General features: G+C 43.0%; 2 protein-coding genes across 2 annotated transcripts; one reads left to right on the forward strand and one right to left on the reverse strand.

Annotated features, from left to right (window-relative positions):
- Window positions 1-6,016: 6,016 nt before the first annotated feature.
- Window positions 6,017-110,655, forward strand: LOC311031496 (uncharacterized protein; the record flags this gene model as incomplete). Its single annotated transcript, XM_084037801.1, has 3 exons — window positions 6,017-6,132; window positions 6,299-6,402; window positions 110,278-110,655. The coding sequence occupies exons 1-3, from the start codon at window positions 6,027-6,029 to the stop codon at window positions 110,653-110,655; spliced, it is 588 nt and encodes a 195-aa protein (XP_083893927.1). The 5' UTR covers window positions 6,017-6,026.
- Window positions 103,024-106,482, reverse strand: LOC311031421 (uncharacterized protein; the record flags this gene model as incomplete). The annotated part of the gene is made up of 4 exons (XM_084037733.1): window positions 106,389-106,482; window positions 104,538-104,767; window positions 104,108-104,370; window positions 103,024-103,360 (listed from the first exon to the last, which is right to left on the reverse strand). The coding sequence occupies exons 1-4, from the start codon at window positions 106,408-106,410 to the stop codon at window positions 103,024-103,026; spliced, it is 852 nt and encodes a 283-aa protein (XP_083893859.1). The 5' UTR covers window positions 106,411-106,482.
- Window positions 110,656-144,179: the final 33,524 nt, after the last annotated feature.

A 144,179-nucleotide genomic window follows, 5' to 3' on the forward strand; every position in this document is an offset into this window, starting at 1 on the left:
TTTTAACATGTCTCGCAATTTTCGGTGGCAATGTTGGCTGTTACTTATAAACATAATTCGTCATCGACTCTGACTGCGTAGTGAGTGCGAATTTATTGCGTTTGGGGATTATTTGCAGCAGCGCTGTTGATTACATAACGTTTGCAGCAGTGGCAACAAAAAGAGCCGCCACGTGGCTGCTGAGCTAATTCAGCTTGCATTATTGTATTCGAAATTGTTTATTCTGCCTTTGATTTCGAGAGGAGCTGTATAAAAACCAGTAACGTTATGTCGACTAATTAGGTTGATTAGGCCTAACTACCAACATTAGCTTAAGTTAGCTAAAACACTCACTAGAACATTAGCTGAGTTCAAACAAGCGTTTTTGCAAATTCCCCAGTGTCTAAGCTCACAATACTTCGATAGTAATGATGGTTTAATACAAGAATTTTACATAATAGAGAGACAGGTATGCTACTCACCAGTGTCGAAAGCGTGCTGTTGCTACTGCGGGCTGTTGCTATTGCGGGCTGCTGCTACTGCGGGCTGCTGCTCTTTGTTGCTCTCGGCGCTGTTCCGAAGAAATTCAAAATAAAAGCGCGCGGTGTGACCGTTAGTTGCTACGGAAGCCCTAAACGGTCATGCATACATATATTTTATTTCCTCCGTTTTCCCGTGATAACGAGATAATTCCCCTCCGTTTTCTCGTGATAACGAGATAATTTTACTCTGTTTTCCCGTGATAACGAGATAATTCCTCCGTTTTCTCGTGATAACAAGATAATTTTTCACCCGTTTTCCCGTGATAACGAGATCATTTTGAAGTTCGGTAAAGTTGGAAAGATATTCACAGAGTCGAACTTCCGGGATCAATAAATCCGTGAAAGTGAAACGTTTTTCAAACACAAATGATGCGTCTGTCTCACCGTGATACCATAGACTACAAGCTACAAGCACCAAAACCCCGATTTTTTACAAAAACAAGCCGTCCTGCGAGCTGAACGGAGAACATTGATCTCCATGCGCAACCGGCAGCCGGGCGAGTGCGCAGGGACCGTCTGCAAATTGCATGACAATCAATAACTCCACTGTTATACAGTAGGCCGACAGAGACTCCAAAATCACTACACACATCAAGGGTCTCTTTATGGTCAGTTCCAATCTGTGAATATCTTTCCAACTTTACCGAATTTGAAATCTCGCCTATCATGTTTCATTTGTTATCTCGTTATCACGAGAAAACGGATGAAAATTATCTCGTTATCACGAGAAAACGGAGGAATTATCTCGTTATCACAGGAAAACGGAGGAAATAAAATATATGTATGCATGACCGTTTAGGGCTTCCGTAAGTTGCAATACGCATGACCTAAACTCCTAATTTTGAAAAGCCTGGCCACAGCGTCTGCCTTCTTAGAATAACATCACACCATTTGTCAAACACAATTTTCCTGCACATAAACTATGGAGCAATGAATATGCCAGCACATGTCAACAACAACAACAACAACAGATAAATAATTCACACAAAAAATGACAGGGGGCTGATCTTGGATCTTCTGAAAGTATGTTTTTAAGAAACATAATTAAATTTAAAGCAAAAACCTTGTGCCACGAAAAATAATAACTAATTTTTATTTAAAAATAGACTTTATTCATATTATTTTTTTATTCCGTATATTTATTCAGTATAATATATATATATATATATATATATATATATATATATATATATATATATATATATAGGCCTACATACATATATATATTATTCTTATTTTTATTTTTATTTTTTTATTATTCTGTATTATATCTCTTTGTAAGGAAATACAATTATTACTGTGAAAATCTATAGGCTATCCAGTGGCATAAGGATATGCTGCTGTAGACAGTCATCCACACACCATGAGTTATCAGCTTCAACCTGCCTGGCCATTCCATTCCATTCTGCTTCTGCCCCACAGAACTGCAGCTGCTTACTTGTGTTGTGTGTTTTTTCCCCGCAATGTGTGATAGATGTGTCAAAGGTAAGAGAGCACTAAAATTCTCAAACCATTCACCAGCAATCGGTCTACAGTTTGATCAGGTCTGTGCCAACCACAGAGCCAGCTCTCCTTACAAGCTGTCCAACCACAAAAGCGGTTTCAGATTACCTTTGAGGCCCCCTTTTCCCTATTTTGTCAGTTCTACATTACACTACATACATCAAATTTGGTTTGCTTAATCCTGGGGCCAAGAGTGTGTGCCCAAAATTTGGGGCCAGGTGCTCTGGGGCCCGAACTGCAGCCCTTTAAAATTTGACAAAATTCGTGCAAATTTGGGGTGAGCATAACTGTAGAAAATACAAAAAATAAAATTACTGAAGCAACATGGGTCCCAGATAATGTTACCCAGTTCCACCCCATTCCCACTCTGCCCACTTATATCCCTTATGGGGTCCATAGAGTCGGCCCACATGGGTTTACCATGTGGGGCCAATGTTACTGAAGCAACATGGGTCCCAAATATTGTTACCAAGTTCCACCCCATGCCTACTTTGCCCAATTATATCCCTTATTGGGCCCATAGAGTAGGCCCACATGGGCTTCCCATGTGGAGCGCATGTTACTGAACCCATATGGGGCCAACACAACTTTTCTACTTCCAGCCCATTCACACTTAGCCTACTCATATCCCTTATGAGGCCCATACAGTCAGCCCAAATGGGTTTCCAATGTGAGACCCATGTTACTGAAACAGCATGGGTCCCAGATAATGTTACCCAGTTCCACCCCATTCCCACTCTGCCCACTTATATCCCTTATGGGGCCCTTAGAGTTGGCCCACATGGGCTTACCATGTGGGGCCAATGTTACTGAAGCAACATGGGTCCCAGATAATGTTACCCAGTTCCACCCCATTCCCACTCTGCCCACTTATATCCCTTGTGGGGGCCATAAAGTTGGCCCACATGGGCTTACCATGTGGGGCCCATGTTACTGAAGCAACATGGGTCCCAAATATTGTTACCAAGTTCCACCCCATGCCTACTTTGCCCAATTATATCCCTTATTGGGCCCTTAGAGTTGGCCCACATGGGCTTTCCATGTGGGGCTCAGGTTAGGTAACCCATATGGGGCCCACATTACTCGCCTACTTCCATCCCATGCCCACTTTGCCCACTCATATCCCCTATGGGACCCATGTGGGCTGGCCATATGGGCTTCCTAGGACCCATGTTACTGAAACCATATGGGGCCCAGACAATTTGCCCAGTTCAAGCCCATGCCCAATTGGTACCCATGCAGCCCCTTTGTAACCCATATGGGGCCCACATGTACATGTTGGCTGGGATGTGACGGGACAATCTATATAGATATAAATTCACGTGTTGATTCAATTAGTTGCATTAAATAGTGTTTGTTGTGATTATTTCTTGCATTTAAATGTGCCTGGAAATGTGGAAACCTGCCTGTGAGGTCTCGGCGACATGTGCGCACTGCGCGCCGTCAGCCAAACTTCCACTCCGCCAGCTGTGATTCGCCTTGAATGAATGGACTTTATTTATGCCTTGCGCTGAGAGTAGACCAGGTTGGAGCTGGCGAGCTTTCAGCGCAGTCTCGGCGAGGCTTTTTGCCACGAAACTTCCGCTACGCAAAGCTGAATCTGTGACGCCTCCCGCTGCTGCGCCGCCACACCCATCTTGGCGCAGGCGATCCAACTGCCAAACTGACCGTGCGCCAGGCTGCGCAGGTCGAAACTTGCATTACGCCGGCTCCGCCACCCTGCGCCACGAAACTAGGGCACATCATGTTCGACTGGGGTGCAAAGTTCCACAACACTGGGACTGTAGCGACCCACTGGAAACGTTGCTTCCTTTTACATGGAGAAAGAGAAAGAGCGGTAACGGCATTCAAAGCGTCCTCCCAATCTTCGACAGGAAGCGTGAGCAATGTCTAGAGGCTCTTCCGGCCAAATTTGACACATGAGGAGAAGCGCATACGAGTGTAAAAACATGACATTTCATGTCGCCAATAGATGGCGCTCTGATTGTGAGTCAATATTGCAGTGCAGACGTGTTCAGGGTGGGACTCTCATCAACTGTGTGAAGTTTGGAGCTGATCACACAATGTACACTGAAGTTACAATAAGGATCTAAAATCGTGGCATTGTCATGGCTTACTTAATTCACTGCATACGTTTGTAAACTATGGGAACATAGTAATACGTATTGTTGTTTAAATATGTCAGTATAAGTCATGTTTGATTTTGCTTTCATATTTTATATAAATCCGACATATAGAGCGCTTTTATTTTGTGGACTTCCTGTCGCCGCGTTTCTTTTTCCTGTTTAGTTATTTTTCGTGTCTGGACATGTCTGTGGCGTGTCGAATCTGTGACGTGCTCTTGTCCATTTTTAAGCGCTGTGATTGGCTAATATTGAGATAGTATACATCACGTTGCATCTTCAATCGGCCAGTTGGATATTTCAGATCTTTCCGAGCGGCATTTACGAATCTCACGAGAGGCTTTTGGATATTTGGCTTTGGACTTTGGACTGGCTTTCGACACTTTGGACCTTGGACAACGAGAGGGGACCACATTGGGACAGCTTTTGGTGCACGAACGAACGAACCGTGAGTTATTTGAACTATTAATGAATTTGAATCTGTATTTAGCATGTACATGTTAGCTTGGTAGGCTATGCCGTAGCTATGTCCGTTAGCGAGCAACAGCATGGGCTGATACAGCTCATGACATTATCAACACTGGTACATATTATCTTTCTTAAAGTTAATAGTGGTTACTTTGTTAAAAGAATTACGTGTTTTTTTATAACTTATCTTGTCCTGTGTGGTTGAGTTAAAGGCCGTTAGCTTAAGGCCGTTAGCTAGCTAGCTAGCTGGCTGGCCTTGAGGTAATTAGCTTTTTCGAGCTCTGCCTTTTACCGTGAGTTTGTTTAACGGTCTTGAGCTAAGTAGTATTTGTCGTGTGCTTTGGTTTCCACCATGAGTTCGCATTTAAATTAATTTGTTAATTTCATATTTATTGCGGTAGTTACTCAGCGTTTTACACAGATATCCCACTGCAAGAAAAGACAAAATATCCATGGCGGTGTCTCATGCAGTTTCAAGTTCAATAGGGACAGGGGAGATATGATGGATATTTTTGCAAGTCATGCACTTTTTTCACAAGTCTTGAAGCGCAAGCGAAGTGGCTGTGTACACGTGCAGCCTCCTGCAATAATGAATTGGCTTATAAAGGTTTGAGTTTGTAATAGCTGTGGCAAGCCTGTGTAAGATAAATTCAAAACTTGTATATGTATAATATATATATATTACACTTTGTGTTTCCACTGCTGACGTATGTTTAAGAAGTTTTTATATTATAGAGACTAGATTCCAGCTTTGTATGATAAGTGGTCTGAGATGACCTTTTAATGATATGATATATGACTTGACTGCATTCAATACAAGTTTTCACTGTTATATTCCTGATAACTTTTTTGTCCAGTGTGCCTTTTTAGGGCCACGGGGCAATCGCACCGAGCACTGGCCCCCTACAGCTATGAAGTGCGAAGCACTCAACTGTTTGACAATACATAGTACTTAGTAGTTCTCAGTATTTGAGTCTCAGAAGTACTTGGTAGTACTCAGTAGTATTCGGTAGTACTTGAGTGACAGCTGAGCTCAGTGTCTGTTTTTCTCCCAATCGACTGCAATCGAAGCACTCAACTGTTTGACAATACATAGTACCTAGTAGTTCTCAGTACTTGAGTCTCAGTAGTACTCGGTAGTAGTCGGTAGTAGTCGGTAGTACTTGAGTGACAGCTGAGCTCGGTGACATAGTACCTAGTAGTATTCCAAAATTTTGAAGTACATCACAATACTCAAAACGGACTACTCTGACAGCTCAGTCAGCAAGCAGTCTCTGTATTTGCCTCTAAAACAACTCCGTCTCGTTTGAAATCTCGAAGAATCTCATCGTAATGTATATACACTCCGGCAGTAGCCCCCGTGGCCCTTTCAAAATTTCCCGGCGGGGGAATTTTCTAGTTTTCATTTAGGATGCCCCGCGGGAAGAACCACTGGCTGTCCGTTGCTGCCAAGCAGAGGATGGAGGATCGGTGTGACAGGCAGGAGCCTGTCATCTCTTTCTCCGGCAGACCCTCTGGTATGTACTCAAATGTTTTTTTTTATCATTGAATGTTTTACTTTTTTAATTGTTAGGTGTTTTCTCACTATATTTGTACACCTGACCTAGTGGAAAGAGCTATGCTTATATAATTATTATAAATTATGAATGACATTTCTGACTGTGATTTTGTCTTTTTAACTAGCCCATGGAACTGGTCACCGCCATGCCGTGAGGAAGTGGCCAACTTCTGCTTGTACCGGCAGGAGCCACAAGTTGGTCATCCCACCAGAGTCTCCAGACAAAAAGGTAATGTTGTTTTGGAAGTCATTTGACAAATGATGTTTGATGTTGATCATAATCTTGTTTGCATGATAATAATTCTCTGTTGTGTTGTTCCAGTTCTTCTTGTTGGGGACTCCCACCTTCGCAGCATCGTGAGTGGGTTTATCACAATGCCGGAGGGATGCCTTTCCTTTGGTGCCATGGCGACGCCGGGGGCTTGCACCAGGGACCTGAGGATCGAGCTGCTGAGTGCTATTGTGCCACATACACCAGATGCTGTCTGTGTTCTTGCCCCCAGCAACAACCTGACGGCCAGGAGGACGGTGGAGCAGGCAGGGGAGGACTTCCGTGCGCTCATCGCCAGTGCCTGCAGTCGGTGTCGAAGGTGTTCGTCCTGGACTTTGTGTGTGTTGCAGACTTTTAAAGTTACTATGCCATCTTTGTGTATTTATATTGTGCTTTTCAAGGCACCCAAAGCACTGTTGTGTAACCTTTTTGCAAAAGTATGAAAACATTTAAATATAGTACAGTCCACAGTTACTAAAATTGTTTTCTTTTCATTTGACAGGTGCCTCTTCAAGATAAATCGAGACAAGGGATCAAAAGTGGAGCGTAACACCACCAAAAACAACCTGCAGTCAGTCCAAAAGTTTTCACGCTGATGACCAAAATGTCAGACTACAAGTGGAGGGAATAAGAAGTGCTCAGTTATGGAGTTACCTGCCTTGGATAGAAATAATACTGTGAATTGGTAACTCAACTTTTTTTTTCATTTCCAATTCAGTTGATTTTTTTGTATTGTTTCAGAGCCAGTCATTTTAATGTAATTGATTTTTGAATATTGCTGTAATAATGTTTACCTGTTACCATTCAAAATACTGAGAATGGGAAATTGTAGTGTTCTTGTTTTAATGTTAATTTACCATCTTTATGGGTAATTTCACTGTTTTAAAACCTAAAATGTTTGTAAAAACAACATAAAATAACTAAATATACATTTGATGTGATCTAAAATTAACATTAAATTGTTACAATTTTAAACCCAATATCTAGATTTTCAACAGTTTTTCGACATGTTTTGAAAGATGAATATACAGTTATATTACATCAAATATAAATTATTATACAACCTCTTTCCATAAAATAATGTCATTAAAACCAACTAATAACAGCACATTTCTGTAAATTTAAGCATTATTATTCATAATACAGTGTTTACTTACCATATTTCTAGGGAATTTAATTGTTTTAAAATGTGAAAATGGTTGTAATTAAACGTTAAAAACAACCTGATAAGGCAAATCTTGTTAAAATTACAACTACGAACAGCTGATGATGTCACAATATTATTCTATATAGAATGCAACCCAATGTCAACTAAGAAGTGTTGCATGTGGCATAATTACACTTTTTTTTTGCCATATTTGTCACATTATATGGGTTAATTTTGTGGGCTTAATAGCCTATTTTCACACAATTAGACTGCAGACATTTTAACAAGGGTGAGGCATGATTTTCTGCAACCAGTAGAATCATAATGTTAATGGAATCAAAACTCTAATGTTTGTAACACTAAATGGGTACACAGCATGACATTTGTAGGCATCTATCTATAAAATTATGATCAACTTGGACTAGCTAGCTTACCCCATCCTTAACGCAGATTGGGTTCGATTGAAAATGCCTGTCCCCCCGGAACTTGCTATCCTAGCTTTGCTAACAGTGTTATAAATTCACGTTTCTAAACTACGTGTAGGCGTTCACTGAATTACCACGGACACCGCGATCAACGTTGAATCATCTCTTTTTGGAATGTCGACTTTCTGGGACATTGTTTAAGTTAAAAAATAATTGTTAAGGTCATCATATCATCTAGCGCTACAGCTAGCCTGCTAGCAAAAAGGGGTGGGGGAGTAGAGAATGCAAGGCTAATAAATTACTTAATAGTTCTAAACCACCAAATAACACAGTCATGAACTTTCTGAATCTAATTGTTCTAGCTGAGCAGAGCATGCCAAAATTAAGTAATGTTGCTTATGGTAAAATCCAGTAGGCTACCTCACCTTACCAACACTGCTTGAAGGCTGAAGCTTCTGGCAGCGAGCCGATTTTGAGGATCACATCCGGGGTCTTCCTTTCGTTACGTTTCGCCTTGTTTCGTTCGTTCCCGACATCTGCAACTGAAAATAAAGTTGTTGTTTTTTAAGCAACAGCAACAGAAAGATGGGCTAAAGGGCGTTTACATACACGCAGATGTGATGGGTCGTTTCGCTCAGAACGTACACATACACGCAGATAACACGACAACAAAAAGTCATGATGCCACGTTGCCTGGGTAATGGTGACTCCCAGGAACTGGGGGGTGTTTCCTGAAGTCCACTATCATCTCCACAGTCTTTAGAGTGTTAAGCTCCAAGTTGTGCTGGCTGCACCAGGATACCAGCTGCTCAACCTCCAGTCTGTAAGCAGACTTGTCACCGTCCTGGATAAGACCAATGACAGTGGTGTCATCTGCAAACTTTAGGAGCTTGACTGCCGGGTCACCCGAGGTGCAGTCGTTGGTGTAGAGGGAGAACAATAGAGGGGACAGGACACACCCTTGAGGAGCATCAGGGCTGTGAGTCCTTGTGTCTGATGTGATGGCTCCTATCCTCACATGTTGGCTCCTGTCAGTCAGGAAGCTGGTGATCCAGTGACAGATGGCAGGGGGAACAGAGAGGTGGGAGAGTTTGGCGGTGAAGATTCCAGGGATGATAGTGTTGAACGCCGAGCTGAAGTCCACAAACAGGATCCTTACATAGGTGCCATTCTGGTCAAGGTGTTGCAGAATGTAGTGCAGCCCCATGTTCACTGCATCGTGCCCTGACTTGTTTGCCCTGTAGGCAAATTGCAGTGGGTCCAGCAGGGGATCGGTGATGGATTTCAGATGGGCCAGCACCAAGCGTTCAAAACATTCCATGGCCACTGAAGTCAGTGCCACGGGTCTGTAGTTGTTTAGTCCAGTGATGGTGGGTTTCTTGGGAACAGGGATGATGGTGGAACTCTTGAAGCATGAGGGGACTTCACACAGCTCCAGGGATCTGTTGAATATCCGTGTGTACACTGGCGCTAACTGTGAAGCACAGGCCTTAAGGCAAGATGGTGAGACTCTGTCGGGGCCGGCAGCTTTGCGTGTGTTTTGCTTGAGAAATAGGCGACGCACCTCTTCCTCACATATGATGAGGGGGGGGATCGGAGTAGGAGGTGAGGTGGGCAAATGGTGGGGGCAGGAGGAGGGGGAGGAGGGGAAGCCAGGGGAGAGATGGAGGTGGCATATTCTGCTCCTCTGTACGACAGTGTATCAGGGCCACTGTATGAAAAAAACGGAGCCGAGAGAGGGGGGCAATATTCTGTGAAAAAAGTTGCAGATTTGCTACTTTTTTTGGATGCTAACAAACAACCGCTAGTTAACTTCCCATGAATGTAGGCATTTCTTTGTCTAATTAATCCATCTCATCGTGTGACAACGCCTCGTCAAGGTCCTTAGGGTGACGGCTGTTGATGCTTATTGTTGGTTTTATTGATACGGGCCAAATTGTCATCTTATGGGTGTTTATTGATCAGGTGGTCGGGTGGAGAGTCGCCATAGCTCTCACGTGTTGCCATAGCAACGGCAAACATCCGGTCAAGCTCCGTCTCTTCCTCTGCATTTTTGTAGCAGAAACAGCGCCACATATAGGCCTGGAATATGTACTACAGCACGTTGAGTCATTTTCAGTGGATTCGTCTGGATGCAGATTTTCTTGAAATGACGCCAAGGCAAAACGGAGAACATTTTTTTGTTTTGCTACGTGTGGATGGCCTCTGAGTTTAGAATTGAAGCAGGGTTTGTTATTGTTGTAAATGCGGAAAGTTCTGGTTGGCATACACACTTCTTTACAGAAATGATGTATGAGTTCACAGTGTCTTCATCCTGCTTCATCCTGATTTTCTGAAGCAGTTTCCAGTAAATTCCAGTCAGTACATTCAAAGCAGTATGCAGGAACTGCTGACACACTCCAGCCACATGAGGCCTAGCATTGTCATGCATTAGAAGGAACCTAGGGCCCACTGCACCAGCATATGGTCTCACAATGGGTCTGAGGATCTCATCTAGGTACCTGATGGCAGTCAGGGTACCTCCAGCAAGCACATGGAGGGATGGCGACCACCCAAAGAAATGCCTCCCCAGACCATCACTGACCCACCACCAAACCGGTCATGCTGGAGGATGTTGCAGGCAGCAGAACGTCACCAGACCCTGTCACGTTGGTTACATGTGCTCAGGGTGAACCTGCTCTCATCCATGAAGACCACAGGGTGCCAGTGGCAAATCTGCCAATCTCTGTGATCTCTAGCAAATGCCAATCGCATTGCACGGTGTTGGGTTGTAAGCACAGGCCCTAATTGTGGACGTCAGGCTCTCAAACCACCCTCATGGAGTCGATTTCGGACCGTTTGAGTTGAAACTTGAACATCAGTGGCCTGCTGGAGGTCATTTTGTAGGACTCTGGCAGTGCTGCTTCTGTTCCTCCGTGCACAAAAGGAGCAGATATCAGTCCTGCTGTTGGGTTGTTGTCTTTCTTCGGCCCCCTCCACTTCTCCTGGTGTACTGGCCTGTCTCCTGGAATAAAAGCCTAACTAGGGACGGGGGTTGGAAACTAGCATCAGCTATAATCTCTGTATGCAGAACATTTCATTTCATTTCATTTTGATTTATTTCATTCATGGTTCTCACATAGTTGCACATATACATAGTGTACACATTTTCACCATGAATGAAAAGGAGCAGGATGAAGAAAAAACTTATAATACCTGCCCCTCTCTGTTGTTACAAATTTAAATGGCTTACTTCAACACCAATATTATTCTCTGTTTCAAAATATTAAAGATAATGAAACATAGCAATGACAAAAACAAACAAACAAACAAACAAACAAAATAACGGTAAACACCACTCGTCTATCTATCTTTTTCTTTTTTTCCCTTCTTTTTCTCTTTCTCCTTCTTTTTTGTAAATACTTATCTTTTCTTTTTTAAACATCAGTCACATTAACTTGTTTGTAATGAGTGAAAATGTTACTATGTTAACCTGCATTGTCCCTATCAAATAAACGAAATTAAATAAATTAAATTAATCTCCTCCATGCTCTTGACACTGCTGGGGGACACAGCAAACCTTCTTGCCACAGTGCGCATTGATGTGCCATCCTGGATGAGTTGCATTAACTGGGCAACTTCTGTAGGTTAGAGAAACCGCCTCATGCTACCTCTCAGAACCGAACAGAGAAATGGTCTGTGGTCACCTCCTGCAGAACCATTCCTTTATAGGGATGTCTTGCTAACTGCCACTCGTTTCCACCTGTGGTCTGTTCCATTTGCACAACAGCAGGTGAAATTGATTCCCAATCAATGCTGCTTCCTAATTGGACAGGTTGATCTCTCATAAATATGATTGACTTGCAATTACATTGTTTATTTGTTATTTCTTGAGCAGTGTAGTTTAGTCTGGGTTCATCCAGCTGTGGTAGACCAGCCCATGTGTGTCTTGCTAGATCCAGTGAATCCAGTTTGGTGAAATCCACGAGCACCCCTGGATGATGTCATGAACCCAGACAGGACGGGGTTTGGTTTCCTGGGGCCTGTTTCAGAAAGCAGGTTCAACAAACTCTGAACCTAACCCTGAACTCTGACCGATGGGCAACTCTGAGTTTTCGGTTCCAGAACAGCAGTTCTGGCTTCAGTTGAAAATTAAGCATAAGAATATTGCGCAAATAGACTAAGGCATATGGTTTTGATCATATTTCACATATTAAACAGTAAATATAAGCATCTATTTCAACACAGAAATGTCCTTAAACATTTCATAAATCTCCAGTTTGCAAAAAATCTAAAGAGCTCTGCAAAGAATCTGGTCGCGGATTATGTCCGCGATATGAAATGTTGAAAATGTCGGAGAATATTGGTTAGATGTGATCGGTAGGAAAAGCGTCACAACGGTTCAGTTTCCGGAAAAAGGCGGAGACATGTAGGCGAAACTCAAGGTTTGTTGAAGAAAACCTGCCAGCGAGCAGTTTAGCTTCACGGAGTATGTTGCCCGGGTAACTGACTCAGGTTTATGCTGAACTGGCTTTGTGAAACCAAAAAAACAGAGTTTCCCTCATCTCAGGGTTAACTAACTCAAGGTTTTCACTAAACCTGCTTTCTGAAACCGGCCCCTGGTTGATCTGGGACTGCAACATGTACAAAGGAGTAATGGTGATTTCAGCCGTGATGGTGGAAACATGGTTGGGGTGTACGTAAAGGGAAGTCCCACCTCCCCTCTGGCTATTGTGAAAATGAACACAAATTATCCTGCAAGGGTGTTTATTATGCCCAACGGGATATGATTATGCAAAACTGCAACTGGTGACTTTTCATTTTTATGATCTAAGTGCTGAATCTGTGCAGTAGTTTACATGACATATATGCTCAATACAATATAATCTGCACAATAAAGAGAATAAGTAGAATATGCATTTTAGAACAGTACATATGTTCTATCTGAGTAGTAGTGCCAGGTATGGCTGCTGTCCTCCAGATGTCATAAGATCCAATGAAATGCAGCATTAGAGAGAATGTGCTCTGAGTCCATGTCACACAATCCATCACTGGCAGCTCTTCCTGCGGGTGGATCACTGCAGGTTATGGTTGCGCTCCCTAAGCATTGTGGGAGCTTGATGTATGTGCTGTCTACTGGCAGTTAATGAAACAGCAGCTACAGCAGCTGGCTTCCCTCCCACCGCTGCCCCCTCTCTCCTCCTCTGTCCTCCTGCTATCTCTGTCCCCTTCTCTTTATCTCCACAAACAAACGTCTTCCAAACATTCCTCCACAGATCCTTATCTTTCTGCCAACTACGAAGGACAGTCTCAACAAAATAAATGACTTTGTTCCAGTACATTGACTGACATGAGAAAATATCTGCATCATCAGTAGTCTGGATTTCTGCATTATCTCCAGAAAGACTTGTGTTCTCTACATATAAGCCTGTCTCCTAGAGATGGTAAAGTCAACTTAGTGTGCTGACTCACGGATCTCGGAGTCAATCACCAATCTGATCTGAGTTTACGAGTCACTTGAGTCAGTATCACCCAGAGCATGGAAATCCTATCCGTGAATTGCAAGACAACTGTCTCCAACTATAAATAAATACATTTAAACTTAGGTTAATAGTTTAATTTTAATTAAAGTAAATTGTATTTATTTTCACATGCATTCAAACAGGGCTGCAAGGTGGTGTAGTGGGTAGCACTGTTGCCTCACAGCGAGAGGGTCTGGGGTTCGATTCCTGGGTCGGGTTAGGGTTCCTTCTGTGTGGAGTGTGCATGTTCTCCCCGTGTAAGCGTGTGTTCTCTCCGGGTTCTCCGGCTTCCTCCCACAGTCCAAAGACATGCAGGATGGGGATAGGTTCATTGATGACTCTAAATTGCCCGTAGGCATGAATGTGAGCGTGAATGGTTGTCTGTCTCTACATGCCGACGGTAATCACAGAGCAGGTTTCTGTCCAAATTTGACAAAACCATTACACAGTAACTTTCATCCAAGTTCATCCATGTAACATTGACCCAGCTTGACTTCGTCACAACCATCCTCCGAAGTCCGCATCCTTCGTGTCATCCTGGACTCCAACCTCTCCTTCCAGTCCCACATCAAATCAATCACGACATCTGCCTTCTTTCACCTGAGAAATATTTCCTAACTCCTAACCCAATGGAGTCCTGTCTGGAGTACCCACCAAAACCCTGGACAGGCTCCAATACGTACAAAACTCTGTCGCTAGGTTTCTCACCTGCACCAAGCCCTGGCAACACATCACCCCAACACTCATCCACCTCCACTGGCTTCCAATCAACTTCTGAATAAAATACAAAATCCTCCTTCTCACCTACAAATCCCTCCCTTCCCTCGTGCCATAATACCTCTCTGACCTCTTTGTTCCATACTCCCCCGTGCGCCTGTTCTCCATCCCCCATACCAGACTCCGTACCTTCGGAAACAGCATTCAGTGTGAGAGTCCCCACCCTCTGGAACGCTCTCACAGTCAATCGAAATGCCTCATCCCTACTCAGAATAAAAAAACTCCTCAAACACCACAGCCTTCAACCTACCCGAACCCTGTCACATGTCTCAGTTGGTTTCGTTAGTCAGTTTGCTGTCTGTTTGAATTGTTTTTTTGTTTGTTTTCTATTTGTGTAAAGTATCCTTGGGTTTCTACTGGTAGTGGAGTTCTGGCAAAATAATAGAGGCCTGGCCCTGCTGGTAAATGACCCACCTGAAAATGTGATCATCATGGTGGATCCAAAATCACTCACCACTGAAATTTCTCAGCAGCCTTGCCAAGTACAGAGAGACTGTCCTGCAAAGCTTCTACACCCAACTTCCACAGGGAAGTACCTTACCTTCCAGCCTTGTCCATGGCAGTCGCTGACAAGGTCTTCATATTTCTCCCTCTTCCGTTGGCTTCCCACGGCACTGTCACTATCTAAGCGTAGTCAAAGTGCTCAGAGAACTTGAGCTTCCTTCCCAGGTCCACTGTCAGCTGCCAGTCCTGTGCGGTGTTGAGACCTGGTGTTGCTTTGGATGTTGATTTTGGGCTTTTCTTTTTGATTTGGGCTCTGAAGTAGCAGATGATTTAATTAAATGGGTTTGGGAAATGTTCAGGAAACGCAGGGTGGAGAGGAGAATCTCAATGCTGACAGGGTTTCAAGACACAGTGTCATGTGAATTTCTTGCTGATGTTCAAATATTTAAACTGGCAAATTTCGCACACACACAGCATTACACTCTTAGGGCCCTAGTTTCGTAGACCAGGCGCAGTCAGCTTTCAGCGCACCTGCGCCGCGCCGACGGGGTGTGTCCGCCTGGACTTTGCAAGTTTCGTGCACCGCGCAGGCTCGCGCAGGCACACCTCCCGTCTCGCCCACCGGCGCAAGTGGGAAAGAGGGAGGAGAAGAAGGCGTGAGTGGGAGACGAGGAGGAGACGAGGCGTGGACTGGGATTAACACAGCCGATTCAGATCTTCACCAATCAAATGAGCTCCTCTCCTCTCCTTTAATGCATTAGGGGAGGTTCAGTGTAAGTTCCGTCACTTGACAACCCGATGACAGAAGCAGCGCCGCTGCTCCCACCACGCTCATCACGCGCTGTGCGCGCGTATCATAATAATAACAATGCCCATATTATAAAAAACAGGAGAGAGAGAGGGAGATGTTTTGGTCCGAGAGGCTGAGTTGCCATCCGCCTTTGATCTGACGTCAGATGTGACGGGACAATCTATATAGATATAAATTCACGTGTTGATTCAATGAGTTGCATTAAATAGTGTTTGTTGTGATTATTTATTGCATTTAAATGTGCCTGGAACTGTGGAAACCTGCCTGTGAGGTCTCGGTGACGTGTGCGCACTGCGCGCCGTCAGCCAAACTTCCGATCCGCCAGCTGTGATTCGCATTGAATGAATGGACTTTATTTACGCCTTGCGCCTTGCGCCGAAAGTAGACCAGGTCGGAGCTGGCGAGCTTTCAGCGCAGTCTCTGCGAGGCTTTTTGCCACGAAACTTCCGCTACGCCAAGCTGAATCTGTGACGCCTCCCCCTGCTGCGCCACCACACCCATCTTGGCGCAGGCGATCTACCAAACTGCCAAACTGACGGTGCGCAAGGCTGCGCGGGTCGAAACTTGCACTGCGCCGGCTGCGCCACCCTGCGCCGCCCTGCGCTGGTCTACGAAACTAGGGCCCATAATCTTTAGAAAGATCATCCATATAAATATTGAAGAAAACAGGTGACAGTATTCCACCTACAGTTGATGCCTGCATAGCTGCTTGGTATGAATGCACATGAACCGCAATCAAATGTGTACAAATAATAGGAGATGTATGTTGTTTGCATATTGGACAAAGCTCAACGATGGGGATGTACAAGCCAGATGAGCTGTTGTAAGTATTATACTGAATGCATCTGTTGCTCTCTCTAGACCTTCCTTTTGATCTTTCTCCAGAAGTTGCTAAGCTCTTAATCATCCTTTACTCCTCCTTTTCATTTGTACACCACTTCTGCACCAGCCGGCTGGTTGACTGGGTGTGTGTGTGTGTGTGTGTGTAAAAGTTTGCATGGCAGTTAAAAACAGAAAATTAATTAAAGCCTTGGTTTGTTACTTTTGTTTCCCCTCTTTCCTCTCACTGGTATTTCAGCTTTGTTCTAATGAGGCCTCGCTCTCTCTCTCTCTCTGCCTGCCTGCCTGTTTTCTGCAGCTGTCAGCATCTCAGCAGGCCTCTCCCTAACAAAACAAAACCCAGCTAAAAAGAGTATTTTCACATGGCACGTCCAATATATGGAAGCCCTGAAGGGAAACTCAGTGAGATTCTCTTATAGGATCCTAATGCATGTCATTAATTCTCTTATTGTTCCTACTGCTCCAAAAAGTGGAGGGAACACTCAAATCACATCAGATTTTGATTAAAAAAAATTGCATCAACTTGTCATGTGACTCAGTAGTGTTTGGCCCCCGCCTGCCTGTATGAACTCCCAACAACATCAGCAGGAGGTTTTGGCAGCAACAGAGTTGGAGGTAAGCTGTTTATGTGTTGTATTTTGCTTGATTGAGGGCGCACTCACACTACATCAACTGGACCACGGCAAGGTACCATTGAGGCTAAAGTCCGGATTGTTTGGCCAGTATGAGCGTTCCACTCCATACTTGAAGATCAGTGCGCTTCCTCGGCCCGGCACGCTTAGAAGAGGTGGATTTGAGTACGGTACAGTTCATGCACACGCACATGCACAGGTCCACAATGTGAACATGACATAGGCTTTAATCGACAGGCCGTCCCACTCATTATCGCTCAGTGTTCAACAAGGATCTTCCACCAACTATCGAGCCGATTTATGACTGAAAATACTGTTGATGACTGTAGGACACAGCGGGATTCTGGGTCAGGCTTACCAAAGTGGAACCAGACCAGTACTTTTATAATAAAAATGCCGCTGTGTGTCTCCGTCCAAAATCCACTGCCTGCTCACGGTTACTCGTGATCGTTCATGCTCACATGCGCTGATGCAGGCCGAATGTTTACTAGAAATATGTGCAGACGGACTTGTCAGTAAAGTTCATGTTCTCTGTGTTGTTCTCTCTTGTGATGACTTTGAGACAGATCTTCTTGAAAACAACATCAGGCCATACGTGTGTCGCATTACGACGTGATGACGTATGTACAACAGGCGATTTGGCCTAGGCCTAAATCGCCTTGATGTTAGCTTGACTAGATTTGGCTGTGAAAACAGGTAGTTCTAGTGATTGATGATCACGGTTGCCTCAAAATGGTAGCATATAATGAAGATTTATGTAATCTGAGCTAAATAAGTTAATTTGTTACAAAATTGATTGTCATTGACTGGCTAGCAGCAACATCAGTGTTTCATTCCTGGATTCAATAATGTCTTGTCCATTGTGACGCCATGCATGCCAGCTGTGTGTGAGTGGGCATGATCTAAACCCCTATTCGGCAATGTGGTTGATATAGTTTGGTGCTCTCTTCACCTGTCAGGCAAAATGAAAAGAAAAATAAATTCCTACTTCAGCCAGTGTAAAAAGCCAAGTAATGAAAGGAGGGACAGTGATATGGTGAGGAAGATGCAGGAGAGAGAGACAGAGTCAGACAGCAGATATAAACAACCCACAATCTCTCAAGGAAACAAACCTACAGGTAGCTACAGAGCACACTAACTTCCCTCCATCCATGTGTGTAGCCTTCAACAAACAATATGTGTTATATGATATATTATTGTAGTGGTATGAGGCACCACTGCCATGTCAAATGTAATGCTTGCTGCACCACAGCCCCTCTGGCTTATTAGCCAATCGTTGCTCATACCGAGAGGATAAAAGTAGGGCGTGTCCCTCCTCCTGACCTCTCGCTTCCTGCCCTTTCGGCCCACCCATTTCCGGGTTGTTGCTAGCGTCTGATCACAGGTAGGCGCATGTTGCCATGCTATTTTGTTTATATTCGTCTGTTCGCTGTTCTGCCGCTTCACCGCTGTTCTGCTGCTTTGCCGCTGTTCTGCTGCTTCTTTGCTGCCTGCTCTGATGGCTTGGGTTAGGTCCAGTCAGCTGCCTTTGGTCACCCTGCTTCCTGCTACTGGCCCTGCGTACCGCTGCTACAGGTGGTGCTGTGTGTGTCTGTGTGTTTTAAATTGCGATCCGTCAAGGGCTGGTTTAGTTGTTAATTCATAATTTCTTAGTAGTTTGGGTGTTTTGTGGAGTTTATCGTAATTATCTTCAGTAAATGTTTTATTTGTGTTAAAACTGATTTAATGATCAATTACTGAGTTGACATCTCTGGCCAGAGACTCTTTGATTTCTTTTTTCTATTTTGTTTGGTTACTTTCGCATTAATCCAATTGAATACTTTTAAGTTTTATTAACTGATCATTTACATTATAAAACAGTGTTTTTTTTCCTTTAAGATTGGAGCCCTCCTAATTGTGTTTTTCCTCTCCCCTAGTGCTGAAGGCGGTGGTGGTGGTTCTCTTGGGTGGTGGTGGTCCCTAGTATGCTGTGTGATTCCCCCCTTCAAGATTTTCTTTGTTTGCACGTCACATTTCTACTATGAGTGGGGTGTTCTCCTTTTTCTTTTGGATGTAACTTCCCCTGCCAAACCCCTCTCCTAGCCAGTAAGCCTCAGCCTGTAAACCCCCTTTTTTTTAGTTGGGCTCCCTTCTTATTTTCTGTTGTACCAAAAACCTTGTGCTTATTTTAATAATAAAATTGTGTATGTGATCATTGAACTCACTGCCCTCCCTGAGTGAACGAACCTGAGTGTCCTTTTTGTAGGTAATAATTTACCTATATTACGGGTACCTATATAATCCTTGTGTCGCCACATTATGATGCTTAATCTACTTTTAAGACCTGTGTACAAATTACTGTAAGACTTACCATGGTGATTGTTTCAACTATTGTGTTTCAGACATTCTTAGGGATGTTACAACACAGCCCATGCAGAGCTCTACGCAAGGTAGGTAGTATGTCCGCCACCTCGTTCATTATTTGTGTTCTGATCTATTGTAAATTATAACATTTCAAGTAACAAATTTAGGACAATATGAGCCAAACCTGATCTCTCTAAATGCTAGTGTTATTTTATCTTTTGTGGCTCAACAGGCTGCATGAACAGGACAATACAGTGACTAATCCTGGGTTCACAGTCTCCTTCAGGTAAATAAATCACACATTAATTTGTGTGCAAGTTGTACATAATATATAAAAAATGTTTGGTCACCTGGATGATGGCTTATAGTTCTTTTTCTTGTCTCAGAAATTTCTAGATCGACAGCCGACCACCACTGATGCACCCTGGCTTAAAGTCTCTGCACACAGTCATCAGGAACAGGAGAAGAAACTTCAACGCCTCTTGGGATGCACAACACAAGTGTATTGTATGCGGTGATTCCTCACAGTTAATTTGACTTCAAATTGAATGATGTACCAATAGATGGCAAATGAATACACAAATGCATTAACTTCTGACTTTTTCTTGGATATTTTTTCAAGCGAAATGAGACACTAAAAAAATGAACTTTGTACCTCTAGATGGGTACATTTAAGTTGAATGCATCAATCTAGAACACTGGGCACAAACGGAGATGATATAGATGATTTATTAATATTATATTTATGAAGTTTGTACGGCTCCTGTTAATCATGTCATTATGAATGTATGAATGGTGGCAGGCTTACTGCTATCAGGTAAAGACAATTTTGGAGGCTAAATAAAAACCACCATCTAGATGTTTCTGGTTTCTGTTGCCATCCCTATGTGAATGATGGTCTCAGCCTGGCCACCCCTATACAGATTTTCTGGCTCCACCACTGGTGCTGGGGGATCTCCTCCCACACCTAGATCAGGGCATCAGTGAGCTCCTGGACAGTCTAGGGTGGTACTTGGCGGTGTCGGATGCAGGTGCACAGTTGGATATAGGTCAGGGTCAGAACGTGAGCAGATACCGGTCCTGCTGCTGGGCTGATTCCTTTCTATGGTCCTGTCCAGCTCTCCTGGTATAACAGCTGGTCTTCTGGTCCTCCCCCAGGCTCTTGAGACTGTGCTGGACTACCTGTGAATCTGATTGGGCTGCAGGTACAGCCTCATGCTCCAAGTAGTGACATGAACACGAGTAATGCGTTTGTGTTTGTTGTGAAAACACCATAAGAACTAATCAAGAACTGCCGCTTGGACAGTGGTTCTGCTCTTCAAACTATGACGCTCTGGTACTATGGTGTCTCATAACTATTCACAAACAAATGTCAAGTTCCATACATTGTACAATACAATACACAAATAAATGCAGAGTGATTTGATCTTGCAAATAAACACAAATGATCACATGGAAGGAAATTTAGATGGCATAAGAGGTAAATTATCTCCGACTAACAATGACTTAGGGACCTGGCTAGTAACACATTCATACTCTCGAGTAAAAACTTCATTTACAGACAGGATAAGGGTCAGGGTTAGGCTGGTAGCAATTCTTGTGAGGGTTAGGGTGAGTGTCCAGGAAATTAAAGTCAATGTAATGTCCCCAAAAGTCATGACAACACAAATGTGTGTGTGTGTGTGTGCTTGCATGTTACCCCATCCCTAATGATGTCACAACCTCAATGATAACAAGCTGCTAAAATTGACATGCCAGCAGTTGGCATAGATGACAATGACACACACAGAAATAGTAACAGAGTGGGTCTGGACCTTCATCCCAGCCCTGGCAGCGTCACCCCCTCCCCCAACCATCATAACAGCCAGTGTTCACCTTTGATCAGGACCTCCAATGGCAGCGCTGGCTAAGCTGACATGTCAGGCAGCTGCCAATTAGAAGGGCTCAGCCTCGGGCACCTGGATTCTAGCTAGCAGCTTGTTTTCCAGACACACAGCAGTGCTACAGAGGGTTTTCCTGCTTTCTTCTGTTGGAGGGAGGAGATTTTATTCAAAGTTACATCAGAATTCAAATGCATCATTTCCAAGTGGGCTTGTACATGAACGCACAAGTCTGCATACTTCAGATGTGTCACTTTGTCAGACCTCCAAATCTCTTCCTGGTGGGCTGGGTTCACAGGTTTCAGGATCCTTATTACTCTGCTGCCGCCAATGTGACCATGGTCTGGAACTATACAAAGACAGTGGCGGTTTCTCAAAGTCAAGGTTGCTTCCTTTAACATCAGATCCAACTGAGTCTAGACCAGGCAGTACTTCGGGTTCTGCAAAGGAAAGTTTTAAAAGAAAGTCTATAGCCCCTTTTAGACAGCCTTTTCATTGCGGGAGTATTCCGCCATTATTCCGCCCCGTCATCAGTCTAAACGCTCACCAAGGCGGAAAGGCATAACAGAATATTACGCCTCTGAGACAACAACGGAGGTAATCACAGAGCCGCATCAGAGGCGAGACGAAGCCTTGCCTTCCTGCCATTACGGCGGAAATGTCTGTCTAAAAGGGGCTCATGGTTGTATTCAAAATCACTCATTCATTTAATACCCTATTCACTCAGCAGGGAGTTCTATATAGAGGAATATGGAGAGGAATATATAGAGTATATTAGACTATATTTTGTTTTGCCCATGAATTCCGGGTGCTTTTTAATCAGATGTGGCTTTAGCTTGACTGGCTTCATGGCTTTGTTCGTTAGCACCTGGAGACACATGACGCATTGTGGTCTCCCGTCGCTGTTTTCAATTGAAAAACTTGATACAACTGTCAGCCGCCTTAAAAATACTGGCGGTAAGAGTCAAACAAGACAACAGCATCGGCGCAGTCCGGATCAGGTTCCATCATGGTCCAGGGAGACCTGCTACGCGAGAAAGCACAGGGACTCCGGGGGAACATACACACACAGAGAGAGAGAGAGAGAGAGAGAGAGGCTCAGTGTGTCACTATGAATAAATCCTCCGGCAGTCTAGGCCTATAGCAGCTTAACTAAGAGCTGGCTCAGTGCAAACCTGAACCAGCCCTAACTATAAGCATTGTCAGAGAGAGAGGTTTTAAGCCTATTCTTAAATGTGGGAACAGTGGGCCTCATTCAACAATATCTTCTTAAGAATTTTCTTAGATTCTTTCTTAAGCTGTTCTTTAGAAGGTTCTTAAGAAACTCTACTCTCTCTATTCATCAACGTGTTCTTAAACTGCAGAATTGTTCGCAGCTGTGTTCGTAAATTGATGAATGCCATCTCCTTGTAAGTTGAGAGCGCGTGCCAGGTGAGTCTAATTTACATAGGATTTGCATAGGTAACCACCCATCAATGCCCATAAAAGAAACTGCAGGACCGTGAGCAGACACATATAGCAGAAACAGCATTGATACAATGCCAAAAGCAAAACGCAAAGCAAGTGGAGCGCCTCAGGTAAAGAGGAAAAAAAACTTCAGCAGTTCAGAAGTGGAAGTACTGCTGCAGGAAATAACCCGCAGGAAAAAAGTTTTATTTAGTAGCCTCAGTGCAGTACGACGGCGTATTAGGGCCACTGTCGAAAAAAAAAAAAAAAACGGAGCCGAGAGAGGTGGGCAATATTCTGAGATTAAAAGTCACAAATTTGCTAGTTTTAAAGTGGCAAATTTGCGACTTTAAAACTAGCAAATTTGCGAGTTTTAAAGTGGCAAATTTGCTAGTTTATTACGATGCTAACAACCTGCATTTATGCTAGCTAACTTCGCTTCCGAATGTCGCTTTTATCTTTCTAATTAATTCATCCCAACGTGTGACGCTTTGCTAAGGCCCTTAAGGTAATGGCTGTTGATGGTTATTGTTGGTTAATTTTATATGGGCCAAATTGTCATCTTATTTGTGTTTATTGAGCAGGTAGTTTGCCTAAGCTAGCGGTAGCTTTCACTTGTTGTCATAGCAACGGCAAACATCCGGGTCAAGCTACGTGATTACTTCCTCTATGACCGCTAGCTTAGCCAAACCACCAGATCAACAAACACACATACCGTAAGATTCTGGTTTTAACGATTTCATCTGGACCAGTCAGAGTGCTTTAAGAAAACCAGTCTCAGACGCGCACACTTGTCAGGTCTCTACAAGTTGTGGGGTCCACGGTTACTGAGTACTATTCTGCCATTTTAAGTTGACTTCTTTTCATTTTTCTGTTCTTAAATTTACAAAAACATTATATATAACTTGCATCGTTGAACTTGAGCCCAGTTTTACTTTCTACCAGACTCACCAGCTGTTGGTCTGAGGTCAATTCATCTTGTCAGACTTAAGCTGTACTTGTTGTTAACTATAATGGTAACAGCAGGCATCTCATCGATGTTAGAAATCAGAAGCAACTTAAACATATCAAGAGTAAAAGTGCTTTGTGTCAAATGGAGGAAATCTTTAAGCAATATAACTACAGTCATGGCTGGTTATATTGAGTATCTAGCTATGGTTAACGTTGTTGTGCAAGTCAAATGGTCTCACTGCTCACTAAGTACTCAGTAATAATGCTCAACTAATTCTTCAGGTTGAGGGACTCTCGACTGCCACTGAGTTTTCTGAGGCTGACACCAGCAGAACCAAAAACGAGGCTCCTCAGGGACCTTCATGCCATCAGATGCAGGTACGAATTTCTGTCAGTATGTGTTTAAATGTCTATTAATTATGCATGCTTTAGTTCTAAGCTTTTCCTCTTTGATTGCTGCAGTCTTTTCACCTGAAGGCACATTTTGGTTTTGTGTAGGTCAGTGTAACTGGTCATGACTGAGCATTCTGGTTTTAATGATTTAATCTGGGCCAGTCAGAGTGCTTTAAGAAAACCACTCTCAGACACACACTTGTCAGGTCTCTACGAGTTGTGGGGTCCACGGTTACTATTCTGCCATTTTAAGTTGATTTCTTTTCATGTTTCTGTTCTTAAATTTACAAAAACACTATATGTAACTTGCAACCTTGAACTTGAGCACAGTTTTACTTTCTACCAGACAAACCAGCTGTTGGTCTGAGGTCAATTCATCTTGTCAGACTTCAGCTTTACTTGTTGTTAACTATGATGGTAACAGCAGGCATCTCATCGATGTTAGAAATCAGAAGCAAGTTAAACATATCAAGAATAAATGTGCTATGTGTCAAATGGAGGAAATCTTTAAGCAATATAACTACAGTCATGACTGGTTATATTGTGTATCTAGCTATGGTTAACGTTGTTGTGCAAGTCAAATAGTCTCACTGCTCACTAAGTACTCAGTAATAATGCTCAACTAATTCTTCAGGTTGAGGGACTCTCGACTGCCACTGAGTTTTCTGAGGTTGACACCAGCAGAACCAAAGAGACGGCTCCTCAGGGACCTTCATGCCATCAGATGCAGGTACGAATTTCTGTCAGTATGTGTTTAAATGTCTATTAACTATGCATGCTTTAGTTCTAAGCTTTTCCTCTTTGATTGCTGCAGTCTTTTCACCTGAAGGCACATTTTGGTTTTGTGTAGGTCAGTGTAACTGGTCATGACTGAGCATTCTGGTTTCTAACGATTTAATCTGGGCCAGTCAGAGTGCTTTAAGAAAACCAGTCTCAGACACACACTTGTCAGGTCTCTAAGAGTTGTGGGGTCCACGGTTACTGAGTAATGTCATGCCAGTTTAAGTTGACTTCTTTTCATTTTTCTGTTCTTAAATTTACAAAAACACAATATATAACTTGCACCGTTGAACTTGAGCCCAGTTTTACTTTCTACCAGACAAACCAGCTGTTGGTCTGAGGTCATTTCATCTTGTCAGACTTCAGCTTTACTTGTTGTTAACTGTAATGGTAACAGCAGGCAGTTCATGGATGTTAGAAATCAGAAGCAACTTATACATATCAAGAGTAAAAGTGCTTTGTGTCAAATGCAGGAAATCTTTAAGCAATATAACTATAGTCATGGCTGGTTATATTGTGTATCTAGCTATGGTTAACGTTGTTGTGCAAGTCAAATGGCCTCACTGCTCACTAAGTCCTCAGTAATAATGCTCAACTAATTCTTCAGGTTGAAGGATTCTCGACTGCCACTGAGTTTTCTGAGGCTGACACCAGCAGAACCAAAAACGAGGCTCCTCAGGGATCTTCATGCCATCAGATGCAGGTACGAATTTCTGTCAGTATGTGTTTAAATGTCTATCAATTATGCATGCTTTAATTCTAAGCTTTTCCTCTTTGATTGTTGCAGTCTTTTCACTTGGAGGCACCTTTTGGTTTTGTGTAGGTCAGTTCAACTGGTCATGACTGAGCATTCTAGTTTTAACGATTTAATCTGGGCCAGTCAGAGTGCTGTAAGAAAACCACTCTCAGACACACACTTGTCAGGTCTCTACGCGTTGTGGGGTCCACGGTTGCTGAGTAATATTATGCCAGTTTAAGTTGACTTCTTTTCATTTTTCTGTTCTTAAATTTACAAAAACACTATATATAACTTGCACCGTTGAACTTGATCGCAGTTTTACTTTCTACCAGACACACCAGCTGTTGGTCTGAGGTCAATTCATCTTGTCAGACTTCAGCTTTACTTGTTGTTAACTATAATGGTAACAGAAGGCATCTCATCGATGTTAGAAATCAGAAGCAACTTAAACATATCAAGAGTAAAAGTGCTTTGTGTCAAATGGAGGAAATCTTTAAGCAATATAACTACAGTCATGGCTGGTTATGTTGTGTATCTACCTATGGTTAACGTTGTTGTGCAACTGAAATGGTCTCACTGCTCACTAAGTACTCAGTAATAATGCTCAACTAATTCTTCAGGTTGAAGGACTCTCGACTGCCACTGAGTTTTCTGAGGCTGACAGCAGCAGAACCAAAAACGAGGCTCCTCAGGGATCTTCATGCCATCAGATGCAGGTACGAATTTCTGTCAGTATGTGTTTAAATGTCTATCAATTATGCATGCTTTAGTTCTAAGCTTTTCCTCTTTGATTGTTGCAGTCCTTTCACCTGAAGGCACATTTTGGTTTTGTGTAGGTCAGTTTATCTGGTCATGACTGAGCATTCTGGTTTTAACGATTTAATCTGGGCCAGTCAGAGTGCTGTAAGAAAACCACTCTCAGACACACACTTGTCAGGTCTCTACGAGTTGTGGGGTCCACGGTTACTGAGTAATATTATGCCAGTTTAAGTTGACTTCTTTTCATTTTTCTGTTCTTAAATTTACAAAAACACTATATATAACTTGCACCGTTGAACTTGAGCGCAGTTTTACTTTCTACCAGACACACCAGCTGTTGGTCTGAGGTCAATTCATCTTGTCAGACTTCAGCTTTACTTGTTGTTAACTATAATGGTAACAGCAGGCATCTCATCGATGTTAGAAATCAGAAGCAACTTAAACATATCAAGAGTAAAAGTGCTTTGTGTCAAATGGAGGAAATCTTTAAGCAATATAACTACAGTCATGGCTGGTTATATTGTGTATCTAGCTATGGTTCACATTGTTGTGCAACTGAACTGGTCTCACTGCTCACTAAGAACTCAGTAATAATGCTCAACTAATTCTTCAGGTTGAAGGACTCTCTACTGCCACTGAGTTTTCTGAGGCTGACACCAGCAGAACGAAAGACGAGGCTCCTCAGGGATCTTCATGCCATCAGATGCAGGTACGAATTTCTGTCAGTATGTGTTTAAATGTCTGTTAATTATGCATGCTTTAGTTCTAAGCTTTTCCTCTTTGATTGCTGCAGTCCTTTCACCTGTAGGCACATTTTGGTTTTGTGTAGGTCAGTTTATCTGGTCATGACTGAGCATTCTGGTTTCAATGATTTAATCTGGGCCAGTCAGAGTGCTTTAAGAAAACCACTCTCAGACACACACTTGTCAGGTCTCCACAAGTTGTGGGGTCCACGGTTACTATTATGCCATTTTAGGTTGACTTCTTTTCATGTTTCTGTTCTTAAATTTACAAAAACACAATATATAACTTGCACCGTTGAACTTGAGCGCAGTTTTACTTTCTACCAGACAAACCAGCTGTTGGTCTGAGGTCAATTCATCTTGTCAGACTTCAGCTTTACTTGTTGTTAACTATAATGGTAACAGCAGGCAGCTCATCGATGTTAGAAATCAGAAGCAACTTAAACATATCAAGAGTAAAAGTGCTTTGTGTCAAATGGAGGAAATCATTAAGCAATATAACTACAGTCATGGCTGGTTATCTTGAGTATCTAGCTATGGTTCACGTTGTTGTGCAACTCAAATGGTCTCACTGCTCACTAAGTACTCAGTAATAATGCTCAACTAATTCTTCAGGTTGAAGGACTTTCGACTGCCACTGAGTTTTCTGAGGCTGACACCAGCAGACCCAAAGAGAAGGCTCCTCAGGGACCTTCATGCCATCAGATGCAGGTACGAATTTCTGTCAGTATGTGTTTAAATGTCTATTAATTATGCATGCTTTAGTTCTAAGCTTTTCCTCTTTGATTGCTGCAGTCCTTTCACCTGAAGGCACATTTTGGTTTTGTGTAGGTCAGTTTATCTGGTCATGACTGAGCATTCTGGTTTTAACGATTTAATCTGGCCAGTCAGAGTGCTTTAAGAAAACCACTCTCAGACACACACTTGTCAGGTCTCTACAAGTTGTGGGGTCCACGGTTACGGAGTACTATTATGCCATTTTAAGTTGACTTCTTTTCATTTTTCTTTTCTTAAATTTACAAAAACACAATAAATCACTTGCATCGTTGAACTTGAGCCCAGTTTTACTTTCTACCAGACACACCAGCTGTTGGTCTGAGGTCAATTCATCTTGTCAGACTTCAGCTTTACTTGTTGTTAACTATAATGGTAACAGCAGGCATCTCATCGATGTTAGAAATCAGAAGCAACTTGAACATATCAAGAGTAAAAGTGCTTTGTGTCAAATGCAGGAAATCTTTAAGCAATATAACTACAGTCATGGCTGGTTATATTGTGTATCTAGCTATGGTTAACGTTGTTGTGCAACTGAAATGGTCTCACTGCTCACTAAGAACTCAGTAATAATGCTCAACTAATTCTTCAGGTTGAAGGACTCTCTACTGCCACTGAGTTTTCTGAGGCTGACACCAGCAGAACCAAAAAACGAGGCTCCTCAGGGATCTTCATGCCATCAGATGCAGGTACGAATTTCTGTCAGTATGTGTTTAAATGTCTATTAATTATGCATGCTTTAGTTCTAAGCTTTTCCTCTTTGATTGCTGCCGTCCTTTCACCTGTTGGCACATTTTGGTTTTGTGTAGGTCAGTTCAACTGGTCATGACTGAGTATTCTGGTTTTAATGATTTAATCTGGGCCAGTCAGAGTGCTTTAAGAAAACCAGTCTCAGACACACACTTGTCAGGTCTCTACAAGTTGTGGGGTCCACGGTTACTGAGCACTATTATGCCATTTTAAGTTGACTTCTTTTCATTTTTCTGTTCTTAAATTTACAAAAACACTATATATAACTTGCACCGTTGAACTTGAGCCCAGTTTTACTTTCTACCAGACAAACCAGCTGTTGGTCTGAGGTCAATTCATCTTGTCAGACTTCAGCTTTACTTGTTGTTGACTATCATGGTAACAGCAGGCAGCTCATTGATGTTAGAAATCAGAGGCAACTTAAACATATCAAGAGTAAATGTGCTTTGTGTCAAATGGAGGAAATCTGTAAGCAATATAACTACAGTCATGGCTGGTTATCTTGTGTATCTAGCTATGTAAAGGTTGTGTTTTTTAAATAGTCTCTTTTCATCCCCAATTCATTAATATGAATATTTCTGACCATTATAACATATCTGTTAAGTATGAGTCAAAGTATGTTCTCATAAGAACAGCATATTCATGGATGTTTGCATCTGACTTTTTACTCTTCTGTTAAATATAAATTATTACAATTTCTTTTCCAGCTGTAATTGCAATTTGATCAGTGAAGATAATGCTTTATTATACATGTGAATGAATCAATTGTCCAGTTGAAGAAATGTATCAAATCTTTTGTTATATAGGGCTCAGACGACCCAGAACTTCAATTGCCAACAAAAAAAGTCACTCGTACTTCCCTCGCAAATTACACTGACTCTGATGAATATCTGGCTGCATCCACAAGTCCTGTCTATCCAAGTACCAGCTTTCAGGTATGGTGATGTTTATACACTTGAGCATTTTCATAGCTTGGTTTATATAATTTTTTTCTTCATCCATTGGTTAAAGTTTTATGAAGACACATTTCTTTTGGACACTCTAGATATCAAGTCCAAGTTCAGACTTTGAACCTTGCCTCTCCAAAGAAGATCAAGACACTATCCCTAGGCTGAGGAGGACCAAAAGCATACAAGTAAGCAACACACAATGAGGGAGAAAAGATGAATGGCTTTACATTTATTTACTGATTGTTATTATCTAGAATGGAGTAAACTGTTTATGCCAAAAGATACATTAATTAAGCTGACATACATTTAATTTAAATTTTCTTTCCTAAAGATGTACAACCGGATTCAGTTTGATTCAGAGGAGCTCTTTGACCTCACCTCCAGTGACAGTGGAGAAGAATATATTCCTCAGACTAGTACGGATCAATCTGATGATACAGACACAAGTCAAGTTATTGAGCTAGTTGAGCAGAAACCACGCCTTGGCCAAAGCCAAAAATTTCAAGATGCATGTCTTTCACAAACAAAATTGAACAGTGACTCTTCAAAGCAGGTTCATAACAGAGGACGCTCACGCTCAAGAAAAGAAAGTGACTCTGGTGTGAGATGTAAAAGGCAACGTTTAAGCCGTTCATCCTGTCCTAGAACACAAACCGCCAGTAGGCACTCATCAAAACAGACTGAAGGGGGAGACCCTGAATCCCTATCCGAAAACTCGACTCCAAATTTGGATCAGAATCTCCCTGACAGTGCATCTTCCCTCCATGCAGAAGATAGAGTGCCTGATGGTTCACTTTCCATACCTGCCGTCTGTAAAAAGGATAACGGGACAAGAATGTATAACAAAAAGCAGTACTGTTTGTACTGTAAGTTAGGAGTTGGAAAAATGGCGAGACATTTGGAGCGTGCTCATTCCAATAAGCCAGATGTTGCACAGGCTTTGTCGTTCCCAAAAGGATCCAAAGAAAGACGAATGCACCTGGAACATCTGAGAAATAGGGGCAACTTTGCACACAATGTTGAAGTATTAAATACTGGTCATGGAAATCTAGTTCCTCGCAAGCAACCAAAACAGGATTCTCAAGCACAAAATTTCCTGCATTGTGTGTATTGTCAAGGCTTTTTCACAAAGAAAGTCCTTTGGCGGCATGTGAGCATCTGCAAGTTCAAGCCCGATGTTCAACAAAAAAAACCTGGCAAAACCCGTGTCCAGGCCCTTTGTGCATTTGCTGTTCCTCCACCTCCTGGTGTTGAAGTAGAGTTGTGGAAGCTGGTACACAACATGGTTCAAGATGAAGTTTATTCTGCTGTCAAATCTGATGCATGTATTCTAGAGTATGGCGAGCATCTCTATAACAGGCTCGGATATGACGTCGGCAAACATGAATTCATTCGGCAGAAATTGAGAGAGCTGGGCAGGCTTCTGGTATGCTCAAGGAAAACTACTCCTTTGAAGACCATTGAAGAGCACATCAAACCTGCGAATTTCATGCATGTTATACAAGCAGTGAGACATGTGGCAGGCCATGACAGCAAAACCAATACATACAAGACCCCAAGTCTTGCTCTCAAACTTGGACATACCTTGACAAAGATTTCAATGCTTGTTGAAAGCCGTGCAAATGTACAGAAGGACTACAGTGCAGCAAAAGATGCTCGTACATTCCGCAGAGTCTACGAAACTAGATGGAATGAAATGATATCGTCTGCTTCACTGAGAACACTTCAGGAATCTAGGTGGAATTCCCCTCTGTTGCTTCCATTCACCAAAGATGTCCAGACTCTGCATTCTTATTTAGATGCGCAACAGGAACTGGGTCATAGCAAATTGGCAACAGAGTCATCGCCGCAGACATGGTCACAGCTGGCAAAGACCACATTGACACAAGTTATTTTGTTCAACCGTCGGAGAGCAGGGGAGGTGTCAAAAATGCCCCTCTCAGCATATTTGACTCAAAATCCATCAGGCCCCCAGGAAGATCTGAATGCGGCCCTCACAGACTTGGAAAAGAAACTCTGTCAACACTTCAGGCGGATAGAGATAAGAAGAAAAAGGGGAAGAAAGGTCCCCGTGCTTTTGACCCCAGCAATGCAACAATCATTGGATTTGCTTGTCACCAAACGGCAGGAATGTGGGGTTCCTGGAGATAACACATACTTTTTTGCAAGACCAAGTGCATTGACTTGCTATCGTGGGTCTGATTGCCTTCGACACTATGCCAAGATCTGTGGTGCCAGAAGTCCCTCAAGTCTCACCTCTACAAAACTGCGCAAACAAACCGGAACTCTGTCTCAAGTTCTCAATCTCAATAATACAGAGCTGGATCAGTTAGCGGATTTTCTTGGCCATGATATAAGAGTGCATCGGCAGTTCTACAGACTTCCGGAAGGCACCCTCCAACTTGCTAAAGTAAGCAAAGTTCTCATGGCTCTGGAACAGGGACGCCTGGCAGAGTTCAAGGGCAAGACCCTGGACGAAATCAACATAGATCCTGACGGTACTAATTATTTCTCTTTCTTAACATTGCTATCTACATTATATATTATGTCTTATTTTTCTTGAGCATTATTGGAACATCTCAGAATCAAGAGATTGCATTCTGCTTCCACTAACATCATTCTCCTTCCTTCTACCCCTCTTCCAATCCCCCACTAACTCACAGAGAACGTGCACCTTGACAGCGACACCGAGGCGGTGTGTGATTCAGGCTCAGAAGGTATGTATCTTATGAAATGTGACCACGCTTATGTATTCAAGTAGGGGTGGGCAAAAATATCGATATGGCAATATATCGCGATACTTTGTTGCCCAATACAATATCGATTCTTCAACTCCAAGTATCGATATATCGCCGAAGGGCCACTCTGCTGTGCGGCGGATGTATTTCTGTAGTAGAGAGAGTGGCTGAGGTCTTTGCAAAATGGATGGCAAGTTAACAACGCCCTTCACAATTTAAAGTTCACATTTGGAAGCACTCTGGCTTCAAAGTTAAGAGAGATAGCAAGAACAACAAGCTGGACAAAGAGAATATTACTGCCCAGAAATTTCATGGGAATTAATAAAATGGAGAGGCTGTTTTGAATGAAATAGTTTTGAGTCAATTTGTCCTCTGATCAATATCATCTGTTGTACATATACAGGTACTTGTGTTTTCATCTTTATTTATATCGCAATATCGTGATATTGTGATATCGTGATACGCATCGTATCGCGACCAAAGTATCGTGATACGTATTGTATCGTGAGGTTCTTGCCAATACCCAGCCCTATATTCAAGGCTATCCATTTACTGTATGGATGTCACGATCAATTACCCATTTTAATTTTCAGTATGTACCGATACCGAGTCTGATTCTTATGCTTTAATGTTTTTTTAATATGTATCTGACAGATCTTAATTTTCAAGGGCTAATACTGAAAAAACAGATCCTGGGTCACAAATATTAAGTTTATATGAGTCATAAATTACTGATATGATATGGCTAAACATGAGAAGCTGCTAGCTGGTGTTTGTGCACTCTCTGCTAAGTGCTTACTGCCATCAAGGTCAGTGAATTCTTGCAACCTCAGTTTCAGAACTCACCATCTGGTGCACCCAAATGATTTGTTATATTTACATACTGATTTCCACTTTATGCAGTGAAATTCTCCCATAGTAGAAGTCAGCTGTAAAAGAGAGCAGCTCGGCAACATTAGCAGGCCGAGGTGGCCAAACACAATAGAATAAAGTTGGATCGAATTGGAATTTTAGCCAGTATCAACCCATTAAAATATGTCCAGTTAGGCCTGATGCCAAATGTACTTTGATGTGTCGACTAATATTAGTTCATTTGTTTTCTCCTGGTTTTCAGAGGAGAGGAGTCAGGTCACATCCAGTCAGATGGAAGAAACGACAATTCCAGATGTCAGCCAGGAGGAGGAAGCACAAGAGCAGGGCACCTTGACATCTCCACAAACCTGTCACCGGCTGTCATCAAAAAGGGACAGAGGTAAAGTTTACTGATTCAAACTTTCGACTCCATATATTTATCTAGATGTCTAGATATGTACATATCTAGAAATCGAATATAGATCTAGGTTTATATATATATATATATATATAAAATTATGTTCCCTCCTGCTCTTAACCTCTCAAAATTAGTCTTTATTGACTTTTCTTTCTCTTGCTACACAGGTCGCCAACCTACGAAGAGAAAGGTGTGGGATAAAAAGGAGATCCTTGCTGTTGAGAAGCACCTGATGTCCTTCATCACTTCATGTCGTGTTCCAGGGAAGAGTGACTGTGATAAGTGCCTTAAACTGGAGTATGTAGCTCTCAAAGACAGAAATTGGTCAGCCATAAAATTCTACGTTAAGAATCGAATCACAGCTCTCAAGAGAAAAGTTTGAAGTAATAACTTCATGTCGGTTGACATGAATGTTATGTTATTATGCTGATTGTGTTACATGTTAAATCATTTCTATGCAGATAACTGTTTGCAAGGGAAACCATATTTGGATCCTGTTTAGTGTTTCTGTTAAAAATATGATGCTCCTTTATTTGAAAGCCTTGGGCTTAGTATTTTATAAGCTTTTGGTACAATGTGGGCATTTAATTAGCCAAATTGCCTATAACTGACTGTGGCATTTTTGTTTTAAATGTTTGGATACCTTAATTAGGTTACGTGAAATGAATGTTTGTTCATGTATCCATCAAGTTGAAGTGGGTTATTTAACCAAAAAAATAAAACAACCAGGATTGTGCTGCTAACTCACAACCAGGTGTGTAGACTATCAGAAGCATCTTTGTCTGACATTTTTCATTATGATACATTTGTTAGTGTAGTGTTCTTACTTTGGGGACTTGCGGCCTGTAATAACGCTGAACTTGAATGGTGATACTTTTTTGCGCCGTTAATACAAATTCTGATCTGACATGAATGCACCATTGCTTGACAGAACTCCAACTTTTAATGAGAGGATCTTACTGCTCAAGTCACAATGACAGTAGTTGACTAAACTGTTTGTTAAACACTCTGTTTATGTTTACTTGTTTACACAGTTTGACAACAAAATATAAATTACCCTCTATATAGCTATAGGCCATCTATGCAGGTGTCACACTGTTTTAAAAACTGATTATGTAGTGTAGTAGCCTAAATAATCATTGATGCTTCATCAGTACCATGCAACACAACTTTTCTTCAATTACTTCAGAGAACCTACATTTTGACACAAATGACCAAACTCCAGCAGATTAATACCATGGTTAAACAGCACAGCACTCACCTTGACAGTCAAAGGTGGTAAGTGGTTCCACAAAGTAAGTTTAACCTGGATCTGTGTTAAGTGGAGCTCAGGAAGAAACAAATACCAGGCATGAGTGTATATTGACCCCACTTATGACTAAAAACCAGAGGAGTCCCCAGGAACAGGGTCCTGGTCAGGTGAAGAAGCTCTACTCTGTCTAATTGATGATTTGAAGTGACATCACTATTCATGTCCACCCCAGGATTCTGCCTGATTTTTTCCAGTGCTCTGAAACCTTCAGAAAGGGTGGTCCCCGGAAAGCATGGGCTGGTCTTGTGGTCTCACAATGTGACAAAGACAAGTATGTGTGTGTGTATGTGTGTGTGTGACGTGAGAGAGAGAGTGTGTGGGGGGCTGTATGTGTGCGTTTTTGCATAAATTTTTACTTTTGCAAATGCTATGAATGCTGTGAATAGCATGTATACTAATGACAATACCATTTTCTCTTTATTAGAAATGCCTCAACCCGAAACCCCACCAAATCCTGTGCCTGAGGATGAGCCTGTGTCTACTGACCCTGCTAATTGGCCTTCAGTTCTGACCGACAGAATTCGGACACAGCTGGTTTGCAGAGGACCAAGTGAGGTACCTGCTGACTTTGTTTTCCCCAGGAATGAGTTGGATGGAAGAAGTTGCCACCACCAGTATTTCAAGAAAACATTGGTTAATGGTGAAAAGATTCTCAGAAGCTGGTTAGTCTATTCAGAGAAAAACAACAGCCTTTTCTGCTTCTGCTGCAAACTCTTTTCTAAGAGGATAATTCACTTAACAAGCTCAGGCCTGACAGACTGGAAACATGCAAGTTCTTTGCTCACCTCTCACGACAACAGTCCAGAACACCTCAACTCTATGAAAGTATGGAAAGAACTGGCAGTCAGGATGAAAAAGGGGGAAACAATTGATAACCAGGAGATGGCACTTCTAGAGGCTGAGAAGATGAGATGGAGAGCAGTGTTGACCCGTTTGACTGCGATTGTGCAGTCTCTGGCAGTGAGAAATCTTGCACTAAGGGGGAGTACAGAAACATTGTTCACGCCATCTAATGGCAATTTCCTCAAAGAGGTTGAACTGATGGCACAATTTGACCCAGTAATGAAAGAGCACCTTAACCGGGTCCAAAAAAGTACCTCTGGTCACCCCAGCTACCTCAGTCACAGCATACAGAACGAACTGGTTAATTTGATGAGCAGCAAGATCATTTCAGGAATGGTGAGTGACATCAAGCAGGCAAAATATTTCTCAATTATTCTCGATTGCACACCAGACATCAGCCACACCGAAAAGCTGTCAGTTGTAATTCGTGTGGTGTCACTGACAGAGGAGAAGCCCTGCATAAAGGAACATTTCATGGGGTTTTTGGAGGCAGAGGAATCAACAGGTCTGCATTTGGCATCCCTGATTCTCAAGAGACTAGAGGAGCTCAAAGTTCCTTTTGAGGACTGCAGAGGACAGGCTTACGACAACGGGGCAAACATGAAGGGGAAAAACAAGGGTGTTCAAGCCAGGCTTCTACAAATGAATCCAAGAGCTCTTTTTGTGCCATGTGGGGCTCATACCCTGAATTTGGTTGTGGCCGATGCTTCTAAGGCTTCCACTGATGCCCTGAATTATTTTGGCATCTTACAAAAGCTTTTCACCCTGTTTTCAGCCTCCACTCAGAGATGGGCCATACTGAAAAAACATGTGGGCATCACTTTGAAGATGTGGACTGACACAAGGTGGGAAAGTAAAGTGAAGAGTGTTGAGCCCCTGAGATATCAGGCAGCTGCTGTGAGAGAGGCACTGATTGAGGTGAGAGATCACACTAAAGATCCCATCATTAAGGTTGAGGCCCAGTCCTTGTCGGAGGAGGTGGGATCCTACCGCTTCAGCATCTGTACAGTGGTGTGGTACGACATCTTGAGCCAGACACACCATGTGAGCAAGCTGATGCAGTCTCCCAGCATGCAAGTTGACGTAGCAGTCAGTCTTCTCAATAGGATTGAGAAAGATCTTCAAAGCTACAGGGCAACAGGCTTTGTGACAGCACAGATGTCAGCCAAGGATATTTGTGAAGAAATGAATGTTGAGGCTGTTCTGCAACAGAAGAGACTGAGATCCACAAAGCGTCACTTCTCCTATGAAGCTTTTGATGAGCCTTTAAATGATGCTCTGAAGAAGCTGGAGGTCACATTTTTCAATGTGGTTGTTGATGCTGCAGCTTCAGCTGTTCAGGAAAGATTTTCCACCCTGCAGAATATTAGAGAGAAGTTTGGAGTTCTCTCTAATTTCAGAAACCTCCCAGACAAAGAGCTGCAAAAAGAATGTGAGACCCTGCAAACTACACTGCACTTTAAAGGACACTCAGACGTGGATGGCAGAGAGCTTGTGCAGGAGCTAAAGAACTTCCCTGACCTCCAATCAAAGTCGATGACTCTGCTTGAGCTGCTGACTTTCATCCACGAGAAAGAGCTCGCAGAAATCTACCCCAATCTGTGGACTGCACTCAGAATTGGTTTGACCCTCCCAGTGACAGTAGCTGAAGCAGAGAGGAGTTTTTCCAAGCTGAAGCTTATTAAAACATATTGAGGTCCACTATGTCCCAGGAGCGTCTCTCTGGACTTGCCATCATCAGCATCAATCATACAGTTGCACAACAGATTTCGTATGATGATGTAATTGATGATTGTTGCAAGGGATGGTTCGCCCAGGGCGTAAATCCAGCCAGGACCGCCTCTGCTTGTGTGGATCGTCCGACTTTCCGAGTAGGAAATCCGACCTCGGGGCTCGCTCCAATTGAAATTTCCGACTCGGAGCTCGGATATTCCGATTTCCGAGTATAACTGGAACGCACCATTAGCAAAGCGTCACACGTTGGGATGCGTTAATTAGAAAGATAAAAGCGACATTCGGAAGCGAAGTTAGCTAGCATAAATGCAGGTTGTTAGCATCGTAATAAACTAGCAAATTTGCCACTTTAAAACTAGCAAATTTGTGACTTTTAATCTCAAAATATTGCCCACCTCTCTCGTTTTTTTTTTGTTTTTTTCGACAGTGGCCCTTATACGCCGTCGTAGTGCAGGCTACACAAACACAAATAAAAAAAGAAGCATGGGAGGCGGTCACACAAGCAGTGGACACCGTAACTGGCGAAGGCCGAACAACAGAGGAGGTCAAAAAGAAGTGCTTTGACTTGATTCATGTTAATTTACATTTAATTGATTTTAAAATAAAATAAAAAGTTCTGTAAATTACCCAAAAATAAAATTAATAAATTAATTAATAAATAAATGTGACAGATCACTGTAATATCATTTTAATGAACTGGACAAAAGAAGACAACACAACCATGCGAACATGTCAGCACATTTGTGCGTAAGAGTATTCCTGAGTGTTTGTAGGATTTGTTCGTACCTAGGATAAGAAAACATTGATGAATGCCACACTCTTCGTAAAAACTTCGTAAGTAGGTTCTTAAGGACGGTTCGTGAATGAGGCCTCCCGAACCAGAACCGGAAGATGGTTCCAGAGAAAAGGAGCTTGATGGCTCAAAGCCCCTGTTCTAATTTTGGAGACTTTAGGAACTACAAGTAACCCTTTATTCTTAGAGTGTAGTACTCTAGCAGGACAGTAGAGTTCCTCTTTAAGATATGACTGACCATGAAGAGCCTTGTAAGTGAGGAGAAGGATTTTAAATTAGATTCTGGATTTTACTGGGAGCCAGTGCAGAGAAGCTCATACAGGAGAAATGTGATCCCTTCTTCTAGTTTTAGTCAGAACACATGCTGCAGTATTCAGTATTCTCTAAGAGATTTATTAGAACAGCCTGATAATAGGGAATTACAATTGTCCAGCCTTGAGGTAACAAATGCATGGACGAGTTTTTCTGCATCTTTTTGAGACAACATTGGTCTAATTTTAGTATGTTACACAGGTGAAAGTAGGCTGTCCTTTGTTTGACAAAAGATAACACCAAGGTTTCTTATGGTAGTATTTGAGGTAATGGCAATCCCATCAATAGTAGCTATATCTTTAGACAGGATGAACATCATGGTTGAACTTAAACTTATTTCACAACACACACAACACTTTGGGACAAGAAGTGTCTAATATCGGTCTTGTGGTTGACGTCCTGTGTTGTTGGACCATCCGCCATGTCTACCACGAAAAAGGATCCTAATCAACTTTCATGTTGAGAGAAAAATTGACAATTTATGTCCCTGTACTTGAAACCAAGAGATGGTGACAAGAGTCCATGTGACTGGGTCGGAATATCAGTGTACAATGTAAACATTGGAGGAAAAAAAATCCTACAGTACAGTCAGTACTAGAATTAAGTGAATGTAATCCAGGCCCATTCTCCTCAAAGTGTTTGATTATATCAGTCAGGGTGCCTTTGCCAATTCTGAAAAGGAAAACAAAGAAGTTTCATATCATGTGTCATGCTAACAGGCACTGTCTAATTTCGCTGTCTTTATCCCCTTGAAATGTTACCATAGATATAGCGTCTGATATCTTCCGCTCCAGCTCCTCCGCTGCGGCTGACACGGACGCTGTATAATTAGCCATGTGTTTGCTTCTAACGTGCAGCTGATTGTCCGAAAAAATAACAACAGCGCGTGAATGGCCAACGGTAATCAGTATGGAAATTAACTGCATCGGCGTACACGCCCCAGCAAAGACACAGACAACGGCAGATTTTTTCTGAAACTACAAGTAGAAATTTGTATACTTTTAAGGCAACCAATACTGTTATCTGAAACATGAAGTGGCTTCTTCATGATCTCAACTTGCATATTCTGCAAAAAAACGAATATCACTAATTTTGAAAAAAAAAAGCTTATTTCGTCGCTTACGCAAATTTGTCCCAGCCGACTTGTTGCTGGTTTTGCCGTGGCGGGTCACATATGTAAGTCAAACGACAGGTCCTGGTCAAAGATAACTCCAAGGTTTCTTACAGTAGTATTTGAGGCGATGGCAGTCCCATCAATAGTAGCTATATCTTTAGACAGCGAGCTTCAGAGGAGTTTAGGCCCAAGTACAATAACTTCCATTTTATCCGAGTTTAACATCAGGAAATTGCAGGTCATCCAGGATTTTATGTCATCAACACATGCCTAGAGTTTAACATGTGGATTGGTTTCTTCAGGCTTGATTGATAGATATAACTGAGTATCATCAGCATAACAATGGACGTTTATAGAGTGTCTTCTAATGATATTGCCTAAAGGAAGCATATAAGTTGAAAAGAGTTGGTCCGAGCACAGAACTTTGAGGAACACTGTATTTAAGTTCAGTGTGCCAGGAGGATTTTTCATCGACATGCACAAACTGAGATTGATTGATTGGATAAATAGGACTTAAACCAGCTTAATGCAGTTCCTTTGATGCCAATAATTTTTCCAGTCTACATATTAGAATCTCATGGTTGATGGTGTCGAACGCAGCACTAAGATCTAGCAGGACATGTACACAAACCTGTCCTTTGTCAGAAGCAATTAGAAGGTCATTTGTGATTTTCACCTTTTTAAGGATCTTAGAGAGAAAAGGAAGATTTGGTCTGTAGTTTGCTAAAACCCCTGGATCTAGAGTAGGCTTCTTAAGAAGAGGTTTAATTACAGCTACTTTAAATGACTGTGGCACATAGCCTGTTAATAAAGACACATTGGGCCTCATTCACCAATATCTTCTTAAGAATTTTCTTAGATTCTTTCTTAAGCTGTTCTTTAGAAGGTTCTTAAGAAAACTCTACGTGGCATTCATCAACGTGTTCTTAAACTGCAGAATTGTTCGCAGCTGTGTTCATAAATTGATGAATGCCATCGCCATGGGAGGTGGTCACACAAGCAGTGGACACCGTATCTGGCGAAGGGCGAATAACAGAGGAGGTCAAAAAGAAGTGGTTTGACTTAAAATCGCAAAATGCCGACGGGAGATGCAACTGACAGGAGGGGGAACAGCTACCCAAAACCCGAGATGGACCAGCGCATCAGGGCCATCATCAGGGAGACGACACTCTCAGGTATGCTACATGGAAAAAATGTAAATCACTGTTTTTTTAATTTTTATTTAATTGTTTAATTCCCCCCCCCTTACTTTTTAGGAGTACCATCGACTGAGTGTCTGGATACAGACCTGGGCCCCGAGGCAATGGTTTCATCCCCTCCCTGTGCTGCGGCTACTCCATAAGAATCGCAAGGTTATTTATTTTCTGAAATAATACCTTTATTTAAAACGTGTGTCCTAAAGGCAGGAGTTTACCATAATGTGTGTAAGATCATAATACATCTTAGTATTGGACTGAGGGTCGCAACAATGGCTTGATTTGTTATTTATTTACAGATGAAGTCCCGCAGAGCCAAGAAACGGAACCAGAACCCTCCTGCAGCAGTACCTACACGCGTACTCGGTCCCGTGCCTCCCCACGCCTGATCTCGGACGCGGTGCTGGACAATCAAAAAAGGATCGCAGACACACTCGAGAAGATTGCATCAACACTTGTAACTATCTCAGGAACACTAAAAGAAATTAATGAGAACTTAAAAAATAAAGTTGTGCTCTGAAACCGGTCTGTCCTCATTTTTGAAGTGAATCAGACTGTTGGATTCAAGTTGTTTTAATGCAACTTTATTTACAAACGAGAAATTAATTGTTTCCGCAGGCCTTGGATGGAGAAATTAAATTATAAATAGGGTGGGATCACTAATTAATGGCATGGTTTCCAATTGACTTGATTCATGTTAATTTACATTTCATTTATTTTAAAATAAAAAAGATGTTCTGTAAATTACCCCAAAATAAAATGAATAAATAAATGTGACAGAAAGATCACTGTAATATCATATTTCAATGAACTGGACAAAAGAAAACAACACAACCATGCGAACATGTCAGCCCATTTGTGCGTAAGAGTACTCCTGAGTGTTCGTACCTAAGAGCAAATCCTGGATAAGAAAACATTGATGAATGCCAAAAAAAGTAGGACTTAAGAAAGGTTTGTGAATGAGGCCCAATGATCATATAGTAAGGACGAGCTAACTGAGAGTAAGACTTCTTTTAGTAGCCTAGTTGGTATCGGGTCAGACAGGTTGAAGGTTTAGAAGAAGAGATCATTGACGTTAGTTGGTTCAGGTAGATTGGAGAAAAGCAGTCTAAATATATATCAGGTCTTAATGCTGTTTCTATTTCTAAGATTCCTGAGTTTGAGGGTAACGTGGTTCCAATTGAAGGCAAGACGTGAGTAATTTTGTCTCTGACAGCTAAAATGTAATCATTAAAAAAGTTCATAACGTCATTACTAGTAAGATCTCTAGGAATACATGGCTCAGTAGAGCTGTGACTCTTCGTCAGCCTGGCTATACTACTATACTACTAGAAATCTAGGGTTGTTTTTATTTTCCTCTATTCAAGATGAGTAGTAGGCTGCTCTGGCATTACGGAGAGCCTTCAGCCAGGGTGGACAGAAGGATTTGGTTGTTGACTGTGTCAAATGCAGTAGATAGGTTGAGGAGAATGAGAACTGAGGAGTGGGATGAGGCTCTGGCGTCTCGCAGGGATTCAATCACTGTGATGAGGGCCGTCTCAGTGGAGTGAGCAGTCCTGAAGCCTGATTGATTAGAGAGAAGAGATACAGGTCTGTAGTTTCAGATGTCAGCAGCATCTAGGGTGGTTTTTTTTAGGAATGGCTTCACTGTAGCTGTCTTGAAAGCTGCTGGAATGAGACCTGAGCTGAGGGAGGAGTTGATCAGGGTGGTGAGGAATGGCAAGATGTTGTGTGAGATGTCTTGGAGAAGAGAGGAAGGAATCGGGTCAAGGGAGCAGGTGGTGGCACGGTTAGACGTAACAACTGTGTGAATGTCTTCAGAGGAGAGAGGGCTAAAGCTGGTAAGGCCATCAGAGGTGAGAGTTGGGGAGATGGTTTCTGGGAGGGTATAGGACTGAATGAGGAGCTGATGTATTTTATTTTTTTAGATTTTCTTGAACATGGAGAAGAGTTTCCTGGGTTTGGAGGTGGAAGAGTTGATCCTTGACAGGTAGAAGGCAGATTTAGCTGCCGATACAGTTGAGGCGAAGTCAGAGAGGAGGTAGTGGTAGTGAGCAAGGTCATCATCCTGGCCTGATTTCTTCTATTTTCTCTCTGCCGCTCGCAACACCAATCTGTTGGTTCGCAGAGATTCGTACAGCCAGGGAGGGGAGGGAGATGATCATGCTGGTCATGAGGTGATTGGACAAAGAGCATCCAAAGAAGAGAAGAGTGAGGACATCAGGATGGCTTCCACAGTAGGCATTAGTGAGAATTATTCTATGGATTGTAGTGAGGAAAGAACAGTTGAGGAGAGAGCGGAGGGAGTGAGGGATTTCAGGTTGCGGCGGGTGGTGACAGTTTGAGGCGTAGAGAGGAGGGACGTGGTGGACTTCATGGGGAGAGAGAAGGTCACAAAGTGGTGGTCGGACACAGTGAGTGGGGTAACAGAGTGCCGAGGTGCCACAGGACCTTATGAAGACAAGGTCAAGTTGGTTCCCGGCCCGGTGGGTGAGTGGAGAGGGAGAGAGTGTGAGATCAAATGTGAAGAAGAAATCAATTAATTCAGATGAGTGCAACTTTCCTGGGTGGATGTTGAAGTCAGAGGACGACGAGTGGTGTGCCATCATCAGGGGAACAGCTTAGGAGGGCATCATCTCATCTAAAAAGTCATGGAGAGGACCAGGGCCCTCATTTATAAAACTGTGCGTAGGATCCTTACTAAAAGTGTACGTACGGCAAAAAGCCAAAGTTTGCGTGCGCCAAAAAAAAATCAGATTTATAAAACTGTGCGCACGCAAGCTGTACGCAATGTTTCCTTTATAAATCACAGGATCACCTACAAGTGTGCGTACCTGAATCCCGCCCTGTACACGCCCACATTTTACTATGCTAATGAGCCGGCATGCAATCGTTTCCGTGTGGTGAATCACGGCGACAGGCCAGAAAAAAGCAAAGAAACTTAACTTTTCAGAAACGGAGAAAGAGACACTTGTTGGGGAGGTGGAGGCCCGGACAATAATTTAATTTAGTGGTCACAGCAGCGGGATCACGAATAAAAAGACGCAGTGCGAGTGACAACACATTGCTGCTGCTGTCCACGGCGTCAGCTGGACGGAGCGGACGGTGATCTGAAGGTAAATGACATCTTTCCGCTCCTAACATGGATTTAATGTATTGCTAGAGTATTTGATTTTGATGTGACTTTGACGGGGATTGTGTCTGAAAAGGAAGGAGACACAGACGCGAGACCAGAGAAGGGTGAATAGATTTTAAACTTTTATTGTATATAAAACAAAACGTTAAATCGTTTCTGTCCTTCCAGAGTCTGCAGCGTTGGGCTCAGAGGAGGGTGACGGTGAGGAGGGTGATGTGAGGAGGGTGAAGGTGACGGGCCCTCGGCACAGCGTCCGGGTCCGGCGCAAAGCAGCAGCGCACCCCGGACGAATGGCACATCAAGCGGTCGGGTGCTCGCTGATGCCGTCCTGCAACTTCAGCGAGACACAATCACCGCCATCAACAACGTTGCAGATGAGCTACGGCAAACGCGCACTGTGATTAATAAAATAATACGTTTACAATGAACATTGATTGTTGTCTTCCTTATCTTACAAACGCAGCATGACATCCTCACGGATTCTTGCGCCCTGTTGATACCCCTCCAGTCGGGCACGGGGCCGTGGCTCGGGCTCATCATGCTGGGGTCTCTACCACCTTTGCCGGGTGGTAGATTCTGCCTCCTGAAGTTCGGTAAAGTTGCGCTCTCCCCGCTCCACGACTGAGCGCACACGAGCGTGGCACTCATTATAGCGCATTTCCTCTGCGCTCTGGTGGTTTAAAAACGAGGATAAAGTGTAACAATTATACGATGGCTTAATTGCTGTATGTATGTGTGTTGATGATATATGCACATAAATAAGGAGAATATTTAGTTATTCCCGCTGTGTTCTGCAGTGATCTAATGGAAGGTACATGCAATGGGCCGTCTCCTCCTCCTGCGGTGACAGCGCTGATTCAATATTTCAAAATGATTTTGATTTAAGATACAAGTCAGATTTTAAAAGAAGGTGTTAATATGAAAAAAACTATCACTCATTAAAAGCGTCAAAAACATTGCTGGAGTTCATCATGATAACGCAGATCTAACGTATGATATGGAGTATAATTAAATGTGTGCGAGTCATCAAAAATATATAGTTCTTCTCACGTTTACTGCTGATTCCCTTCCAGTCTCCAGAATGTGCGTACCGGTACGCATGCCTCAGAGTTTGCTTACGGGTACGCACACTTTCCCGTCAAGTTTGGTTTTTATAGATCACAACATTTGCGTGGAAAGTGGAGTACGCACGTTTCCAGCCCCGTTTTGTGTGTACGCAAGCTTTATAAATGAGGGCCCAGGTGGGTGATAGATCACACTGATGTTGAGCTTGAAAGGAAGGGTGACAGAGACGGCTTTTAATTCACGTGCAGATCGGGATAGGTTGTCCAGGTGAAGGACCTGGTAAGACCACCTGGGTAAGATAAGGAGTCCAGTTCCTCCTCCTTGACCTTTTCGTCTTGGGGAGGTGAAAACGAGTAGGCTGGAGTGGCAGTGTTTTCTGGGGTGATCCAGGTCTCCATAAGGGCCAGGAAGTGGAGAGTCTGCAGAAAGGCATACGCTAAAATGGTGTCTGCATTCTCGACTGCAAACTGGCAGTTCCATAGCCCTACTAGTACTTCAAGTTCCGTACCGGTGGGTCTGATGGGTCTCTGGTGAAATCTCTGGTTTGATGTCCTGACTAGGATAGGACACATGGCTGCGAAGGGTGGTGGTTGAGTTTTTATGACTTCCTAGATGGACTTCCTCGATCGACTCCCTTGTATTTGTTCCACAGTAGTGTTGTCATGATACCAACATTTTGCTACCGGTACCAGTACCAATATGTATTTCGATACTTTTCTATACCTTTTCAAGTAAAAAGAGAACACCAAAATGTCATTACTGACTTTATTTTAAGAGAAAATCTTTAAGAGAACAATAACATATTAATAAGTAAATAAAATAAAATACCACAAAGAAAGCTTTTCTAATGCACACAATTTTAAAATAATGAAATGTATGCATGTATGCATTTTACAGCTCTGGAAAAAAATTAAGGGACCACTTCAGATTTATTGTAAATCAGCATGTCTACATGTATGGCAAAAAGTGTAAAAATCACTGTGGAAATGTAATATAATATAAATGTAATAATATAATATAAATAAACCAGCTGTATTTTTTTTCTTCCAGAGCAACTTCTGTTTTTTCACGAGTAAATTACCTGTCGTTTCCTGAGCTCAGTGTGCAGGTCTGGGTGCTTGTCCTTTAGGTGTTGGCTAAGTTGGAGGTGTTTCCACCCTTAGCCATGCATGTTTTAAAACACCGTTTACACAGCAGTGCATCAGCGTTAATTGCCTCGCCTTGCTCATTGGTTTTTAAGCTAAAGTACTGCCATATCGCACTTCACGCCCCTGGTTTGTCCACAAGTTGTGGCGTGGTGATGGTTGCAGCAGCCATTCTCCTCTCTCCTTCTCTCTCCTTCTCTCTCCCTCTCCCTTGCCAATGTCTCTACTCTCTCCAAGCTTTCCTCCTGCTCCGTTTGTTGCTCCAGTCCATGCTGCTTGCTCACTTTCTAGCTCTCTCGTGTTCTGCCAGAGACGAGAGCACGCAACTTCGCCTTGAGCGCAACCAACCTTTTGCATGAGCAAACACCAGCTTTGGCTCACCTCGCAGCTTAACTCACTTCACCACGGATGACGATCTTTTCCATCGAGATCAGGACCATAATTCACCAGAAGCCGACGTCACCTCCGTACCCGAGACCCCGACTTCAGTGGCTCAAACGACGTCCAGGACGCAAGCGACTTAGAAGAAAACCAACTCCGTCTCATCCACGGTCAGTGTTCCGCCTAGTTCATCCCTTCTCAACAGTCAAGACTACCATAGCTTGCCCGACGAATCCTCCGTGTCTCCCAGCCCACCTCCTTCAGCAGCTAAGAGAGGACGAGGAAACTCACGGACAGAACGTCACCGGAGTTCGCCGACCCCTTCGCCTCCGAACATCACTCCAGCCTCCCCCCATAGTCCCGATAACACCGGCCGAACAACTCGCCGGTCAAAGCGTCACCACGCTCCAGTGAGATCCCCCGACGAGCCTCCATCTTCAAAGAATCCCCAACCAGAAAGACGCCACAAGACATTCCATCGACAATAAAGCAAACTCCACACTCATGGCCGCTTGTTCCGTCAACACCAGGTCGCTTCTGGGTGACGTCAACCCGCACACCCGTACAGGCAGTGACGTCGATGCTCTTGTTAAAAGGGACAGTACTGGTAGAATTCGCTTTCACTGTGTTCACTTTAGACTCGTACTTTTTCACCGAACCCATAGAAATCACTGGTCGTTAGGGTTGGGCACCGAGATCCGGTTCCAAATAGGAACCGGTTCCTAACGTCCGGTTCTGGAACCGTTACGAAGATGTTTGAATTCCGATAATTTTTTTCTGTTCTTAAATGCCCGCACTAGTTTGTTTATGCAGTTTGTTGCCAGTCCGCCGAACAGACAAGAAGAAGCCGCTGAACACCAACGAAGAAGCGTCCACCGGAAGTGTTTGCATAACCGAGCGAGTCGAGCATGGATAGCGTGCGTCGGCGGTCCAAAGTGTGGCTTCACTTTTCTAAAAACAACGAAATCTCGGTAAAATGCACTTGCGACATGATTATTTTGTGCACGACGGACATGGAAAAAGCACCTCCTCCGAGTTCATGGAGTAGAAATAAATGTGTGCCCCGTCTTTGACGCGCTGACCGTCCTCTGCTGCGTCTTCCTCTGGCTCTGGGTCTGGGTCCGGGTCCTGGTCCGACCCCCGGCGTGGCACAGCAGTGACTGAACCGCAGTCCGAATCCGGAAAGTTAAACGATAAATAATATGTCTTGCGCCAACATTGAGGCAGCTAACAAATTAGCCCACGTATTTTTTCATAGACAATTTACGACCTGAGATCGCTAACGTGAGCCAGGCTGGTGACTCCACGACTCCGCGATGTGCTGAGCCTACTCCGTTCACCTTAGCGGCAAAGGGGAAGATGTCGCGCAACAAAAGGAAGGTTTTAGAAGTTCTTTCTTATTGTTTATTTGCTATTCTGCACCAGGTTAGCCCATCAGTGGGAGCATGGTAACATGTTAAAGCACCTGCAGCATCATACACTGTGTAGAAGAAAATGTGTTACCTTAGATTTCTTATTTGTATCCCATATAATGTTCCTTTCTCTCGGGAACATCAAATGTCCTGCTGAGCTGCATTCATTGTATGTAACCCTTGCCATGTTGATGAAAAGACCCTTTGATCTGGACCGTCTCCGAAACACCTTCATCTCACATACTTGATCAAGGCCTTCATGAATGGCCCCTGTTGTGACACTATGTAGAAAGAACCCAGCTGTTCCGAGGGAAGTCACACCTTTATGTTGTCTCAGGACGTCTCTTCCTCTTGGGAGAGACGCGTATTGAATCTATGTAAATCCACTGTTTAGACCTGCCCCTTTGGTTGTGTGTATAAAGTTATCCCTCACCTCACATAATTTAGAATGGACTGTGTGGCAACGCGACATTGTCTTTTCTCCACTGTCAGTGATTAAACCTCATTTGAACCAGCCACAGAATTGGACCTGAAGAGTTTTCTTCCACAATATGGCGTTGTCTGCAACTCGCTAACCCTGGGCTAGAGGACGTCTGGACTGGATGGAGTCATTCTGAATATTAGCAATCAGCGCCAAATTAAAAAGGGTAAGGAAGCCTCTTGTAAAATTCCTAACTTTTGCTGATATTCACAATGCTGTTTCAAGTCCGGATCTTCCATAGACCCAGGTAACGCGATTTAAATTTTCAAATAGCAGCGGTTGACTGCAGGCGGTTCTGGTGAGTTTTAAGCAAAAAGGCCTTTTGTAGTATAATGACGGATTACATGGTGCGATTCTCTATGAAGTGACCTTATGGGTTTGAGTTTTTCTCTGTGTAACGGTTTATTATATGAGGTGGATAATATTGTATTGGAGTAACCAGGCTACCATACAGATTATCGTGATTCCTATTGGTAGTATATGAACGCTTTGCATAGTGAAATTCTCCGTGACCTTATGAGTCTGAGAGTTTCTCTGTGTAACGGATTCTTATATGAGGTGGATATTAGTGTATGGAGTAACCAGTCTGCCATACAGAGTATCATAATTCCTATTGTAGTATGAGAACACTTTGCATGATGGAATTCTCCGTGACCTTGTGAGTCTGAGAGTTTCTCTGTGTAACGGATTCTTATATGAGGTGGATATTAGTGTATGGAGTAACCAGTCTGCCATACAGAGTATCATAATTCCTATTGTAGTATGAGAACACTTTGCATGATGGAATTCTCCGTGACCTTGTGAGTCTGAGAGTTTCTCTGTGTAACGGATTCTTATATGAGGTGGATATTAGTGTATGGAGTAACCAGTCTACCGTACAGAGTATCATAATTCCTATTGTAGTATGACAATTTGCATGGTGAAACTCTCTTTGATCTTATGGATTTCAGTGTTTCTCTTTGTAAAAGATTGTTATATGGAATGAATGAGGTGTTTATAACCGGTTTGACAGTTGTATGAGCTCATTGTAACGTCTTGTTTGTCAATGTTGTGTAGTCGAGTTTTGATGTGATTTAAGGCTCGCTGCGGCCATAAAAAAAAGTTGTTTTCTTACTGTGAGAAGTGATTGCTAGAATTGAGTAGTTGTTCAGGAGGTTACAATTGAACACAACATTCCAGCTCTAATTCCTTATCCGTTAGTTAATAACCTTTTGTTCACTGTGATTCACAACTGCTGTTTTGCGATAAACCACGTGGCTAAGAGCACTTTATTTTCATGTAAATACAAATTTTCTTCACTGTGTAATATCACTTCTTTAGCTAGTTGGGTTGTGTGTCTGTTTTAATTAATTTTCCCCAACCTACTTTAGTTTTCTTTTCAAATACGTTATATTCTATTTTTTTTATTTCTTGTTACTCAAGACTGTTAGTAACTTGTTCTTTATCCCTTCTCTAACTAGTTGGTTTGTCTGTCTGTTTTAATTAGTTTCCCCCACCCTGCCCTTTGTTATTTACTCTTTTGTTCTTTACTATAGTGAAATTGTTGGTTATTTTAGTATTCTTGCTTCTCTTTAGCCTGTTGATTTGTTTTTTTGTTTTTATAAATTCTCTTCACCCTACCTACATTCTATTATTTTAGTATTTTTTTGTAAATATTTCATTTTTTCAATTTTATGATTTCTTTTTCTCATAACTAATACCGTACCTTATCTTTCTAGTATTATCATTTCTCTTGAGCCGGTTGTTTCTGTATTCATTAATTTGCCCCGTTTTATTTTTACAAATATTGTTCCTCTAGTATTATCATTTCTCTTGGGCCGGTTGTTTCTGTATTCATTAATTTGCCCCGTTTTATTTTTACAAATATTGTTCCTCTAGTATTATCATTTCTCTTGAGCCGGTTGTTTCTGTATTCATTAATTTGCCCCGTTTTATTTTTACAAATATTGTTCTCAATTTCACTATTTTCTTGTTAATCATTTATAATACTTTGTTTTTGTTTCAAGTTAATTTTTTATTTATTTATTTTTATTATTTTTATAATAATTGTATTATTATTTTCTTTATTATTTCCTTATCATTCTATTTTTATTTTTTGACATTTATTTTATTTCCAAGATGGGTAAAACCCAAAGCAAACAGTGGGTTCCTGAGAGAGGGACCCTTGCATGGTAAATGTATGTGAATGTCGGAAGTGAGTGTGTTGAAAGTGTGCCAGACTGGTTTAAATGGACACAAGGGACAGATAAATGTTTTCCATTAGAAGGATCACTCGACAAGGGCATATTAGAAGCATTAAAAAAGATATTGAAAGATAAAGAAAGGGATAGAAAACATAAAAAGAAGGTAAACTGGCTGAATTACATGGCTTGGTTTGAGGAAGGTGAACGAAGGAACACAGCCAGCAAACTAGCCAGTTTGAAGGATACTTTTGAAAAACAAATGCAGAAAGATACCAGTACTATGATGGTTGCAAAGACTGATAAGAAAATTGATAAAACCAGAAAAGACACGCATCAAAAACAAAAAAGAGTGGACACATCCTATCCACATTTGCCAACCACTCACAGTGACAGTGATGATGATGACTTTTCTCCCCCCCCCGTATGCTCCCTCACCTAATGCAAATGAACAATCAGTTCAAATAAATTCACCCCCTGTGCAAGCTAGTGCACCAGGTAACAATATGCAGCACGAACCCCATACCTCTGCATATCCAGACAGCACGACAACTAGCTCTAGAATAACACGTTCACGAACTGATAGCAATACTTGCAATTCAGGAAATACAAAGACTCAAATGCCAATGAGACAAGTAGCAACTACCACAGGCACCACCGAGGTTTACAGACCATGGTCTCCTAGTGATCTAGTATCATTAGTTGCTAGTTTCCCTGTCCTTAAGAATGACCCTGACAAATGTGTTCAAAAACTGAAACAAATAGTGATTTGTTACAAACCTACAGCAGCCGATATCTGTCAACTGCACTCCGCTGTACTGGATAATCAGTGGCCCTCCATCAAGAGTAAGGTTAATTGGCCACAGACTCTTCCAACTGACCAAACCGAAGCTGATCATGTATTTGATCAGCTGTACTCAGCATTATTAAACATCTCCCCACTGATAGTCAACTGGAAAATAATTAATCAATGTAAACAGAATGAAAAAGAATTGCCTCAAGAATATCAACTGCGTTTGACAGAGGAATTCAAGAGACACTCAGGTTTAAAGCCAGATCAGTGGACTACGCTTTTTGTTTGTTATTACGTAAATGGATTGTTGCCTAGCATATCTGAATCTTTGAAACATTTGTGTGTGTCATGGGAAGGGAAAGAAATGTCAGAAATTAGCCTGACAGCTGAACATTTGTATCGCCAAATGAAGGAGAAAGAAACTAAAACAGCCCAAACGTTGTTAGCAGTTCAAATCAGAGCTTATGAAAAAATGGCAGACAAAACAGACAACAATCTTAAGAGACCAATGCAACACAGAAGAGTTAGACAGAACAAACAACCATTTAGAGAGTTTCCAAATCCTGATTATATCAGACCTTGCAACAATTGTGGGCAATATGGACATTATAGAAGAAATTGTCCTAATCAACAACAGCAATTTGCATCACAATCTCCCGAGACTGCCTCCTGGACAGTTGCCAGGCCTTTCCCTAACAACCAATAGGGGTGGCCAAGGGACACATCATCTCAAATGCTTCAACGCCTCACAAAAAATGTTAATGATGAGCCCATGCTTACTTTATCTGTAAATGGAAAACCTGTTAACTTTCTTGTTGACAGCGGTGCTTCGATGTCAGCCATCAATCCTAAAGACCTGCCCTCTGTTAAATTGTCCTCTGAAGTTGTAAACACAGTAGGCGTCTCCGGCATCACTAAACAAAATCCTGTAAGTATTCCAATGACAGTGGAATTAGGCCCCCTATCTGGAGAACAGGCTTTTCTAATGGCTACTGATACCCCTCTGAACTTACTGGGTCGTGATTTATTATGTCAATTTGGCTGCACCATTAAACGCACCCCTGATGGGGTATATCTTGATGTACCTGATGCTAACGTTAATACTGTATTTTCTATGCTACAACAGGTTTCCCGATCAGTGACCTATGCTTGGCAGTTGCCCTCTCCTCAACTTTCTTTACAACTTCAAACAATCTATGACCATATAACCATATAACCAAACAACCCACTTCTCCTTTCCTTTCTTGGCTGATTTCTGAAATATCTGACTCTTTGCTCTGGTTTCCCTCACTCCATTGTCTAGCTCATCACGATGCAGTTCCAAATTCTGAGTATACTCAAAAAGCTGAGCAAGATGAAGGAGCAACCTCCCTCTTGCATGCTAATGATATATATTTTGGTCATGCAGGGATTGCACTTGATGTAAAACTATCTCTCACTCAACAACCTATGTTTCAGAAGGATGACGGTGTTCCCCATATCGCAGTAGCTACCGCTAACAAATGCGACACCTTGGAGCTGGGCAAGATGGTAAAGTTATTCCAATGTTGTAAAGACAAAACATTTTGTGATACTGTAGCCAGTTACCCACTGTACAATGTTGGCTCTTTGGGGTACATCCTGTGTGTCTGTTTTGACCCACAACCTGTTATCTTTTCAGCCCTTTCACAGACAGAACCACACCTAGTCCCACAACCTATTTCTCCATCCACAACCTCTTCCCATATTCTCTCCCAGATCCCTACTGCTCTGTGGTCCTCCCACCCTAATGATGTGGGACTGATTCATTCTGCTTCTAGTGTAAAAATGAATGTCAACCCAGATAAACCACTCCCAAAGAAACGCCAGTATCCCCTTAAACCCGACGCAGAACTTGGAATTGCACCTGTGATAGAGTCCCTGTTAGAACAAGGCATAATAATACCTACCTCCAGCCCCTGTAACACTCCCATCTTGCCCATACCAAAACCAAATAAGACAAGTTGGCGTTTTGTACAAGACCTCAGAGCAGTTAATGACTGTGTGAACCCTATTTTTCCTGTAGTTCCCAATCCAACCACCATCCTCTCCTCCATTCCTCCTACAACTACCCACTACACAGTGGTGGATCTCTGTTCTGCATTTTTCTCTATCCCTGTTCATCCCGAGCCCCAGTACCTTTTTGCTTTCAGTTACAAGGGCCAACAGTATACCTGGACGAGGCTCCCACAAGGCTACACAGAAAGCCCCACCCTCTACTCCAGGGCTTTGAAACAGGACTTGTCAGATGTGGTCTTTCCTGGGGGAAGCACCTTGGTACAATATGTGGATGATCTTTTGGTGGCCTCCCCCTCTGCAGAAGCCTGTGAAATAGACTCTGTGGTACTGTTGAAAGCTCTAGCTAGTAAGGGCCACAAAGCTTCTTTTCCCAAACTTCAATTATGCAAAGACACTGTTACATATCACCAATTGTCAGGTAATACACGCACTCTCTCACCTAGTCGAGTTACTGCCATCTCCAACATGCCAAAGCCTCTTTCCATTCGACAAATGAAATCGTTTTTAGGAGCTACAGGATACTGCCGCCAATGGATTTTAGATTATGCTCTGTTGGCAAGGCCACTCCAAGACATTGCCATGCCATCCTCACCTGAACCTCTACAATGGACTACTGATGCTGAGAACTCTTTTGTACTTTTGAAACAGGCTCTTTGTTCAGCTCCTGCTCTAGGCCTGCCAGATTACACCAAGACATTCTTTTTGTATGTTCATGAAACTTGTGGTTTTGCTCAGTCTGTACTCGCTCAGCACCATGGTTCCGGAAAGCGCTTCGTTGCCTACTACAGTATTCAACTGGATCCTGTGGCGCGAGGACTCCCACCTTGCTTAAGAGCAGTAGCTGCCGCTGCATACGCTGTAGAGACTACCTCCTCCATGGTACTGGGATCTCCACTAACACTATTTGTTCCCCACTCTGTCTCCTCTCTTTTCCTCCGCTCTGAAACTCAACATTTTTCCTCCGCTAGACAGACTCGTTATGAGATAGTCCTACTTTCCACACCTAACTTGACGATTGAACGCTGTTCCCCCCCATAACCCTGCTTCACTTCTACCTACCCTAATTGATGGTGAACCACACAGCTGTGAAATCTTAGTTAACCATATGCTCACCCCCCGCCCCGATCTACTAGACAAACCACTTGCAAATTCTGAGTTGATTTTGTTTGTTGATGGTAGCTCATCCCGCTCTTCCACTGGAGAACTTGATTCAGGTTACGCAATCTGTTCCCTATTTGAGACTCTAGAAGCTGCAAAACTCCCCCCCTCATGCTCAGCCCAACAAGCTGAGCTCTTTGCTTTAACTAGAGCCTGCATCTTTGCAAAACATAACTCTGCCACAATTTACACAGATTCTAGATATGCCTTTGGAGTAGCGCTTGATTTTGGGACATTATGGAAGCACCGCGGTTTTCTTACCTCTTCTGGTACACCAATTAAACTTTTGGAGGCTGTTTTACTACCTACCAGGCTTGCGGTTGTAAAATGCGAGGCGCACACGGGCGGCTCAGATGATGTGTCCCGGGGAAACGCAAAGGCTGACATTGCAGCCAAGACAGTTGCCGTTTCCTCAAATTCTCTCGTAGTAAAAATGTGTGCTTTAACCACTTCCACTGTACAGCCAGTTCCCGCTCTTCATGACGTGGCTGCCTTACAAGCTGCCACCGACACCTCTGAGCGTGCTGCCTGGTTGTCAGCTGGTTGTGTTCTCATTGATGGACTGTGGTGCTTCTACGACGGCCGCGTAGTGGCCCCACATGCCCTGATTCCTCAACTTGCTCGTGCGGCACACGGTGTGTCACACAGGAGCAAAGGGGGAATGGTTGCTGCAATAAACATACACTGGTTTACTCCTGGTATAACAATGATTTGTGAACAATTTTGCCAAAGATGTGTAACATGTCAGCAGCATAATCCAGGAAAACCTATAAAGACAATCCAAGCAGCCCATCCCCCCCCCCCCCTGGGGACCTTTTGTAAATATGCAAATTGACTTTGTACAAATGCCAAAATGCTGTGGATATGAATATGTTCTTGTGATTGTAGACATGTTTTCAAAATGGACTGAAGCCTTTGCATGCCGAAAAGCAGACGCAAAAACAGTGGCTAAAGTGCTGCTCAAGGACATTGTCTGCCGGTTTGGCATCCCGCACAGCATTAACAGTGACAGAGGTACTCATTTCACCTCCTCTGTCTTGCGAGAACTCTGCAAAGCACTTCAGATTAAACATTGCTTTCATACTCCTTACCATCCTCAATCTGCCGGTGCAGTGGAAAGACAGAATGGAGTACTGAAAAACAAACTTGCAAAAATCTGTGCTGAAACAGGTTTAAAATGGCCTGACGCTCTGCCCATTGCTTTAATGACCATGAGGAGCACAGCCAACAGAAAGACAGGACTGTCACCTCATGAAATTCTAATGGGTAGACCAATGTCAACTCCAACAACTCCTCTTCCCCCACTTTCATGCCTAGAACTTGCCCTGATGGATGAAACTATCATTGACTTTTGCAAGGGACTGTGTTCTTCTGTCAAAGCTCTACATTCACAGGTGATTGCAGCCCAGACGTCTCCTGCTGACGGTGACTGCCACAACCTCCAGCCCGGCGATTTCATCTACGTGAAGCAGTTCAAGAGAAAGAACGCTCTTCAGCCCAGGTGGACCGGTCCGTTTCAAGTTCTACTGACCACCAACACTGCCGTGAAGTGTGAAGGACGTCCCACGTGGATCCACGCTTCACATTGCAAAAAATCAACAGCCCAGCAGGATGACAACCCGGAGCGGGACTCAACCGACCAGATGCCGACGGAGGACGCCAATGTTGCTGCTCGTGACCGGATTATTGTTCCTGTGGCTCCTTGACATTGCCAGTATGAACCAAGGGGGACAGCAGGTTGCTTTGGAACATCCCCCTCTTACTACTGCAGCTATGGAGCCACCAGAAAGAAACATATCAGGGATAGCTCATCCCTCCTCGACAGCAGTCTCCAGCCTTCGTCAGAAACGGGAAACTGGACCAAATACAATCTCCACACACGACCAAATGATTTCCACAAACACCTATATAAACCTGACTAGAATGGTAGCTTATCACAGCTCAAATTCTACCAATTGTTACGTATGTGGATTCATCCCACATAGCACAAATGAAGGCCTGCCCCTGATGGCTCTGCCAATTTCTGACTGCGACACGTGCCATTTACTTCACCTAAATACACACACATCTTACACCCATGAACTGTGCCCAGTTACACCTGAACTGAGACCTTTACCTTGCAAAACATCTACAAGCAAGTGTCAGACATGCACTGATGTCCCTGCTGCCATCCCTCTTAGGGTAGTTCCACGACCATTAAAGTGGTGTTTTAAAGGTACCGGAGTTGGTCATGCCATGGGACATTCGAACTGTGACTTGCTGTTTTATCCAATACCAAGAAGTTCTCCCAGAATATGGACTTCGGACTACAGCCCTTCACCTACAGCTTGTTCGACACTTGACATTAACTTTTCTAGGTTAGCCACAGCGGCTTCTTTTTGTTCCGTCCCAGCTGGAAAAGGGATGTACTGGATATGTGGACAAAAAGCATATGAATATCTTCCTAAGGGTTGGAGCGGAGTGTGTGGCCTGGGCTACGTAGTCCCAGCAATGCGAGTTGTGGATAAATTGCCTACAATTCCCTCAGGATTAAGGTCAACAAGATCTAAGCGAGATGTGTTAATCACCCACTCACAGACATATTGGAGCCGTCTATTCGGCATGCTTATTCCCAGTTATGGTGTATTGTCTTCCCTGAATCAGATAAGATATCTTTCCAAACGTATAGAGGATTTAGCTAATACCACTTCCCTAGGTTTGTCTCTCTTATCAAAAGAGCTGGCTGCAACCCGTCTAGTTGCCTTACAGAATAGAGCAGCTTTAGACTATCTTTTAGCATCCCAGGGTGGTACTTGTGCAGTGATTGGTGTTGAATGTTGTACTTATGTGCCAGATTATAATGCTAGCCTTTCTGATGTCATTGCACATGTTAAACACATTGCTGATGAAGTGCACACCAGCGATATTAGTAGCCCTTTTGAATGGTTGGAAACACTCATTGGTCGTTGGGGTACAAATATAGTTCAATATGTTTTTGTTGGTTTAATCTGTTTTATATTTTTTGTTATTTTTTCTTGTATCAGAGCAATGTGTAAAATTATTACAGCTAAGGTGACTACTAAAATGATGATTCAACGAACTACTCACAACGTACCTAAAGAATTATTTCCTGATGTTTTCGATTCATTGTGTAGAATTGATGTATTGTAATTGTCTTACTTCACTTGATTACATTTTCTTGTGTATTTACTGTTGTCCTATAGGACAAAAGGGGGAATTGTAGAAGAAAATGTGTTACCTTACATTTCTTATTTGTATCCCATATAATGTTCCTTTCTCTCTGGAACATCAAATGTCCTGCTGAGCTGCATTCATTGTATGTAACCCTTGCCATGTTGATGAAAAGACCCTTTGATCTGTCCCCCTTCCTGGACCGTCTCCGAAACACCTTCATCTCACATACTTGATCAAGGCCTTCATGAATGGCCCCTGTTGTGACACTATGTAGAAAGAACCCAGCTGTTCCGAGGGAAGTCACACCTTTATGTTGTCTCAGGATGTCTCTTCCTCTTGGGAGAGACGCGTATTGAATCTATGTAAATCCACTGTTTAGACCTGCCCCTTTGGTTCTGTGTATAAAGTTATCCCTCACCTCACATAATTTAGAATGGACTGTGTGGCAACGCGACATTGTCTTTTCTCCACTGTCAGTGATTAAACCTCATTTGAACCAGCCACAGAATTGGACCTGAAGAGTTTTCTTCCACAACTGTAAATGTGTTTTCATGAGGTTTTCAAAAATAAAGCTCTCTTGAGGAAGGTGTACCCCTGTGAAAATGTATTCATAATTTATATTTATATTCAAATTCATAGATTTGATATTTATATTGTACTTGAAAACAGCCCTGTAAGAAATTCATAGTAAAGTTCATAAAAAGTAAAAAGTTCATAGAGTCTCGTGAATCGAAAAAAGCAAGCCGTTTTAGGCTCACAAAGACACATCAACAGCAAACACAGCGTGCGTGCAAAGAGCGCACAAGAAAGAAAAAAAAAAGAAAAAAAAAACCCTGAACGCCTGAAGGACAATACTCAAACACGATTCATATTACATTTCGGTAAGTTTACGTCAGAGACAACTGACCAGTAAGACTCGGTTGCGTGAAAGTTCAACCTCCGTATGGGGAAGTCACAGCCCAAGAAGATAAAATGTATCCAGCACCCGGAAACGGGGTTCGTTTCGACCAAGATCTCGTGGGAGCCCTGCCATTCCGAGCCCAGGCCTGCCATACTTTACCGTGGCCTGAACAAATGCTATATTCATGAACTGAAGATTTCTCAGGTTTATCCTTGGGCTTCCAACAAAAGAACTGGGGGCTAATAGTACCCTCAAATAACACACCCCTAAGAAAACAAGAGCAGCATCAAAAGCAGATCAAACAACTCCAGAGTTTCCGCCACCACTTTTCGTCATCTCTACACTCCAGAGGGAGCGCCCAGACAGATTCCAGGACCCTCCAACTTCCATCAGGATTGTCACCATCAGCAAAAGCAACCTACAACCCCAAGGGCAAACGCCACAGCGCCCACCGCCATCCAGTTCCAGCCGTCACCGCAGCTAACCTTTGCGGGGGCTCCTGGCACCGGAATGCCAGCGTCCCCCGCCGTTTTTTCCAACAACCACAGCAACTTGTTTCAGCCAGGGCTCCTGGCACCGGGATGCCAGCACCCCCCGCCGTTTTTCCAACAACCACAGCAACTCGTTTCAGCCGGGGCTCCTGGCACCGGGACGCATGACCCCCCCCCCCGCCCCGCTGCTTTTCCAACAACAACAGCAGCCCGTTTCAGCCGGGGCTCCTGGCACCGGGCAGCCAGTGCCCCCTGCCGCTTTTCAATAACCACCGCAGCTTGCTTCAGCCCGGGCTCCTGGCACCGAGATGCCAGTGCCGGGATGCAGGGATCTACTATATCCCAGCTTTCCCAGTTCCCACCAGCCTACGTAGGCAAATAATTGACGGTAACTACATCGACATTGCACTCCCTATCTCACCTTCCCTCCATCAACCACCCGCAGACAGATTTATTGAAGGATATGAGGGTGCCCCCACTCTAAAGTGAGAGCACCCACACGTTCCAGAGAGCTTACTCCTACAGAGTTCGCTTGCGCCTTCTCCCTTTACAGAGACATTCTTGTTAAAGGGTCGCAGCTCTCAAAAAACCAACATCACCAGCGCCTTCAAAGTCCCCCTATCTACCCCGACTTCTGGCGTTCTTCGGTGTCCGCTGACGTGGTGCATATTACTTGGCCATCAGGCTCACCTTTGGCTGCAAAAGCATCCCCAAACTCTTCGACCACTTGTCTGAAGCCCTCTGTTGGGTCCTGTCCAACAACCACGGGATTCCATACATCGTCCATCCCTTGGATGATCTTTCATAATTTCCCCCCCGTCATCACCACCCGCCCCTTGCCTGGCCACTCTAACTTCTCCGACCTCGGAGTTCCATCATCCGCAGAGAAAACAGAGGGCCCCTCCTCGCCACACTCCGTCTGTGGCTCAACCTTCTCACTAATCGGAACGGAATTACTTTCTTCTACGACGACCAACTGACTCACCCACATGACATCCATCTGTACACCGACGCTTCTCCTTCAGTCGTTTTTGGGGGTTTCTACAACGGAAGATGGTTCGAAGCAGTATGGCCCCCAGAGCCTGCAAACAAATGCCAGGTAATTAACAAAGGACGCACCAACTCCCCATCCATCATGCCATTCATACGGAGCCTCATCTGGCACTCCGTCGCACATCAATATGTTCTCCGCGCATCTCACGTTCCCGGTCACACTAACACCATCTGACTCTCTTTCCTGCTTCCCATTTCAGAAGTTCCGAAGCTTGGCACCTCACGTCGATACCTTCCCAAAGCCATTCCTCCATATCACCCTCAACCCTCTCTTCCTACTTGACAGCCTTGGAAGATTTCCAAGCCAGACTTGGAAAGCTTCCACCACTTCCACGACCAATACAACACAACCTTTCCATCGTTCGATCTTATCACCTTGACTCTTTCATCACTTACACCCATTCCATCAGGACAATCCAAACACACACCATCAAAGCTTACCTTAGCAGTACAGGCTTCTTCTCCAAGCTGGACCAGCTGGGGCTCAACACTTCGCTATGTAACTGGCTGCTGGACTTCCTCAGTGAGAGGCCTCAGGCAGTAAGGGTCGGCAGCAACACATCAATCACATCAAGAGGGCAGGACTGATAGCTAGGATGAGAGCCGGAGTACGCAGACCACCTATTCCTTCCCTCTTCTTGTCAAGTGTTCGTGCACTGGACAATAAGATGGACCTGTTGCGATTACGTCTGGGCCAGGAGGAACTAAGGAATTGCTGTGTTATGGTGCTGGTGGAAACGTGGCTAAAGGATAACATGCCGGACTCCGCTTTCCAGCTAGATGAGAGGATTTTCTTCCATTCAGACAGAAACAATCTGTCAGGGAAAACGAGAGGAGGGGGAATTGGCATCTACGTGAACAAAGGTTGGTGCACAAACTGTTCAGTAGTTGGCAGTCACTGCTCTGAAGCAGTTGAACATTTCATTATTAAATGCCGCCCACATTACTTGCTACGCGAATTCACCGCTGTGCTCATAATCGCTGTCTACATACCACCACATGCAAATGCCACTGCCGCTCTGAAAGAGCTGCACGACACCATTAACACTCTGTAGAATAAATACCCTGAGGCGTTGTATGTGGTTGCAGGGGATTTCAATCATGTATGTCTGAGGGATACGCTCCCAACGTTGCAACAGCAGGTCAAAATTGCCACTCGAGGCAACAATACACTTGACAAAGTGTATACCAACAGACGTGAGACATACCAAGCTTTCCCCCGCTACCATCTCGGCTCTTCAGGTCACATCTCAATCATGCTGGCCCCCGCTTACTGTCCTGTGCTGAAGAACAAGAAAGCCACTGAGAAAGACATCACAGTGTGGCCCAGTGGAGCGATCTCTATGCTACAGGACTGTTTTGAGTACACAGACTGGCAGATGTTTAAAGAGGCAGCAACGGTGGATGGTAAGGTGAATCTGGAAGAATACACTACATCAGTCCTGTCATACATCAAAAAGTGAATGGATGACGTCATCATCAGGAAAACCATCAGGATCCCTCCTAACCAAAAGCCCTGGCTGAATGCTGAGGTGCATTCGCTTCTGAGAGCGTGAGACGCTGCGTTCAGGTCCGGGGACTCCGACACCCTCAGGGACGCACGGCGAAGCCTGGCAAAAGGGCATTAAGACAGCAAAAGCAGACTATGCTTTAAAGATACAGGGGCATTTCACTTCTAATGACCCCCGTAGCATGTGGAAGGGCATAAAGTGTGTCACTAACTACAGCAAAAAGAATGTGCAATGCCCCAACGACCCCGCCTTGCCTGATGCTCTGAACCACTTTTATGCCCGTTTTGAGGCCTCTAATAACTCCCCTACCACCAAGCTTACATCCTTGCCAGGGGACTACACATTGAGTGCATCAGAAAGGGAGGTTGCACTCCTGCTACAGAACATAAATCCACGCAAAGCAGCTGGACCCGATGGCATTCCAGGTCGTGTCCTAAAGGACTGTGCACGCCAACTCTCAGGGGTCATGTGTGACATCTTCAACACCTCCCTGGCACAGGCCACTGTACCAACATGTCTTGAGACATCCACCATCATTCCAGTGCCAAAAGCCCAGACGGTCACCTGTCTCAATGACTATAGACCTGTTGCTCTCACCCCAATCATCATGAAAACATTTGAGAGAGTGGTAATGTCACATATCAAGAACTCCATTAACATCACATCCGACTGTCACCAGTACGCTTACAGGCAGAACCGTTCGACTGCTGATGCAGTTTCAGCCGTAATCCACCAAGCCTTCACACATCTGGAGACTAGCAATTCATTTGTGAGACTGCTTTTTCTGGATTTTAGTTCTGCTTTTAACACAATCATACCACAGACACTGGTCAACAAGCTGTCAGCACTCGGGCTCGCTCCATCACTCTGCAACTGGATACTGGATTTCCTGACCCACAGACCTCAGTCTGTTAGGATTAATAACCTCACATCCTCACCCACCATCCTCAACACCGGCAGTCCCCAGGGTTGTGTGCTCAGCCCTCTACTGTACACACTGCTCACTCACGACTGCAGAGTACACTACGACAGTAATATCATAGTTAAATTTGCAGATGATACAGCCTTGATGGGACTTATCAGTAATGGGGATGAGACGGCTTACAGGCAGGAAGTGAGTGGACTGGAACTTTGGTGCAGGGAAAACAACCTGATCCTGAATGCAAAGAAGACCAAGGAGTTGATCGTGTTCTTCCGCAGGAAAGGCCCTACCCCTCCTCCCCTCTACATCGACGATGCAGATGTGGAAGGGGTTCACACATTCAAATAACTTGGCATGCACCTTACCAACACACTCACCTGGCGGGATAACACCATGCACACCATCAAGAAGGCCCATCAACGGCTGTACTTCCTAAGGAAGCTGAAGGGGGCAGGCATGTCCACAGCCATACTCAAAGCGTTTTACAGGTGTGTGGTGGAGAGTATCCTCACTTCCTGTATCACTGTGTGGTACTGCAGCTGCACAGTGGCAGAGAAGCAGGCACTGCAGCGGGTGGTCAACTCCGCCCAGCGAATCATCGGCTGCAGTTTTCCATCTCTGTCAAGAATCTACATCACTAGATGCAAGGACAGAGCAGCCTCCATCATGAAGGACTCCACCCACCCAGCACATGGACTGTTTACCCTTCTTCCTTCTGGCAGGAGGTTGCATTGTATCCGGGCAAACACAAATAGGCTGAGGAATACCTTATACCCGGATGCCATAAGACTGTTGAACTGCTAAACGCCTCTTGATTATGCACTGTTTAACGGCACAAATGCACTTTATGTCCATGACTCCGATTGCTGACCTGACTTGCACTTTACTGCTATACTTGCACTCACCAATATGCTGCTAACCTTTTTTAATGTGTGTGTTTTTGTATTTTAGTATGTTTTATTGATATTTACATAGCTTATTTTAATTTAATTAAATTACAGGGCATAGGTAGCACACTGAGACCTGAGTACTGCATTTCGTTTATCATGTACATGTTAAATGACAATTAAAGCATCCTTGATCCTTGATCAAGTACCATCATTCTGAGCACGGGGGCCCCCCAAGGTTGTGTGCTCAGCCCCCTGCTCTTCACGCTGCTGACCCACGATTGCGCTCCATCCTTCAGCAGCAACCACATCATGAAGTTTGCGGACGACACAACCGTGGTGGGTCTCATCACCAACAATGATGAGACCCACTACAGAAAGGAGGTCAGCCAATTGAGAGGGGTCTGGCTGCAGACATCCACCCACACGCTCCAGACATCCACCCACACGCACTTCCGCTGCAGACAGAAACATCCACCCACACGCCGGAAATTGCGTGCTGGTGGATGTCTGGAGCGCGAGTTGCACATTATTCAACAGCGCCCCCTCGGGTCACACTTTTCGGTGGGTCGCAGAATTCGGTGTAACAACGGGACTCACTGCACGAAGATGTGACGTTCGGCTCAGCTGCACTTGGAGGTTATGGTAGGTGACTATTCAAAACACAGCGATACAATTATAAATGCACGAGACTTGCATTTATTTTCCGATCTATTAGTTTCATTAAGTTTAGATTTTTTCATCAAACAAATAACAGAACGTTACACCAATATGAAGCATTTGTTGTTTTAATCCACACTGACGGTGGCAAACGCTAGCTAGGTGTCATTTTTGTAAGATAGGCAAATGTTTTTTGCAAACGTTGTCTAGCCTATAGTCGGTCTTATTAAACGATTTTAGAGATTTGTCGATGTGTTGGGAGCATAAACGATTTTAAGATTTGGACTTTTGACAGTCATCTGTAGTCCAAAACTACGACGGAGTATTAGGGCCCCACGAAGAAAAAAAATATTTTTGCCGTGACGAGATTAAAATCGACACGTCGACATTAAACTCGAAATGTCGAGAATAAAGGTGAAATGTCATGTCGACTTTAATCTCGACGTGTCCATTTTCCGTTCCTCTGTCAGCACGCAGACGCTCCGGGCATCCTCCCAAGCGTGCAGCGGATGACACGAAGTAGCCATCCGCTGTAGTAGTGCGGCATTGCCATCAGTGGTTGCATTGACGGTTTTAGTCGCTATATTGTTTGGATGGAGGCCTACACCACAAACAATGACCCCAGGGTTATTGCCGACAACTTCATGTCATCCGCTGCACGCTTGGGAGGATGCCCGGAGCGTCTGCGTGCTGACAGAGGAACGGAAAATGGACACGTCAAGATTAAAGTCGATATGATGTTTCAACTTGATTCCCGACGTTTCGAGTTTAATGTCGACATGTGGACATTAAAGTCGACGTGTCGATTTTAATCTCGTCACGGCAAAAATATTTTTTTCACATGTGGCCCTAATACTCCGTCGTAACAGAGTTAAGTTGTAATAAAATAATTACCACGAATTGAATTGACGCAGCTCGTTTCGCTTTAACTAGAGTTGCACCTATCAGCTGTTCATCTCCGCGATATCATTCAATAGACAAAATCGATCGTTAAATATTCGATCTGCCTGTTTAGTTCATACAATCTGTTTATAACTAAGAGATCATAGCACTTAGTTCAGTTAAAAGGGGTAAAAGAGATGAAAAATGTAATAAAACAGATAAAAGTTAATGAATTACTGTTATGTAATAGCCTACTATCCTGTCTCAGATTCTAAATGTTCAATGTCCCCCAGTCAATAGGGTGCTGGGGCTCAGACAGTTCATAAAACATATAATGAGAGAGAGAAACAGATGTAAAGTACAGTATGAGGTAGAAATATATCTCATCATTAATTATATGCCAATAATAGTTAAAGTTGATGCTCTGATGGGACTAATTCGTCTAGACTACAACCACTACTGAATTACCGCCCTTTAAATAGTTTGCTGTGCTGTGAGAATTTATCGTCTTTGAGCTTAATTTTTTCTACAATTAAAACATAAATTGTAACATTTTTTTTCAAGGCATGGCTTCTCTGTGCCAGTACATGTCCAAAATAAAACCTGGGGTCATCTCCATAAAGTACAGTGCGAGTTGGAGGAATGTAGGCAATATCATTTAATGGCAGTAAGAAGTGGGCTTACATTTAGGCACTGTGAACACATCCACTCACTGCAGTACTGCACAGATACAGTTGAAGAAGAACATCTACAAGAAGAAATCCTATCCCAAATGGTGCAACTGCAATTTTTTGGTGATGCAAAAAAGGCAACTTGTCTGAAAAGGCAAAGAAATGCTCAGGCGTGTCACGTGCCTCTGTGTGTTGATGTCATACTTGAAGAACCCCAGATGCAGTTGTGTTTCTCTGTCCATGAGCCGACGGTAAACTACTATAGTCGCCTTGGCAGGATCATGGTGACATACAACTCAAAAGAAAACACGTGGCATTGTCCTTGTGCCAAACCCAGGATCTCTTGTGTTCACAAAAACATAAGTAAATGGCATTTATTTCAAATGAACCGCGACATCTTTAAAACAGAGACAGAGACAGCCTGTTTAAGTACACTTAATCAGCACCAGGGCACTGTCTACCCACCATTGGATGGAGAGTTGAAGAGGCTTGTGCAATACATATATACATTTAAAAAGCTACCAGCAGACCTACCTGGTGACCTGGTGAAGCCAAAGGTCTTGACTGATTATGTGACTGAGTTGCATCCAACAGAGACGATCTGTACCTTCTGTCCAGGGTCAGACAAGTCAGCAAGAATCTCCAGCAATGCCAAGATAATCACCATGAATGGTGTAATTAAGAGTAAGTTATTGTTTACTTATTTTTATGATAGTTTGCAATTTTTGAACATGACACCTAAATAGTTACTCACTTTCTTTCTACCAGATGTTTCCACCTATTTCCGGCGATGTCCACAGTGCCAAATGTCCTATAGATACCAAGAGTGGACAGACGGACTCCATAACTTTGACGACCACATTGTATTGAGCCTTGAATTATGTATTTTTTTAAGACACAACTTGCAGGTAGGTGCAATGGAATATTTAGGCTGATGAAAAATGCTCAAATATATTGTGTGTGTGTGTGTGTGTGTGTGTGTGTGTTGTTAATAACTTATTTGTTCATCTAGAATATGCAATGTTTTAAAACAAATGTTTTACTGTTATATCTCTTTCAGAACAACGTCTCTGTGTCCAAGGTGATAAACACACTGGAAAGCCTTAGGAATGAAACATTTCCTGCTAGAGACACAATCCTCCATGCCTACTACCACTTTCAGGCATTGATGAACCACGATTATTCCTTTTCCTGTGTTTGCTGTGGCTACTACCCGCCAATAGTTGTGATGGATCTGCACAAAAAAGGCGTCTTCAACTTACCTGGTTAGCTACAATGTCTAGTGTGGTTTTAGAGTGTTTAAATGTGCGTGTGCGCACACATACATTCATGCGTACTTATGTGTGTTAACGAAAACATTTTATTTCCTACTAGTGACTGACATGAAAGAAGCCTCTGATGACTTCACTGGTGGCGTGAACATCGAAGAGTTCTGGGATTCTGTTCAACTGGAGATGATTGCACAGGGATTTTTCAAAAGTATTAACATGCTTTCAAATGTCTCCTAATTTGTAACAACATTCATTTAATGACTTAACAAACACATCATTAATGTATTGTTTGGTTTGTTATCTCCTAGGTCAAGCAAAAAACACCTTTGCTGTTCATCCTAATTTTGAGCACTGGGCCCCTTGGATTGGGAAGAATACACGTAAATCCGAGACAGTGTTAAACACAGAGTTTGAAAAACGTTCATCTTCAAAGTCCTCCACTGAAGCAGAAGTCAGTATGGTGTCGGAGGACCGGCTTGTTGATGAACTCATGAAGCAGAAGGTAAAGTTGTATGTATGTATTTATGTACTCATGTTTGATTTGCCTTATGCAGCTTTTTTTTTCAATTGCTCTCAATGAGAAGAGAGCTTATGCCATACCCAGGGGCAAGCTACTGCACCCAGCATCTTTCCATATCTTTTACAAGAGTGCCAGGCTTTTTTTTAGAGGGACGGTGCTTTTCTGCCAAATAAACACTATATGTAGACAGAACCTTCGTAATTCTTTCATTCTCTGTATTTTTAAAAGGTTTCAACAGTGCGCAAGCTCTGTAAGGCCTGCAATTTGGATTCGAAGGGATCGCGGATGGATCTTGTTGTCAGACTGAGGGAGGAAATGAAGACACGTCATTCATATGATAAAATATTCCAGAAAATCTGGGGAGCATCTGGTAATGGACATCGCACATAGAGCATCAGAACTATGAGAGTAATTATTTGAATATTTTATAATAACTGTTTTTCAACCTTTTGTTATAGGTGGGTGGTCAGTGATCCTGTGCCCTCATGGTGTGGTGTACAGTTTGAAGTTCAACCTAAGGGCCGAGTCTCCAAGAGATTATGCCGATCTTCTATTGTCTTGGATGCATATGCCAAATGTGTCTGTTTACGATTTTGCTCGGGGCTTGGCAACTCATGCCAACCTCCGATCCCCAACCTCCCTGCCTTTCCAGCCACATGAAGGGAGACTGGCTGCATCTACCCAAGAGAACATCACAGCAGCACAGCAGAAAAAACTCAGTGTCCCTCTACTATGGCTTACTGAAAAGTTACAAAGACCCGATGAAGATGGACATCCTGTCACTGGTTCCTCAGACCACTATGTTTTATATGACAGATTCCACGAGGCCAACACAAACGATCCAAAGGAAGTCTTAAGAAGGATCAATCTGGTCCCTGAACTGCAGGGTTCTTTTAATAGCCAGGTGGCTGAGCAGCTGTTTTCTAGCATGCAGAAAAACAACTACTTTCTGAACAACATGGCACCATCGACACACGTTTTTTTGATGAGAAACCTTGTTCATCATAAAAACAGCAACACAAATGCAAAACTTTTGGAGCAGCAGCTACAGAGAGGACATGAAACACATCAGGTGCAGGACATCTTCCTAAACAGCGTTGGACAAGCAGTTCTTGGTAAATATGAGGTCAAAGAAAAGTATTTTTTTTCCAGTTGTAATTTGTGAAACTGCTTTTATTGAATAATTATGATTTAATTATGATTTCTCAAAGCCTCAGGACCTGGAAGGTCCTTACAGCAACAACCCCCGCCAGTTGGTACCCCTCTGCAGCCAAAAAGGCTTCTCACTGACCCAAACTTGAACAATGGTGGTTAGTAGGTTTTCAAAATAACTATTTTGTTAATTTGTTTGTTAGTATTTTGTTAACTTCAGTTCTCCTTGATGATAGACATGGTCCCATGTGGAGCACACTGTGAGTCCATCACAAAATGTGACCAAGTCGGACCATGCCGAGCGTCATGGACACTGCAAAGTCATCCTGTCCAGGAGCAACTGGTATGTATTAGGTCGCTGTGAAATTTGAAAGGAGCCGTTTGTCCTCTTGACCGAGCCACCCATGAAATTCCTTGGGAAAATATTACAATTTTAGGAAGATATTTTTTATGTGAAATAATTTCTAATGACACACACACGCACACACACACAAATCTATCTCATCAGCTTGCGTACATCTTGGATATTGAGAGGCCAGGGACGGAGTTGATTGTCAAAACACAGAGGGGTTGCTGCCTGACACGTGCTGACTTTCAGACCCTTGGCCTGAATAACGAAATGGAATCAACCGTAAGTTAACAGCTGATGGATCTCTTTATGTTTAGAGGAAATTAAGTATGCAGTCAAGTTAAACTTTTTTCTGTTTTCTGCAGATAGGAAATGCATGTTTTGAGCTCATCCAACAAATTGCTCAGTCAAAGGTAGAATATTTACAAATCTTTTTCTGAACATACTTTTTTGTTTCTGATGTCTCTGCTCATGATTTCAATTTATTACACAGGGGAAGGGCATATTTGTGGCTGATCTCTATGCTGTTCCGACTTGGCGATATCCAACAGCATGTGACCCACTTTCAAGTTTACCTGTAAGTCTATTATGCCCTACTGGTTTCAATTTAAATTATAAACTCAGGGAACTTAAAACCATACCCATTTACAATAAATGCATAAATCAGAACAATCGGGAAGAGAAGTTGCAGGACAATAAGTTGTTATTCTAAAAATTCTGTCTATATATTCTTCCTGTATTTTCACAGTTTATTTTCAACTTTTTTCATTATTATTAGGATGATGTTTACTTCAGAGACGCTGTTGTAATTCCTGTTTGGAAACCTGGACATTTCTTGTTATCTGTAAGTAGCGATACTAACTATGACATGTGACTTTCATTACGCAAATTATGAAATTACGAAAATAGACCAAACTACCTCTTGCACACTGAGTGTACTCCAAATTGTACTTATTTAATGCACATTGTGGTATCGTTTTTTCTAAACTTTCATTTAATGTTCTGAAAAATAATCAGTATTCCATATTAGACTGTTCAGTGATTGAGTTGGTATTGTGTTGTGTTGTCTTGTCATCTCACGCAATGTTATGTAATTGTCATTAACTGCAATCATAGGTTTTGAACACAGGCCAGAGAGAGATATTCTTTCTGGATTCCAAATGTGAACATGCACAGTTTGGATTTGGCGATCTAGAAATGAGAGAACTGTTGAGGTCACTAACACAAACTTGCATGATGGTTCTTATTGATGTTCCTGATTGATGCAGTTTCAATGCCTTTCTGTTTGTTCCAAAATGTTTGTTCTCCAGATCATGTTCTGATCTGTATAGCAGCCATTTTATGGTGCTGCTTATATATAACATGAATATTGGATATCAACTTAACCTTAGAATTTAACAAGAAATGTCCACATACTGTGAACTCCTAAACTTACAATAAATTGAAACCACTAAGTGAGTTTATATAATGGTACCATAAAAAGCCTGCTGAAATGGTGTGTGTGACTGCATGAAGATCTTGTTCCTGACTAAATAGATTGCGTCATGTGTGCGGTACATGAAAAAGGGCCATATTTTGCATGATTGATATGCTCTAAATGCTGCTGTCTGTTCCATTTTAGAAACCTTTGTCAGTCTCTCAGCCCTGGGCCATGGAAAGAGACGACTGGTTTGGACATCGAGGTAAATATATTGTTGTTTAATGATACTGTGAAACTAGAAGTACAAATACTAACTCATTTCTGACATGATAGGGCTTTCCACAGCAAAAGTATGGCATCGACTGTGGCATCTTCATGTTGATGGTAGGTGTGACTATTGGTCGGATTTATTTACTCTTTGTGCTTAAAAAATATTAACATAAAATTATTGTTTTATTTACAGTATGCCCTTTACAAAGTCATGGATGCACCCTTTGACTTCACTGTTGTAAGTTCCCTTGCTTATTCAAAGCTATCCAAAAAGTTATTTTATATTATGGCGGATATATATTTTTTCTATTTTATTAGACTGATATGCCATCGTTGAGAAAATGGTGGTGTATCATGCTGATTGAAAATCTTGACCTTGGAAGGTAAGGCCAAATTATGTTCACCTTTGTTTGACTAAGAAATGATTACACATGAGTGTCTCTATTGTATTTGTAGTGTATTAATTTCTCTTTCTTCCTTTAATTCTTAATATTTGAGCCATGGCAAACCCTTTGCCCACTGGACTGACACATCTAAGGCTCTTCTTCGGGGTGAGGTGCCACCAGTTTTTAAACTGAAGAAGAGAAGGCGAGATGAAATTCATGAGGTACGTTTTTATTTATATATTTTTAATGCTGTTAATGTTAAGTTGCATTTGTTTGTTCTTTTTTTGTTCATTTACTCCTACAACAATCTTTAATTTCCCTGAATCTTCCACCATTCAGTCATGACAATAATCTTTTGTAAAGAATGTGCCATTCTCCTAGGTGTGATGATCTTTCATTATTTTAAGTATTTAAAGAGGACAAAATTATTCTGGTGTTCAACTCACTCAGTGTTCAACAGTTTCAGGTCCTCGTCTCTGTAGACAGACTTACCCCCTCCAGTTATGTTTCCCACCACAGTGCCGTTGTTGTCTAATTTGATGTGTTATTATCTGGATGGGCTTGTCTGCAGTCCGGGGTGTAGAACCTTACAGTTCCAAGTCTTAGTTTAAGTAACTAACTGGTTGCAAAAATAATATAATTGAATATAAAATTATTCCAACTTGGTGGCATTTCATTTTCCATTAAACAGGGGCCACTTTACAACATTGTGGCTGGAGTTGCCTGGCTGCGTCAGAATGCAGGTTTGCTCAAGGGGAAGGTGGTCGAGCCCGCATTTCCGAATATGGACGCAAAAGAACAGCAGGAGCTCCTGGAAAGGATACGTTCTTCAACTGATGAAGAAGAAAAGTACCCCCTGCTCTTCACATTTGATTTTCAGGAAGACATGGAGGTCTTCCTTAACATGGCAGCTGAGGAGGATCTTCGGGTCAACGCCATGTTTCTGGGTCGCTGGGTGGACAGCCAGTGACATTGCTGTGTGTGTGTGTGTGTGTGTTGAGGTTCTGAGTTCAGTTATCTGTTGAGTGTTCTTAATAAAGTGTTATAACGTTTACAATGTATTGATTTTTTGTATGACTTTACTTATTCACTTTGGTTAATCACAGAGCTAAGTTAAAACAGACTTGAGTTTGTCGTATTTAAATATGGGCAAATAAGGTGGTCCAGCAGCACAAGGTAAGACAATATTATAGACAATTAGAGCCAGATATTAAATGAATGATGGTTCAGAGTAAGAATTTAGGAATGCAAAAGTGCTAATAACATATGATAAATTATGTTGGAATGCAGTCGAACCTTAAGACAACAGAATGTAACATAGCTAGACCTAATATAAATATGTCAGAAAAGGTGAAGCTAAAGGGGAATTGTTCTAACTATTCCTGTCCACTCATACATAGTATTTAAAATAATTATTAGCCTCAATCTCTGATGCCCTTCAGCTTTACAATACGAGTATCAGTTTGTGTCCTATCAAATATTAAATTGAGATGATTGCAGTATAACACAGAGGGAATCTGAATAAGGTGTGTGTATTTACAGAAAGAGAAGAGCCATAAGCTCCAGCTTAAAGATAACAGCGAGTGTCAGGTCTTCTGTCCAAAACCGGAAGCGTTTATCCGATTTTATAACTTAATTTATTTCGTTCATTTATGTAAACACATTACTTAACGCCCTTTCATTTATGTAAACACATCGTAACGCCCGATTTTTATTTTATTTTCCGATTTTTATTTTTTATTATCCGATTTCCGGCGTGTGGGTGGATGTTTCTGTCTGCAGCGGAAGTGCGTGTGGGTGGATGTCCGGAGCGTGTGGGTGGATGTCTGCAGCTAGACTCTCTTGAGCCAATTGGCCATGTGGTGCAAAAATAACAACCTCTTTGTAAACATCGGAAAGACCAAGGAGGTTGTTATTGTCTTCCGGAGAGGCCACACCCCTAAACCCCCACTGACCATCAACGGTGCTGCTGTCGAGAGAGTGAGCAGCACCAAATTCCTGGGGGTACACATCAGTGCGGACCTCTCCTGGACAATCAACACCGCATCACTGGCCAAGAAGTCCTAGCGGCGCCTGTACTTCCTCCGTAAGCTTAAGAGAGCAAGAGCCCCCCCAGCCATCATGTGCTCCTTCTACCGGGGCACCATCGAGAGCATCCTGACCAGCTGCATCAGTGTGTGGTACGGGAGCTGCACTGCCTCCAACCGCAAGACTCACATAGTGCAGGTGGCTGGTCAGATCATTGGTGTCCTGCTCCCCTCACTGCTGGACATTTATGGAACCTGCCTTACCCGCAAGGCAACCAGCATTGTGGGTGACCCCAACCACCCCTCACACAACCTCTTCAGCCTCCTGCCATCTGGGAGGAGGTACAGGAGCCTCCAAGCCAGACTGGCAAACAGCTTCATCCACCAGTCTGTAAGGAAGCTCAACACCCTCCCCTCTCTCCCTCCACTCCCCTCTGCCCCCAAGAACTCTGGACTCTGACCCCCCCACCCCCCACATCAGGAAAAGCACCAGTCACGTTACAGATCATCAGTGCCCTTAATTGTTTAAACTGCATCCATATTTATATAGTTCATATATTGCATTACATTGCACATTTTCATCTCCTGTTTTTCTACTTACTTGCACTATTCAGTTTTTTTGTGATTTTGAATTTCTCTTGCACTACTTGGAATTAATTTTATCTATTGTACATATATTTTGTTTTGTTATATTACACCGTGGGTCGGAGAGAAACCAAATTTAAATTCCTCTGTATGTCTGGCACATATTGCAGAATTGACAATAAAGCTGACTTTGACTTTGACTTGACTTTGACTAATAACCGGAAGTTCGAGCCTGGCCACCAGCCATCCCCAGATGACTCCCACGCCAAGAGCCAGCCACAAACCCTCGTCGTCTTGCTCTTACTGTCGACTTGCTGTCCACCTGCCTCCACACGATCCGTTCCAGGTATGGCACTCCTCAAGTCACCAGAACCTCGGAAGCCATGTTCTTGCTCGCCTTGTTGGTTTCCTCAGTATTCACCTCCTCAACCAGACGACATCATGGTGTTCCACTTAAAGCTAACCAAAACCAATTAATTCGGTCCGCCCACACCCGTCTTCTTCTTCAAGGTCCAATCACCACTTAATCCCTTCGAAAACCTAGCAAAATCCGCAAATCTCATAGCACAACATGACAGATCCCTTCTTCATTTCCGAGTCCGGCCAAGTGACTACACGATTCTAGTCCCAGCATCACTTTTGCCTCGTGCTCTCATTGTCTGGTATTTTGCCCAACAACTACTCCGGGCACTCCTTCAGAATCGGAGCGGCCACTTCAGCCTCCCGTAGTGGCATCCCAGAACACTTCATACGTCCCATGGGCTGCCGGTCCTCCCAAACGTACGACCGCTACATCCGTTCAGATCTCAAAGATCTCAGAGCCGCTCAATCTTTTCTTAAGTAATTGGAGGTTTTTGGGGGTCCGTCGCTGCCCGGGAGCGGCGGCGGATTCTCTACAAGAATCCCCACAACGCACTCGAGAACTCAAGAACCAAGATCTTCGACACTTAATTTTCTTTTGTCAATAATAATAAATCTTTAAACGCATCTCATTGACGGTGTGGTCCTTGCCAGTGAATCAGCTGTAGTTACAACGTGGTGACATCACCCGCGCTGTTGCGGGTGCTGCCAGCTGGCATTGCGAGTACCGGTCCTGTCCAAATGCAATATAGTACCATTTTAAATGCCTCAGTACCCCGGTACCAAATTAGTACCAGTATACCAAACAACCCTATTCCACAGTCTAGACTCCCACAGATCAACTCCCTTTTCTTTGTTCGACAGTCTAGACTCCCACAGATCGACTCCCTTGTCTTTGTTCGACAGTCTAGACTCCCTTGTCTTTGTTCGACAGTCTAGACTTCCACAGATCGACTCCCTTATCTTTGTTCGACAGTCTAGACTCCAACAGATCGACTCCCTTGTCTTTGTTCGACAGTCTTTGTTCGACTGTCCTGATGCTGCAGCTGACGCTGTAGTGACAAGCTCTTAAGTGCTTGGTTTACCTCATGCAGGTTTAGCCCCTCCCTACAATCAAGTCTATTGACTACAGCTGAGATGGCCAAAAACTAGGTAATTGCCCACTCAGTATGAACAGCTTCACAAGAATTTAAACGAGCTATCTAGACAAGACTTAATATTACAACTAGCTCTACTCACAGAATGCCTAAACCCAGTATCTACAGTTGGTTTCTGACTTACCAACAAGATACAATGCAGCTTCCTTCCTTTCTTCAGACAAAATGTAATTGTCAAGTTGGTGACCATGGAGAAATATTTGAAAGAACTCATACTTGGTGGTTGAAATGTGCTTAATCTGTCTTACGATTATGAGGGGGTCATTGAAAAATGTTCTCCCCTGTAAGGGGTCCCTGGCCCCAAAAACTTTAAGAAGCCCTGCTTTAAACGCCTCAGTCAGAAAATACACCTATCACTGCACATGGTTTATTATGTGGTTGCTTGGAGCAAGTGGAGAGGTTGAAACTTGAAACGTTGGGCATGCTTGAAACTTGTGAAATGCTTACTGTACTGATAGAGATATACATGTAACTCTTTCTTCCAACAAATGTACTTGTTGTAAGTTGCTTTGGATCAAAAGGTCTACTAAATGCCCTGAATGTAAATGTAAGGTTGAACATGTCTGAACTGCAGCTGCTATTAAAAATATAGACTCCTTAGTTTGTATCTGCAAGTTGTGGAAGTGTAGTTATCAAAGAGAGTCTCAGCAGCCTGCAGTCCCATCCTCGCCGGAGTCTCAGCAGCCTGCAGTCCCATCCTCGCCGGAGTCTAAGCAGCCTGCAGTCACAGCCTCGCTGGAGTCTCAGCAGCCTGCAGTTCTGGTCTATCACTTTCTCATCAGCTGTTCACTCTACCTGGTTCCCATCTGATCTCATCATCTCCCCTACCACCCTCTCCTCTGACCTTCTTGTCCGGAGGTAGCTTTCACTGAGAGACAGTGTTGGGAACGTTACTTTAAAAAAGTAATTAGTTATAGTTACTCACTACTTGTTCCAAAAAGTAACTGAGTTAGTAACTGAATTACTTTATAATAAAAGTAACTAGTTACCAGGGAAAGTAACTATTTGCGTTACTGTAAAAAAAAAAGTTGCTTTATGTCAAAGAATTTGGATTTTTCTGAGCAGTTTTCTGCTGCTTATCTCTCTCCCGTTCTGTCTCCGACTCACTCACACACACTCTGCCCCGGCGCCGCTCTTCCACTCACGTCACTTTTTGAAATCCCCTACAGCGCGAAACATTGAGTCCCGCGGCTCATTTAGGAAAATGACAGCTCCGAGATGCTGCTTGTTTAGTTTGAGGAGATGGTAGTGCTAATAATAATAAAGCAAGATGATTATTATCATGACCTTATCTGTTACCATTGGAAATCCTGAAATGTAGTAATGTCCGAATCCAAGCCCATCCAAGATAAAACGGGCACCTTCAGAATGCGTAAAAGACGCACCGGCGTGAAATGTTTTTATTTGGGCTATTAAGTATAATTTATGAAAAATTCAGTGTTAGGGATAAGTTGTTCATTTCACACAAAAAAGATCTTGTAATGAGATGGCAAACTGTAGTCTTGTAGTCTACTCCTATAGTCGCGTAGCGTGTAGTCTTGTATATAATAATTGAGATCGCATTCTCCGCACCTCGCATGCGGGAATAATTAAAACTTGAGGAGAAATTATACAGTGGCAGACGCCGTGTCTGTCATATATCACAAAACAGGGTCAGAGCGCACAGCAGTAGACATAATGACGGCGAGACCCCGGTGCCTCCACGAGCCGCCGGGCAGTTCATCATCATCATCATCATCATCATCACCACCGTCTTCACCATCCGCGCTCCACAGCTGCACCGGATTCCCGTCCAACACCAGAACGGCGGGACACCGGGTCCAGTTACTAAAATTTCCTCCAAGTGAAGGTCCGAACCTCACAAGTCCAACTTGTGTCTTATAGCCTACCCCACATTTTCATATGGTTTCAACAATATTTATTGTCAATTTTCAACACTTGTATAGTAATCAACTAAATATTTTACCACAAATAAAAGTAGTCCCAAGCGAATTAACTTAAGGCCTTTAAAAACAGAACACAACTCATCTCTTTCTTTCCCCTCAAATAATGTATCAGCAACGGCGTTCAAGCACTCCTTCACAATTGTCCCATCACTAAATGTGATACCTTTAGCGAACGTTTGCTGGGCTGTAAATGAATGCGTGATGAGTCGGGTAGGTCTGTCATCATACTGGCCTTGAAGTTCGGTTATTTTGCATGCCCTCAGCTCGGACTTCAGTGGATTACTTTTTACTTTACGATTACGTTTTTCATATCAAACTACCTTCTCTTGGAGCAAGCCATGCTGCCACCGCTGTCTTTCTCTTTTCTCTCTCTGGTGCGCTGAGGGTAACCAAACGATTTGATTGGCTCAATTCAGTTAAGTCATTGTCGTATTAACTGGAGTAGCTGTGCCCACTTTAGCCGCGACGTTGAAAAAAAACATAATGCTCTTTGAAAATGATGTATTCTCATGAATTCATCAGAGATTGGTCATGGGTCCGGACAGAACCATCAATCGGTCCGGACCGGTACCCCCATTTGGGGATGCCTGTTCTAGTGTTTAGTGGCATTACATTAAGTTGGCAACTTCCTCTGGCCCCAAGTTATCTGTGTTCACACTGAAACATTTGCCTTTTGTTATCAAGTTGTAGACACTGTCAGGTTTGGTGTCTTTAACAAACAAAGTGGAAGGGGAAGAGGAAGATGAGTACCAGGACAAGGGAGAGGAACACGAGTACCAGGACAAGGAAGAAGATGAGTACCATGTTATCTTGCAGTAGTGTCCTGTTACAAATAAGCCTTTACTGCAGCAGTTCTGTCTGTCTTCTTTGAATAATCCGTACGTTCTATAATGCTATAATTATATAATCTATAATTCTGAGAAGGGTCATTCATTTTTTGTACTGCATTTCTGCAGCAAAAGAAACTAAATTCATGCATTTACTAAACCCAACAAAGCAAAAATGTAGAGAGGGTTCAAAGGAAACTGCAGTGTAAAACACAATCTATGATCTCTTTAATATACTGTCTATTGTATAAGAGCAGATCTGACAAATATACAATAATGCAGTTTCTGTAATTCCATCTGATGTTAGTGTTTTTATGATGTGCTATGAATGACTAAATGTTCCTGTTGAAGAGTTTAGAAAAGTTGTTAAAAGTATTGAAAAAATAGTTTTAGCGATCATAAAAAACTATAAAACACAAGTAAAAACATACAACTAGTTGCAACCCAATTCAGAAGCCACGCAGTTCTCAACAAATGATTCAACATACATCAGTAAAGATTTACAACTTGAATACTTCATCTAGATCTGATGTATGATTTTAGGTGTTCCCCTTATATTTCTAAGCAGTTTGTTTCAGGTAAGTGTGTATTTCCACTGCACCTCCTGATCTGCTTGTTGACACAATACTGATTAAAATCCAATTGTCAGTGGCGGGCAATGAATCTTCTCAGTCCGGGAAAAGAAGGCTGCATTTGCACTCAGCTCTCACTATTTTTAAAAGACTCCTTGTCCTTGCATATGGATCTTTGTTAATTCTATACACAAACAGAAACATACATTTGTGTTACATGTTTTCTTCGCAGTAGCATTAGGTGTTGGTTGGTGTATTTTTCAACATAGGAGAGAGCCAGACTAGCTGTCTTTATGCTAAGCTAGGCTAATCAGGCCAGATTCATTGATCTTCTCACTCTTACAATAGAAAACATGGTGACCATAAATAGCACCAATAATGAAGTTCCAGTGTCAAGTAAAAATGGGTCAGAATGGAATGAACTAAGAGAGAGGCCGACCTGTGAGGTGTTTAACTAATGATGAATTCACTTCATCTTTCTATGGCAGACTGCATTGTCATCCAAAGTGGCACAAAAGCACAGTCATGTAATAATGACTGTTTGATCAAATACTCATAACAGAAGACAAAAAGAATCAAAGAAAGGAAGAAGGGAGGAAGAATGGGAGGCTACTAATTGATTAGCTAAATCAGAGAATGTCAGAAGCGTAATTTACCAAAGTTCTGCTGGGGGTGTAAACCCCCCAAAGCCTCTTACTCCTCCTCCTCCACAAAGGATGAAGGCGAGATGCAGGCAATTGATACACTATTCCGCCCTATTCGGAACTGTGATCAGCTGCATTTCCAGGCCTGTCTGTGCATGTGTGTGTGTGTGAGTGTTAACTAAGAAAGAGAAGCAGTACAACATAGCTTGCGTTGGTATGTACTCAAATGGTGGTATGGTATGGTGTGACTCTCTTGCGTCACATTTTTCTTGCAGTTTTTAAACGTGTTAAAAGTATATTCTCAAGTTTTCGGAAACAGGTGCAGAATCGCACCCCTCATCATTGTCACATTAGAGCAAGAGGAGGGCTTTACTATATAAGAGCTCCATGTCTGCTTGAATCCAAATTTGATCAGCTGGTTGATCACATGATCATGAGCTGGTTGCTCTGTTAAGGGGCATTTTTGAAGTGGCTATCATCTCTATGCGATCGGGGCCTAACTCAGTGGGTTATTATTGCCAGGTGGCAACCTCCAGCTCTGGAGAGTGAGGTTAAAGCCTGATTTAGCCTCACTGCAGCTCGTTCTCGACTCATCATCCGGGCAGAACATTTTTCTTCTGTCGTGTCCGAGATCTATTTTGTGATTGGTTAATTTGAAGTGGCCGAAATTTGGCACTTGAGTTCCTCGTGAAGTATGAAATGTCCTGGCCAGAAAGAACTTTTTTCTTTCCACCTTGAGAAAACGAACACATTTCTCTGTTGTTGCAGAGTATGTATCACAGTTAATGCTGAAGTGCCTGGAACTCGCATTCTGCTCTCAATCACTAGTTTCAAGTCTTCTTCAATCCAGCATAATGTTAATTTAGTCAATTATGGTCAATTTAGAGTCCAACAGACCAGAATCACAAAGGGAGGTCATGTTCGCTGCTGCTGCTCTTATACATTGAACAGGTCAGCTGGTCATTTTGAGCCACAAACGGCGTCTGATCATTCCACCAAGCCTCAGCTGTTCCTTCCTCTTCTGTTTTTCTCAGCGGTTATTTTACTCTGGTTCTTCTCCTAGAACACTGAAGTGATTGGATTCAGTAGACAAAAGTCAAAAGATGGCTTCCTGCAGTCCATACTCAGCTAGATGTTATGTTTGATGCTGTACAACTAAAAGTAACTCGTGCAAGTTCAAGTTCAAGCTTAATTTATCATATGCATATAGACGCACAGTCACAATGTGATGAAATGTTGTGACAAGAAGAACCATTCAGCTCACTATAAATAACATTGGCAAAAAGAACAAGAGTGTGCAATAAAATAACATAAACATTGAGGAAAAAGTGCAGTGTGTTGGGCAGTTTTATGCTGAGTTGAGGAGCCGGACAGCCTGGTGTTAAAAGCTGTCTTTCAGTCTTTTTTTACACTCTGTAGTGTTTTCCGACTGTGACTGGAGCAGTTCCCATGCCACACTGTGATGCAGCCCGTCAGCAGGCTCTCGATGGTGCCCCTGTAGAAGTTGGTGAGGATGCTGGTGTTCATGCCAAACTTACTGTCTTCTCAGGAAATATAACTGCTGGCAAGCTTTCCTGGCCACAGTGTCTGTGTAGAGTGTCTAGGACAGGTCCTCTGTGATGTGGACACCAAGGAACTTGAAGCTACTAACCCTCTCTACCTCTGCGTTGCTGATATGGATGGGGGAGTGTCTCTCTGCTGTCTCCTGAAGTCCACTATCATCTCTTTAGTTCTGCTGACGTTCAGAGAGAGGTTGCTTTCCTGGCACCAGCTGGCCAGTGTTTCCACCTCATCTCACAGGGATGGAGTTTGAGCTGTGCCTGGCGGTACGGTCATGAGTGAACAGGAGTACATGTGGCGCAACAAGAGTTGCTGACAATTTAAAAAAAAGTGTTTTTGAACATATGCGGTGTGTTTCTATATGTTACTGGGGGGGAAAATGGTTATTTTTGGGTGTTTAATTCATTAGTATTAGTATAGTGTAAAAAGGGAAACAGTACCAGTATACCACCAGTAGATGGCAGAGTACCACCAAGGACAGTGCTGTCTGTGCCGAAATCTCACGTGATCTTGCGGGATTCTGTGAGATTTGCTCACTCCTGAACCACAGACGGCCATTGTCAAGTGTGTTGTGTGTGATACTGAGCCGATCTATTCTATTTTGCAGGTGAGTTGGGTATATGGGGAGTGTACACACTGTAAGAATGATGTTATGGGCAGATATGTTTCGGATTACGTTTTGACGATGTTTAACTGTGTTTATGACGTTTGTTGAGTGTGTTTGTAGTAAGAGTGGGTGGGTTAGCAGCTATTAGCATTAGCAACAAAACGCATGGAGTCCGAGAGTAGCTGCAGCAGAGTAGGAGTCATGTTAGGGCCTTAATGAGGTACGCTATGCTCAGCTAAGCTGCGTCAGATAGTCTGCTGTATGTTCTGTGGTGAAGAATAATAAGTGATATTGTAATATTATGACGGTTATGTGAATGTTGGGTTTATACTATGCTGGGAAGTGGGTTATTTTGGAAGAAGAAAACGGATTTGAATGTGAATATACTAATACTGTTATTATTGAATATTATTGAGTATTGGGTTACGGATATTATATTTTGGGTTTTTGACATTATTGCAGATTTTGGGGATTCTGTGAGATTTGCTCACTCCTGAACCACAGACAGCCATTGTCAAGTGTGTTGTGTGTGATAATGAGCCGATCTATTCTATTTTGCAGAAAACGCAACTCAAATAAAACAAATATGTGACACCAGTTGGAAATTGCATCATATCCTCCTTGGTCCTGTTACATACACAGGTGCTATGGACACAGCCCTGCGGCGTCCTTGCGTTGAGGACCACCGTGGAGCAGATGTGGCAGCTGCAGATGGAGTTCTCCAGACCCAGATTGCTGAGCTTCAAGACCAGCTTGGAGGGAATGATGGAGTTGAATGCCAAGCTGTAATCAATGAAGAGAATTCTGGCGTATGTGTTGCCCTATCCAGGGGGATGAAAGCAGTGCGTAGCAAGAGCAATGGCATCATCAGTAGCCCTGTTTGCTCTATAAGCAAATTGTAGGCGGTCCAGGGTGTCAGGGAGGGAAGCACCGATGTGAGTCTTGACTATGCGCTCGATGCACTTCATGTGATGTCAGAGCTACAGGGAGATTCTCATTAAGGCAGGAGACTGCTGCAATGATGGAGGCTTTGAAGATGTTGGGGACTGTAGGTGGTCTCAGAGAGAGGTTGACGATGTTGGTAAACACCCCAGCAAGTTGGCCAGCACATGCCTGGGATGCCATCGGGCCCCGCTGCTTTGGTTTACTATTTTGAAGGTCTGTCTCACTACAGCTGTGTGAGTATTGGGTCCACTCTGTCCACTTGTGCTAGAGTCCCACTCTAGTCAGAAAGGATTCTATAGCTCTGTTGTGAACTTCAGTTCACTCCACTGAGATTAAATCTCATCTGAACCAGCCACAGAATTGGACCTGAAGAGTTTTTCTTCCACACTTCAAACCGGGCATAAAAGGTGTTAAACTGGTCTGGGAGTATTGCAGTGGACAGTTCCACTTCCCTGTTTTTACCCTTACGGTCTGTGATGCCTCAGGTCACTTGCTTAATGATGTCCATCTTTAAGGTAAAATGCCCAACACTTAACTGGATTTTCCCAGTTCCAGTTTCTTTTTTTTACAGAAGAGGTGCCTTTTACCATATTTGTAAATATGAACCAGCGAAACAGAATGAGAGTAGAATGAACATTTAACTGTTTTCAGTGGTCATGTGAGTAGTACAGAAGAAAATGGTGATTGTTGTTAGTTGTTATGGTGACAACAGACGTGAGGGGCTGGAAAGTGATGTCATCGCTCAGCAGGAAGAGAGCAGATGCTGCTCTGGAGACGATGTCTGGCTAAGTAACCAGATAGTTAGCTGGTAAACTCGGTTGCTCGCTGTCTGTTAGTTAGCTTGCTAATTTCACCGCTTTAATGTAGCACTTTACAGAAATGAGCCAGACAAAGTTGTCGCCCAGTCAGTTGTTGTGGATGAAGCGTTATATTTTTAATTTCTACTAATTGAGTCTCTTTGCTTCATGACGTAACTACTCCACTGATAGTTGTTACTGTAAAAGCTCACCATCCACTGGCCCTTAGTTGGACTCTGACCATCCTGCTACCTCTGACCATCCTGCTACCTCCATTTGAATGGGACATCCTTTCTACTAATATTTTATTTCTACGGTATGAACTGTCCTGTCATGTTTCTTGCTACTGGCCATTACAGCCCTCCCCTGATACTTAACAGGGAAGCTTTGTGCACATCCAACTTCCCCCAACTGTTGGTTCCATTGGCCCAACATTAGAATAATAGGCTCCTGGTTCTGTATGAAAAATTCATGTGGTGATTCTCAAATAAGTCCTGCATCAGTAGTTTTCCTGGAACTAATGCTGTAAAACCAGTGTGAGAGCTGTGTGACCCCCCCATTGCAGGAAACACTGCTCTTCCTAAAATGAAGCAGCAACTCACTGCTCTCTCTGCGACAAAGCCAGCAATCAATATGTGACTTCAGCATTTGATTACTGACTAAATCAATACTTTTTAATATTTTGCTATTCTAATGTATTCTGCTGGACGGCACCCAGGGCAAGACAGCAGATATATGCAGATGATGTTGAATTTCACCCAATTCATCACACTTTAACAAAGGAAATCAGATTTTATGCTTACACACTGGGCATGCCAAAGAAGATGCTTTACTTTAAAGAACTATAATGTAATGCAGGCGAGTGTGATGGATGGGTGTGTAGCATGTCTGCATTCGATAAGTTTGCATCCATCACGGACCTACAGCTGATCCAGAAACTGTGGTGAAAATTGGTGGTGTGTGGTGCAGACATTGTCGAAATTGAATTGTCTGTTTTACAATGAGATCGGTCCACCACTTTGGTCCAGGCTAAACAATTATTGAATTAATTGCAATTTGTTAAAGCAGCACATTCTCACTGTCAACACACTGTCTCCTTACATGCTGAAGATCCTTTCAAAGTATACTTCCATCTTCACGGGAAGTCAGCTTTAGGAAACAAAACAATTTTAGGTTTAGAAAAAGAGCATGGTTGATGTTAACTGCCATTAAGAGTAGGCTTAAAACTTTCCTTTTGATAACACTTATACTTAGGACTGGCTGAGGCTTGCCCTTAGTGAAGCTGCTAAGAGTGTTAGTGCTAATCATTTTTCTTCTATTATTTCTGCCATTTGTTAAAACTGCTGTTACAACTCAGTAATGACCGAGTTGCAGGGTGAAACTAAGTATAGCATCTGTTAATATCTAATATCTGTGAGGTCATTTTTCCCATTATTCACCTTTTCCTCTTACTAAGGAGTCCAAATTCTTAGAAAGAACACACTCGCCTTTATCGCCAAACGTGCTAGATGAGCTGTTAATCACATTTCAGTTATATTTCTGGCGTTGTATTGTAGTTTTGTTTATTACATCTGTTATTGTTTTATTCACTTTTGTTTAATCCCTAGTTAATCAATAAATTCCCCTAAAGCATAAAGTCGTTGTCCGTGGATATTCGTGCAGAATACAAAGATCCCTATTTCAAGAACTTATGATCTAAGGAAATGAGACTGATTTATTAAATGATATTGATTGATTGTTAATTAATTAATAAGTGGTCATTAGAGTCATTAACGTGAATTCTATAAAGTTCTGACCAACAGATGGTGCCCCTTTTACGAGAGCAGGTATTGAAATTGTAGATTAATATACATTGATATACATATTTTAATATCGTAGTTTCCTTACATACACAGTTTACGTAGGTACCATTAGGTATTAACCTTGTTCTCCTACAGTTCTGATAGTGTCCTTGTCATGACTTGGAGCATGAGGCGGTACCTGCAGCCCAATCGGGTTCACAGGTAGTCCAGCACGTGAGGTCCATTCATCCATCCATCGTCTACCGCTTATCCTGTATTCAGGGTCGCAGGGGGGCTGGAGCCAATGCCAGCTGACACTGGACGAGTGCGAGGGCTAGCGCAAGTCAATGGTTCTTAGCTAGACAGGCATTAAAAACAGTCTTGCCCACTCCACAGTGCACCCGAGGCAAATCAATTAAAACACTAGACTGTCGATGTACATATCTGTGTTGATAGAATAATATTTTTGAAACAAAACTAACCTCGCCTCGCATGAATCATCCATTTTTTGAGGAACTAGTTTCTCAGCAGCAGCGGAACTTCACTTTGCTCCGTCGGACTCAAACCTCTAAGATGCGCTGTCCGAAATACTGCCCGTAAATAGGCAATTGAACCGGGCCAAACTGTCGGCACTTATGCCCCCAAGGCTGTCTGAAAAGCCCTCGGAGCTCACTCAAACACCGGGCAGCCCACGGCCACGCAAAGCCACAATTATGCACCGCGAACCCGGACCTCTGCTCCGTCCGTAGACCCGTAAACCCTCGGACGCGTTGCGGGGGATTCCCTCCTGGCACCACCAATCTACGTTTGTTCGGTCCTGGTTCTCAGCTCCAGCGGGGGCTATCTCGGTCTCCACAGACGCTCGTTCACGTTCTGCCCTTTGAGCATCCCTCTCGCGCAATTCTTCCTCTGTATATTCAGGCTCGTACAGGTACGGTTGGGTTTGGGTGGAAAAAAACTCCTTATCAGAGTCTTTAAAAGTTTCAGTATATTCTCCAAAAGTGTCCATTTCTGTGAGATTGAAGAAACTAGCACTGCAGGCTACTCTGCGTCTGTAGCAATGACAGCAGGTAAACAAACTATTATAGAACCGGTAACTTATAAGTGCTAGGTGATATCACTCCGCCACTGCAATAGCCTACTAGGAAGTATGACACGCTGCTGCTGAGACATATATCCTTAAAAATGCAAGGTTGGTTTTATTTCAAACATTCTATCAACACATATGTACATCGATAGTCTGCCGTTACAATGAATTTGCCTCGGGTGCACTGTGGAGTGGGCAAGACTGTTTTTAATGCCTGTCTAGCTAAGAACCATTGACTTGTGCTAGCCATAGCATAAGCGAACATGCAAACTCCACACAGAAGGAACCCGGGCTGACCCGGGAATCGAACCCAGGACCCTCTTGCTGTGAGGCGAGAGTGCTACCCACTACAACACCCTGTGTTTAAGTCCTGTGTTGTTGGACCATCCACCATGTCCACCATGAAAAAGGATCCTAATCAACTTTCATGTTGAGAGAAAAATTGACAATTTATGTCCCTGTACGTGAAACCAAGAGATGGTGACAAGAGTCCATGTGATTGGGTTGGAATATCAGCCTGATCTCCCAGAAATACATGAAATCATCACAACCTCTTAAAGATGGGGTATGTAATCCTGTTCAGAAGCACTTTTTGTTATACTGGGTGAAATGACCCGTCTAATTTCAGAGGGATCAGTACATTATGTCATCAGGAAAAGGAACGGAATTAAACAGAGCTCTGTGGCCGCCGTGGGACTGAGAAAACAAACAACCGCCCCTCGCACCGAAGGGCGCGGATTGGTCGGAGTAAAAAAACAATCAGATGCCTTCATGTCTAGTTCTGCACCCGCCCTCCCCGCCTAAGCGCGAGTCCACAGCCTTCATGTCTCGCTGATGCCGGAAGAATCAGCTTGGACGGACTCACTGACGGTGGGGGGGGGGGGGACTTAGAGGAGGCAGGAGGAGGTGCTATTTTCAAATCTTGCTAGCTCTCTTGCTAGCTTTCCAACATTACATACCCCAGCTTTAATAGTGCATTACGTGATGTTACAATGTGATGTAATTCGGTTTCTCTACGTAACAGACTGGAAGGAGGTCATGATCAAGTCATGTATGTTAGAAGGATCATCTGACCAGCATCATTGTGAGAATGCTAGCATTCCCATGTTAGCATTAAGCTGAAAGCCTCCCCATGGTCAACAGCATTACAAAGCTGTTCGTGTGACTGCAGATTCTCAAGTCTTGTTGCAGTCTTTTGTGTTTAATGTGGTTAAAACAAGCAGCTTGTCCCTTTGTCTCGTGTTCATTCTGCTTTCTTTCACTTCAGATTGAGCTCCTTCATGCAAGGAATGATGTATTTTGCCATTAAAGAGAACAGCCTGTGCTTTTAATGCCACATTGTAAGACAGCCTGCCCTGTAGTCTGGTTGCTCCAACATACGTGGTAAGGAAACTAAAAGGCTTTGAATCTGTCTGCTGGCAAAGTTTTCTCTGCAACCATGGAAGAAATGAGAGTTTCTTTAATCATGTATCCTTCTAATAATCTCCTGGTCTCAGGCCGACATAACCATAACCAGCACACTTCAAGGGGAATAGGCTTACGGAGGAAGGATAAGATGGATAAGAAACGAGTGAAGAACAGAAAAGAGCCAAAGACAGAGAGAAAGAGACAGCAAGAGGGGGGGAGGGGGAGGGGGTTGATGCTGTTTGAAAGAAAAAAAGATTTCCCTGCAGTAAAATTTGCTGATACAGACGAGACCGGAATGAACCGAGAGAGAGAGAGAGAGAGAGAAATCCCCAATGGGCAGACTACGAGTAAAAATAAGGGAGAAAAACTAATTAACTGATGAAGTCCCGTTGTGGGCTGCACACAAACACACACATACACACACAACTACGCACTTGTACACATTTACATACACACACATACACACACACGATCAACTGCAAACTGGAAACCTGCTTCCCCCTGCTGGCCACATACAGACAGAGAGGAAGCATAACCCAATAGCACAATGGTAGCACATTATGACAACTTGTGTAATGAACACACTTAAAAATAACTATGTGCAGAGCCAATAATCCTGGCTCTGCACATAGCAATCTTTGTGGTATCGTTTGCATAAATGAGGGGCTGCTGACCAAAAACCAGTGAACATTGAAATAAAAATGTCTTACATTGCCCCCAATTTACCGTCATAACGCTCTGGCGCAGGAACGAATGGTTCACCGGGCTGATGGTTACTCACGGGTGCCGCAGGCGGAGAGGCAGAGGCAGGTGGGACATGGGGAAGATGAATCTGTTGATTCTCTATTCAGCGGTACTCAATAGGCGGCCCCTTGGCCGCATCCGGCCCGCCGGCCACCTATTTGTGGCCCCGGAACTATTATTTTTTCAGTATGTGTTTTGGTTGGGTCAACACGTGTATCGGGACTTGTCTCCATGCCAACGATACACAGACAGCCTGTTATTGGGTCGCGCTGCGAGCGCATTTAAGTTTCACTTTCGTTTTTGAAGCGGTTCGCATATTGCCACTTTGCCAGTAGGAGCATAGATAGATAGCATAGACGGGAAAAAAGATGGCGTGTTCCAAGTTCTCTGCCTAAAGAAAGGTGGACAGTGAAAATCGCCAATTTAAAGAAGAATGGACTGAAAAGTTTGCATTAATTCTTCCTCCAACCAGCACAAGACCCATGTGCTTAATACGCCAGGAGACTATCTGTGATTAGGATTTCCAATTTGAAATGGCATTATGAGACAAAGCATACAAATTTTGAAGAAACATATCCTCAAAATTCAGAGGTAAGAACAACAAAAAGAAATGCACTAAATACAGTATATCACATGTGGCCTGACCGACCTCAATAAATGGACCTTTGAGTCATTGAAAAACATCTTTGTGGCCCTTGAGGATTTGTATTTGAGTACCCCTGCTCTATATGAAGCACACTGGCCGAGAGTTGGCTAAGTTTCTCCATAATTCTCTGCAGCATCTGGGAATGCTGTCCCAGCAGAACTCCTTGGGCGGACACAGCTTGATGGACAGAAAAACCTTGTGGCTTCGCTGTCAGCTGGGTCCATGTTTTGGCCAGATTGTTCTGTTCGGAACGAGACACAGAAAACCTGGGACCCAAATGCAGGACACAACACAGACTCAATTCAAAGTGATTTAAGTCAATTCAATTCAATTTTATTTATAGTGTCAAATCACAACAGAAGTCATCTCAGGACACTTAACACATTGAGCAGGACTAGAATGCGCTCAAAATTTCCAGAGTCAATACAAGTTCAAAGTCCCAACATCACCCAGGGGCAAGCGTTGCAAAAACTGCCTTTTAAGGCAGGAACACACCGGCCCAACCGTTGGACGTCTGAAGCGTTTGGAGAGGCTCGGACGAGGTCGGGAACACATATGTTTGGTACAGCTGCGTCGGAAGCTTTCGGAGCCGCGCGGACGTTGTCTGATCAGACTGAGCATGCGAAGTCTGAGGAGGTGGGCTGTTGGACGTCTGTTGGAAGTGACGATGGTAAACAACAAACCACATAAACAGAGATGGCGCAGAGTACAGATTTTACTTCGTCGTTGCATCGCACTTTTGGTTATTTCTGCACATTTATCGAAGCAATGGCTACGTGGAGCGAAGAGACGGAAGAGCAGCTGATTGTGCATTGTTTTTATCTGCACTCCGTTCCGTCATTTCCTGTTTTCCTGTTTTGGAGTACTGGCACGAGACTAGCGCCACCCGCTGTTAAGGAGGCTTATTGCATCTCGCGCAAGCGCAGAACGTACACGCTGCTGTGGTGTCGGAAGCACGTCGAAGCTGTGTGTACAACGCAACTTTTCTGCCGAACGGGTCAGACGAGAGGCAACAGAGTGGGCGGAGAGTGGTCGGATAAGGCAGTTGGACGTCTGGGCGGTGTGTGGGGGCCTTTAGGCAGAAATCTCGTGCAGCCCAGGCCCTTGGGTTCAAACTGCATTTGGTGTTGGTAGTAGTATAGTAATAGTAGCATTAGCACTAGTGGTAGTATTAACAGAAGCAATAGTATCAACAGTAGTAGTCCATGGCAGCAGGCACAGCTCCGGGTGAACAAACAATTCTCTAACCGAGAAGCTGTGGCGTCAGGAATTAAACATGCAGGTAGACAGGGAGACAGGCAGGCAGGAATGGGTAGCAAAAACTGCAGCAAAAGAACACAGGAGCGGTTAGCAACTAATATATATATATGTATATATATTTAAATTATATTTAAATTAAATTATATTTAAATTAGCTACAATGTAAATGGTCCTCATTTATATAGCGCTTTAATCCAAAGCGCTTTATAGTAATGACTATGCACGCACACATTCACACACCGACGGCGGGGTCAACAATGCAGGGCGACAGCCAGCTCGTCAGGAGCAATTTTATTATGCTAGGTTGTACTAAATTGCTATTTTCCAACTGTAGTCCCTCGAGGAAAAGAAAATAGGGCAAAACTAAAAACCAAGAAAAACAATATATAAAAATAGAGACAACAGAACATGTGATCATTCAGATGTTTGCCCCCTAAAAGTTAGAGCTAGGTTGGTAGGTAGGTATTTACTAATGTATACACAAGTGTACACACTTGATGTCACACTAGCCACCACTTGGTTAGATGTCAAAAAGAGTGGGGACTTGTACATAAAATAAGTTCTGTTGGCAGTGTATTCCACTGGGTCATGGCAGTACAGGAGAAAGCTGATCTCCCAAATGTCGTTTTTCGCTGGGCTACACTACACTCACCCCTTGTAACAGATCGTGTTCCATCCATCCATTGTCTACCGCTTTATCCTGTATTCAGGGTCGCGGGGGGGCTGGAGCCGATCCCAGCTATCATTGGGCGAAGACAGGGTACACCCTGGACAGGTCGCCAGTCCATCACAGGGCCAACATGTAGAGACCAGTCACGCTCACATTCACACCTACGGGCAATTTAGAGTCATCAATTGACCTTTCCCCATCCTGCATGTATTTGGACTGTGGGAGGAAGCCGGAGAACCTTGAGATAACCCACGCTTACACGGAGAGAACATGCAAACTCCACACAGAAGGAACCCGGGCCCGACCCAGGAATCGAACCTAGGACCCTCTTGCTGTGAGGCGACAGTGCTACCCACTACAACACCCTGCACAGATCGCTGGGATCGGCTCCAGCCCCCCCACGACCCTGAATACAGGATAAGCGGTAGACAATGGATGGACTTACTTACTTATATCTGAAGCTTAATTCTTGCATTCCATTCACTCTTCGTTTAGTCCAAGTACTGACAGGTGCCTTTTGGGTGGCCCTTCCTACATTTTTGTGTTAAAGGAACCGATGTGGAGGGCCCCCAAGCTAAGTTCGCCTTGGGCCCCCAAATTGCTAAATTTGCCACTGGCTAAGCTACTATTACTGTGTGCCAACACATTTATTTTGTATCAAATTTACAGCAGTTTTCTTTTGCATAACTATGGATCATGAATAACCCAGCTCCAAATTAGAATCAGTTGAGAGAAAAAAAACGTTAGGAACTGGGAGGCACAGACATAACAGAGTGCTTAGTTGGCGACTTTTCCACGAAAGCTCTAGTTTTTCTTAGAAATACAACATCTGTCAACTACAATCATACATTTTTTTAATTAAAAATCACATTCACATTGTCAAATTGAACAAAACCCCATGCAGAAAAAGGGCACTTTGTCTGTACAAGGGCAAAGGTCAGGGGCTCAAGCTATGATTGTATCAATGTGTGCGCGTGCTGTCCTGGTCCAAGTGATCATTACAGTACTGGCTTATGATCCACTCCAACCTACCATCACTACTTCAGACATCTCTCCATCCATCCAGGAAGATCACATGGTCATGAGCATCTTCTCCCAGCAGACTTCAGTTTCCAAAAGACCCTCCCCCTTCCTCCAGTTCATCTTTATATTCTGTAATAACTTTATTATCCATCATCATCATCATCATCGAACAAACAACACCAGTGTAATGACGCTGCTGTTACTGCTGTGTGTGTGTGTAAAATTTTACACTTCTCAGCAAGCTGCTGATTGAGATTCTTCTTCAGAAAGCTGAGTCATGTTAAAATAGCTGAGCAGAGCAGGGTGTGTTGGAGGACACAGCTCTGAGGTCAGTTTGTTTAGGCTGTCAAAGCCAAAGGCTCTGGAGTTCAGCAGCTCCCTGGGCAGCATTCAAAATCAAGCAGTGTGAATGAGAGAAACCCCTGGGGCTGGATTGTAATATGGGCCATGAGAGCAAAAGCTTCCCCATTTGAACTTTGTTGTCTCCTTAATACTGTGCGAGATTCATGCCTTGTTTCTATTTCTGTAAGCTGAGCCACAGCTCGCTGCTCTTTTTTGCTCAACAGCAACTCTACAAAGTAACTGTTCACTTCCTCACCAGAAGCAGCTTGTACGCTGTTAGATAGTCTGTCAGCAACATATAAATGGGACGCCATGCTAGTAGCCCTATTATTAAAGAGCAGGGATTTAAATGGTAGGTTTGCATTGCTGAGTTTTCTTCCTTTATTGCAGCCCAGTCTATGGCAGTTTGTGAAATAGTCACAAAAAGCTATCTATTAGTTTCATGTAAAGGGGCAAATTGTAATTTTTTTTGTTTCCCTCAGCGTTAAAACAGTGGTAAGTTCATTAGGATCCTTTTTCATGGCAGGAACATCACTAGGATTTAAAGACGGGGGGGCAACGTGTCTGTTGCTTTTAACGTCGCAACATTAAAAGCAACTATTCCATTCTCTTCTGTTGAACGAGAGTTAATGAAATGTTAAATTTTAGACTCATTAAAGCTCCATGCTTAGAACCTGATTTTGTAAATGTGTCTTAAAGTGATATCGTATCTATTTCCTCTCACCATTAGATAAACTGCAGGTCTTAAGAATGTACTTCATTTGTCCTGTAGATTGGTTCAGTAATGTTTCTGTCATAAAGTATACAGTAGAATAAGCTAATTTTAAAGGTCACAGTGAAATCTGACTACATAAATATGAACTTTACACAAATAATGGTATTTTGTATGTATTTATTCTGTATATATTCCAGTTAAATGAGGATAGTGTCTGTAAAAAAAGACAAATAGGCTTTACAGAAATGCTTCTTTCATAGTGTATTCTTTCCACAGACTATGATGCTATAATACTAAAACTATACAGTGCCTATAGAAAGTCATCATACCCTTTTGAAATAGTCAGTTTTTGTTTTACAGCCTGAAATGATAATACATTAAAAATATATATTTTTCCAGCTTGATTTACACATTTTGCCTTCCAACATTCAAGTGATTTCTTTTTTTTTTTTCAAAATTTCTGAAAATTAATAAAAAATGAACAACTAGAATAGCAGTGTTGGAAAAGTGATCAGTCCCTTTAGAATAACCATTATAAACATTCTCAGGTATAACCAATCACCTTCCAGATTACACACCAAGTTAATTGGCCTCCACCATCAATCGTGGTGGCTTTGATTACTTCAGAATAAAATCAGCTGTTCCTTGAGGATTTCACACTAGTATTGCATGGTAACACAAGGAATTCACCATGGTTGGAAAGATGCTTTCAAAAGAGCTCCGGGATAAAGTTGTGGATAGGCACAAGTTAGGAGAAGGATATCAAAAGATTTCAAAGGCTTTAACTATCCCTCTGAGTACCGTTCAGATTATTGTCAAGAAGTGGAAGGCATATGGCACCACCCAAACCTTGCCTAGAGCGGGCCGCTCTAGGCAAGGTTTCACAAGTTCACAAGTTCTACATAACGCTGGTCTGTATGGCAGGGTGGCAAGAAAGAAGCCTCTTCTGAAAAAATGTCACACCGAGTGTCATTTACAGTATGCCAAAAAACACATTCTGATGCCATGTGGCAAAAGGTTATATGGTCAGATGAGACCAAAATTAAACTTTTTGGGCTGAACTCCAAGCGCTATGTTTGGCGGAAACCAAACACAGCACACCACCCAAAACATACCATACCTACAGTGAAGCATGGTGGTGGCAGCATTATGTTGTGGGGTTGTTTCTCTTCAGCAGGAACCGGGCAATTAGTCAGGATTGAAGGGAAAATGAATGCTGCCAAGTACACCCAAATTCTTGAGGAAAACCTGCGGACCTCTGCTAGACACTTGAAAATGGGCAGGTGGTTCACCTTCCAGCATGAAAACGACCCAAAACACACCGCCAGAAAAACAACGCAGTGTCTAAAGGACAGGAAGGTGAATGTCCTACAGTGGCCTAGTCAGAGCCCTGACCTAAATCCTATAGAACATCTGTGGATGGACTTGAAGAGTGCAGTCCATCGCCGCTCACCACGGAATTTGACTGAACTCGAACAGTTCTGCAAGGAGGAATGGGGAAATATTCCCCAATCTAGGTGTGCAAAGCTGGTAGAGACATATCCACGCAGACTGATGGCTGTAATTAAAGCAAAAGGTGGCTCCACAAAGTATTACATCTGGGGACTGATCACTTTTCCAACCCTGCTATTCTAGTTTTTCATTTTTTATTCATTTTCAGAATTTTTTTTTTTTTCTTTCATTTGAATGTTGTATGGCAAAATGTGTAATTAAAGCTGGGAAATTATGGATTTTATGTATTATCATTTCAGCCTGTAAGACAAAAAAAGTGACTATTTCAAAAGGGTATGATGACTTTCTATAGGCACTGTATGTATACCCTTTCATCACTATGAGATTATTCTGAAAATAAAGACTAAAAAGTATTATTAAAAAACAACTCTCTGTGTCGAGAGAGAGCGAGAGAGGGATGGCTATGTGCGGCCACCAGATGGAGCTATTCCTCACAGCGTTCAGGGGTGGAGCCACTGATGTCCGATGGAGTAGCGAGAGATGGCCGGATGCAGCCACCAGATGTAGCTATGTCCCTAGCGTCCGCCGGGAACAGCTGGCTTAGGACACGTGTGTGCGGCGTATATGTGTGTGTGTGTGTTAGCGGGATACAAACAAAGAGAGAGAATGCGTGAGCGATATTCTGAGGCTCAGAAGGCGTGCCGCTATCACACGGGCGCGCGTGAATGAACTGGCGTTTATTCCGCGAGACCGGTCTTTTAACTGAAAGTAGAGGCTTTCTGAGCTCGCGAATATGGCGGAGGTTAGTCGAAAACACTGTTACAGAAATCAACCCAGCGGCGTGGGTACACGATCAGCATTCAAATACAGCAGCACATGAACAAACGGACTCGGCGGTCCGCGATCAGAACTTAAAACACATTAACAAGAATTACAAGCATGTCCTACACTATCGAATCTCTGCTTCTGCCCAGACAAATAGCCTCTTACTTTTGTCGATGTGAGATGCGTCGATGTGAGGGTTCCGTCCCGTGCGGTGATGGCGTTCCTTGACGCAGGCAACGGACGGCAGTTCGTGGGCGCTCGTTCAGCGCCGGATCCAATTAGTTGAAGAAAACCATTAGTAATTCTTCCTTCTGCAGGGAACGATGAACAATCGCGGGGCTCGGCGATTTAGTCAGCTGATTTCAGACAAAGACGTGTCGAGTTATCCGTTCTGCTGGCAGCTGGGACGAAGAAAGTTTTTCTTCTTTCCGCGGGGAATGGGAGAGTCGCGCTGTCGCGGCGGCCTCCTCGGGATCCAAAATGATAAACAAAAGAAAAATAAAACGAGTAGAGGAAAAGAGGGGTAAAACAGTCTGTTGCTCGTCCAGCGAGTTTGGGGGAAAGACTGCGGCCTACATTGGCTGACATCTGCAGGGGACCCCCTGGAGTCCCCTGCAGTTGTCAGCCAATAGGGCACCAGTTGTGTGACGTCGCACCCAGGTGCGAGGTGACCCTAAAATGGTGGTTGTAGTTTTTATCTCCTTTGTTCCTTTGTCCTGGCCGCATGTGTAGGCTTTTGTAGGCCGCATTGTGTAGTCCTAACGGTTAGGTCCCCAACAGCCTGGTGTACGAAACTAGGGCCCTATAACTTGTCCAGCCAGATTTATCAGAGGGGATCCAACACGCAGCCCTCAGGTCTAAAAAAGTGTTTTCTCTACTTTAAACCACTAAAGTGGTTTGAGTTTGGAGTGTTTTGGTATAAAAGCTGTAAAAATAATTTAGCTAAATATTTCATCTGCATTTAAGTTTTCTAATCTCTTTAATTTAGCTCTCAGTGTTTTGAAGACTCATTCCCTCTTGGATTCCCAAGCCTTCTTTATCTCTCTGCTTTTCACTGCTTTAAAAATGTGTTATGTATATATGTTTTAAAATAACAAAACAGAAAACACACGTCATCAACACACAAAATCATGCTTCTATTCATGAGACTGCCGGTGTCAGTAGCTGAGTTTCCATTGATAGCATTCTGGCTCCATCTATTGTTTCTGTTTTGTCAGTGCACACATGTTCAGCACCCTGGAAAGCTCTGTATGAAACGTGGCGACTTCCACTCAACATCTCTCACTGGAACCAGGACCAAGGAGGGCACTTATAGGGGGTCAGTGACAAATAACCACAGAATGATGGTGGTCATATATTATTTTTTTAATTTAGATTAATCTCACTGTAATCTTGGAATTAATCTAGATTCATCTAGATTAAAATGGCTCATTTGAATTCTGCCGAAGGCATTCATAATATGTGACCAGCCACAGCAAAACCAGGAACAAGTCGGCCTCGGGGCATTTTGAGTTATTCACAGATTCTGAAAGTGTAGTTTCTAAGCTTCCCAATGATGTCTAACACATGGAAATCGTTCACTGACAAAACTGGCCTGAAAGATTTGCAAATCTCACCTCACCTGGCCAGAAAGGAAACACAATGGTGCTCATTTGCATCTCATTCAGATAAGCCCTCCCCCCTACAGATGTCACTCAGTGATATCTGGTATCTGTTAGCCTGCAGGCACCGTCTAAGTAGCTAGTGCTAATGATTAAGAAACTAGCCTATTGTCCTCAGGGAGGTTAGTTGCTAAACTATTAGCATCACAGTCAATTCAAGCTATGCCAACAGCCCCCTTGGCACATTACTGTGAAATCAGATGCCCACATTACGTGCCAAAAACCTCCCATTACAGCTTAGTTTCGATGTGCATATAATTTTAAAACGACAGTACTGAGCTAGCTTAGCTAGCTAAGCAAAGTAGATAACTTGGATGTTAACAGAAACTCACCTAATAGGAAACTGAAAAGTATTCCTGCAGACTTCATTGGCTCCAATGAAATAAGAGGTCCGGGCGGACTTTCTTTTCGTCTGTGGCTTTTTGGTGGATGCAGTCATCTCTACTACTACTGTATGTCCATTTGCTCTCTTTCAGCAGCTGAAGAATCCATCCGTATGCTGTACGTACGTAAATATGTTGCTACATAAATGTCTTCCAAGGAGAGAGTTCTCCTTTCTTCTTCTGTAGCATTTGCAGTCAAAGTTACGGATTTCCTCCATTTCCGATAACAGCCCACCACTAATATATATATATATATATATATATATATATACCAAAATACATCTTGGTATTTGGCCATGACCCCTCACTTCCAAAAACACCACTGTAAATAAACAGCACTCTCTCACTGCAGTTCGTGAAACATTTGGGACGACATTTCCCTACAAAAGCAGTTACATGAAGTAACATGAAGTTACATGAAGGCAACAAAACCACTTTGTTACGTTTAGGCAAACTGTCACCAATGGGTCACTTACCAGAAGAACACTTTGAGACATGAGGTGGGTTAATATTATAAATTTAGAGGGACGATGTCTCAGAGAGATGTTTTTAAAGTCTATCTCCATCTTGTTGGAAAATACATAACATTTGTCACAGCCCCTGTTAGGGCACTCTGGTGTGTGTGTGTGTCTCTCTCTCTCTGTCTCTCTCTCTCCTCAGATCCTGAGCCGATTGGAGCACGGGGCTCTGATTAGCACAACTCAGTACACCGCCCTGTATTTCAAAAGTGATCCGACTGGATTATCCTGGTCGGATTGGATTAAATCGTGATCTGATCTGAAAACTGGTATTTCAACACAGATCCAGAGAACCCCGATCCTGAAGATCAGGATTCAGCTTTGGTAATCCAATCCTCCCTTGAATCCAGATAAAGGGCTGGATTTGGGTATTTCAAAATGTAAGGCAGAGATCTGGATCAGCTTGATACCAAAATTTCAGGATCATTTGGATCCCACCTCAGAGGTGGATTTGACTTGGATTGACAATGTCTCAGCTCCGCTTCTCCTAGATATTGTTACTCGAGATGTTCATTACACTTAATCTAAATTGTCAGTGCATTACTTGAAACAAATTGGAGTAATTTAAGAACATTTAAGGTGTAGCAAAAGTGTTTGGCTATATGTTTGTGTACAAACTGATTATTTTACTTAACTGTAAACTTGTCCGGTAAACATACATTTTTGACGTGAAAGTCGTGCTCCCAGCTGCTCCTTCCGTGAAGTAGTCCGCCATGTTTCAGACCCGGCGGCGGAGACTTGAGATTTGGTAATCCGTATCTAGCCAGGTCGGGTTCACGGTGATCCACCCGGCCAGTGTTTTGAAATACTCAGATAAAGTCAGCAGGATCACCTTGATCCATGACTGAGAAAAGGAGGATTTCATTATCCGGATTATTCTGATCCGGATTACAAGTTTTGAAATACTGGGCCCTGGCCAGTGTGCTGTGGGGGTGGTGATTAAAACCCTGTCTGCCATTTGGTGTGGTGGGGATCCCTGAGGACATCAGTGCATTTATGGTTTGCATTCTACAACACTTTCGCAGCACATTTAACATTTACAACATCACTACACCACTGACAACTGACTGCCACATCCCACAGTTATTAATTTGTTGCACGTTCAGTTGTTTTGATTATTGTAATAAATTAAATATTTCTTTGAGTATCATTTAAAACCGTGTGCTTCCTCCTTTTTGATGGGGCCTTTGAGCCAGGTCGTGTCACATTGCAGCAGTTTATAGTATGTTGTATCCCTCCACAGTTAACAAATAAGCAAATACCCTTCTAGCTAACTTCTTATTGGGCACAAAAGAGCTTAAATTATATATTGCATGAGTAACAATATCAACATTTCTTATTAGAATAAACCTAACCCTGCATGAGTTTCTTCAGAACTTTGGATTCTGTTATTGGTTCAGTTGTAAATATCTTTCTAGGGAGAAGAAACACTAATGTGTGGGGGGCTGACATTGGGTGAAGGCAGGTTCACCTGAGACAGACAACCACCGACACTCTCATCCACACCTACGGGACATTTAGAGTCATCCATTAACCTGCATTTCTTTGGATTGTTGGAGGAAGCTGGAGAACCCGGAGAGAACCCACGTTAACACGAGGAGAACATGCTTACTCCACACAGAAGGAGCTCGGACTCGAACCTGGCTGTGAGCTAACAGTGCTAACCAATACATCACCATGCAGCCCCATGTCTGTCTGTCAGTCATGATGACGACACCCGTTGTTTTGTGGACTACGGGTTTGAAGCATCAAGTGCAACATTTTGGCCATCGCCATCTTGGATTTCTGCAACCAGTAAAGGAAGTGACCATATTTGGTCCTCGGAGGAGCGACAGATGGATCTGATGAACACAAGCAACAGAGCGGCATCCCGAGCAGCACCCTTACTGGATCTGGATCCATGTGGATTCTGGTGTGAAGCTGCTAACAAAGTTAGCTTCATGATTCAACATAAATTTTACAGCTAAGTGTTAAAGTCATCTTAGTATCTAACTAGCATTGGTGGTAGCGTGGTAGCGACCTGTCTATCAGCAGGTAGCCCCGCCCCTAAAGCATCCCCTGCTTTCTGGTCTGTTGGACTCTAAATGGACCATAATGTACTAAATGAACATCATGCTGGAGTCAAGAAGACTTGAAACTAGAGATTGAGACCATAAACTCATGTTTACAATGTTTACTGAGATAATACATCAAGAGAGAAGTAGGCTAATTTTGGCATGGCACGTAACTCGGTTAGTGCTACGACCGCCTGACGTGTCGGACCGCCTGGCCTGGCCACCACCACGGGGCGGGTCGTCCCCGGCCACCGCCACAGCTGGCGCCTGTCGTCCCCGGCCACCGCCACGGCGTGGGTCGTCCCCGGCCCCTGCCACGGTGCGCGTCGTACCCGGCCATTGCCACGCAGCCGGTCGTCCCTTGCCTGAATCGTCGCGTCGATCACTGTATCAGACGATTGAAGTTGTCGTGCTCGACTGGGGTGCAAAGTTCCACGACACTGTGATCGTATATGAGTGTAAAAACGTGACATTTCATGTCGCCAATAGGTGGCGCTGTGATTGTGAGTCAATATTGCAGTGCAGACATGTTCAGGGTGGGACTCTCATCAAATATGAGAAGTTTGAACTGGATCAGACAATGGACATTGAAGTTATAACAGTTTAGAGTATTGTGGCAAAGCATGAAATTCGTCTGCGTTCGTGGCGCTGTCCTGGCCACGCCATTTGACCTATGTAAGACGTTTTGATGATTTTTCATCATCGAGGATTCTAGAACAGGCTCGCAAAGTTTGGTAGGAATCGGATCAATGCTGTAGGAGCAGGTTGTTGAAATACACTGCATGAAAAAGAAGAAAAATTTGGTTAAATTTGACATAAAATGCAAAATGGCTGTCTTCCTGTAAATTTTTCGGGCATGGGTCCCCGGGGATTTTTTGTACATCTTGTGGCGCCCGCCGGGTAAGGATGAGGGAAAAGGGAATGTGGGCAAGTGATCGATGGTGTGTACATTGCGCCCTGGCATGCGAGAGCAGCGGGGCACTTTGAATGCTCTCCCTCCGCAGAGGACCAGATAAGGAGTTCCGATGAGGGAAGCGGTCTCACCTGTGCGGCGAAGGCACAGCTGGGGAGAGTTGGCATAACGAGAGGGGCGGAGATAAAAGGAGGAAGAGATGCCCAGAAACGCCGGAGTAGCTACGGCGAAACATCGGAGAGGTGAATGTGGAGAGTAAGAGAGAGACAGAATAAAGCGCTGTGTATGACCCCCTTAGGACGGAGAACCCTGCTGGCTGCCCGACCCCCGGATCGTCTGAGAACCCCCCTGTGTACCGACCCACGCCTGCCTGACCGCCATTCCCCCTGCCGAACCCTGGACCGTAGGACTACCCAAGCCCGGACACCGAACCCCGCACTCGCCCAAAGACGCCGCCTCATCTGCCCCCGCCCCCGGATCTTTGCGCCCCTCCCGACGGCGCCGCCCGTGCGCAACCACCACGCTGACGGCCACGAGGACCTCACGGCGGCCCCCACGCTGCACAGCTCCAGCCCTATTCCCTTAATAAACTTGCAAAAAGCTGATTGTAGTGTGGACAGTGATTTGTTTATTGAGATTGGTCACGTGGCATCCCTCCCCACACCTGAGGGTGCCACAATCTGTACATGTTCTAGTTAAAAAAGTTAATTTTTAAAAGGAGCTGTAAAAGTGTAAAAACATGATATTTCATGTTGCCATTAGGTGGCGCTCTGATTGTGAGTCAAAATCGTAGTGCAAACGGGTTCAAGGTGGGACTCTTATCAATTGTGTGAAGTTTGGAGCTGATCACACAATGTACACTGAAGTTACAATAACTTCCACTTTTTTTGATGAAGGAAATCTAAATTTGTGGCATTGTTATAGCTTACTTAATCCACTACATACTTTTTAAACCATGGGAACATAGTAATACGTATTGTTATCATAAATATGTCAGGATAAGTCATGTTTCAATTTGTTTTGATATTTTATATAAATCCGATATAGAGTGCTTTTATTTTGTGGACTTCCTGTCGCTGCGTTTCTCTTTCCTGTTTAGTTAACTGTTTAGTTTGTGTCTGGACTTGTCTCCGGCTGTATTTGAAACCGCATACTACCGTACTGCCTACTACATACTGCGTTAGTATATACTGTATACTGCGTACTGATGTGGGATTCAGTATGCTACTTCAGCAGACCGACGCCGTTCACACCGCAGTATGCAGTATGCAAGTTTCCCAGAATGCATTTCGTGGCGACCGGCAGCAGTAGTTGTAAAACAGGCGCAAAGCTGTTTTATTTCCCTCTGTAGCGCTGTTATTATGTCACTTTATTACATTTTATTATTTTTTCATGCGAGAAAGTAACCGTTTAGATCCCCAATGTGCGGTTAGTTTACCCAAATGACGGCTGTTTAGTAATTTGCCTCGATGTTTTCGGAGAAGTGAAGCTCCGGAAGGAGCGGGTCGTCTCAGAGGCAGCTGCCCGTCTCCAGAGGTGTTCCGCTGGCCAACATGCGTCGTCGTCCCGGGGGAGACAGCAAGCCAGTTATCTTAACCGCTGTTTGTAGTGGACAGTATACAGTATAGCGCTGTCTCGGGAACTCTGCATGTACAGAAATCACCAAATATTAATAAATTTTGAATTAACAGAGTACTTTTTTAATTTCATATGTACAACAGCCTGGGTTTCTATTGTACCTACGGTATATAGCTTTCGTCACAATAATCAAGTAGCCTATGCACTGTACTTATGTAAACAAATATAAACGCCGTACTGCTCCGGAGTACGTGACGACGTCATGAGGCTTATGGACAGTATAAAAGGTGAGCAGAGGCGGGAAAAAACTGAGGGAGACAAAGGAGAAAATTGAAAACAGCAAAATACTGTAAATGTCGTATTTATCAGTCGTAAGAGGCCACAATGTGGCACAAAGAAGGCGAAGGAGGGAGAGGACCAGGATGAATCTTCTTTCAATCATATGTGAATATGAATATGAAGCCAATGTAAGTAAACCAAACATTTATAAGTGTCAGTTAGGGGCAGTTGTAGTTCTTAACCTGGGCATACAGTTGTGCCAGATAAGTCAATAAATAATATTCAGAGATAAACACGTTTATTAAGAAACAATTTATAAGGCCTTCTTGAAACAGTTAATTTAAAATAAGAGAACTTGAACAGTCATGTGAAGTGATACAACAAAGAAAAAACATTTGCCCCTGCTCCCACAGACTGCGCCTCGAGGGCAATATTTACGATTAAATGCCCACACTCCTGTGGTCCGCCTCTTCTTGGGAGAGGGGGACTTAAGGCGAGACTTCCGCCTTTCAAGGCGGACAGTAAATGCCTTGGTCCAGGCTTTGGGGTGTGGCAAGGACCACGGATGGGGAGACGCCCTGGAGGTTGCAGTCTTCCTCTACTGGCTGGCCAGTGCCACCTCGTATCGGGTGGTATCGGAGGCCTTCGATATCCCCACCAGCACAGTCCACGATATCCTGCATCAGGTGGCAGACAGCATCATGGCCATCTATGCCAGGGTGGTCCATTTTCCTGCTGCAGATGAGCTGGAGGGCATTGGGGAAGGCTTTGCCCACCTTGCTGGCCCCCGTGCCTTTTGCCGTGTTGTTGGCTGCATCGACGGGACGCACGTCAGGATAAAGCCACCTGCAGCAAACAAGGATGATTACCTGAACAGGTATGCTGCATACAAAGTTCTATTTAATCCCATCTTAATTAGGGCTGCAACTAACGATTATTTTCATTATTGATTAATCTGAAGATTATTTAAATAATGAATCGATTAGTTGTTTGGTCAATAAAATGTTAAAAAATGTTGAAAAATATCAATCAGTGTTTCCCAAACCACACGATGACGTCCTCAAATGTCTTGTTTTGTCCACAAATCAAAGAGATACTCAGTTTATTGTCATAAAGGAACAAAGAAACCAGAAATATTCACATGTAAGAAGCTAGAATCAGAGAATTTGGACTTTTTTCTACTCAAAACCGACACTTTGAGTATCAAAATAGTTGACGATTAATTTAATAATCGATTATTGTTCAATTAATCGATTAATTGTTGCAGCTCTAATGTTAATGTAAACTATTTAGTGATTTTTTAAAAATGTTTCTTTTTACACAGGAAGCTTTTCCACTCGATCCAGCTTCAGGCGGTCTGTGATCATAAGGGTTTCTTCCTGAACACATTCACTGGTATGGATGGTAAATCAATATTTAACAGGATGATAATAGGCCTAATTACTTTGACCTGGATTACATTGATATGTGATTTTTACATTTTTTTGAGGAATATCGATTGCTTTTATTTGTGATTTAAAAGGTCTGTATCAAAAGTGTTTACAATCAAGTACTAATTTTCTTTTTTTTCACGACCACTACTTACAGGCCTACCTGGTGCAGTCCACGATGCACGGGTCCTGCGGTAGAGCTCGATGTACCATCGGCAGCTCTACCCTCCTCCGGGCTGGATCATCCTTGGAGATGGGGGTTATCCCTGCCTGGCGACACCTATCTCCCTCATATCCCCGTACAGGGAGCCGGTGCAGAATCCTGTGCAGGCCAGGTACAACCGGCATCACTCCAGGGCCAGATGTGTGGTGGAGAGGGCATTTGGGATGATGAAAACCCGGTGGCGCAGCATCTTCCTGAAGGCTCTTGAGGTAAAAAAGAGCATAAGATGTGTGTAAATGTAACTAGTACGTAATGGCTGACAGCTGAGCAGTACATTATACAGAAGTACAGGTAAAAAAAAATAGTTTACACAGCATTTTAATAAATTAGGATTAAAATGATTTTGGTTTTATGCAGTTACATAACTCACCTCTTTGTTTCTGTAGGTTAAATCTACCTTTGTCCCGGTGGTGGTGTCCACCTGTGCCTTCCTCCACAACCTCTCCATCCACAACGGGGATTTGGTGGAGCCAGATGTGGAGGAAGGGGTGGACCATGGAGACGAGGAGGAGCAGGCATACCAGCCCGGAGACCAAATGCCAGGGGACAATGTCAGAGACAGACTGGCAGCAGAGGTCTCAGCTCCTGGAGCCGTCGTCCCTGCACTGCAGGAGCATGACTATTAGTCACAAAGAATTTATTTGTATATATTATTTTGTATATAGTTGACATAAGTATAAGCCCTGTGAAGACAAACTGTAAAAATAAAATCTACAATTTTTGGAAATGTACCTGAGGGTTAATAGTAACCATTCTCAAAACAGTATTAGCAACTAGGCAATTAATGTCATGCGTGTTCTCCCAAAATCTTTTTTTTTTAAACAATGTGCCTCATCCACCTTCATTGTGATACAAAATATAACATACAATAACATTTATGCAAGATGTCATACTGTTATATGACATCTTGCATAAATGTTATATGAATATGTTTTCTGGGGTGACATAATTTGAACACCAGTGACACTAGAAACAAATATAACCAGACAAATGCAATTTATTTTTTAAAAACTTTCTCCAACATCAGCATTAATGACCTCTCCCTTCTCTCCTCCCTTTCTGCATTCTCTTTCTCTCTGTGCTCAGTCCACTCTCTCCATTCTCTCTCCCTCTTCTCTTCTTTCTCCAATCGCTCTCTCTCCTTCCTCTCCTCTCTCTCCAGCTGCTCTCTCTTCCTCTTGTCTTCTCTCTCCAATCGCTCTCTCTCCTTCCTCTCCTCTCTCTCCAACTGCTCTCTCTCCCTCTTGTCTTCTCTCTCCAATCGCTCTCTCTCCTTCCTCTCCTCTCTCTCCAGTGCTTCTCTTTCTCGTCTTTCCTCCCTCTCCATACATTTTCTTTCCCTCTCCTCATCCTTCTCTGAAACCTGAGAGAAGAGCTGAAGCCACTCGGACCCCCTCTTCCTCTTGGCCACTGGTGGCTCTGAGGTGGCTTCCCTTGGAGAGGGAGGAGAGGCCACTACCACATCCTGGCTGGATGAATCAATTGAGACCGGAGGCACAATGCTGGGCCTCCGGCCCAAAAACTCATCCATTAATTTAAGCCACCTCCAGGATGCGGCAGTGGCCTCTCCTCCCTCTGTGCTTACTCCCGTCTTGGGGGCTTTCAACTCCTACACAACACAATATACACACACACACACACACACACACACTTGAAGCATCTTAAACATTTATACAACCTCATTTATCTTTTATATTTTCTAATTTAACATGTCTTGTGTACCTCTATGTTGACAAGTGATTGCATTGCAGAAGGTCTAACAGAACGTGTGGAGGCCACTTTGCCAGCTTGATAACTTACCTTATATTTTTGTTTGAGGTTCTCCCACTTTCGTTTTACCTTGGTGGGCTCCACCTTCCCCACCAAGGCATTTACTCTGACAAACTCTCTGAATAAAATAAAATAAACTTAGTTACTTCAACAACAAGTTAATCCAACGTACCGGTATTATAATTCTAAAATCTAACAGAGGAGCACGACAAGATGAATTATGTAAGACTATCGCCTTCATTAAACGGCTTCGGAGTAATTATGATGGTTAACTGACTTATTGCAGGAGCTACCACGTCTCCCTCTGTCCCTCCCTCTCCCGAGCAACATCAGCGCCCACGAACCGATATCCCTACCGACTGTCCCTCGTCTCAGCGGCACCGTGACAGGAACTATTTAGCTTTTATATACTTAACTATTCAATTATTCAACTATTAACAACCAAACTTACTCGAAACCCTTTTGGGCGGCATTTCGCCTTCCACTAAAAAGGCTGTCGTTGGCTGCGCGCCACTCTATCAGCCGCTCCGTGTCCTGCTCTGTCCCTAATTAAAAAGAAATAAAACACGATACGTAACGTTACATTAGTGTTTAGTTGTTTTCTGATCACTCGCGTACACCAAATTAAGAAGGAGAACATTTAAATGTGATACTTACATTTGTATTCCCCTGGAACACTCTCAACGCTCTCTTGCTCCGCCATTACTGGATTTATCCAGGCTCCAGCGCATTGCATTGTGGGAAACAGTAGGCAGAGTAGACTGGTCGGATGCATACTGGAAATATTCTCCGAATCAGTACGACATCCGGGAACTTTTCGCATACTGCAGATTTTGCTTTTGTTTGCATACTGCATACTGCATACTACATTTTGGCCAAATCAGTACGTACTAGCAGTATAGTATGCGGTTTCGGATACAGCCTCCGTCTGTCGAATCTGTGACGTGCGGCTCGCCCCATTTTTGAAGCGCTGTGATTGGCTAATGTGAGATAGTAGTGACGACATTGCGTCTTCAATCGTCCAGTCTGATATTCCAGATCTTTCCGAGCGCTGGTTTCGAATCTTGAGAGAGAATTTGGATATTTGGCTTTTGGATTTTGGCTTGGCTTTCGACCCTTTGGACTTTGGACAACGAGAGGAGACTACATTGGACATCTTTTGGTGCTTTGGACGAACGGACCGTGAGTTATTTTAACAATTAATGAATATTTATTTGTATTGAGCATGCACACGTTAGCTTGGTATGTCGGCCATGTTGTAGCTATGTTCGTTAGCGAGCAACCGCATAGGTTGATACAGCTCATGACATTGTCAACCCTGGTACATATTGTCTTTCTTAAAGTTAATAGTGGTCAATATGGTAAAAGTATTATGTGTTTTTTATAACTTGTATTGTCCTGTGTGGTTGAGTTAAAGGCCGCTAGCTAAGTAGCTACCTAGCCAGGTAGCTAGCTAGCTAGCGGACTTTAACTGGTTTGCTGGCTGGTGGCCCTGAGGTAAATCGCTTTGTCATGCTCTGACTTTCACCATGAGTTTGTTTCACGGTCGTGAGCCACTGGTGGAAAACGGCCCGCGGGTGGGTCGGTGACACACAACAGGCGGTTGTATGTGTCGTGTGCTTCAGTTTACACCGTGAGTTTGCATTTATTTATTAATTGTATATGTATTGCGGTCGTTACTCAGCGTTTTCACAGATATTCCACATTGTCAACACTGGTACATATTGTCTTTCCTAAAGTTAATAGTGGTCATTATGGTAAAATAATTACGGGTTTTTTTATAACTTATATTGTCCTGTGTGGTTGAGTTAAGGGTCGTTAGCTAAATGCCGCGAGCTAAGTAGCTACCTAGCCAGGTAGCTAGCTAGCTAGCTAGCGGACTTTAACTGGTTTGCTTGCTGGTGGCCCTGAGGTAAATCGCTTTGTCATGCTCTGACTTTCACCATGAGTTTGTTTCACGGCTGTGAGCCACTGGTGGAAAACAGCCCGCGGGTGGGTCGGTGACACACAACAGGCGGTTGTATGTGTCGTGTGCTTCGGTGTACACCGTGAGTTTGCATTTATTTATTAATTGTATATGTATTGCGGTCGTTACTCAGCGTTTTCACAGATATTCCACATTGTCAACACTGGTACATATTGTCTTTCTTAAAGTTAATAGTGGTCATTATGGTAAAATAATTACGTGTTTTTTTATAACTTATATTGTCCTGTGTGGTTGAGTTAAGGGTCGTTAGCTAAATGCCGCTAGCTAAGTAGCTACCTAGCCAGGTAGCTAGCTAGCTAGCGGGCTTTAACTGGCTGGCTGGGCGGTGGCCTTTAGGTAAATAGCTTTGTCATGCTCTGCCTTTTACCATGAGTTTTTTTTTTACGGTACTGATGCAGTTTCAAGTTTAATAGTTTGAACGGACAAGAGAGATATGATGGATATTTTTGCTCGTCATGCACATTTTCACGAGTCTTTAAGGCATGTGACGTGGCTGTGTATGATATACCGTATGTTAATGAGTACACGTGAAGCCTGTGCGAGAATGTATTGGCTTATAAAGGTCTGTGTTTGCAATAGCTGGGGTGTGTGTGTGTGTTGTGTGTGTGATTTTTATTTATTTTTTTAAGTTATAATTTTTTATTTTGCTGCTATGTTTAAGAATGTTTTTATATCATAGAGAATAGATTTAGAGTCCAGCTCTGTATAAGTGGTCTGACATTTTTTATGGTATGTATTATTTGATGCTTTATGAATAAAATGTAATTGAAATTTTATTTAGTTATTTTTATTTTTTTGTAGAGGAGAACATCATTTGAGGAGGAGACTAGTGGACACTGAGGGCCCTAGTTTCGTGGCGCAGCGCAGGGCGGCGCAGGGTGGCGGAGCCGGCGCAATGCAAGTTTTGACCCGCGCAGCCTTGCGCACCGTCAGTTTGTCAGTTTGGTGGATCGCCTGCGCCAAGATGGGTGTGGCGGCGCAGCAGGGGGAGGCGTCACAGATTCACCTTGGCGTAGCGGAAGTTTCGTGGCATAAAGCCTCGCCGAGACTGCGCTGAAAGCTCGCCAGCTCCAACCTGGTCTACTCTCGGCGCAAGGCGTTAATAAAGTCCATTCATTCAATGCGAATCACAGCTGGCGGAGTGGAAGTTTGGTTGACGGCGCGCAGTGCGCACACGTCACCGAAACCTCACAGGCAGGTTTCCACAGTTCCAGGCACATTTAAATGCAATAAATAATCACAACAAACACTATTTAATGCAACTAATTGAATCAACACGTGAATTTATATCTATATAGATTGTCCCGTCACATCTGACGTCAGATCAAAGGCGGATGGCACGCGTAACGGAAACTCAGCCTCTCGGACCAAAACATCTCCCTCTCTCTCTCCTGTTTTTTATAATATCGGCATTGTTATTATTATGATATGCACGCACAGCGCGTGATGCGCGTGTTGGGAGCGGCGGCGCTGCTTCTGTCATCGGGTTGTCAAGTGACGGAACTTGCACTGAACCTCCCCTAACGCATTAAAGGAGAGGAGAGGAGCTCATTTGATTGGTGAAGATCTGAATCGGCTGTATTAATCCCAGTCCATGCCTCGTCTCCTCCTCGTCTCCCACTCACGCCTTCTTCTCCTCCCTCTTTCCCACTTGCGCCGGTGGGCGAGACGGGAGGTGTGCCTGCGCGAGCCTGCGCGGTGCACGAAACTTGCAAAGTCCAGGCGGACACACCCCGTCGGCGCGGCGCAGGTGCGCTGAAAGCTGACTGGCCTGGTCTACGAAACTAGGGCCCTGAGTCTCAGAGGAAGAGTTTTCTATTTGTTTCACACATTCAATACATTTTTAGTGTTATATTCCTGATAACGTGTTTGTCTAGTGTGCCTTATTTTCCATTTAGGATGCCTCGCGGGAAGAGCCACCGGCTGTCCGTTGCTGCCAAGCGGAGGATGGAGGATCGGCGTGACAGGCAGGAGCCTGTCATTTCCTTCTCGGGCAGACCCCCTGGTATGTACTCAAACTTTTTTTTTAATTAAATGTTTTACTTTATTAATTGTTAGATGTTTTCTCACTATATTAAGTGGCAAGAGCTATGCTTATATAATTATTATAAATTATGAATGAAATTTCTGACTGAGATTTTTTTACTTTTTCACTAGCCCATGGGACTGGACAGCGCCATGTCGTGAGGAAGTGGCCAACTTCTGCTCGCACCGGCCGGAGCCACAAGTTGGTCATCCCGCCGGAGTCTCCAGGCAAAAAGGTAATGTTGTTTTGGAAGTCATTTGACAATGATGTTTGATGTTAATCATAACCTTGTTTGCATGATAATAAGTCTTTGTCGTGTTGTTCCAGTTTGTTCTTCTTGTCGGGGACTCCCACCTTCGCAGCATCGTGGATGGGTTCGTCACGATGCCGGAGGGATGCCTGACGTTTGGTGCCATGGCGACCCTGGGGGCTTGCGCCAGGGACTTGAGGACCGAGCTGGTGAGTGCGATTGTGCCACGTACCCCAGACCTTGTCTGTGTTCTTGCCCCCAGCAACAACCTGACGGCCAGGAGGACGGTAAAGCAGGCAGGGGAGGACTTCCGTGCGCTCATCGCCAGTGCCTGCAGTCGGTGGCCCAAGGTCTTCGTCCTGGACTTCGTTCCTCGCCTGTCGGTCGACGTGGATGTCCAGGATCACTTCAGCCAGGAGTTTCGCCGCGTTGCAGCAGTCATGGGTAAGTTTTAAAATGATTTTTGTGAAGTTCATTTACATGTATGGTGTGTCATGTGTTGTATAGCAGACTTTTAACTTCACTATGTCGTCTTTGTGTATTTATTGTAGACGTGCGGTACTGCTGCATCGCGGAGCAGTTCCCTCTGAACCGCCTTGAGCTGTGGAGTCGGGATGGTGTAAGTATATAACTATTTAAGTGCATGGGAGATTTACTGTAAAATGTCTGTTCCGTCAATTAATTGTGATTGTTTGTTTTTGGAGGTCCATCTGAGCGACAGCCATGGGATGGGTGTCCTGGTCCAGCTGATGTGGAGCTACGCACGCCAGCAGTTGGAGACCCCCCAACCCCCCCCCGCCGCCGCCCGTCGCCGTCCCCAGCCGGTCGTGATGGATGACGTCGCCCCTGCCCCGCTGCCCCAACGCTGGACCGTAGTTGGACAGGACAGGAAGGTAAGACTTGTGTGGTTGAGACTATTTGGAAAATGTCATATTTCATATTTTCAATGATGATGAAAGGCCACCTTTTGATCAATTCTGTTATGTCTGTCATTACAGAGGAAGCGACCTGTGGGACTTGGCCAGTCCACAGGTGCTGAGAAGAGGAGGGTGGTTCACAAGGTTGGTTAGTTTTGATTACGTTTTATTTGAAAAATGTGTATATGTTTGAATGTATGGATGCTTTGTTTTTGATGAAACATTTCCACTAATAGTCTTCCTGTGTTTTTATTTCACAGGGCGTGTGTTCCACCCCCCCACTCCTTTCCTGTTCAGCTCGGAGATCCTGGAGGCGATGGACCAGCTCGTGCCTGCGGACCTCAGTGCCCCCGTGCACTCCCCTGCAGTTCCAGAAGGCCGACGGGTAATTATCATATAAATTAGATCTGTTTTTTTATGACATGTTGTAAAGTTTTCACTTTTTAATGTCGTTTTTCCTGATGTCAAAAAGGAGCTCTGTTTTCAATACGTCTTTGTTTTGTCTGTTTTCTACATGTTATAAGGTGGAGCGTCGTAGGAAGGCGGTGGCTTCCGAGAAGACTCCTAAGGTAGGTGTACTTTGTTTTAAAGTAAAGGATGTATATAGAATGGTGTTTGCGCGTACATAATATAAAAACAAAACGTAAGTGTCATTTATGCTCAATGATTCAATAGTTCCAGAAATTGACGTATTGAAATAAAAAACTTTCATTTTAGTTGAATTCACATTATGTGTAAATAAATGTTACTTTAAAAACCAAGTCAAATATACAAGCTGGCGATCAGTTAATATGCAAAATCAATATGTTAGAGGACTCGTTAAAATCATTCCTGTTGTATTGTGAAATGGCGGTAGCAATAAAAATGATTGATTGAAGTTGGTTGCTGGTTTTTCCCTGTATTTAGCCCTTGAGGAAGACAACCACCACAGGTAAGTCCAGTAAAGGTAAGAAGGTTGCTGATGCGGTTTGCGTGTGTTCGGAGAAGTTTCCGTTGCCGGTTGTTGCGGGGACTAGCGTTAGGGCTAGGTCATCTGTGGATGTGGATACATTGGTCGCGTGCAGTGTTGTGGCTGCCATCAAGCACGTCGTTGCTCCTGTGTGTACGTGGCAACGTTCTGATGTTGATGACATACGCGTGGAGGGTGTCAAGTTGAAGGAGTTCATTGATGAGGCAAGTCAGGACGGTAACGGGAAAGAGAAGTGCAAGTTGGTTGAGGGACATAGTGTGTTTCGCGGGAATTGGAGAGTAGTTATTGGTGACTTTGTGGAGAAGTCGGAAGAGACTGAGCTGTACGAAGAGCTGCAAACAGCGCTCTTCAGCAGTGGGATGTGCCTGTTGAACCTCCATCATGCGGTTAGTGCCATCATTCTTCACGAAGGTTATTTCGTGGTTGTTGATTGTGGCACACGGGATGCGTCTGGGCTGGCATCCAAGATTGGTACATCTGTTGCAGTGTTCAACATGTGCCTTGGTGACCTGATGCTTCATATCGGGAAACTACAGCAGTCTTTAGGGGCAAAGTGGTTTAGCATTAGTAGCATATCTGTCAAGTCTTGTTCAGATGATGCTGATGTGGAGAGGGCTGTAGCTTGCACAGTCAGTGATGTTGACACCAGAGTTGCAGATGAGGTTGAGGAGTGCACTTATCTTAGGGTTCGGACCAGTGTTAGAGGGTCATTCCATCAGGGGAATCGTCGCTTTACACATGGGGGTGTCCAGTGCATGGCCATAGCTTTGACAGGCATTGTGAAGCATACTGTTGCCAGTGTGTTTTCATGGAGTGCAGCAGATCTGGACAAGGTTGTAGTTGAAGGTGACTGGTTGTACACGTCTCTGCGTAAGAAGGGCATCTCTGGCTCTTCTGAGATATTGTGTGTTCCTGATTTGCCTAAACAGTTAGTTGTTGGGGGACAGCAGTTTGAGTGTGACCATGGTGACTTTGTCACAGGTGATGTCGATGTGGTAGGTGGAGACCTAGTTGAGGCTAAAGGCAGGAACACACCGGCCCAACCGTTGGACGTCTGAAGCGTTTGGAGAGGCTCGGACGAGGTCGGGAACACATATGTTTGGTGTGTACAGCTGCGTCGGAAGCTTGACGCTGTCTGATCAGACTGAGCATACGAAGTCTGAGGAGGTGGGCTGTTGGACGTCTGAGCCATTGGATACTCTGATTGGCGGTGTGCTAGCGAATCAGACTATCCAATGGCGGTGTGTGGGCGGGGCGGAAGTGACGATGGTAAACAACAAACCACATAAACAGAGATGGCGCAGAGTACAGATTTTACTTCGTCGTTGCATCGCACTTTTGGTTATTTCTGCACATTTATCGAAGCAATGGCTACGTGGAGCGAAGAGACGGAAGAGCAGCTGATTGTGCATTGTTTTTATCTGCACTCTGAGCACCACAGAGCTGTGAGACGTGCTGTTGTTAGGCAATTAGAAAAGAATGCAGGGCAATATAGCAATGTTTTAAGACCTGAATATTTTTCATTGGCCAAGTATATTAGCAATTCAAAAATGTCTAGGCTTGGTATTTGGGCTACTGAAGTAGAAATCCAGGCAGCAGCAGATGTTTTAGGTGTGAATATCTTCACATATGTCGGTGATCGATGGTTAGAATATAGTTGCAGGGGTAGTTGTTTGTCTGAGCAGGGGATCTACTTAGAGAACTGCAATGGTAATCATTATGAGACCATTGTTTGTGTTCATCACCCTCAGGATCAGAGATGTTATGGCTTCTGCAAAGAGAGTAGGTCACGTTCTGTAGGGTACAATCTTAGGCGGCATAGTGTAAGGAATGTAGTTGAGTGTAAAACACTGTTGAGTCCAGTTGATGGTGTAGTGAAAGTACAGACTAATAAAGATGGATCTAGTTCAAATAGCAGTTTTTCTTTAAAGTATTTGAAAAAGAGAAAATTGTTCAGATTGGAAATGAAATATCAGGGCAATGTTTTGTATCGGCAGAAAGCTAAAACACGAAGTGTAGGGAAATATAAGGTAGATGTGTTGCATAGGAATGATGTAAAAGCCATGAGTACAAGGAAGTATCATGGTAATCTTGAGTATATGAAGCGTGTCATAGCAGCTGTCCGTGTAAAGAGGCAACAAATGAAGGTAAAGGCAGATCAGTTTAATGTTGTCATGGAGCATTTTCATGAGAAGGTTAAAGATGGACCAAATTTTGTGTGTTGCGTCTGCCATAGATTGTTGTTTAGACACCAGGTTGTAGATTGTAGTAGAGATAGTTATAGAAAGGTAAAGGCAGTAGCTTCAGTTGCAGATGCATGTATTACAGAGGAATACTTGCATATATGTAATAAGGACTGTATAGTACCATGTCAGTGGTTGAGTACAGCACGCGTTCAGCTGTGGATTTGTCGCACATGTGATGGTAAGTTAAAAAGAGGTGTCATGCCACCTGAAAGTGCAACAAATAATTTACAGGTTCAGCCTATTCCCCCGGAATTGTCGTGTTTGAATAGTTTAGAGCAGCATTTGATCGCGTTGCATATTCCCTTTATGAAAGTGTTAGCGTTGCCTAAAGGGGGGCAAAATGGAGTACATGGTCCTGTGACATGTGTTCCTGCTAACATTGTGCAGACTAACAATCTGCTGCCCCGTTCCAATATGGAAGGGTTTCTGTTGCCAGTTAAGCTTAAGCGTTAGCTAACTTATAAAGGGCATTATGAGTTTCAGTATGTTGATGCTATGCACGTTAGGCGAGCATTGGGCTTTTTAAAGCAGACCAATGCTCATTATAGGGACATTGAGTTTAATGAAGAGTGGCTCAATGAGTTTTGTAGGGAACCAGATGAGGTTGTAGAGGACAATGATAACGCAGGGAATGATAAAGCATCTCCAGATGTGGATGATGAGCTTTTACATGATCGACAGCAGCACTGTATGTTCCAGGACACCTGTCTCATGCCTGTTGATGTTGGTCAGGAAGCCTTGGATCAGTATTTTGATGATATACTGAATCTGGCTCCTGGAGAAGGGAACAGTCCTGTGAAACTGCTGTCTGATCAGGAGAATGAAGCTAAATCCTTCCCAGTATTGTTTCCACAGGGAAGCAATACATATCATCAACGTAGACCGTGTCGCTTGACTTTGTCGCGATACTTTAATAACCGAATTCCACATGCTGATGGCAGATTTGCTAAAAATGTAGAATATATATTCTTCGCTCAGTACATGTCTGAGGTAGAGCAGGTTGTTTCGGGTGTGTCGATAGCTTTAAGAAAAGGACAAGGTCGTACAAAACAACTAGTGAATAATTTGTTGACAGACCCAGAATCATTGAAGAAGTTGTTGGAGTTTGATGATGGATATCGATTCCTCAAACCTATTAGAGGTACTCCATCCTTCTGGCAAGGAGCCCAGCATGACCTGATAGCTTGTGTGCGTCAGCTCTGTGTTCCTACGTGGTTCTGTTCCTTTTCTTCTGCCGACGTGCGATGGAAAAATCTTCTCTCCAGTATTTTGAGACAAGAGGGTAGAACAGACACGGCTGAGGATTTAGAGTGGGCAGACAAATGTGACCTGCTGAGACGTAATCCTGTCAATGCAGCCCGGATGTTTGACTTCCGCTGGCATTGTTTCCTGAGAGAAGTACTCATGTCTCCATCGCATCCAATTTGTAAAATTGTAGACTACTTTTACCGAGTGGAATTCCAGCAACGAGGTTCACCTCATGTGCATTGTTTGTTTTGGATAGAGAATGCTCCACAGATTGATGTGAACACAGATGAAGAGGTAGTTCAGTTCATTGATGAATATGTGACATGCGAACTACCTTCACAAGATAAAGAGTTGTCTGAAATTGTGAAAACTGTGCAGCAGCATTCAAAGAGGCATTCTAAGAGTTGCAGGAAACATAAGACGGTTTGTCGTTATAATTTTCCCAGGCCAGCATCTGGCAGGACATTTATATGTCATAGCATAGAAGATGAGCCTATGTGCAAGTGTCGGAAAGACGGTGAAAGCATGTGTACATGTAAGAAGCAGGCTCCGAAAATCTCTAGTAAGAAGAAGAGAGAGCTTGCATCTAAGATCTTAAAGGACATTAAGAAAGCTCTGTCAGATGAGACTGTTACCTATAAGAGTGTGGAACATTTGTTCACCCATCTAGGTATCAATCAGGAAGTTTTTGAAGCTGCATACACATGCTTGGCTCGAAAGACCCATGTTGTAATGAAGAGGCAGCCTAGTGAGGTTTGGGTAAATCAGTACAGCAAGCGTCTGTTGAAATGCTGGAATGCCAATATGGATATCCAGTATGTTGTTGATGCTTATGTGTGTATTGTCTACATCATTTCCTACATCTCTAAGGCAGAAAGGGAGATGGGATTGTTGTTGGGGAATGCCCAGAAAGAGGCTTCCAAAGGTGATAATGTCAGTGCAAAGGAGGCACTGAAAAGACTTGGCAGTGTGTATCTCCATAACCGAGATGTGTGTGCTCAGGAAGCAGTCTACAGGTTGACAAACATGCATCTTAAGGAGTGTTCTAGGAAGGTTGTGTTTGTCCCAACAGGGGACAATGTTGTTAGAATGAGTCTGCCTATTAGTGTGTTGAGGCAAAAAGCATCATCCGGCGATGTCAGTAGTGAGGACATGTGGATGACTAGTTTAGTTGACAGGTATAAGAACAGGCCAAACAACAGTACATTTAATGCAATGTGTTTGGCAACATTTGCATCTGAATATCGAATTCTGAGTAAAAATGAGAAATCCAAGACCCGGATTCCGTTACAAAATGATTGTGGTTTTGTCACTAGAAGAACGCGAACACAACCTGCAGTTGTACGGGCGCGCTTCTCAGAGACGAAAAATACAGAATCATTTTATCAGAGTATTTTGCAGCTGTTTTTGCCTTATCGTGCAAATGTGCAGCTGAAACCTCAACCATTTGAGACATTTGAGCAGGTTTACATGAACGCTCATGTGAGGTTTAGTGATGGGTCAAGTAATTCGGTCAAATCAGTGGTGGATGCCAACAGAGGCAAATTTGAAATTCAAGGAGACGAATTGGACAACATTCAGAAATCTATCGATGCAAATGGTGTCGTTGAAGTGCAACAACATCATGTGTAGAAATGATGGGTTGGCCTTAATCAGGTCTTTGAATGAGACACAGCTGTCTGTATTTTATCAGGTCAGGCAGTGGTGTTTGGAGAGGATTAATGGTAAGAAACCTGATCCTTTGCATGTGTTTATCACAGGCAGTGCAGGGACAGGAAAGAGCCATTTGATAAAGGCTCTTCAGTATGAGTCGATGAGGTTGTTGTCACCAGAGTGTCGGCATCCTGACAACATTTGTCTTTTGTTGACGGCTCCTACGGGCATCGCTGCATACAATTTGCATGCAGCAACGATACACACCACGTTTAGCATTGGAAAGGATGTGCGCTTACCGTACACACCTTTGGGTGAGGAGAAACTTAGTTCTCTCCGTGCTAAATACGTTGATCTCCAGATATTGATCATTGATGAGATATCTATGGTAGATCATAACCTGTTGTCATACGTTCACGGTAGATTGAGGCAAATCAAACAGACTGGTGACTTTTCCCTATTTGGTAATGTCAGCGTTATCGCTGTTGGAGATTTTTTCCAATTGCCTCCAGTAAAAGGGAAACCGTTGTATGTTGACGCAGTAGGTGTTGATTTGTGGTCCAGTTTATTTAGTGTTGTGGAACTGACACAAATAGTTCGGCAGAAAGACGAGGTCTTTGCTCAGTTGTTGAACAGAGTTAGAACTCGTTCAAAGAAAACTACCATGTTGGAGAGTGACATTGCAATTTTTTTTTTGATCAAGGTATTTTTATTTAGTTTTACAAGTTATAGTTTACAATTTAACATAAGTTCAACAGAACACACAGGGAGAAAAAACAAACAAACCGTAAATCCCATCCACCCCCCACAAATACCAGACATACAGAGTTCACAGTATGAAATACATAGTTCAATATACAGAACTCATATAGCCAGATAACAAAAAACAAACAACAGCAACAACAAAAAAGAAATATAATAATAAAGATGACTGAGGACAACAACAGAGGTTTACAGTACTATATTGTCTGCCTCCATATCTTCAACAAACATTAAGAAAGGCTGCCATATGTTATAAAATTTTCTAGTAGACCCCCTGATTGTGTATCTGATCTTCTCCAACTTGATATGGTACATGATTTCCCTAACCCAATGACTGTATGTTGGAGGTGCTGGGTCTTTCCATTTCAATAATATCAGTCTCCTAGCTAGGAGAGAGCAGAAAGCCACCATTATTCTTTCCCACATCTCTAAATGGGAGTCTATCTGAGTTACACCAAAAAGTGCAATGAATGGAGACGGTGCAAAGATCTTAGAAAAGGTCTCAAAGATGGGCTGCCAGAAACCGCAAAGCTTTGGACATGTCCAGAACATGTGTAGGAGAGTGGCTGGATCTCGCCCGCATCTATCACAAGTGGGGTCTATATCAGCATTGATCTTAGAGAGTTTTACTTTAGACCAGTGCAGACGATGTACAATTTTAAACTGAATGACAGCATGTCTAAGACAGATGGAAGATGAAAAAATTCCCTGTATTATTTTGTGCCAAGTGTTGTCTGTGATTTGTTCATTTAAATCTGTCTCCCATTTATTTTTGAGGAGGTCCAAAGGCATCAAATTATGAGAATATAGTATTTCGTATATTTTGCTAATAGTTCGTTTTCTGACTAGTTTACAATCAAAAATTGAATCCAACAGGTCAGTTGGAGGACGTCAGGGAGAACATATAAAGTTTGAGAATACAAAATTCCGAAGTTGCAGATATCGATAAAAATGTGATTTGGGAATGTGATATTTTTGTACCAACTGTTCAAAGGAGGCAAAGCTGCCGTCAATATACAGATCAGACAGTGATACCATACCTCTTCTGGACCACATATCAAAGACCCCATCTATTAATGATGGGACAAACATATGATTCAGTGTAATTGGGGCAGCCTGAGAAAGATCTATAAGTGCAAAGGATCTTCTGAATTGGTTCCAAATCTTGATTGAGTGCAAAACAACAGGGTTGGAGGTAAAGTTAGAAAAGGGCTGTGTAAATGGCAACTTAGAACACAGTAAGGCTTTTAAAGAAGTGGAATTTACAGATGCCCCCTCCAGATTTAGCCATTCAGTGTCAGTGTTATCATTATCGTTATCCATCCAATATAACAGTACTCAAATGTTAACCGCCCAATAGTAATACAAGAAATTAGGGAGTGCCATCCCTCCCATTGAGCGAGGTCTCTCAAGTACACTTCTTTTTATCCGGGGCGGTTTTTTGTTCCAAATGAAACTTGATATCTGATTATTTAATTTCGTAAAAAAAAGATTTAGTTAAAAAGATGGGAAGGCACTGAAATATATATAAAAACTTGGGCAGTATATTCATTGTTACTGTATTAATTCTTCCACCCAGAGAGAGAGGCAGGGGATCCCATCGTTCAATATCCTGATTTAAGTTTGATAACAGGGGCTGATCGTTAGCAGCATAGAGATCTTTATGTTTATCTGTAATCCATATGCCGAGGTATTTGAATTTTTTGGGGCTAATTTTAAAGGGGAGTGAATTTAAGGATGTCTCATCATTACTAGTGCCAACAGGCATCAGCTCACTTTTTTGAACATTGACCCTGTAGCCGGATAGTTTGCCAAATTCTTTTAGTAATACCATTAGCTTAGGAAGACTCAAAAGGGGTTGTGATATATAAAGTAGCATGTCGTCCGCGTAAAGCGAGACTTTGTGCTCCTCCCCTGCTCGGTGAATTCCTCTGATATCAGTATTTTGCCTCAGAGCTAAAGCTAGTGGTTCCATTGCAACCGCAAAAAGAAGCGGTGACATGGGGCATCCCTGTCTTGTACCACGTTTAAGCTCGAAGAAAGGGGACAAATTATTATTAGTACGAACAGCAGCCATTGGAGAAGTATATAAAAGTCTGATCCATGATATGAATTTATTGCCAAATCCAAACCTCTCTAGTGTGCTGAAAAGATAGCCCCACTCCACCCGGTCGAACGCCTTTTCAGCATCAAGTGAGAGGACGACCTCTGGCACACCAGGTGGAGAGGGGCTATAAAGGATGTTAAAAAGGCGTCTGACATTGAAAAAAGAGTAACGGTTCTTAATAAAGCCTGTTTGGTCAGGTGATATAATGGAAGGAAGAACCCCTTCTAGTCGGCGTGCCAGAACCTTGGCAAGGATTTTTGCATCCGTGTTAAGGAGAGAAATTGGGCGGAATGAATTGCACTCTAGAGGGTTTTTTCCTTTTTTGAGAATTACAGAGATTACTGCTTGGCGCATGGTCAGAGGTAGGGTCTTAAGTGAAAGTGATTCTTCAAAAACTGACATTAGTAAAAGGGGCAAGTTGGTCTGAGAATTTTTTGAAGAAATCTGTCGGATATCCGTCCGGCCCTGGGGACTTGCCGCTTTGCATAGATCTGATTGCAGATATTATTTCCAGGGCCGAGAAGTCTTTCTCCAATGAATCAGCTATGTTTGGGTCTACGGATGGAACATGTAGGGATCTTAAAAAATCCTCCAACACTGAGGGTGCAGTTGGACATTCTGATGTGTATAATACTTGATAGACATTTTGAAAACAGGAGTTAATTTTGAGGCTATCTGTACACTTTGAACCTTGTTCCTCATTGATTGCAGGTATAGTCTGATTGGCAGTTCTTTGTCGTAACTGATGTGCGAGAATACGTCCAAATTTTTCCCCATGTTCATAGCATCCGTGTCTAGATTTGGAGAGGAGATACTCCGCCTGTTGCGTTGATAGGATATCAAATTCGGTCTGCAAAGACAGACGTTTTTTCACTATGTCAGGAGATGGTTGAGGGCTATATAACATATCTAGTTCCAGGATTTGATCTGTTAGTTCTTTAAGGCGCACTGTATTTGTTTTCTTCTTATTTGCGCAATAAGAAATGATTTGGCCTCGTAGATAAGCTTTTAAAGATTCCCATATAGTTGAATATGACATTCCTGGCGTTTGATTAGCGTCAAGAAAAAATTGTATTTCAGATGAAATAAAGTTGGTAAAAGACTCTTCTCATAAGAGAAGAGGATTGAGTCTCCAAGGGCGGTAACTATTTTGTGTGTTAGGAATGCTGATTTTCGTGGTTAGCGGACCATGATCTGAAATGACTATGGCATCATAATCACACTTAGTTACAGAAGATAGAAGTCTTTTATCCAGGAAAAAAGTATCTACGCGAGAATAGCTCTTATGCACTGGGGAGAAAAAGGAGTATGTTCTAGCAGTGGGATTACGAAATCGCCATACATCCACTACACCATATGTTTTAAGAAAAAGCTGGATTGTGTGTGCTGATTTAGACAAGGACGTCTTTTTGGAGGAACTGCGATCTAAGGTAGGGGAAAGTACACAATTTATATCGCCACCAAGGATAAGATGGTGTGATGTCATGTTTGGTAGACGAGAAATTTTTTTTGAAAAGAATTCTGGATTGTCCCAGTTTGGTGCATAAATATTGGCCAGGATGACCGTAAATGAAAAAAGTTGCCCTGTCACAATAATGTAGCGCCCTGCAGAATCAGAATCGACATTAGCCATTGTAAATGGTATATTTTTATCAATGAGGATGGCTGCCCCCCTAGTCTTTGTGTGGAAATTAGAATGATAAACTTGTCCTGACCATCCTCTTTTTATTCGGAACAGGTCCGTTGTGCGCAAATGCGTCTCCTGAAGAAACGCAATATCGGTCTTAAGTTGTTTTAAGTGTGTAAATACCTTTTTTCTCTTAATTGGATGGTTAAGTGACTTCACGTTCCAACTCACAAAGTTCACTGATGAGAGTCCATCCAGCCCTCTAGTAGAATTAGGATCAGTCATAACCTACTAAGTAAGATATTTAGTGCACTTGAAATTTACATCTGGCTGAGCAGATAGAAAGGAAGAAAAACATACATAAAATAAATCCAAGAAATAAACAAGTCTGGTATAATCCCACCCTCCCCCACCCCACCTAGTGCCTTGAGAAACAAGGCGAACATGGTACCCCTCAAGAACAAATCCACACATATGTGTTTGTGTTGGGGAACTCTATAGAGCCAACTGTTCAGGCTCCCATCGAACGCTTCATGAAAACCAATTCAGCGCATTGTTATTGTAGTTTTACAACATCTGCTATGTGTTCAAGTAAAAGAAAGGGAAAAGAGAAAAAAAATAAAAAAATAAAAATTTAAACCCCACATCTCTTATGGAATCAATAGTTTAAAGGTGTTAAAATTAAACACTGTGGATTAGCCATCATATAAAATAAAAAAATAAAAAAAATTTTGTAATCAACAGAAATATATTCAATCAGACAAATCCTTTCACTATATGGCAACCTTTAAGTTGTAAGAAAAACAAAAACAAAGAACTATTAGGCTACAGTAAGCCTATGAATAAAGGTAATCAGCATTGACAAAGAAAGGAGAGAGAGAAGGGGTCTCTTGGTCCAGTCATTTTACATTTGTTTTCCACTTTGAACATTGACAGCAGAAGCTGGTGAAACTGTAACAGTCTAACAACAGTGACATTAGTCCACTGGATGCAGCCAGTTTAGCTGCCTTTCCACGGATGAAAACAGAAAGTATTGTCAGAATAGCTGAAAACACGAAAACAGTCTCACTCACGCTCCCCGGCGGGGATGATGTGGTTCCTCACGTAGGTCATCGCTTTTTCTGCGTCGGTGAATTCCTTTTCTTCCCCGTTGTGTGTGACACGGAGACGGGCTGGGAACAGTATGCCAAACCGGACGTTCTGGCGGTTGTGGAGCAGCTTTCTGACCTCGGTGAACGCAGCTCTGGCTTTGGCGACTCTTGTAGTATAATCCGGGAAGATAGCAACTGACTCTCCGTTGTACCGAAGTGGAGCACGGGTGCGTGCCCGGTTCAGTACCTCAACACAGTCCTGGAAATAGTGAAGTTTGGCTACTATCGCTCGTGGTTTCCCGCCGGGTTTTCTTGGAGCCAGACTTCTGTGTGAGCGATCAATGAGCACATCTTTGTCCAGCTGCAGCGCCTCTCGTAGCAGCTTTGAGACCGATGTCGTGGAGCTTGATCCAGGCGTCTCAGGCAGCCCCAGTATTCTGATGTTACACCGCCGCGCTCTTCCCTCCATGTCCTCGCACTTGTCTCTGAGCTCCGCCACCTCCGTCTTCAGGGTGTTCACCGTGGTCTGCAAAGTCACCACCTCGTCTGACCATGCTGACAATCCGGTCTCCATGTCTCGGACTGTGGTTTTCACTTGATCGATCTCCGAGTGAATCACCGCCGTGTTATTTTTAACTTCTGCTTTTAATGCCTGTAGCTCATTTTTAAGGAAGTCGAAGTCGTCGGCAAGTGCGTTTTTCATTTCAGATTTTATCACCGCCGAAATTTCAGTTTTCAGCGAGAGAAGAATCTCCAACTTCAGGGACTTGGCGTCCATCTCTGGTTTAACGTTAGCTGACCGTAGCTGTGGTGGAGATGGTCTTGCCGCGGTGCTAGTAGCAGTGTAGCTCCCGGCGGTGTTGGGCCTCGTGTTCGCTGCTCCAGTATATTGAAATTTTTTCAGATTCGTCGCCATTCACTCAAATGTAGACTTCCTCTCAGCTTCGGAAATGTTTTCAGAGCAGATTAGTCAATGTTTTAATGTACTGCGCGCTTATTAACTTAAAATAAAAAGAAGTTCGACGGGAGCTCAAACAAACACGTCCTACTCCATCGCCAACTCAACAGCGCCCCTTCGACATTGCAATTTTGAAACGGTGTGAAACCGGTGAAGTCAGCCCAGCTTTACACATATTCCCGACGAATAGACAAGTAAATGAGCACAACGTTCAGCAACTGTTCACGACGTGTCCTGAATATTTACAGATAGATGCTCAGGACTACTTCAACAATAGTAAAACGGGGAAACTGGAGTTGAAGACTGGACATCATGCCACAACTTACAGTACTTGTTTGGAAGAAAAGTTGTTGTTGGGTAAAAATGCGCGTGTGATGTTGTGTAAGAACATCGATGTTAGTGATGGTTTAGTTAATGGAGTTTGTGGCACTGTAACCCACATTGTTTGTAGTGAGACAAGCAACTTTCCTCCAAAGGTGTTTGTTAAGTTTGATGATGATGTCGTGGGTCAGCAGAGGAGGAGACAAGCGGTAGGTGTTTCCCCAGAATTGGTTGATTCTGTAGGCATTGATCCGGAGGAGGAAAGGGTCACAAAGAAAGGTGGAATGCGTCGGCAGTTTCCACTCAAATTGGCGTGGGCTTGTACAGTGCACAAGGTTCAGGGATTGACTGTAGATAATGCTGTCGTGTGTCTGGAAAGCATTTTTTCTGCAGGACAAGCGCATGTTGCATTGAGTCGTGTTCGAAGTTTGGCAGGATTAATAATTCAAAAATTTCAACAGAAAGTCATCTATTGCAAAGATGACATTAAGGACATAATTGAGAACATGCCCAAATTCTTAGTTGAAAATGTAATGAAGGCCCAATTGAACCCAAATTCTTTCAATGTGTTCTTGATGAATGTTCAAAGTTTATCTCGACACATATCAGATCTGGCATCCTGTACACAGCATTTGCAGCTTAACTGTATTGCTGTTACAGAAACATGGCTTCCCGCTTCTCCTCCAAACCAAACCTTAAACATTGATGGATTTACTTTCCATAGTTCTCCTCGCAGTTTATCTTATAGCAGCAACGACCCGGCCTTAGTTGCACTGCAAGGACAAGAACACGGAGGAGTTGGCATGTACATAGCAGACACTGTGGCCTGTGACATAATCAAAGTGCCACAGGTAAATATGGAATGTTTAGTTTTCAAGTGTCTGACTGATGATATATTGGTTGCCATCATCTACAGACCTCCATCATATCCCCTGACTTTGTTCAAAGAACATCTAGCCAAGTTAATTGATTGGCTAGATCCAAAAGGTAACACTATTGCAGTCATGGGAGATTTCAATGAGGATATTTTGAGGTCCTCATCCATTTGCAAACTTCTAACCGACAAAGGCTACGTTCAGCTCGTCACTGAAGCCACAACTGAGAGAGGAACTCTGATTGATCATGTGTATGTAAAATCCAGACCCTATGAAGTTGATGCAGTAGTTAGGCCAACTTATTTTAGTGATCATGAAGGGATAGTTTGTACTTTTAGACGTGCAGATTAGTCCACAGGTTTAGCTCATGTGGTCAGCTGTGGTGGCCAGTGATTCTTTATCTCTGCATTGTCTAATGAAGTTGCTTTGCAGTTCCTCCTTGTCTCAGGTGTTCCGGCTGTTTGTTGTGATGTTTCTTCCAGGTGTAACATGAGGTGCATCTGGTGAGGGCCATGAGGTGAGTAAATTGTAAGTATATGTAATGGTAGTTTTCATCTCTTTGGTTTGATTGTTTGTTGTTGTTGTTGTTGCTGCTGTTTAATGTATTTGGCTAACTATGTGAGGTGGCAACATTGGTTAGGGTTCTTTTCCTGCATTAACACCAGCATGTAATTGTTGCATTATATGCAATTACACTTATAATTGCATATCTACACTTATATGCTGTTGCAAATGCAGGTTTTGCTTTTCCTTGGAAAGTATAGTCAAAAAGCAAAAGGCACTGGTAATGGTACTCCTGGTTTACTGGGATGGGGTTCGATTCCCTGCGGTGTCCTGCTATTTTTGGCAATTACAAGAAGGAATTTACATGTACTAATATGTCAATTTTACATGGATATTGTAACACTGTTTCTCCTAGAGGAATACATGAGTTGTGTAAGAAATGAGAATGTGTACAATATATATGATCATGTGTTTGTTTCCCCCACAGGTTGTGGCGTGTTCATGACTTACCGTTTTGAGGAAAACAAACGAGTCGAGGTGAAAGCATATGGCTGGTTTGGAGGCAGACAAAGCATTTCATTGCAGCTCACATCACATGGTTCACTCCATTTGAGTAAATTGTTACAAATGCATTTACAAGACCACAACTTAATACTTGTAAGAAAATGTTTGATGTGAAAGATCTTGTAATGAAGAAAATTACTCATTCTATGGCTGTTTATTTATTAGTCAGCATTTTTATACAGGTTATATAAAGTTAAGTATTGAGCCTGTTAAGTTGAGCCATTTTCTGTGTTTCTGGTACCCACTGTAATGAATTTTCAGTACTTTACTCTGTAAAAACAAAGCCTTTTACCTTGAACATTGTTTTTATTTGAAATATCAACTTTGTCTGATCTGTAGTCAGATTTACCGCTACACTGTGGAACCATTGGCGTCGCAGTCTTTATGTGAATATGTGAACTTTTTATGGACTGTCTATGACTTTTTAGATATGTATTACTACCTATTATATTTATATGTCTGTATGTCTTTTTTATGTATCTTCTATGGACTGCCCCTGTGTCTGGAATAAAGATTGATTGATTGATTGATTTAACACCACATGAAATTAAATCCATCCCTCCCTCGACTCAAATCTTTACAACCTCCAGCCTGTCACCAAGGCAAAACTGCTTTTGATGATGTGGACAATGGACACTGACGTCATAACAGTGTGCAGTGTTTCAATTCAATTTCAATTCAAAATACTTTATTGTCCCCAATGTGGGCAATTTGTTGTGCAGTAGATAGTAAAAAGCAGATCCAAGTCACACGCAATCACACACAATCACAAAAACACTATACAGTCATAATAGTAGTCAATATAAATATGTAAAATAATAAAACACATCATACATCATATATGCACACACCATATATATAAAAAGATATAATACATACTGTATGTATGTGTGTGTGTGTGTGTGTGTGTGTGTGTGTATGTATATATATAGTTAGAGTATTGTGGCGAAGCATGAAATTAGTCCGTATTCATGGCACCGCCCTGGCCATGCCCTTTGACTTATGTAAGACGTTTCAATGATTTTGCATCGTTGAGGCCTTTAGAACAGTGGCAGCGAGTTTGGCAGGAATCAGATTAATGCTGTAGAAGCAGGTCGTTGAAATAAACTGCATGAAAAAGGCGAAAAATTCGGTTAAATTTGACATAAAATGCAAAATAGCTGACTTCCTGTATATTTTTCGGGCATGGGTCCCTGGGTTTTTTTTGTACATCTCTACATGTTCTATGTACCTAGAAAGTTTCATGGAGGTACGTCAAAGTTAAATGTGTTCAATCTCTTAGAAGGAGCGGTAAAAGTGTAAAAACATGATATTTCCAGGTACCATCAGGTGGCGCTCTGACCTCGGGTCAATATTGCAGTGCAGATACGTTCAGGGTGGGACTCTTATCAAACTTGAGAAGTTTGAACCGGATCACACAATGGACACTGAAGTTATAACGGTTTAGAGTTTCGTGAAGCATGACATTCATCCGCATTCCTTGCGCCGTCCTGGTCACGCCCTTTGACTTATGTAAGACCTTTTGATGATTTTTAATGGTTGAGGCCTCTAGAACAGGCGCACAAAGTTTGGTAGGAATCAGATCAACAGTGTAGGAGGAGTTCGTTAAAATACTGCATACAAAAGGCGAAAAATCTGTTAAAATTTCAGATGAAATTCGAAATGGCTGACTTCCTGTAGATTTTAGGGTATGGGTCCAAGAGGCTTTTTTGTACATCTCTACATGTTCTATGTACCTACAAAGTTTCATGCGGGTGCCTCAAAGCTAAAGGTGATCATTCTCTTAGGAGGTGCGATAAAAGTGTAAAAACATGATTTCCAGGTACCATCAGGTGGCCCTCTGACCTCAGGTCAATATTGCAGTGCACAGGTGTTCAGGGTGGGACTCTCATCAAACGTGAGAAGTTTGAACCAGATTGGATGATGGACACTGAAGTTATAACAGTTTAGAGTATTGTGGCAAAGCATGAAATTCGTCTGTGTTGATGGTGCTGCCCTGGCCACACCCTTTGACTGATGTAAGACCTTTCGATGATTTTGCATCATTCAGGCCTCTAGAACAGTGGCAGCAAGTTTGGCAGGAATCGGATCAACGCTGTAGGAGGAGTTCGTTAAAATACAAAGCCTACAATTGGAAAAATGGAAAAAAAATGGCCTAAAATGGCTGATTAACTGTAGCGCCCCCGAGTGGTCAATTTAAATAAAACTTTCAGGATAAGTTTCAAGGACCAATTTCAACATATCCTGAAAGTTTCAAGCAGATTGGACATTGTATTCTGAGTTACAACAACTTCCTGTACACTGGCAAAAACACCACACACTGGCCACACCCTTTGACTTATGCAAGATCTTTTGATAAATGATCATCATTAAAGACTTGAGTACATGATGACCAACTTTGAGATGAATCTGATAAATCTGGTAGGAAGAGTTCGCTGAAGTATAAAACTTAACACTTTCTATTGCCAGTAGGTGGCGCTCTGAATATGAGTGAATATTGCAGTGCAGACGTGTTCAGGGTTGGACTCTTGACAAACATGTGAAGTTTTGATCATATCAGACAATGTACATTGAAGTTATAACAGTTTAGATTTTTGTGGTCGAAGCATGAAATTTGTCCATGTTCAGGATGCCGTCCTGGCCACACCCTTTGACTTATGTAAGACCTTTCGATGATTTTACATCGGTGAGGCCTCTAGAACTGTCTCAGCGAGTTTGGCATGAATGGTGTAGGAGGAGTTCGTTAAAATACAAACCCTACAATAAGCTAAAATGGCCAAAAATGGCATTAAATGGCTGATTTACTGTAACGTTGTCGGCGCTCGGGCCCTAATAAACGACAGCATTTCAATAGGGCTTCGCTGCCCGACGTTGCGGCGCTTGGGCCCTAATAATAAGAAAAAAAAAATCTGTTCAGTTTCAAAAGGGCTTCGCAGCCCGACGTTGTCGGTGCTCGGGCCCTAATAAGAAAAATAAAAACATTACAGTTTCAATGGGGCTTCGCTGCCCGACATTGTCGGCGCTCGGGCCCTAATTAAATTATTCACATCCTAAATTACAAGTACAAGGAATAAAAAAATATGAACCATCACTTTCTGTAAATATGAACTGAAACATAATATCTTTTTTGTCTTAAGTATAAATCACAGTTTCATATATTAATTTATATAATGATTAAGTGAATATGGTTATAATCATTGAACATAAAACCAAAATTGCATTTAGGCTCCTACACCACCAATGCAGTTAGCTACTAAGATGACTTTAACACTTGGATTATGAAGCTAACTTTGTTAGAAGCTTCCCACCAGAATCCAGATGGATTCGGATCCAGTAAGGGTGCTGCTCGGGGTGCCGCTCTGCTGCTTGTGTTCATCATCACAGTCCAAATATGGTCACTACAGAAAATTACTAGTCACTAAGACATTTCAATTGGACGACTCACGTTTAGAATGTTTATTGTAGCAACAGAACATAGTTTGAGTTTGGCTTCTAGGCTCCGGCATCATCACTCCCCATACGATTACATAGAGATGATGGGAAGTGATGATGACACACTTGCGTGTGCCTCAGAGCGAGGACTTACTCAAAACACATCCATTATTACAAGCCTGTATGCCAGCACATAAGCACATATCACATCCAACCTCCACACGCATCAAAACCAAAACATGCCAGTCTGGTTACAAGGAATCAAGTCTGCATTAACATGCGCAAAATAACCTCGGGTGATCAACCACCCTCATGCGCAAATCATACATTAATTAAAAATAGCCTAGTTTTACACATGATCCATGATTATGACAAAACAAAATAACAAAAAACAAAACAACAAGGAAATGCATGGGAAAAAACAGCATTGCCAATATTTTAGAGACCCCCCTGAAATATTTCACAAATCATGTTTTCAGGGGAGCTCATGTCTCATTAAGGGGGGGCCCCGTAGTTCGCACCCTGCTTAAAAATACCTCCAAATAGGGAGGATGTGAAGGAAGAATATTATTGGAGGAACGCTGCTTGGATTACCGGCGGTTGAGTTAGTAATGCCGTTACTTTTTTCAGTAACAAGTAATCTAATTGATTATTCATCTCATTATTATAACGCCGTTATCGTTACTGCCAAAAAATGTGTTGCGTTACTACATTGAAGGCAGAAAAAAACAAATGTTACGCTATAGTAAACAGAGACATGTCAAGCACCAGGACCAAGCGGAAAACGGCCGCTCAAGCTGAAGCCTGTTTCCCTTAGTTTAGACCGCCCACAAGCTCCTTGATTGGCTCTGCCGTTTCTTGTGTGATTGGCCGTCCCCGCTGTCACTCCATCTTGCTTGCACACCGGTCTGCTAGTCTGCGGTCAGGAGTCCTACAGGAGTCCGCTATTGTAAGTTGGGAGTTTGTTCTGCCTGGTCCACGTCAGCTAGAAGGATTGTAATATCAGAGGTTTAATTTACATTAACGTTTGAATCGGTGTCCATGTGCGTATGTGCGGAACAGTAAACTTAAAAGTAGCAATAGAAAACTAGAAGAACTACTAGAAAACACACTGAACTGAAAGAGTTAGTTTTATTAAAAATACTTTTGTCCCCCCCACCTCTGAAATCAAAATTTCGTCGTTGCACACAGCATTACGTAAAAACATATGTACAGTATGTCTACTGTTTTTCCCCCCTAATTTACACTACAAAGTTTGGTAGTTTTGGTACACTGCTTAACAAGCATAATTTAATTTTGCTTAGTTGTGACCTATTGAGGTGCAATAAATATAAAAAGTTCCAAAAGATATATTGTGTTATTTTTATCAATCCACTCTATAAGCATAGTAATTATAATATGTACAATAGTCCATCACATTTTATTGGATGCCAGTCTCACATTCCCACAGCAACGTTAAAATTGTTTAGATTTGTGCACTGTGGATTTCTGTTTGTAATGTATTGAGTATCCATTTCATTATAATACTCAGATTTATTATAAATAATTGAACACGCACATGTATTTTAAGTTCCGTCAAAGAGGGATGGAGATGGGGTCTAAATTATTTGACACATCATTATTTAAAAATTATTTGAAAGTAACGCAATAGTTACTTTCCAAAGGAACTAGTTACTTTTAGAATTTGCAACTCAGAAACTACTGTAGTTACTTTCTGGGAGAAGTAACTAGTACTTTAACTAGTTACTTTTTTAGAGTAACTTGCCCAACACTGGTTGTTTGCATGAAATAGTGTTGCTCTATAATCCCAAATTATTGTTTATGAAGTTTCATATGAAGTTATGGTTATAGTTATGATTTTAGCTGTATTTTGGGTATATAAACGAGCTTTGTACGGGTTTTAGACAAGGTCTGGCTGATTTGATTGATGTATAACATCACCATATTCTTTTTGATTAGTGCATTGATGAACACTGCATTCTGTTTTTATCGCTAAAAGTCCCCCAATTGCTAAAACAGCAGATTGAGTCAGAGCAGGAATAAGTGTCAATAAATTAACACAATACAGTTTTATTGCGTAGTGTTGTCTGTTAATTCATTATTTACCAGACTTGGATGATAAAGTCTAGGAATGTGACTGTATGAGGTCAAAGCTACATTTAATTTTAAATATATTTGTTCAGCTTTAATCTGAAACACAGGAGCAACTGAAGATGAAACATAGATGAAGGTTTAAAAATATATATAGATCAAAGACATGAGACATGTTTGTAATCTTCACAATCTGATCCAGTAATGTGTTTGGTGATTAGCACTTGGAAATGCGTTGAGGTTGAAATACAGTAAATCAAAAATTTTACATAATTATTTGGATATTGGCTCAACAGCATTCAGTGACTTTATTTCAGCTACTTTAACTAATATAGTCAATTTAAACACCTTCAGACTGTAGGCTATATTGTTAATTAAAACTAATTAAAATGTAAACTACACAGTTTGAATGTGTTTTAACAGCATTTCACTGTTTAAATTCACTACATTTGTTGAAGTATCTGAAATAAACAAATACATTTGTAACATTTAAAATCAACTGTATTTTAATCTATTTTCAAGTGTAAATCCCCTCCCTGGATCAGATTGTTACAATACATGTGTGATTTTTAAAATCTTCACCGACAGTTGCTCCTGTGTTTGTCACATTAACGATGAACAGATTTATTTGAATGTATGTTATTTAAATTGATTCCAGGATGTTTTAGTCCCATTTTAAGAGTTTTAAATGTATTTTCATGATATTGTGAATCCAGTTATTTTGGCCAGAATAATCATAATAATTATGATTATTCTAATGATCATCCGATGCCTACTTAAGAGCAGCAAAGACTGATTTTACAAGGATAATCTATCAAAGAGTCACATTCCACCAATAATTAAATGTGCACAGTCAGCATAAACATGCATTAATATACACTACGTCTACTGATTTAAAACGGAGGGTCCTTTTTTATTAACCCATTGCCATGGTCAATCACTGTATCTGAGCTCCATAGATGATGGCTTTTTTGTGGGTGCTTAACATACTCAGAGTTGATTGAACTAATTCAGATCAGCTGTTCTGGAACTGATACTCAAGAGTTAGACTCAGAGGGCCCTAGTTTCGTGGCGCAGCGCAGGGCGGCGCAGGGTGGCGGAGCCGGCGCAATGCAAGTTTCGACCCGCGCAGCCTTGCGCACCGTCAGTTTGGCAGTTTGGTGGATCGCCTGCGCCAAGATGGGTGTGGCGGCGCAGCAGGGGGAGGCGTCACAGATTCAGCTTGGCGTAGCGGAAGTTTCGTGGCAAAAAGCCTCGCCGAGACTGCGCTGAAAGCTCGCCAGCTCCAACCTGGTCTACTCTCAGCGCAAGGCGCAAGGCGTAAATAAAGTCCATTCATTCAATGCGAATCACAGCTGGCGGAGTGGAAGTTTGGCTGACGGCGCGCAGTGCGTACACGTCGCCAAGACCTCACAGGCAGGTTTCCACAGTTGCAGGCACATTTAAATGCAATAAATAATCACAACAAACACTATTTAATGCAACTAATTGAATCAACACGTGAATTTATATCTATATAGATTGTCCCGTCACATCTGACGTCAGATCAAAGGTGGATGGCACGCGTAACGGAAACTCAGCCTCTCGGACCAAAACATCTCCCTCTCTCTCTCCTGTTTTTTTATAATATGGGCATTGTTATTATTATGATACGCACGCACAGCGCGTGATGAGCGTGGTGGGAGCAGTGGCGCTGCTTCTGTCATCAGGTTGTCAAGTGACGGAACTTGCACTGAACCTCCCCTAACGCATTAAAGGAGAGGAGAGGAGCTCATTTGATTGGTGAAGATCTGAATCGGCTGTATTAATCCCAGTCCACGCCTCGTCTCCTCCTCGTCTCCCACTCACGCCTTCTTCTGCTCCCTCTTTCCCACTTGCGCCGGTGGGCGAGACGGGAGGTGTGCCTGCGCGAGCCTGCGCGGTGCACGAAACTTGCAAAGTCCAGGCGGACACACCCCGTCGGCGCGCCGCAGGTGCGCTGAAAGCTGACTGCGCCTGGTCTACGAAACTAGGGCCCAGAGTTTGTTGAAACTCCTGTCTGGAATATCCCTCTGGTCTAAGATTGAAGCAAATGTCAACATTACTTTTCCATTAACTGCCTGATGGAAGCTGGAAGCAAACTTCAGCATCGTCTAGTTTAATCTGTGTCGGTGCCTAGCAAAATACCTTTTTAGGCCACAGCTAAAATGAGTTCTGATAATGCTATATATTTGTAAGGACTGACTTGACATGATATTTTGCAGTGAGGCGGGGCAGACCAGACCCGGTTTGTGATGCACAACATTATGCAAGACTAAAGGAGGACAAAGCGTGGTGTGTCTGGAGATACATCGGCCCCGTCAAAGGTACGTTTTTGCTTTAAACTCTGTGTGTACTTGTGTACTGGAGTACTCGATTTGAGATTCAATGATGGCTGATGTCTTGTGTCTCGAAGCCCCCAAATCACAATAAGCTTGAATCTTATTAATTTCCTTTCTTTCAGTTTGAAGCATACAAAGGTCATATAGTAAAATACAGTATGTCACATCACAGTTTTACATGATTTTAAATATTGGCTTAGGACAAAAGCAGTTTTAGGATCAAATTTCACAATGTTTTCATCAAGTTATGCCTTTTCTTTTTGAGGAAATACAATAAATATTGTGAATCTGTACAGTAATGTTGAGATGATATTTGATGACAATAAGCTTGAATCTTATTAATTTCCCCTTTTTCAGTTTTTGGTAAAAAAAATTTTCAGTTTTTGTAGTTTTAAGGTCAATTGTGGTCAGGTTTTGCACACAGCAGCCGTGTCTCCCACAGTCTTGCTCAAAGAGGTTTCTCAGTACACTGTGTCAGTGTAGATTCAAACACAGGAAGTGCTTTAATCATACCTGCGAACTAGTCACCTTTCGGACGAAATTCTCCATTTTGAACCAAAAATAGGTCATTTATGTGAATCGTGTAGATCCAAATATGGCGGGAACCGGATCGTTTCAGACAAAAAACATTGTTTGCAGCGCAATGGTGTCTGCGTTTAGATAGCACCCCGGCTTTATGAAAGGAGTGAGACGTCACACGGGGGGCCGCGGTCTTGTCTATGCACTCGTCGGCCATGTGACGTATTCAATGAGCGTCAGAAATCTGATTTGCTCAATGCATCAAACGACTACAAAAGGTGAACTTTTGCTCGTCTTGAATATTTACAGGACTCTTCGACAAGGGAAGTTGATGCATCATAAACATGTAGATACGTACAACGGCAGCCTCCTACGAGCAACTTATCATGTAAAAAAATATGCCGGTATTATTGTGAACGATATGATATGGCCCACCCCTAGTTTGAAGTTAATTTTAAGTTGCCTACACTCCAGGCACACTAAAACCATTTGAAAACTGGTGTTTATGAATGTGTCCTTTTTTACCTGAAGAAAATGTTGTCTTTTTACTTTTTTATTTTCTACTTGAGTCCACCAGAATGCTTAATTTACATGTTAAAATCACAATTGACAAGGGGGGGATGCCCCCAGACCCCCCTACAATGGTTTAGTTTGTCACCTTTTTCAACCCTCATAAGTTTGCAGGTATGTTTAAAATGACCTGAAACAATGCTCAGTCACTGCTTCTGTATATGACTTAAGATTCAGTATGGTGTTGGGGAAGTAGCAGGAGCAGATTTGGTTATTAATAGATAATTATTAATATCAATAGAATTATTGATATTAATAGGATTAATATAATTAATAATCTACGGGGCATCACCCTGCAATCAGGGTGACTGTGTGACTGTATAGCGCATAGCAGTGGTTGGTGGTGCAGGAAGACATGAACCCCAAGCTGAAGCCTGTTTCCCTTAGCTTAGACCGCCCACAAGCTCCTCGATTGGCTCGGACGTTTCTTGTGTGATTGGCCGTCACAAAAACGTCAGAATGGGCGGGGCCAGGTACGGAGTCAACAGGTCAGAGGTTTTCAGAGTTCTTTAACTGCAGTCTCTCGCGATTACGTAATAATCGTCACAGTCGTTCTACCGGACTGCGCCGTGGCGGACTCAAACGCATCCTGTGGGGATTGGCGGACGGCGGACCGAAGCCGGATCGGAGACTCACCGCAGCGGAGACGTATGCAGTGGAAATTGGGGGTAACAGTAGTTCCGTAATTAATTTGCGCGCCAGTTTTATTTATTTTTATACCTTGTATTCTCTGTTTAAATCCACGCACCGTGACTCCCGTTGTTAAAAGAATTTGCCCGTAATCGAATAAATTCACCCAAGGAGGAGATCAGAGACATAAGTAAAGTCGACGTCTGACTTTAATCTTGTACAAGAGGAGCAGTTACAATGCAACAACGTATGAGGATGCTACAGAGGAAGTGCTCAAATCACTGTTGTGACTTGAGTCTTTTAAAGGCACAGGAGATAATGCGTCACTGACAGTTAACCTGTAGAACAAGACATCATGACTACCAGGCCTCTGATAACATTTAGGTCAGCCATGGGGATACTAAAGTAATAAACAGTTCAACACATAAAGCTGTAACCTGAACAAAGAAAACTTTAAGACACGAGGTTATACAAAATTCTTATAACATTCCCTCCTGTTTATGCTTATCTCAAGCATAATCATTAGTTAAATTTTGTGTGAGAGCGAAAACCCTGTCAGGCAGTTTCTTAGCAGCTTCAGTATCCATCTTTACATTCGGGCAGGGAAACTCTCTCACGGCCCCTCTGCCTGTAGGCGACCGCCCTATGGTACTCCAGTACAATTGGGAAGATACAGTGAATCAAAACAGAGTTATACATAGCACATCTAGTAAATCTAACCTCTAGTACTTTAAAGTTTAATAGGAAGGAAGAATAGAAATCAAAGAAAACTGTCCAACGCAGGCTGGTCGACCCATCGATCCCGTTAGTTGAACCTGACCCTGCCTAGGAGATCTCACCCTAAACTCGTGGAAAACAATAAAACATTACAAACTTCCTTCCGTCATGTGATTAACATATATATATATATAAACTTCCTTCCATCATGTGATTAACATATATATATATATATATATATATATATATGTTAATCACATGATGGAAGGAAGTTTGTAACATCTTCCTTTTGGGATTTTCTGCAAATACATCATTGTGCTGTGGAATTGATGTTTTTATTTAAACTCCAGTGTCACCATAGAAATCCTCCAACTCCCCGCACATGTCCTCAGCTTCTAGATCACCTGGAACTTTCTGCTCACCTAGGAATCGGGAAGCACACTTCACAGGGGTTATTTCATCGTCACTGTAATCTGATAGATATGATGTTGCATCACCTTTATCCTCCTCATCCGGCACTCTGGTGTACAGTAACATCTTGTTCATGGCAACGTCAGTCAGCCTCTGAACTAAGTCTCTCAGGAATGGAACACAACAACAACACAACGTAGTCATAATTATGGTCATTATATTTATGGTTATCAAAACTGATTGTATGAGCCCTGACCACCTCCCGAACATGTTCTCCATCCATGAAAAGTAAGGGTGTTCATCAATACCTGAGTTTTCTACGAACTCCTCGGATAGCGATGTCAAACCTGCCAGCGCCCTAGTCACACTGCCGTCAGGGGCGGTGTTATTGGGAATGAAGGTGCAACACATATCCCCAAACATCTTACACACGCCTCCCTTCTCGGCCAGCAGCATGTCCAGCGCCAGCCGTTTCTGCCATGCCAAGAGACTAGTCCTATCTAATTGTATAGATAACCCCTGATGCCGTCTCTGGTGTAATTGATGAAGCTCTGTTGATTATAATACAAATAGTTAATCCAATCAATTGTTAACGTTGGTCTAAGTGTCTTACCACCGCAGAACCACCAGATGTCCGCCCTGGTCACAAGTTGTCTTCTCAGCCACGCATCCTGCGCACCCCAGTCTCCTGCTGATAACGTCAGGGTTAGATTACAGGGAGCCAAAGTTCCTACACTAACCGTACCTTCTTCTCTAGACAGACAGGTGTAGTTGCCGTCATATGGCTCAAACCAGGGTGGCCGCGTGTGAGTTGGCACAGGGGGAAACAATTGGTGTAACATTGGTGCAGTAGAGGTAGGCAGCGGGTAGAGACACAAAGTTATACAATTTGCGGTCCGATTTCTCTTTTAGCTCTTAATTTGGCTGGTGTTGAATTAGCTGGCGTTGTATTGGCTAGTGTCGAATTTACAATCATTGATTCAGCTGCGGTGCGATTGTTGTTACCATTCGATTGTTGAGACTGAAGTTTGTGTACCCAGAGTATCGGAACTACCACTATCACTGCTACCAGACTGATTAGACACAATGTTCCCCTCATACCGCATCCCATCCTTCGGTATGGATTCCACGGTCTGTCGGCCATGGTGTGGTGCTTTTACTTATCTGTCTCCCCTGGAGTGCTGTATGCTCTCTTACAGTGTGTAAGATGAACCCATGTTCCTCTCTCAGCGATGCGGACTGCTGTCGGTGTAGATAGCAGAAACTTTTAGTTGAATGTTCGATGAAGTCCATGCATATTGTTTGGAAAGGATATTCAGCTTTCGGAAACGCTCCTCTTTTAGGTCTCATTCTTCCTTGGGAGTTGTGCTTGGAGCAAATCAAACAGGATGCACAAAAAAATTTTGAGCAATTTTGGAATCCATATGTTGTAAAACATTTACCTATCATTGCCACCATCCCTTGTTGAGACATGGGTAATTCCATGGCTCAAAATAGCCGCAAATTGATAGAGGGTTTTAGGAAGGATGGGCTTACCCTCAGGTCATCTCCAGATGTCATCGTCTGTTTGTTTTGCTCCTTTGCCACGCCACAGTGTCTTTTCAGTGTCTGGTGTTGTGGCTTTGCATGTCCATCAAGATATCATGGTCAATGTGTTCTACATCAGTATCAGCTACACAAATGTAATCTGAACCCCGTCCCTCTGTCGCTGCGCTTTTAGCTTCTTCATCTGCTTTGCGGTTTCCTCGTGAAACTGGATCAGTCCCGGTAGTGTGTGCTGCGCATTTACAGACTGCAACTGCTTTTGGTAGGAGAATAGCTTCCAAATAAAGTTAGTACAAAATCTTTGTGTTGAATAGATTTGCCTGTAGATGTTACCATGCCTGTTTTTCCACTGTTGGTCGAAAACATGCAGTGTGGAGAATGCATACTGGCTATCTGTGTAGACTGTGATAGCTTTCCCTTCCCCCAATCTACATGCCTCCGTCAAAGCTACTATCTCTGCTGCCCGTGCTGAGAAATGTGATGGCAAAGGTGAGGATTTCAACACCCTCTCCTGTGTCACCACCGCGTAGCCACTGCCGTTTGTGCCATCTGGATTTTTCCTGCAGGAACCATCAACAAACATTGCTCATGTCTGGATGTGTGAGTGGTGTATCAGTCAGGTCTGCTCTCGGCAAAACAGTCTCCTCAGTTTTAGCTAAGCAGTCATGTTTATCACCGTCCTGTTCGTGTGGCAAAAGTGTAGATGGATTCAATGTGTTGCAGCGTTCGATTGTCAAATGTGGCTGCGCCATTAGTATTGTCATACAATTGAGATGCCGTGCTGGTGACATGAAAGCTACTTTGTTTTGCATCAGAAGTACAGAAACCGCATGTGAAACCTTCAATGTCAATGGATGAAATAACACGAATGAAGCTGAACTCTATACAGCGATAGCTGCTGCCTGCACTGCCTGTAAGCATGGAGGCATAGCTCTATGGGGTCAAGTTTAGAAGAGTAATAAGCTATCGGTTGTAGTTTTTGTCCAAAAGGCTGTGTTAGAACGCTGGTCATGAATCCTCCTCTCGCGTCACATGTTTGGATGAAAGGTTTTTTGTAGTCTGGGAGTGCTAATACTGATGTGCTCACTAAAACCTGTTTTAGTTGTTTGAAGGATTGTTCTGCCTCCTGTGTCCAAATAATATTATCCCCGGCTGCCATAGGTTGATCATAGATTACACCCTGCAGTGGTTGTGCTAATTCAGTGGAATAGAGAAGAAAGCATTTGCTAGATCAATAACTGAGAAGAATTTGGCCTGTGGACTTAACTCATTTAGCAGCGTATGTGGATCTGGCACTAGGGGCGCCCTTGGTATCACAGCTCTGTTGACAGCCTGCAAGTCTTGAACCATGCGCCATCCTGTAGATGGTGCTGCCTTTTTGACTGGAAACAGAGGTGTGTTACAGGGTGAATCAGGACATTCTATGATGATCCCTGCTTTAGCCAGATCTTTTATGATTGGTTCTATGCCTGCTTCGGCCTCTGGTTTTAGTGGATACTGACGTTGATAGGGTCTGAATGATCCTTTTGGTGTAATTTTTATCGGTTCTATATCTTTTATTTTACCCACATCTGCAGACCCAGTTGACCATAATATTAGTGGAACACCTGTTAACTGATGTTCTTCTTCTTGAGTTAATTGGTATCATTCCACCACGTTTTGTTTGTTCCCCCCTTTTAGATGAACAGCCTTTGTACCGTTTGTTACCCAATTTAGCTGCATGATATAAATCTCCAATTTGGGTGAAAAGCTAACTCCCCCACCTTTCTCCTCCCACGGATCTCCCGATTCTTCAGCTGTGGTGATTATGCAGCCAAGATCTTTCCAGCTCATGTCTGGTTCTTTTGAAATAGACACGTGTGGCGCGCTACCGTTCCGATGTAGCTTTATGTCCTCTCTGCTTAGGTTCACCTAACCCAGCAATTCCCCTTTTTGTCCCAATATAAATTTGTCAATTTAAATTGTGAACTCGAGGTTTTGAAAAACATGTCTTCATATTTGTTTTTTACCCCGTAGTGGTCATAGTACATTGTGCAGTGCAACTCACTTGGATCATGGAGGTCCGACTGTGGGGGCACTCTGTCGCGTGCTAATTGGGTGAGTTGGTCAGTGATGGAGCTGGGACCTGTTGTTGTGAGATCTATGCTGTACCAATAGTTTAACCTGCCCCCCTCTATGACGTACTGGCCATCGTCGTCGTCATCGCAGTTGTTTTCCTGTTTTTGGCGTCCTTCTGTTACCCTACATACTTTCATTCCATCAGCAGATGGAACTACTCCTATGCCTAGGGCTATCATAAGGTCCCTCCCCAATAAGTTAAGTGAGCATAGTTTTGAGATGGCCATCAATATGTGTACTTTTCCTTTGGTGTTAGGATCCTCGATCCACACTGGGTCGCACATTGGTTCGATCATCACATGCCCTGTGGCTGATTTAACTCTGAGTCCGTCTGACCTTGATTTAATTAGACCCCCAGCATCTTCCTCCCGCACAACTGATTTGCATGCTCCGGTATCGCACAGGAATTTCATTTTGCGATTGTTTACTTTTAATATAACAAACGGTTTCTCTCCTAGGCTTAACAAGGCGTCTATTGTTACCACTGAAAGGACCTTATATGCCTCTGTGTCTGCTCCCTGTGTGTGGCTGTGTGTGTGCAGAGATCCTGTGTGCTGTGTGTGTGTGCCAGTACGACCTGTCTGCTGAGATAGTCATGCAGGTGGTGATTCTCGGTGCCGGGGAGATGAATCTCGGTGCCGTCTGAGTCCTCTGCCTCTTGCCCCTCCTCCTCGTCCTCCTCCGGACCTGCAGTCTCTCACCCAATGTCCAGTTTTAGCAAACATCGTTCCTGTTGGAGCGGAGGCTTCTGGCGGTACGGAGGAGGCCGGAACATGTCTGGCCTGGGGTGGAGTGGAGGTGGCCGCAGATGAGGCAGATGAGGCTGATCCGGGTAGGGGGAGGGACAGGCGTCGAACCCAGAGGGACTTCGTCATCATCTCTCCGTTGTTCTCGGTGAGAATAAAGAACAGGATAAAGATTAGAATTTGTCTGTTTGTGTGAATCTTTTTCTTTTCTCCCCTGCTCTAGTCTAATTTCCTTATCTTCCTGCTCCCAATCTGTTAGTTTCTTCCACATTTAGTCTTCCCCGAAACCCATATTTGGTTTTCCACAGCTTAAGACGTTGTCTTTATCTTTTTTCCTGCATACACTTTACATCTCCCGTATACTCAGCTTCCGTGTTCCGGCCGCAACACGAATGGCTGTTACCCATCTTATTTTATTTATATCTAGTTCACTCTATTCTATTTTATTCTATATAGGTTGTATATATACTCACAAACAAATATAGTTATAATATAAAAAAATACACAGAAAAAAAATAATGTTTGTCTTACCTGAGTGATAGCGCTTTTCCTTTTTTTTGTTAACTCAGGCAGCCTGGGGGATCAAAGTAGTTTCCGTCGTTCCAAAGACGTTTTTACTGGCCTCAAGACCCAGTACTTTGAGGTAGGGATCAAAGTAGTTCTCGTTGTTCCAAAGACATCCCTTTACTGTTCTCAGACCCAGTACTCCGAGGTACTTGACCTCAGATTTTTTACTGACTAAGCAAGACTCCCTCCTAATCAAAACTACCCGATCTTCTTTTTTTTTTTTCTTTTTTTTGTAACTGGTCGACTGTCGTCAACACAGTTCTCTGTGTCTTGCTAAATGAGTAGAAAACCTTTCCATCCGATTTGGTAAAACCCTATTCTCGGCAAGTTGAGAATCCTGGATAGCTACACGGCGCTTTTCGGGCCTCAAACCCACAGACTTTAAACCTAGCAATCCTTGGCAGCTCCACAGCGCTTTTCGGGCGTCAAACCCACGGACTTTAAACCTAGCTGCACTACTGGTTCCAAACACAGTCTTCGAGATCCTAGATCTCGGATGTTTTACCAAATGGTGGAAACAACCCTCACTCAGGAATTTTTTTTTATATGTTGAGTAATCCTTTTTTTTTTTATCTGATTCAGTTAATACTCCTAATTTATTTTTGATGCCTCAGATTCCTCCTTCGTTCGGATCCCGTCACTGCTCTCCTCTCCAGCCGGGCCCGCCTAGCAAGGTGTTCAGGTCCGGTAGTTGGAGAAGAGAAACAGATATTGGGCGCCAAAATGTTAAAAGAATTTGCCCGTAATCGAATAAATTCACCTAAGGAGGAGATCAGAGACATAAGTAAAGTCGACGTCCGACTTTAATCTTGTACAAGAGGAGCAGTTACAATGCAACAACGTATGAGGATGCTACAGAGGAAGTGCTCAAATAACTGTTGTGACTTGAGTCTTTTAAAGGCACAGGAGATAATGCGTCTTTTAAAGGCACAGGAGATAATGCGTCATTGACAGTTAACTTTCATGTAGAACAAGACATCATGACTCCCAGGCCTCTGATAACATTTAGGTCAGCAATGGGGATACTAAAGTAATAAACAGTTCAACACATAAAGCTGTAACCTGAACAAAGAAAACTTTAAGACATGAGGTTATACAAAATTCTTAAAACACATTTACTTGATTAAAAACAAGTTTTTCTAAAATTTTACTTGAAAATGGTAAGTTGGATACAGGCCGGTAGTTATTTAAGACATTGGGGTCTAAATCAATCTTCTACAGAAGGGGCTTCACCACCGCCGTTTTAAAGGAGATGGGGAAGACACCCGTCTGAAGAGAGCAATTCACCAAATACAACAGCTGTTCCTTAAAGAATCCATAGAGTGTTTTAAAAAATGGTGTGGGAATTGGATCTAAAAGGCAGGTTGTGGGCTTTACCTGAGAGAAAACTTGACCAAGTGTCCTCGCATCAACCAAGGCAAAACTCTCCAGTGATTCCTCAGGTAAAAGCAATGATCCAGGTGTTAAAAGCTGTTGGGATAAAAGACTGGATCTGATGTCATTGATTTTTCTTCTGAAGTGGTCTGCAAAGTCCTCGCAAAGGGCGTTATCTGGTGTCTTGGAGGATTTTTTGAAAATTTGTGTTTGTTAAAAGATCGATTGTGGAGAATAAGAATTTGGGGTTATTTTTATGGTCATTGATTAATTTTTGGAAGTGGGAGATTCTTGCTTGTTTGACTGTGTTATTGTAAATTTTGAGGTGTTGACGTAAAATTCATAATGGACTGTTAACCTGGATCTCCTCCATCTACTTTCAGCACTCCTGCATTCCCTTTTGAGTTGTTTAATTTCTTCAGTTCTCCACGGGGGTGTAGGTCTTGTTTTAATTGTTTTTATAAAAAATGGAGCCACTGAGTCCAGTATTGACTAGGGATGCACCGATACCGATACTGGCATCGGGTATCGGGTCGATACTGTTGTAATATACTTGTACTCGTACTCGCTAAAGTTTATCGATACCAAGAACCGATACCAGTGCATGCAATTGCTCTGCATGAAGACCGCGATCAGAGGGTGGCTTTGCATCTTTGTTGTATTTTTTTAGATTGGCGGCTAGGGGGAGACGTCGAGCTAATCAGAAACAGCGTGGTTAGGCGAGGAGTGTGGCGGCTGCGGTTAATTAGCACCATGTCGGCAGTCTGGGCTCATTTCAAAATACGCGAAGATGACAGAAGCAAGGCGGAATGCAAACTGTGTGCTGGTAAGGTCTCCAGGGGAGGAAAGGAGAGTACGTCGTTCAATACGAGCAATTTGATAAAACATCTGAGGACACATCATCACCCTGAGTATACCGAGTTTGCTAAGGCTAATGCGAAACCGCAACAACCAACTTTAACTCAGGTTTTGGAAAAGCGAGAAAAAATGTCAAGAGAAAACCCACGGGCAGTTAAAATTACAGAGGCTCTGACTCATTTTATTGCTCTGGATGAC

This window comes from Eutrigla gurnardus (assembly GCF_963514095.1).
Source record: "Eutrigla gurnardus genome assembly, chromosome: 20".
NCBI lineage: Eukaryota > Metazoa > Chordata > Actinopteri > Perciformes > Triglidae > Eutrigla > Eutrigla gurnardus.